This window comes from Styela clava, chromosome 12, assembly GCF_964204865.1.
Source record: "Styela clava chromosome 12, kaStyClav1.hap1.2, whole genome shotgun sequence".
Taxonomy (NCBI): Eukaryota; Metazoa; Chordata; class Ascidiacea; order Stolidobranchia; family Styelidae; genus Styela; species Styela clava.
The window spans coordinates 7,563,474-7,681,163 of NC_135261.1; the positions used below are offsets into that span (position 1 = coordinate 7,563,474).

The 117,690-nt window shown below is 34.1% G+C and overlaps 7 protein-coding genes and 3 long non-coding RNA genes across 13 annotated transcripts; 4 read left to right on the forward strand and 6 right to left on the reverse strand.

Annotated features, from left to right (window-relative positions):
• Window positions 1-1,968: 1,968 nt before the first annotated feature.
• On the reverse strand, window positions 1,969-7,655 carry LOC144430454 (lactadherin-like). Of its 2 annotated transcripts, none has more exons than XM_078118391.1 (4): window positions 7,378-7,655; window positions 5,022-5,180; window positions 4,551-4,717; window positions 1,969-2,622 (listed from the first exon to the last, which is right to left on the reverse strand). In XM_078118391.1, exons 1-4 carry the CDS (start codon window positions 7,631-7,633, stop codon window positions 2,467-2,469), a joined length of 738 nt encoding a protein of 245 aa, XP_077974517.1. In that variant the 5' UTR covers window positions 7,634-7,655; the 3' UTR covers window positions 1,969-2,466. The 2 variants fall into 2 exon arrangements, with proteins under 2 accessions (XP_077974517.1, XP_077974518.1); XM_078118392.1 differs by lacking the exon at window positions 7,378-7,655 and adding an exon at window positions 5,375-5,405.
• Window positions 7,656-12,534: 4,879 nt separating this feature from the next.
• Window positions 12,535-19,520, reverse strand: LOC144430451 (microfibril-associated glycoprotein 4-like). Its single transcript, XM_078118386.1, has 8 exons — window positions 19,342-19,520; window positions 18,997-19,081; window positions 17,831-17,926; window positions 17,444-17,530; window positions 17,197-17,348; window positions 16,804-16,900; window positions 16,535-16,634; window positions 12,535-13,978 (listed from the first exon to the last, which is right to left on the reverse strand). The coding sequence occupies exons 1-8, from the start codon at window positions 19,381-19,383 to the stop codon at window positions 13,660-13,662; spliced, it is 978 nt and encodes a 325-aa protein (XP_077974512.1). The 5' UTR covers window positions 19,384-19,520; the 3' UTR covers window positions 12,535-13,659.
• A 1,561-nt stretch (window positions 19,521-21,081) lies between these two features.
• On the reverse strand, window positions 21,082-39,287 carry LOC120329472 (la-related protein 6-like). The gene is made up of 12 exons (XM_039396116.2): window positions 39,036-39,287; window positions 38,394-38,459; window positions 37,476-37,595; window positions 34,844-34,999; window positions 32,830-32,943; window positions 31,053-31,214; window positions 29,047-29,192; window positions 28,521-28,663; window positions 26,380-26,454; window positions 24,979-25,112; window positions 24,438-24,525; window positions 21,082-24,071 (listed from the first exon to the last, which is right to left on the reverse strand). Exons 1-12 carry the CDS (start codon window positions 39,123-39,125, stop codon window positions 23,860-23,862), a joined length of 1,506 nt encoding a protein of 501 aa, XP_039252050.2. The 5' UTR covers window positions 39,126-39,287; the 3' UTR covers window positions 21,082-23,859.
• A 3,610-nt stretch (window positions 39,288-42,897) lies between these two features.
• LOC144430822 (uncharacterized) lies at window positions 42,898-43,914 on the forward strand. Its single transcript, XR_013479744.1, has 3 exons — window positions 42,898-42,939; window positions 43,105-43,332; window positions 43,782-43,914. It is a non-coding gene; the product is annotated as an uncharacterized LOC144430822 (long non-coding RNA).
• A 6,090-nt stretch (window positions 43,915-50,004) lies between these two features.
• On the forward strand, window positions 50,005-55,670 carry LOC120330135 (uncharacterized). Of its 3 annotated transcripts, none has more exons than XM_078118856.1 (6): window positions 50,005-50,090; window positions 53,308-53,439; window positions 53,517-53,602; window positions 53,736-53,900; window positions 55,034-55,172; window positions 55,544-55,670. In XM_078118856.1, the coding sequence occupies exons 2-6, from the start codon at window positions 53,323-53,325 to the stop codon at window positions 55,589-55,591; spliced, it is 555 nt and encodes a 184-aa protein (XP_077974982.1). In that variant the 5' UTR covers window positions 50,005-50,090; window positions 53,308-53,322; the 3' UTR covers window positions 55,592-55,670. The 3 variants fall into 3 exon arrangements, with proteins under 3 accessions (XP_077974982.1, XP_039252912.2, XP_039252913.2); XM_039396978.2 differs by lacking the exon at window positions 50,005-50,090 and adding an exon at window positions 52,708-52,830; XM_039396979.2 differs by lacking the exon at window positions 50,005-50,090 and having other exon boundaries at window positions 53,075-53,439.
• Window positions 55,671-56,111: 441 nt separating this feature from the next.
• On the reverse strand, window positions 56,112-57,602 carry LOC120330136 (uncharacterized). The gene is made up of 3 exons (XR_005567808.2): window positions 57,525-57,602; window positions 56,597-56,701; window positions 56,112-56,230 (listed from the first exon to the last, which is right to left on the reverse strand). It is a non-coding gene; the product is annotated as an uncharacterized LOC120330136 (long non-coding RNA).
• A 6,256-nt stretch (window positions 57,603-63,858) lies between these two features.
• On the forward strand, window positions 63,859-70,470 carry LOC120330130 (fibrinogen-like protein A). The gene is made up of 9 exons (XM_039396971.2): window positions 63,859-64,085; window positions 64,845-64,906; window positions 65,561-65,576; window positions 66,354-66,605; window positions 67,045-67,185; window positions 67,296-67,441; window positions 67,592-67,688; window positions 68,507-68,603; window positions 68,898-70,470. Exons 1-9 carry the CDS (start codon window positions 64,037-64,039, stop codon window positions 69,190-69,192), a joined length of 1,155 nt encoding a protein of 384 aa, XP_039252905.2. The 5' UTR covers window positions 63,859-64,036; the 3' UTR covers window positions 69,193-70,470.
• Window positions 70,471-72,540: 2,070 nt separating this feature from the next.
• On the reverse strand, window positions 72,541-73,214 carry LOC144430445 (uncharacterized). The gene is made up of 2 exons (XR_013479544.1): window positions 73,059-73,214; window positions 72,541-72,667 (listed from the first exon to the last, which is right to left on the reverse strand). It is a non-coding gene; the product is annotated as an uncharacterized LOC144430445 (long non-coding RNA).
• A 13,993-nt stretch (window positions 73,215-87,207) lies between these two features.
• Window positions 87,208-89,333, forward strand: LOC120330286 (uncharacterized). The gene is made up of 5 exons (XM_039397172.2): window positions 87,208-87,338; window positions 87,514-87,599; window positions 87,907-88,083; window positions 88,495-88,786; window positions 89,208-89,333. The coding sequence occupies exons 1-5, from the start codon at window positions 87,237-87,239 to the stop codon at window positions 89,256-89,258; spliced, it is 708 nt and encodes a 235-aa protein (XP_039253106.2). The 5' UTR covers window positions 87,208-87,236; the 3' UTR covers window positions 89,259-89,333.
• Window positions 89,334-105,978: 16,645 nt separating this feature from the next.
• On the reverse strand, window positions 105,979-106,752 carry LOC144430446 (uncharacterized). The gene has a single exon (XM_078118381.1). The coding sequence runs from the start codon at window positions 106,750-106,752 to the stop codon at window positions 105,979-105,981; it is 774 nt and encodes a 257-aa protein (XP_077974507.1).
• Window positions 106,753-117,690: the final 10,938 nt, after the last annotated feature.

The following is a 117,690-nucleotide window of genomic DNA, read 5'->3' on the forward strand; positions in this document are numbered from 1 at the left end:
AATAATCTACAAAGAACAGATATTAAGGCGAAAGTATATTTTATTCGAAAAACACGTCGGAAATACTTGGATGAAAAATAAATATCCAAAATAAAGAAATTTAAAGATTCAAAATAAGATCAAATCTAAGAAATATTTTTTAATTTCAATTAGCCTGGCGCCCCCTCGAAAATTTTGCTACGCCCTCAGCACCCCCAATTTGGATGGCACCCAACCGTGAAAGAACCACTGATTTAGCAGATGATATTGTATACTTTTAAATAACAGTGAACAAATTGATTCATTTTAATCGCGCTGAAGTCCTATTTTTTCGGTTTTTCAACCTGCATCTCTTTCTTCAATTTTGCCCCAAATATGACCCATGATTAACTAGATATTATGCCCCTAATAATCCGAAATTTCTAAACTTTAAATGATAGGGAAAATTCTCAAAAACATTGCCTGATACAATCTTTCAACGTTTCTTCCAGTTTACCGCCATTCTTGGTTTTCCATTACTTATAATGGTAAAATATTATGTTCAAAATTAAAAGCATTATCAGAGTAACAGTGTTTCGTGATTGATCGAAATGATCTAGTTATTGGTCATGAAATGGGATCCTTTTTCCAATTGTTGTTTATTCAAATCTTCTTCTTGTTGTTGCTGTTTTTTGTTGTACGGGAACAATTGGCCTTTCTATCGATTTTCGAATTACCTGTTCTGTGAACACGGTTGCACCAAAATGTTGCTGTTTCGTTAATTCAATGGTGATTATGGGAACACTGGGATTAAGGGGGGACACTACGCATTAATATCTCTTTGTTTGATGACATTTTGACTTGAATATAATAAGTGTAATATATATACAATTGAGTATGAAATGAAATGGGGTTCAGTGATATGTGACCTGTCATTATTCAAAATTTAGTGAGTGCAACCGGGTGTAAATCTTCTCTTCTTTCACGTCATTTCGTCAAATAAAACTCAAGCAAACGCTTCTAAAATGCCATGAGTAAGGTTTTAGAGCCTATTATTTGACAAAAAAAACGTTCTTTTTTAAAATTGACCATTGGATAACAGTTTGAATAGAGGGAATCCTGTTGCCCTGATTCAAATATATTTCTTGGAAACGTCTTTCTTTGGAACAGTGGTTCTCAAACTTTTTAAACCTCGTCTCATTTTAGAATTTGCCTTGCGCCTCACCTGAAATATAACTAGCTAACTAACACCGAGTTATAAATGAATAACATTTTGAATGTCTGGGCTCCTAGGCTCCAGCCTACCTGGCCTAATGGTAAAAATCCGATACTGCTATAAGCCCAATGTCAAAACGCAAAACAGTTATATTTTCTTACCGTTGCCACAGTGCCGCGTTCCCTAGCGGTCGTTATCTGATGAATTATTTCTATTCCCGTAGTGTGTGTACCACTTCGGGGCTACGCCATAATTTTATTCCGATTTTCCTTATTTTATTCACAAGTTCGGGGACTGTCTGTGGTGGCCCAGTGAACATACCCCCCCATAGGCTTCCGTCCCTTTACACAACGACAACTTGATGTGAAGTAGGCGAACAAAATTAATTACCTCCATATTGGTACACACTTCTGGAACGCCGCATTGTCAACTGCACGCCTAATGACAAAACATATAACAGGTTTATTGTCGATGTGCGCTACCTCGAACAACAGTTGACTACTGCCTTGATCTAATCTGATCGGCGAAATAAAATATTCTGTAATTATTCCACCAGATGGGGAATAGGTTTTTTTACAGGAAGGTATGACCGATAAATGCCGTCAGCGACGTTATCATGAATTTGCGAGTTAAGCAGCCATTTGAGACATTGTTTAATCAAAAGTGTGTGATATATATTTTGTGATGTAGTAATACAATTAGCATTTGACAATTGTCGCTAACTTAATTTCGTACGCTTTTTTAGCAAAAAGACCTGGCCCCAGTCCCAATGTTGTAGAACTTACAGATACATAGCATATTGTATTGCAAAACAACAAAGATATCTAGTAGCTGACATAGAATGACAAATGAGAAAAAATTCATCGAACACTAAAAACATTGATATGGCAATAATGTAGAATAGGTATATTATATACACGGTAAAAAACTGAATGAATGCCAGAAGTGTATTTAACGGAGAGCCATGCTCAAATAGATTAACACGAAGATCAACGCGAAGCAGAACAGTCCCACAATTGGGGAAAATGGATTGTTTTAACTTCGCGCTCTATGAATATTGAGAGTTGGAAAATAAAATCAAAAAATTTAATATTGCGTGGCGTGCATTCAAACTAAATCGTGGATAAAATGGAACAAAGAAAAAAACTGAAGAATAGAAATCAACGAAAGACATGCGTTTTAACATCACCGTATAACAGATTGGTATTTGCTGTTAAATCTAACCCGGTGTAAAATTATTAGTATTGTAATTATAGGAATCTCGGGATATTGACAAGTTGATTCCATGTCAGTTACAATAAACCATGACACATTCCATCAATGTATTCCAATCTCATGCTCATGTAGCTTTTCCATGTTTGAGGATAAACTCGAATGTATCGACATATTATCACATGCGGAAACATGTTGGTTACCTTGGTGCTTCTGTCATTATTTCCAGTAAATATCTGAAATATAAATAAGGATCAAAGTAATCAGAATAATCTCGATATTAAGTAGATTGCTATAGCAGATATTTCGGTTTAAATAATGAATGGTCGATGTAGAATGTAGAAAGGCTCGTTAATAAACTGTCTTCTTCGAGTAGTAGTGCAGTATTTCTATACACCCTGTCACTCAGGCGCGCAGCCAGGATTTATTTTCAAAAGGGGGTTCCCATTGCCGTCTGTAACAGTCACGGCAATAGACCTTATTCATTAAAAACCCATCCTACGCGCAAAAAGAAAAGTGATGTAAAAAAAACAATTTTAACATTAGCTCTTATGGGGAATGTGATCACCAAAGCAGAAATTTGCTTTTTTTGTAATTTTTTAGGTATTTTTCATTGTATACGTGAGCAGTTTTGAAGATAGAATATTTTTTACATCTTTTCGATATTTTTATCATGATAAATGGTCAAGATTTTTGATAATCGTTCATTAAAATTTTAATGAGCGCGGTGTTTCCGATGACGGCATTCTCACTAGACCATGAGATTCTGCCAACGCAGTTACGTGACGTCATAATGGCGCACTGTGACTTAGGCAGAAATGTGTCTATGACTTGGGGACATACGCAATTTTGCAATTTTACTATATGCACCAGTCCTGAAAACTAAACATTTCAAAAACGAATGTAATTCTCAGTATCTAAATGTCTAATCCCCAAAATAGCTAATCAGTTTCAATTACATTATTTTTTATGTTTAAAAATATATATTTCATCAATATAACATGTTCTGCACACCCACCGAAATAAGACGGCAATGCACCCAATATAAAAGCCAACCAAGGTGAATTGGACTCGGAGAGTGAATATCACAAGTGCACGCCTTCCTATACTGTAGTATAAATTCAAATTAATACGCGCTAAGCTAGAATCCGAGATGCAAAAACTCGAAAATACTTCGACGAGGTTATTTTGCCTTTGTGACGTCACAATCGTCCTGCGGTAACGATGATAATTCATTATGACAAAACAATTGCACAAATGTCATACTAAATCTTCATTTTTATGGGTTCCGGAATTCTTAAAAAAAATCTGAGTTAACAAACAGGTGCGCAGCATTACATAAATACCTATTTTATAAAAATCTCAAAATCGCCAAAAATGATTTACGCAATTCGGTTATTAGCGTGACGATATGAAGTATACCAGTAAATCAAAAATACATATTCACCGCCTCGAAATCCACGCCGAACAATCGCCGCGATTACGCCACTTGTTAAAAGAGCCGACTTTTCAACGAAAAATGATGCAAAGTAATCGATTCATGACCGATACGGACAAAATTAAAATGTCTTTTAAATGTCATCAGGAACTGATTTTTTTTATAATGACATCACAGTCTCAATAATCGAATTTGACGGCACTAACATGAGTCTATCGTTTCAAAAACTGAAATCTTTGACTGGCGAAATAAACCAAGTATTATTATGACGTTTATATGATGTTTATTATGACGTCACGAAAGCAAGCTAGTTTTAGTAGCAAGTTTTAGTCTATAAGTCTAAAACACCACGGCATTCCGCGGAAATAAAAATGTGTGGTGAACTGCCCGACCCGAATTCACCGTGTTTCGATTTTAGCGACGATATGTTTCTAAACGCCGACCTACATAATGTGTGCCGTAGGTAGGCACACGAAACCATGCGATTTTCAATGCCTAGAAAAGTGTTATTAGACTGTCGTGGGCCTCGAAAAAACTTATATTGTTTACGGTTTTATTTTCAGTATTTCATATTGCCGCTTTTCAATCAAAATATCACGATGATGAAAACAATCGGCGATTTTAGCACGCGTTATCGACGACTTTTTCAGTTTTCGAAAAAAATTTAAAAGAGGGGGGTCGACCCTGATCCCGGATTTAAACAACTACAATGAAATACCATCTTACCTTGTCTGAACCATTTTCCTGTAGTGTGATCAATGCGCTGGTAGAATTCCCATACGATATTTTGAAAGACCTAACCCATTCATCCCAAGTTTGGATTCCTTGTGTCACGATTCCTCCTATTGGTTTGGGTGCTTTGAAATCAATCTGATGCCATTCTCCTATCGCATCTATCAAAAGTTGTTCAAATTAGCAACACAGTATAATTTAGTACAAATTATAATTCACTGTATGTATTCTAGATGATCTGACTTATTGTCAAAATTTGGTGTCAAATAATTCAGAATTTGTTTTTGAGCTCTAAATATAACTTATGTAAAGGTCATTTATGACATGATTCAAAAATTATTCAAATACGCCTGTATAATTGAGGTATTGGAAAAAAAGTTATTGCGTTTGTAAAAGTTACATGCAAATATCAGTGATTTTAAATGATTCTTCCAATTATAATTATTTAAAATCAAAAACACTTACTTTTACCAGTACCCCAGTGTGGCCACTTTCCACCAGAACGATCCAGATTGTCCAATCGACCATAATAAGCTTGATAATTGCCACCAGCAATCGATGAAGCTGTGATTTGTGTGTCAGCAATAATATGACGATTCTTTACACCCATGTAGCACATCTCAGCTGAAAATTTTTATCAAAATTATAAGCTAGTATATATTTTATAATATGATTTTTCATTCCCTAATTGTCTCATTCGTATAAGCTGGGAACACTGAACATTTCGTGAACATTACTTAAACCGGGAATATGAAAATACAATTCGACGTAATAATTTGCATATGTAAATATATATTCATATGTAATAGGATACTTACGATTTGTCATCATCGCCATGAGCCCTTTATTCATTAACTCTTTGAACCCTGAAAGCCGCTAAACCGGCTTTCCCGAGAAAGTCTTCTGACGCTGAAAGCCGGTTTAGCGGCTTTCGCATCCCGTAAGAGGTATGCAACTTTGAAACCTCATATCTCGCGAACCATTTATTATATTTAGACAAGTTTTACATCGTGTGAAAGATAATCTACAGGACTAAGTATAATTTTAAAATTGAGATAAAATATGGTGATCATCTTATAAAAAATGGCAAAATTAAAAAGCATAAAAAACTTCTGAAAATTGCTCAAATCTAATTGACAAAACTTAAATTTGTTTTCGATTAAACCTAGTACATTATCGACAAAATTTGTAGAATTTGAAGATAGCTTTCCAGTGATACCATTAGATTGAACTTATGTTGCACCATTCAAATTTTAGAAGCATTTTTATTCGTGATTTTGTTTGTCACAAGATCGAGGCGACGTCAAGGTGACGTAAATAACGACCTAACACATTTACGCCGTTACGCAGCGACGTTAAGCAATTACGTTGGCACGTAGCACGTTTACGTTTCATACGAGAAACACTTTTCCTCGCATGCTCGTAACGTCATTTACTTAAGTTCGTACTCGTGAAGCGACTTACGACTTGTAAACGATACACGGGGAAATTTACGCATTACATCGGTTCGACTAAAACACACAATACGCAGTGTTATTGCCGTTTTAATTGCATAAAGATATGAAAAATACGAATAGCCAAAATAAGAATTTTTAGAAACAGAATGATGGAACATATCGATGGATGCATTGTTTAGCGCCATTGCTGAGTTTTATTGTGCCATATTTTCTTCTTCCGATAGATGAATACTATCCAATATTTCATCTGGACAAAGCTTTCGTTTAAAATCCATTGTAAATATAGCGATATCAGGAATGTAGCGTATATGCAGTAATTTCGAAAATCTAATGAGGCTGCAAAATGTAAAACACTGACCAGGTGAGCTACTGGTGCCACCATGTCTTCCGTGTACCCGTTATCAGTTTTTTTTTATTCAATCTTCATGATATCCAACGGTGAATAATTAGCCTTGATGTTTCCGGCGGAACCTCATAAATTCATGAGGATCAAATATTTCGTTTTGGCCATTCATTTTCGTCCCATATCCAAATAGTAAACGTATATAAAATGGCCTTTATATTCTAGCAATTTTGCTATGTTCGATCAAAATTCGTCTGAAAGGGTTTTATCTGCGGCCGAGGATATGATACTAATGCAATGAAGCCACAATCTGCACTCAAGCTGTGAACGACCAGATGTGCAATTGCGCAATATACCTCACGCAAAGAGTTACGCACGATACGTCGCATGAACGTTATCACGACAATGTCGTCGTCGCCCTTTGCGTCCTTACGCAAACTTGGCGTCAAATAGTTGATAAATTTTGTTCGCAAACCATTTGAATCGATAGTACAAATTCTGCAATAAAATGAGTTATGCGTATGTTAAGAAAGTCATACGTATATTCTCCGAAAGGTAATTTTGTATACTTTTCAAAATTGTACTTATATTGATGATACATTTCTAAGAAATGTATTAAATATTACCAAAATACAAAAAAATAGTAGATGAGGCTACAAATAGGCTTACACATCCCATCAAAACATCTCGTGAAAAATAATGCCAGTTAAAAATAAAAGACTAGATAAGCTTTTATATGATATATTACAGACCATCTGATATCTGATGGTTTAGAAGTTATTTTGATTTAAAATTAGGAATATTACAATTTTTTAACGCGTCGAATCGATGCGACGCCGTGGGAGGTCAGGGTGAGAGAGTATCGTCGTTCTGGGGATTCAGAGTTCAAAGAGTTAAGAAAGAATCTTGAAAGAAAAAAAAACAAGAACGTTGAAATATGTATTATGTATAACATGTAATAATTGAAACGTAATTAACCAATTACAATACATTTCCGAAATTATTCGTTTCAAACAATCACCTTCCAACTTCTTTATTCTTTCTTCTAGATGTCCCGCTGTTCCAAGTTCACCCCGTTCTCCTTTTATTCCGGGCAATCCGCGTGTTCCTTCTATTCCTCTTTTTCCTGGCCTTCCTTGACACTGACTCGAATCACATCTGGCGAGACTCGCATTGCCGTTTGCCACCACGTGTGAACAAAATTCATACAATGTCGGCATATGACATAACACACAGGGACAGAGCAAAATCAAGGTGACAGTAACGGTAAATTGCATATTAGATTTGCAGATAATATTTTCTGAAATACATCAGCAGAATCGGATTAAAAATGTACAAATGGAACGTTTTGAACATATGAAGCATGCGTTCCAGTTAAATCAGCTCTATAAAAGTAGTAGTATGGGGTGTTGGCAATATCTCAATATTTGAAGATACGCTATTTACAACTTGCACTTGTTTACTCAAATGTTATTATGACGTATGAAAATCTACCTACTTATATCCTACCCTCTGAAAGTTAGATATCTGAATTAGAAGCATGGCGGGTGGGGTACAAAGTAATTGACGAAAGCATTTCATTCAAAATTTTCAAATACCTATTCTCATTTCTTTGACCGTGCCACACAAACTTATTACTGGTTATGAAAAACTTACAATACCTAAATAAATAAAAATATTGATCGATCGATCATCGTCAGATTTCATAAAAAACTTACATTTCCTAATTTATAATATTGTATAAACATTATGTTCTCCAAACGATTATGCATTTTTGAACTGTACAAATGTTCATTGTATCAGAAATTCATTTTCAAGAAAAAGAAAAAAAAAAAACAGACGTAACTTACGTCCAATATACCATTACAGGTAGGGATGGGCAATATAGAATACCGGATTCCAAAAATATCCGATAACTTGATTCGGTTTCAGCCCATTCAGCGCCTAGTGTAAATTTTCATTTTTTGGAATTCTATTTTAAGTAATGAGCGTTTTCTCTCGCGACAAAATCTCTCTCGTTTCACTATACGCATGTTTTCTGGCCCGCAACCCGCAAAGAAGGCCGGAATCAGAACACGGTAAATCCAGCTTGCATATATGTACCAGACGTTAGGTGTCAAAACATTATTTGCGGTTAATTCAGATCAAATTTTAGTTTTCACGACACTCCGTTTCCGAAAATACAAAGTTATATCGCAAAACAAGGCGTTTTGTTAAATTTATTTTTCACACACAATGGAACTTATATTTTTCGGAATTCAAGTCGCCAATGAATCCGTTCCTATCGTCCGACACTCGTTTGGTCGAGTCACGGGCGGTATTTTAGTCGACGCTAAATCATAAAAGTTGCCACACCTAGCGAAGACAGTTCTCTTATCCGGCCCTAACATTATGCAAACGTATCGCCAAGCCTGGGTAGATGGATATATAACGATTATAGGTCAAAATTGTGATTTTGCAATAGAAATGATTTTGTCTATAAATGTTATTTTCCGAGTTTCCGAGCAGAAAAAAAACACGCTGACATACTTGATTATAATTGATAGTCGTTAAATTAGAGCGCCCTACCGAAGGCGACACCCGTAGCGGTTGCAGAAATTGCAGTGGCTTCAATCTGGCTTGTGGGTTTTCATCGCTCTCACAGGTTTCGACTCACATTAACATTACTTTTAACGTTTTTCAATAATTCATTTTTTTTGTATTTCACAATTTAGTATTAAAGTGTATAAAGAACTATTTATTTCAACATATAAGTATTTTCGGATTCCATGAATTTTGAACAATTCAAAGCAAAAAGTAATTTGTTAATATTTTATATTCCATTGCCCTGTTTGGTAACAAATAAAATTTAATGCTCAGAGTATTTTCAATTAAATACAAAGGTAGAGTAGTACATTCACAATTTTGCTTTTTCGAAAATTGTAATCTATAAATATGGTGGGAAAATTCAAACATTTGTATAACAATAAAAATAGAATAGGATTCGATATTCTGGATTCGATTCAAGTATTCTAGAATACTCTAGAATAGTAAATTATTTTGTATTGCCCATCCCTAATTATCATTTCTTTGACTGTGTCACGTGTTCTAATCACTGGTGTTGACAAAGTTAGAATAGACCAATAAATAGAAAATGGGATTCTGTTTTGAACTTAGTTGGGACGTTAATTATCAAACAAAAACTTCGTCAGATTTCACAAAAAACTCTTCACATTTTCTAATTTATAATATTTTATATCCATTATGTTCTTCAAACTATTATGCATTTATTTTTGAACTGTACAAATGTTCAATGTACCAGAAATTCTTTTTCGAGAAAAAAACAATCAATTGGACTTAATTTACGTCCAATAAAGTATTACCGGTATCCAAGTTTAAAATAGCTCAAAATAATTAGGACACCGTTGTGTCATTAGAAAATTATTTTATTATAAATTAATAAATGAACTCCGTCATATTTTTTACTTATTTTATTCAAATTTGGAAATCTTATTCAATTTACTATTGCACAGATGTAAGAGCAACAAAAATGATATTTTTTAATTTCGCCAAATGTTTGAATAAAATCGAATGATTCGAGATTCGGCGTTTCTCATTGAATTAATAATGGAGAATTTACGACAAAACTAACCATTTAAATCAAACAATTTGCTTGTGGTGCTACCCACGGACTCGTCTGCACTTCACAATTCAGTACTCGCTCTTCACGTTTTGAACATTCTTGTCTGGTTGTTCTACAAAGCTGTTATTCGTCTGATTTATATAATATCGGAGTAAAGTATTTTTGTATAAATTAATTTCTGTTTTAGACAGAATCGGGACATTTAAGTAAACGTAATACTCTCTAATTAAATTTAGGGGTGACTCAAGTTAAGTATGTGGCGAACTTGCATAGGTTAATTTGATGTTTTTCAATTTTGAGGTTTGGTAATATCTTGTTATCTTGAAAACATTCTCCAAAGTAGATTTCTAAGAAGTAAATAAGATTAATAGCGTTTAGAACTGGGTTACTCTTTCTTGGTAATTATTGGTAAACTTTTCTGGCAAATAACATCTATTTAATAAAAATTACGAAAGAATTATTAAAACCAGTGAATTACGAAGGTTCTATTTGAAGACAATTAACTTCGCTATGTAAATGGGGTGAATACTGGGACGAAGAAATTTGGGAAGTCTCTACCACGAGCTCACGTCATAAATTATAACTGGAAACATTACGAGTCATCTCTAAATCAAGGGGACACAACATGCGATCGCGGCGGTGTGTGTTTCAACTGCACTGTAAGCACAATGCAAGAATATTTGAGACGTAATTAAAGGTGGGGGCGTAATAAACAGTCGTGGGCTATAGCACATTCGCGAAACTTGTTCCGTTTATAGAAATAGATCGTACCTAACCAAATTGTCTCCTAAGATTAAGGAAAGACCTTGACGACCACCAAGCTCTCCCATCCCATCAGAAGATAAAATATATGTATTAGAATACATGTTTAATTGATTTGTAATAATCTTGTTTTTTTCACTTCACTTTATTTTTTGTATTGTCGGGTGCGATAATAATGTATGGAGTGCTACAAATGCGCAATAGTACAAAAATTATAAACAGATTAATAAGCGAATTTATCTTTGAGAATGTCACTGTTTGGCTGCTACAAGAAAAAAATTCATTACCGTCTTAGGCACGAGTATATGAGATATGTGAATCCAAATTTCTAATAAAAAACGACCAAAAAAAAAAATACTTTGATTTCAGTCGCGACCGTACTGCTTATACTAAAACGTACATGTAGGAACAAGGATGTGCACTCCTGCTCTAATTATTGAGATTTTGTTATGTTGCATAGTTTACGTCTCATTGATTAGCTCGGCGCCAAGGAGACTCGAGGCCAAGCAGACTGACGCACGAAAACCGCACTGCAAAACACCCTGTCTGCAATCCTGTCAACCACGGTTCACGTAACCGAGCAAAATTGAGCAAAATTTTTAGTAGATAAAAATTTTAGTAAATTTTAGTAGAGCAAAAAGTAGATATTTTCATTACAACACTCATTAGGCAATAGAATTCCTTTTTCAGAAAAAAAAAAAAATTAATTTGCTCCAGTTTAAGGGTGAACAAACGGTTTTGTTTCGGGGACTTCCTTATTTGGATGATATCAAGCTTTTCATTACTTACCTTAACAGTTAAACCTTTGCGCTATTTCACAGGTTTCGTGTTCGGAAATAAAAAATGAAAAACTTGCGACGTACCGATTATTGACAAATTCTGAGAAATATAATTATCTTGCGGCCTGTGTATTTTGATATAAAATGCATTATAACATAAAGCAATGAATTTTAATTCTCAGACAGGAAATTTATTTTTTAAAAATTTAGGGCTCGGATTAATTCTTCGATTATCTGTTTTATAGCGAACAACCAATTTTATAATTTATGTAAATTACATCATTGGCGATAACGTCATCAATATTTAATATATTTATATATGCTTGGTAAATTTGTTTAATAGTCGTATATTTAATCTCAAATTGATTTTTTTTATATAATCATTTTCGAAATATGACCTTCGACGCACCAGTGAAAATATAATTGAAAACAACATAATAAAATTAATATAATCAAAGTTCCATTTATCAATGCATGGAAGGTATTGACCAATCGTTTGCAGAGAAGCATTCAAATAGTCGTTATTTTCCTTTTTCTTTTACGGATCAGAGATCAACGTATTGACATGTCATATCGGCATTCCGCTTTATGAGCATGTTGCGGGGTACGCAACTGTCTATATATCTGGGGGCTCCTGTGTAGGCTATGTATCACATGACACAACTTTCACCAAGGGTTCTGTACATGCTATGTATCACAGAGCATGACCAAGTAATTGCGAGTCGTGAAATAGAGATAGTTTCAAACATTGACAGCGCAAGTTGCTTTAATGAATGACTGTAATTTATGCTAAAAATATAATGTTAACTGCCTATATATGCCAGATAATTAATTTTCTTAGACAGTTAGATTCATGCCATATATAAATAGAAACTCGCGAATATGCCCTTTCCGGAATAATATAGAAAGACTATGGTTACTGATTTCAAACAAAGGTTAACGCATGTTATCTGTATTTTAAGCTTATGTGATCTGTGAATCTTTTTTTATACATTAGATTGAAACTAAACGTCACTTCATCTTAAAATTTATATTTAACATTAGCCGTGAAATAAATGTATGAGCAAAAAACAATATAGTATGAAAGAGTCTTTTCAGAATAGCGCCAACGTTAAAAGATATTTTGACCTGGTTTAGATAAGCGTAGCCAGAATTGCTTGTATATTTGATTGCAGCTCTTTATACATTTAACAATTTCACTAAATCAAGCTATATGATTGCTTGCTACGATCTACACACACACGAGACTTCGATCGGTCTACAAATAACATAATTAATATATTTATTAGTAGGTTCCATTACATTTGAACCCACGTACATTTGAACCCATGACAATTGCACCTGTATGCTATTGCACCTATGGAATTTTTTTTAAACCCATACTTATAGTTAAACCCATACTAACCCTAACCCGTGGGTTTTAGGACCCGCATATTGATTGAACCCGTGGATATACGCATGGGTTCAAATGTACATGGGTTCAAATGTACGGTCACCTTATTTGTAGTATCAAATTTCTATACCAGCGGTTCCCAAACTGTCTGTTCGTGTGACGCCAAATTATTAGGGAAAAACACACGGCGCACTTACATGAAAAAAATTGATGCCTTCAAATAAAACTCTATTTTGTGATCGACTCCCTCAGAGGTCGATAAGCATGCAATAGACTTAATGCCAAATGTTCGCACATTGCAGAGTAGCACAATCGAATTGATCCAAATACCTGATAAAGAATACATTCAAAACCTTAATGAAAGTATATGTGGTGAAACTAAATTTCCAACTAACTACAAACGATAAAACATAGACAAGCAACACTTGAGAGAGGGAAAATACGTCATCAACATTTTCGCCTAAATGTTGTACAAAAATATCATAAGGAAACGACTTGAGGCAACGTATTTTTGCCAGGCAAATAACACACACTATTAACAATGAGTGGTGAAAAGTATTAGAATACACAGTAACTATTTATATGTAACCGCTAAAATAGCATAAGTATCACTGCATTATATTACAATGCACTACTTGTTCTGTCTTTATATCTCTTTATACATGCCTTATGTGTTTGGCTAGACAACACATGACATGTTCGGTAATAATGATGTTTCTCGGGTATCTTGGTAATCTTTCATTTACACTAAGCAGATGGACGTATCTTCATCTCGGTGAATTTCAGTGAATAATGATGTCCCCTCCATGTAAACCAATTTATACCGTCCGCGTAGGACTTGTGTTCACCTTCATAGTATTTGGCGTTTAAATTGGACGAATGACAAGCGTGATACCACCATGCTCCTTTGAACTCCACAGCGCAGTTTTTTCCGTAATTATCATGGTCCCTATCCTTTGTCGTGAATTTTAACCCGTTTGTCCCACTGAAAGAATCACCAGCGTTGCCTGAAAAACCAGTCACAGCTACTTGATATTTGACGGCAAAGGATTCAATTTTAAACAATCTGTAACAAAATGATATGATTTTGAAACAAGACATCTCAAAAGCAAATGTTTGATTTATATTAAACTGATGATCGAATTCCTGTCGTAGAAATGGCAGTTTTCTAATCTCGAGTACTTCATTTATGAAATAAAAATGTGCTCATTGTAGCTTTCACATCAGAACACCATGTTCTAGGCTTGCACGTAATTGACAAAAATCAATTCCGTAATTACGGCAAAATCAATTACGTAATGACCCCGTAATTGCGATATTTTTCCACGCATTTAAACCTATCGTAACAACCAATTGAATCCACTTTTTTCCGAATGGGACATTGAAGTTGGGTTTTCCTATTCTTGGCAGTACTACACGCCGGCGGCAGATGTTAAAGACAACTATCAAGGAGTGAATTCAAATCAATTTTATTCTGATTTTTATCTTTTGTGTTAGCTTTGGTTTTTCTTTATCACCTTCGCAAATTAACCGTCCCATTTTTATGCGATCAATTTTATTTTATCATTACCGACACTGGTATACGGATATTTATGGAAACGATAGTTTTTTAAAACCACCTGAGTACTGAATAAAAATTACGGGTTTCTAATTTATTAACCAACAACGATTTCCTCGCGACGAAGACTTGTTTTTGCATTATCCGACATTACTGCCTTGTTAGCATTTTTATAATAATAATTATTGATGTCGACTCATTGACGGTATTCCTATTACCATGCTTCATTTTACATTCAATCATTTCGCGGACTGAATGTTTATAACATTATTTGCGATAAATTTAGATCAAATATTATTTATTTGCGTATAATTTAAATACCGAACTTATATGACATGCCTTCTCCGAAAATACAAAGTTATATCGCAAAACAATGCATTTTGTGACATTTATTTTACACTCACAACTTTTATTTGCTAACTCAAGTCGGCGATCCTATCGGCCAAGATTGACAAAAGTTTGGTCGAGTGCCGGTGATATTCAAGTCGACGATAAATCAAAATAAGTTGCCGCATTTGGTAAGACAGTTAATCATATATGGCCGAAATATTGAGAGGAATTGTGAAAAACATCATGAGCAAGGCCAAGTCCGGACTGATATATAACGATAAAACCGTTAACAGAACATCAAGATTTTGTAATAGAAAATGGATCTCGCACAGAATAAACACACAGGCTCATATTCATTTATATATGATAGCAGTTAAATTTTCAACGGTCCGCGAGGAATCCGTCGTTTTGGATCATTACGCAATCTCTCTTTTGTCGTCATATTGCTATTTGATAAGCGCGACATTAATTATCACGGCGAGGTATGGGCGCGAGTGATCAATCGCTCTTTTCGCTTATTTGGTTCCAATTCGTCGCGAAAGCTCTTCGTTAAATTTCACAAGATAGTCGTGTTGAAAGGTTATGGATATTTTCCTGTTTATACCCCAAGTCTGAAATGAAACAGCCAAAAATAATATGATATTCCATGTTCATATATCAAGTGTTGATATTAACAATAAAGAATGGTTAAGCATTGCTAATCCACACTTGGTGGGGAATTCCCACTATTCAAACGCGTGACTATAAAATAGAATAAAATAGAAACGGAACATATATACCATAAGTAACGGAAAACTGGAACAAGTAAATAATAAATAAAAGTAAAATGGATACAAATGTTTGATAGACCATGTTTGATAGATTGATCTCCTGCGTTCATTAGTCATTTCACCCGAAGAAGTTGAAACCGGGCGTGTTAGCGTCCATCTGTCTTAACACAATTCTTCCCCCTATCTACGGTTATATGTACATTGGCCATGGCCATGCTAGATAAGATGCGAGAGAAGTTGAAACCAGGTGTGTTGGCGTCAATCGGTCTCAACGCAATTCTATCTACGGTTAAGTTGCGGGAGAAGTTAAAACCAAGTGTGTTGGCGTCAAACGGCCCTACTCAGTTCTTGCCCCATTAACTACGTTAATAATTTACATTGGCCACGCCAGATGAGTTGATAATAGGTTAGTAAATGGCAACGCGTCATGCCTTCCTTCACCTACGTAACAAGAGAGAGAAAAACGGCTGCGAATACCGGAACTCTAACTTCTTCTACTTGTTGAGCTTTCATTTTCGCAATCGACGAAATTGACTGCTTTGAAGAAAGCTCGTTTCAATGCAATAATTACGACTTTACGTAATTCGTAACTTCCCTTCCGTAACTCCAAATAATTACGTAATTCCGTAAATCCGTAAATTACGTGCAAGCCTACCATGTTCTTTGTTCACCCACCACAAGATTTGTCTGAATGTACTTAGTGCACATGAGCACAATTTTAGTCTAAAGTAATCGATAAGCTAATAAAGTCTATAGCAGTGATAAGTCATTTACAATAACATAAACAAATGATAAATTAATTTGGTGAGTTGTAAAATTCCCACTTTTTGGTTACTTGTCAATTGCGATTTCACCCAGTATTTTATCCACATTGGTTATAGCAATGAATGGCGAGTTTTTGTTAAATATTTGGGCATTATTATTCAAAGACAAAAGCATTATAAAAAGTCAACAACGGACTCACGAATATTTTGCATATCTTGCATGTCCTTCCCAGTCTTCCATGTCAACTCTGAGTTCATATTTCCTTCCATCGGATGTTAGTTTGTGCAGGGTTTCAAGTCCTGAAAGTAGTCATAACATATATATATCAGGTGTAACTCTAGAAGGCCAGTAGTCCAACAGTGACTTGCAATACTACGCCACGCATTTCAAAACGGTATAAACACTTCCACGGTCATGTTGCATGTGTGTTTGAAGCGTGGTGAACTAGTAGATATTAGTGAAACTTACCTAACCAAAACTCCTTTTCTTTGTTTCCAAATCCGAGCACATAATCGTCCCATCCTCGATAAAAATCAACTAATCCGTCCATCCGACGTTGAAATACCTCAATAATTAATGATTCAAACCAGTCTATTCTTTTGAAAATCAAAATAGTCCTTATGGAACGAATATTGCTTTATTTATTAGACTTTGTGAAATTACGATAATTTTTTAGTTCGATTCGATTCACTATTATTAAAAAATCGGAGTGTCTCAATTCATTATAATGAAGTCACATAACCCAATAATTGACTCGATTTAATAATCGGACTCGAGAAAAACGCGTGACTCAATTTGACTCGCGACGAGCAGTTTTCGTATGAGCACTAATTTATTGTGATATACAAATTGTTTACTCACAGTCCATCCACCTCCATCTGTCTCTAAATCACAAAAAACTTCTATCTTACGACAATTGTGATAAATATCAAAAATGCCTCCATTTCTGCTTAAAATCTTTGCATTACTCAGCAATACTCTTCTGCAATCAGTTGTTTCGTGTATATGACGTTCTTAACAGTAAAAAGTTGATAATTTATACTCAGCATTGCATATTTTTATTCAAGAGCTACATTTGGTGTTGCCGTTTGAAATAAAATCTCAATACCTTTTGCGAGTTCTTCTTCGATATTTGAAATATGTGATGATATTTCAGTCAATTGCTCAGATTGTTCACGAAGTTGCCGAATTTGCTCTGATAAATATGAAAAACATAATATTGCTTAGTCTTGTCTTACGACTGTTTTAAATGGTTTCTATCAAAACATTAATCATTTTTTAACGTTGTAATTGGCGTGTATTCGCCCTGTCATCAATTTAATTCAGGAGTCATTATCACTCAGATATTATGTTTCTGTTCTGAATATTGCTTAAGAATAGTTGCGTAGTTTTTAAATCACATCACTTCGTGATTTATGTCATGAGGTACGAAGTCACGACTAAAGCGACACTTTAACGTTAGGGCAATAGGTTATTCGATACAGGCAACGCATACCTTCACGAAGTATCATATTGTCCCACACGACAAATGAGAATATCGTCACAACAACCATAATTCCAGTTGTGTAAAATGCTTTTCGGAGTGGCGAAACTGAAAAATACAACGGTTGTTATTTGCCAGCAACTATTTGCTCAGTTTCGGATTAGATATGAAAATATGAGATTTAGTTTCCGCTTCGGGAGTATACAATGGTGGGATTCGAAGGATTTGCACGAGTTTGAACGAACCCGTTCTTGGAATGTCGCGATATTAGCAAAACCCATGTCAAGGTATGTATGAGAAATGTATATAATTTTCCATGTTTCTACCAGCGCTGCATTACAACATAGCTATAAAATTTGAGAAATCAGACAGTAATTTAGGAAGAAAGGGCTTTACCCTTAGCATTTTCGTTGAAAACTTTTTGTTCCAAATATTTTATTAGATTTCGACAAGTTTCTAATTCTTTTATACGATTTTCATGAGTCTCTATTTTGTTAGTAAACTCAGCATAGTTGCCTGGAAATACAATGCAGGTATAGAATATTACTGGACAAGCAAATGCTGGTTGACTCAATGAGATAGTCAGGCTTGTCCATGGGACATATTTTCTGATGTCTTACCCCGTGGTCGTTTCTCAAGTGAATCCCATACCCATGGACAGCCCTACCAGTGTATCATCACAAAATAAATAATACATACAGTATATGATCAAAACGGGGAGTAAAAAACATTCGAAAAATAAAAAGGATGAAGACTAATCTAGGTTAATCAAGTTGGCTTCTGTCCTGTGTAAAATACAAATGTGTGCTGTCCCATTCCATGGACGTTTCCTATGGACAATTCTGGGCGCTCCCGTAGTATGTGAACCAAGATGGCGGACACTGGAACATAGTATGTGTACCAGATTAGGGTTGGGCCATGATTTTATTCCAACTTTTCTTATTTTAGTTTTATTACAAGTTTGGGGACTAGCCAAGTGACTCCCGTAATATTTGTACCTGAAATTATGGCCTAACCCTAACCTGGTACACATACTACGTTCCAGTTTCCGCCATCTTGGTTCACATACAACGGGAGTACCATAATAGCATACACTGATGGCTGTCTCATATCGAAATGTCTTGCATCTAGAAAGGGATACCTGGATATAGTTGATTTATTGCCATTTCTATGCTAACCTGAATCGCTCGTTGTATTTGATACATCGTCCACAAGGTTGGATATGGTTTCAACATTCTTTAAATCTTCTCCCACCTTTTCGATCTGAGAATTAGAAATAAGGGTATTGATACAAAGCAGATGTTTTTCTCTGTTTACCAAAAAATATGACACTGAATCAAAAAGCATATACGATCATGGTTGCACAAAACTAATTATGTAGATGCAACACGGGATATTTTGGGTTTATGAGCGTCAACACGTGGATAAACACATCGTGGAACGTCGCAAATTTTAATAAATCTATATACCGCAATTCAAATTCAATAAAAATAGCCGCATTATTTGTTTAATAACCTACTTACTTTTCCACCCGACTTCTTCGCACGATTATTTAACGCAGCCATATTCCAAAGTTTCTGAGGACAAAGGTATGGCAATTCTTTCGCGAGGTGCCAAACGCTTTACCTGATACCTCCGGACAATATAAAACAGAATAATGGTAACAATACATGTATCAGTTCCAAAGAATGCACCGGGGATAAATGCGCTGTCACGCTTTTCAGCCGAAACAAAATACTTCAGGCATAGCAGCGCTATTATCGCATATCTACAGCGGGCAAAATGCTAATTTCAATCTATCACTCTGATGTAATCTGGGCAATCTCAAAATGTTACAAGTGTCCAAGATAATTTTGATTAGTTACGATATTTGTTATTTCTTTTTACCAGATCTAAAAATTTGAATTTTATTTTTAGAAAATATTTCATGCTTGAAATATCCCTAAATCCCATCAATATGAAACAAGCAAACCCTGAAATCGTCCAGGTAGAACAGTGTTGAGTTCCCACGCTCGATATTTCAGATTGTATGACATTCAAGACAGCCATTTATACGCCAGTAGGCAGGAGTGAAACGTGCAAACGATATATATAATATAGTATCCATAGAATTCATTTTGATTGTAGAAAAATATAGTTGGTCTGGAATTTAACCATTCGTATTAGCTAACACCGGTAGCGCGTTTTCTAGTTCTGTTTTATAGCAAAGAATCAGAACCATATGAATAATAGCTGAAATATTTACAACAATGTCAAGTTCAGGCATGCCATACTCTGCGCGTTGTAAGACATGTCTACTATTTAAATTACGATGAATGCCCTACGTAACATAGTTTATTGCTCACGAAATACGGGCATTTCGGTATCAATTCGACAATACTCATCTTAACGATATATACATATTTACAATTATTTTTTCACGTTTCACCTCTGTTTATTAATTCGGAAATGTGAAACCTGTATTCAAGTTCGGCAATTCTTTCAAAGTGATTAGTATGGTATGACAAATAATATTTTCTTGATGTTTTTTAATCCTTTTTATGTTATCTATTGGCTTGTACGTATGTGATAGTTTGTACGGTTCAAAGTTTAAACAATTCCATATATTTTTGCTAAGTGAACATGCATCTTTCTCCTGTAAAATCATTTTATTCAAATGTTTCAATTTACATAGGTTTCATTTGCTGTTCCAAATTTATAATCTGGATTTGTTTTATTGACGGCAAATTCGATTATGACGTTCTCGAAATAAACATATTGCTTTGGACTATTTCTATCAAAAGATTTCAATATGATACTTTAGGCTACTCCATTCATACCGGACGATCGAACGAAATTGATCCCACAATCATAATCCTATCCATAAAGTCTTTTGGCACTTAGGATAGGATTTACATATTTATGCCTGGGAAAGGAATGCCGATAAGACGGCTTAATCATATGGCGAACCTTGGCAACTCGTCCAGTTACAGTCTATGTCGTGTATGGGTTTAGTTAGCTAGTTATTTTTATTTAGATGGATGGATTTGATGGTAGTGGAAGCCATAACTGGTCAACAGCTACGGGAACCACCCTGTGGCGTCGAGAGGAGTCCAGCGGCATATTTATCGAATCGAACCTGCGAAGCCAGCAGGGTAATTAGAGGTGCGGTGGTGGGTGTATTTCTACCGCTTAGCCTTAGCCGGATGCGCCACACCGCCCGAGCTGATGAACTTAATGCGGGAAAAAATAAAAATAGAAAAATGGCAAAAATAACTCTAACATTCCATAAATGCTAGTTTATTCGAAGACAGACCGCAAGAAAAATATAATGTACAGAAAATGCATAAATTCACCAAAAACCCTAAATCCCTCCAGCTAACAAGTCTACATCGGAATGAGTAAATTAAAGAACTAAAATATCCATTTTGGCATCCACTTCCACATCCTGAAGTTTTAATTACAACTCCATATTTGCCAAAAAATAATCACTAAATAAAAATAAACAAAATATCACATGATTTTAAAACAAAGGCAGAAACCTGCATGTGTATGCTAAATACTAGAATAAGCAAAAATGATATTCAACCGAAATTGGTACAATGGTAACAATGGTACAACAATTGTGTGACACTTGTGGCTCCACATAACAAAACTCTAATTGGAAAACAATACAATTCTATTGAGTTGAATTATCAAATATATCTCTACAATTCATACCAAAAAAAAAATTCACCGACATCTGATTAATTATAGCGATCATCTATGAGTTTGAAATATGACAATACGCAACACAATGAACAAATATTATGCTAAATTTTTACTTAGTTCTAGCAAAGAGAGTAATTTATATAACAATATCTAAATATCTATTATAAACAGAAAAACCCTCACATTTCAAAGTTATCGTCAATATGACTTAAGAATATAATAATAATATTTCATTTAGAATATGGAACAAAAATTTGGCCCGATAGAAATTCGTGGTGTTCAAGGCCATAACTGCTAATATTCATTTGCACTATATATTCACCAATTTGAAAAATAAAACCATTGAGATTTGAGTTTAAAAAAAATACTGTCTGATCAACTGTGACAAGAAAAAGGTATAACATAACTACTCAAATAGTAGGATAAGACAGGATTTTTGTATTTATATCAAGATATGAAAGTTGGTAGGATGACTTAACACATGGGAGCAACGACTTCTCGCCTAGTTACCATTCCAGGTTTGATATGAGAAAAGTTTATCTTGTAGTATACTAGACTAAATCAATTTCATTTGAAAACTGAACAAAGTGTTTAACATGCTTGTAAAAAAAGATAGTCCAGTTTTTAGGTACAGACATGCCACGAAGAAGCAGGCACCAAACTATAACAGCCCTACTCACAATGCTATCTGAACACCTTAGCTTATTCTCACACAAAATATCACACCAAAACTAAAAGCAACACCACTTAGAGTTGACACTCAGGCATATCATAACTAACAGAACATTTTTTATCCTTTTCTATTGGTTACAAATTGTAGATAGAACTTGCATATTTAACATTATCACAACACAATAGTAAGAAACTGGCAGTTTTAGAAGTTTCAAAAATTGCAAAATATCGCTATTTTTTCGTATTAGCAATGATTTGATTTAGTTAGATTTCAAAATTTGATCAATTGTTTTCACGATTACGCAGTATTAACAAATTCATAATTGTTTACCAAGCAAGTTGAAAACTCATGCCAGGGATGGCAAAAACTGAAAAAACAAGTAGTAATGTCCTGAATTGAATCAAAGACAAAACCGACAAAAATACTTGAATAAAAAAGATAGATCAACCAGGGCTGTAGAATCAGATTCTGGAGTTTTGCATGATTTCATTCAAACTGGAGGCGGAGATTGAGTTAAATTTCTAATTCGGGAGTCCAAATTTTGAATCCTCGAGTTGTAGCCAGAAGTCAGATTTTTAATGATCTAAGTCAAAATTTTTAGCAGCAAAGCATGATTTTTCCTTGCATTTTTAAAAGATAATTGAAAATCATGTATAAACCAAAGTTTTTGTTATCAATGTTCTGTTTTCTTGAAATGGTTTAGTGTTTGGTGAGTCTAAATTTAACCCGCGGCGTTGGAGTCCGAAATCTAATGTAGACTTTCTCAGACTCCACATGTTTAGGATCAACTGTTTACATGAAGCAAAGAGTATTTGAGCAGTAAGTATGTATAACAGGTTCCAGTTTCTTAGCTTGTCTTAATAGACTTCACAAGAAGATTATTACTAAATCAGTAAAAACAAAAGTATATCAGGTTAGTATAGTATCCGTGTACCCAGTTTGTTTCAGACATTCCTGCAAAGTCTTGTATATATTTCAACACTTGAAGTTGGTTGCAAATATGGTAGCAAGTGGCACAAAAACATACAGACATGAGAGAATCACTTCTCGGGCTGAAGCAGGACATTGTACAGATTGCTGAACCGAAGATCTAAAAATTATTCGAACAATATACCTTGAATCATGAATTTTTCGCACAGGTAGATTCTTGTTGGCAAAGTATCGAGTTTAGGAACAGACACAAAAAATAAAATAGAAAATATAAGAGCGCAGGCTAAAGATGATCATAACTCGCAGAAAAGGATAACGTAAAAATCAAATTCGAATATTTCCAAAACACTATGCGCTAGATACTTGATACTAAAAATAGCATATTTATGGCATACACAACATCTTATAATAAACCATGATCGATATTAAAGAGTAGTGATTTCAGTAATACAATTCTAAAAAGCCATCGTTTTTCATTAAAATTTCATTTTCAACAGATTTCCCAAACACCCTACATATACCAATCAAAACTGTTATAGGATTGCGCAATACAATTCAAACCAAAAGAGATAAAAAGAAAAAATAACCAAACCAAAAACTTTGTACTACGTGCAACACAGTACCAGACACAAAATATCTTTGTCTGTTTTCCATTAAGAAAAAAATAATCTGATTGCAAATTGAAATTTTTTGTTGACAGTTCTGACAATGTTTCATTTTTTCGAGCCTCTTGCGATCTTTTTGTGTACTATGCATTCGAGACTAAAGGCGAGGGCTTGTCGTTGAGAGATTTTACCACTGATGCAGTTTTAACTCTACGTTTCCATGCACTGTCAAAACCCTTCGCATTAATACTAGGAGGTCCTTTTGGAAGTCGCAGAACTCCTTCTGGAACTCCGTCCTGAAATTTTCTACCCAAGACGGGACTCGTGCCTGGACTACCGCTGGGTGAGTTAGCAGCTGAAAGAAGAAAAACTATAAAGTTAGATTTGGTCCTAGGATTACGAATGACTAAAACTAATCAATTCACTCTTATGACAGATTTTCAAATACCTTTGAAGATAGAATAACGAATATATTAAAAAATGCAGGCTCGAAAACACAGCAAAGCCAAAATTAATTATTTCCTCCTGCAAAACATTCTCAAGTTTTTTCCAAATATGGTATAACGCATGAAAATACAATGAAAATAAACGCAGAAAAATATTGCAGTGGTAAAGCATGGGAAGAATGTTTCTGTGTTCAAGGGTAGAGTAAACATGCATTGTTTTAGCACACATATGTGACAACTCGAAAGTTTTCCCAATTAATGTAAAGGATTCTAACCTTGACTAGCAGCGAGCATCCTTTTTCTTTGTAACCATGGACTACCAGATGGTGTACTATTGTTTGATCCTGCTGAGTCAGGAGTTGTCTGTGAAGAAACAAAGAATTCAAAATTGTCAATAATACTCCTGTGCAGATAAGAATATTAATCATGTGAGAAAAACCGCATAAGTAACCACTGATTAAAAACTGGATGCCCGAAACAGAGAAACCGAGGCGCTCCAGAAGCATGTGTACCAAATAACAATATGGAGAAAACTAATTTTGTTCGCCTACTTTACATCAAGTTGAGTAAAGGGAATGAAACCTATGGTCAGGGGCTATATATTCAATTGACTAAAGCAAAAGTCCCCGAACTCGTAATGGAACTAAAATAAGGAAAATTGGAAAAAAATTATGGCCTAACCCTAACCTGGTACACACATTAGGGAGTACCAAAATTGGTATATATATGCCAAAGTGGCAATTTTATTGAAATGGAAAGGAACGCTGTGTAGAGATGAAAGCTAGCTGCTACTCAGAAATTTTAAGCTCATCTCACAACATTGTTAGGAATAGCGAGTGGTGATTTCTTTTGCTGTGAAATATGTTTTCTTGATGACATTGGACTTCCTTTAGGACTTCCTCGTGGACTAGTTTCAGGAGTACTGTCCCTTAATCCTGTCCTCCAAGAACCTGAAGAAAAGAAATCATGTAGTATTATTAACAACTGAACAATGAGGACCATTTTTGCAGCAGAAAGTCTCATAGCGTCCGGTACAAACTATATAGAGAGTTAGGCTCAGGAGCTCAAGGATGATTACCGTAGTTTCCCGAAATTACGCCTATATCGCGAATAGGCAGACTCCCTAAAAACGGCCTTAAAACGGCGATTTTATAAAAAATCGCACATAAGCCGGTCCTACGAATCGTTACACGCCGGACGCCTCAAGAAAAACGTAGAAAGAGAAACAAAATTACTGTAACGCGAACATTCCTCACGTTTATCGTTTCTGCATGTTAGCGAGGGCCGTAGGTGGATTATTACCCGTAACTCTTACTTGTTAATTTATGTTAATAAAGTCTATATTACTCTTCATGCGTCGTGATTTGTATTAATGAAAGGGATTGTTGTCAGGAGTTCAAGAGAGTCCCAGAGTTAGCATAAAACAATTTCCTTCGATCGTCCACAACGCGATTAATTTTGTTAAGAGTCCTTATCACCACCCCTTAACGGATAACATATTGTAAAGGTGATTAAAAGTTGTGCGCCGATAATAGCCTCTATTGCGAAAGCGCACCAAATAATAACGTTTTCACCACAAAACAACTGGCCGTAAATCGACACTGTTGCTGTTATGTAAAAGAAACACAAGCGAAAACAAACCAATCACAGACTGTACAAGCGTCACGTGTTAAACAACCAATCACAGACTGTACAAGCCATTAGCTGTATGATAAGACAATCCACCTTCACAAGCGATTGTATGCGTGCGAGCACGCTTTTTACCGTGAAAACTTGGTATGGTTTGAAGCTTTTGGAATTACCAGCAAGTCAGCATAATATCATCTCGTTGCGTGATCAAATTCTGATGCGCGAATGAGACGATTTTTCGGTGCAATCTGAGTTATACACGAATAAGACGGTCCCTTAATTTGGCAATTCTTTTTTGTGAGTTTTAAACTCGGCCTATTCGCGAGCATATACGGTAAGTATCGGTGACACATGGGAATTTGATATGTGAGAAAACGGCCATTGCAGGGCACTTTACAAAGCTGATGGTTGGCTAGTCCTACATCCAATCCAACCAACCGGACGAGAATCCGTGGTTCGCTGTAAGATTAATTCAACTTATTCCCTTTCCTCTCCACCGGGATATTTACACAGAGTAATTTTATCGACTCTTTTCTTCCCCAGTATAAATGTACAAAATCCTACTTAAAATGAGAATATTTTTATCACCAGAAGGAGGTGGAATGCTGGCTTGTCCTCCTAAATTTTTTCTTTGCATTCTAGGGCTTCCACGAGGACTCCGATCTGAAAAATAGGTATAAAAAAAAATTCTGAATACAACTGAGAATATTTTGTAGAAGATGGTGAGTAACCTGTACACCTTGAAAATATGAAAAAACGTTCAACAATACCAATCCAGTATGTGCAATAAGTTATTTAATGAGCACAGCGCTTTTTTGAATCCTCAACTAAATAATTGAAGGATTAAAATGAAAGCTAAGAATGATTTACAACGCTGCACAAATGCTGTTTGGTTTCAAGGAAAAATATAAATACAGATCGATATAGTCCTAATAATAGCAATGAACTGTTATCTCTAAACAGATGGTACAAAATTTTCACAAGTATAATTATTGTCCATCTAATAAGGCCAATTTATATCATTCAAAATCCAACTTTTCAGTTTCTACAACATTAAAACTTCCCATCAAATAAGTATAGAACAGGCCGGCATATGGACAAAGCAAAGGATGTTGATAGCAAGATGATACTATACACAGGATATTAGTCATTGAGTACTAAGGGCCTGGATGATTGTTTCATTAAAATATTGACAGTAATAACGCATCATACCTGAAATATAAGCATCAGTATTGCCCCAGGTTTAACTGATAAAAATTGGTACATTGTATAATAATAACTAAGAAAATAAAAATTTAAATTTCGGTTTCCCCGTAGTGTGTATACCAGATTAGGGTTAGTTAGGGCATAATTCCCTTTTACCTTATTTTACTTCTATTACGAGTTCGGGGACTGTCTGTGTTAGTCAAGTGATATACCCCCTGCCCATAGGTTTCAGTCTCTTTACACAACTTGATGTGAAGTAGGCGAAAAAAATTAGTTATCTACATATTGGAACACACACTCCTGGAGCGACCAAATTTCTAACCAACTATTCGTCCATTGTGGAAGATTTTTTTTAACACTGCTTCATCTAAAATTAAAACGTGATACTTAAATTCGTTTATAACACCAAATTTTATAGAAAAAATTATTTTTTTTTATTTATTAAGATTCTACATCTTATTATATTCAATTATGTGAGCGATCTTACTCAAAATAACTTCCAAGCATGGTTGCCCCATTCAAGAAAATAAATGATTTATAAATAGTAAATTTAGTAGTTACATAATTTAGAATAACAAAAATATTATGAAAGCATAAAGCCCGATAATTTACCATACAAATACATTCTGAGATACAATTTAAAAAATTGGTACTTCCGTAGTGTGTGTATCAGGTTAGGGTTAGGCCATAATTTTATTCCGATCTACCTTGTTTTAGTTCTATTATGGGTTTGGGAATTGTCTGTGTTAGCCAAGTGAATATACTCCCTGCTCATAGGCTTCAGTCCCTTAACACAACTTGATGTAAGATAGACGAACAAAAATGGTTACCTTCATATTGGTACACAGCGCCCAAAAATTTAACATGAAAAATAACCGTCTGCTTATAATAGGGTGAAGTGCAAGTAAGAAATTTTATCCTAGGACCGAATTGGCCACACAATGGAGTTATAAAAACATTATTTTGTTTGGTTCCCTACTGTTATCAAAAGCATCAATTTCCTTGTTTACTTCCGTAACAATGGCTATTTGTTAGTTTTTAGTTGTGTTTCGGAAATTTGAATATGGATCAAATAACTCAATGATCATTTTGTCTTCTTAGGATATCTAGTTTAATTGCAGTAATCTAAAATGAGTCCAGAACTAGCCGTCTTAGATTACGCTAAATTTTTTTATCGGTACTTTTAAGTGACAGTTTGTTTAATGTTTCGAATCAAAGTGATGGATTGACCCATATAAACTAGGCGCTTTGTTGCAAAACCACGCTTAAAATGAGCACCAAAAATTTTGCAATATTTAAGTATGGAAATAATTTTCCGGGGTCAAAGGTCAAAGAACATCCGACATCAATTTCACATGAAAAAATTCCCATTTTTGAATGTAATTGGATATTCAATCTTCTGTGTCCAAGTTGGTCAAAATATCTAAAATAAACTGCAACACAATCCTTACCGTGATCAATCAAAATAATTATATTACGCTCAAGTCCAAATATTAAGGTACTATTATGCATATTATGCCTACCGGAATTACTCCTGGTGGGACTGGTATCTCTGCTTCCTTGAGGACTAGCTAGAGGAGATACGCTATATCTTGTATTAGTCTGCCATCCGTTCTTCCCGGTAACAAACTTCCTACGTGGCATTAGAGGACTGTTTTCCCTTGAACTGTTAAAAAAAATATTTGAAAAATTTTGAAATAATTAAATTACAATTCAATTTATTGGCAAAGTATTTCTAAGGAAGGCTTGACGAATGGCACATTTCATCACTTCAGCATTACTGGTTCCAAGTTCAAATTTTTATCTTTTCAACTTGTAACCATGTTTAATTTAGGAAAATTCAATGAAACTGTCAGAAAAATCATACACACTCTTATTTTATAAGATGAATTTGCCTATGTTGAAATGATTTTTCTCCTACATTTTAATATATAAATGAAAATTTTTAGCAAAAAAGAATAGCCTAATGTAGTAGTTGGCTCATCTTGTACACATGAAAGTCTGCTTTTCAAGAGTATTGTTACATATGGTAGACAATTAGTACTTTACCTTGTGTATGGAGATTCATCATTACTATCATATATGTCTCTATTTCTTCCACCAGTTTTTCGAGGATTTCTACCTGATCCTAGAAGGCTATAGGATTCTGTTTTTTCTTCTTCCCTTGCAACTTTTGAAAGTGTTTTATAAGCATTCTGGAATAATTCAAAAAATTACTTTATATGGAATAGGAAATTTCTCAAAATTCCCCCAAAACTGAACAGTCAATTACACATACATTTGAATATAAAATTTAGAATATATTTTGAATTCTGAATTGGGTCATAAGTCATTTTCAGAGAAGAAATTTGAATAATTACAAATTCAGAAAATCAAAATCTTAAACCAAAAAATCGATATAAACATCCTTGATGCGCTACACCGCCTGGCGCCGAGTCCAAAGTATGTTAGATTAGTCTAAATAATTTTCAATGTACAGGTGAACCCGGGAATCAAGTTGATATATAGACCTAAAACATATGAATAGGGATGTAAGTTTCAGAATTTTGAATCGAAGCGATCCGAATCAACATCAATTCGAAGCAATTTAAGAAAAAAGGGCTTGATTCTATTTTAAAAAAAATACTACAAGGCAACTGCACGACACAGCGGCGCTACCGTTATATCGACCAAAAGTGTTTATTATCCTTGCGTTTACAGCTTTCCAAAGCCGTGACAGTCCCAGAGTTGTTATATTTCATATTGGTAGCAGCTTTCGAGGGACCAATGGTTTTGCTCAATTTTGTTCGACTACTTAAAATGTTACAAAGTTTCACAAATATTTTGAACGTTTCTTCAAATTATGTACATAATATTATTATAATAAAACATCATTGCTTCATACCTCATCAAAAACATGTACGTCTGCGATGCTTGCCTCATTATCATTGCTTCTTTTAAAATCATGGCGCATACGGTACTAACTAGCGATTATTATTTGGATAAATTTTGAAAGTCAATTTTAGAAGAAACAATCGCTATAAACCCGGTATTATTTGCAAACATAATTGTATGTGAGTAAATATGTAACTGAGTATGCTTTTATGTAACAAAAAAAAATAAAATAATCTCAGTCGTAATATATTTGGTAGTTGATATATCCATACAGTGTTTTTTTCTGGTAACTTTCTTAATTCTTCAAGCTCATTATTGTTATTTTATCGAAATTTATACTATTTTTCTTCCAAATTTGAGGAAAGTTAACGATAATATGATGATATACTAAATAAAATCAGATTCGGAAATATTCGAATTGGAACATTGTGATTCGAAATTCAATTCGAGAAAAAAATATTCGAAACTTACACCCCTACATATGAAACTCATACTGAAATTTTAGTTATTAGCAAGAGCATATGAAATAGCCATCTTAATAATTATCACACCACATATGATGAAACCATTGCATCACAAAATGCATAAAAACAAGTTTAACCAACAGCACGTGTCAATCGGCATTCTCTCGATGAAACATTGAGAAATCATATGCCCTTAGGCTCAATTTACATATTTTAGTACTAATGCCTAGGAAAAAGATATAGCGAGTGACTGCATTAGCAAAAGTAATGAATATTTTTTAATACTTTGTTTTCATGTCAGTGATTCCCTATATTTTTGCACCTCAGATCTCGCTAAGTGGAAAATTATTAAAACGAATGAAACATAAAAAATAACCTTCATTTGCACAATGAAAGCAATGTTTTGCTATGCAACTGGAACAAAAATGGAAAAACCATTCAAACTGATGATTTCGATATTTCTCAAGTTTTGTAACTGCTACGAAGCAGCAATTTAACCATCATAGACAAAACATTAACAAAAAAACTAAGCATTAGTCGTTACGTATGGAGGCTATGAATTTTTTTTATGAATAGGAAAAACAATTCATTGCTTACTCCTAATCCTAACTGAAGTTATATCATTTAATCATAAACATTGTATTGCACAGATAGCAAGATGCATATTATTGAAAAAGGAGTAAGAACAATTTAAAGGAGAATGACAAAAATTCTTACATGAGCTCCATCTGTTGTTTCAAATTCAATAACAACACACAGACTCTGTCCTAGTTCAGGATGTTTTGTCATGTGATTACGTAGATCAGCAGGAACTTCCATAGAAGGCCTTATAATACGTATTGTCGTTAGTTGACCAAATTCACGAAATTTTTCAGAAACCTATAAAAATGTTAATATATAGTTATCTACATATTATGTAAAATGCCAATAATAGCAAATTTTTTTCCAAATAATATTGTGGTATAATACAATGCAATGCTCTATATATGAATACGGAGGTCAAAAGTCAAATAAAAGTCTTTTCCGTCATGTCATGCAAACAAAATCCTAATGAATTAAGCTAAAAAAATGAAATTTTTCTCCATAAGAATTCCCGTGGAAGTATTAGCTAGTGGTTTCAACAATCTTCGAGCACATAGAATAATAATTCATAATCAGGAAGAATGGCACAAAGTATCAATGCTTTATTAACAATTCATTGCAGATAATAATCTTGTGCAATCAATTAAGTGAAATAGCATAGATTATTGAGGATTATACCAAAATAATGAAAGCAATCCTCTTAAGATCAAACAGGACAGATAATCCAATCAACTCCAGAATGAGAATCGATCCCTATCTTACAATTTATCACATGAGATAAAAATTCCTACAAAAATTGATTAAATAAAAGTAATGATGGTTCATCTAATGGGGGGCCAATTATTGGTTTGCGATCAACGTCTTCAAGTTCTTCTGCCTTGCCAGAAGTAACCATTACAAATTTAAAATTAGAGGGGCCGGTGGTTGAAGAGAAAAGTGATTTTTAGCAACAACGACAACTCCAGCAGAATATTATGTAAAAACATGTATAGGAAGAGAATAATTATGATTAAAGTCAAACACTTGAATATACAAATTGAAGTTGTATATGGTGAATCAATCTAATCTGACTAGACCTCAGAAGATGAAAAAATGCTGGAGGCATTTCATAAAACATTGGTGCTGTCAAGTTATACATACGGTAACTATATTAAAAAAAATTAGTATTCTAGTATTGTATATCAGGGTGGTCCAAACTGCGGCCCCTAATCTAAATGTCAGGATTGATGTTTGTTAATATCACGAAATTTCATTGTTGTATCCATAAACCGAAGGACGGTACCTATATGGAAATGACTTCTTGTGATCGGAAAAAGAAGTATGAATTGTCTTGGTAGACAGGTCCAAGCAGATGAGATGAGCTCGCGTCGAGTAACTCATCATTTAAAGAAAAGTTTTGTGTCTTTATTTTAGTCAAAACACTCCTCTATTTTCAAGCGTCTGCCATGTGACAGCAGTGAGGAACCGCAGAGCTGACTTAGAGCCGCGCAAAACGTTTTTTTCTATCTGGGTCCGAGTGTAGAAAAAAAGTGACCGTAGTAAACGTATTTTCTTACCCACAACAATGTTAAACCACAGTGTCTGGTGTGTTTTTATTTAATATTTGCCACAAAAGAATATAATTTTAAGCGACATTACAAAACCAAACACGAGAAATGATACCGAAAATACCACAATATTTCTCGGGAAAGAATTTTAAAATAACTAAAGGCTTTATATAGTTTCCTTTAAAAAATGATTAGAACAAAAAAGTCTCATTCTTATTATTAAGTATATTTAATAAAGTGAGTAAACTCGCGATGTTTTGATCAATTTTGGGTTTTCTACGAATGCGGCCCGCTAGACCTCATCAAAAGTTTTTGCGGCCCTTCAACCTCGCGGACCACCCTGTTGTATATCATAGGAAACCAACCTGATCAACAGAAGGTTCTTCTTGACTATCGCCTAATTTATATAAAATAGTTCGTATTGATGTAGTGGGAAGATCGATTTCTGGTAACGGTTCTTTTCTTCGAAGTTTTGTACCCTGTTACAATAATATTTATGTTGTTAAACACAAAAAAGAAAAATGTGGCACAATAGTTATGTAAATAGTGCTACCATAATGTTATAAAACAGTTTTCCCATAAATTGAAAAAATCAGCAAAATGTTATGTGAAATATAGAGTCCTACAGTAGTCAGATGAAATTTGAGAAAATAAAATAAATGCAAGCACAAATATATTTATATTTTGAGCAAATTTGCTCAAAGCAAGGTCAAGCACACTCACTCAGAAATAATCTACGAACAAAGTTAAAGGCGAAGAGCTACTGAGATTATAAAGAATAATAGAATAGAATTGGCCAATAGTATAATCCAAAACGGCTGAAGTTATGAAAATTCTAATTGCTTGGTTGAAAAAAATGAAAATCCAGCAAAACGATCTTATTTATACATCCATACACCTTATACATCCAGTGTCCAATAATTAGCGCTAAATTAAGTTGTATTTCCACTCAAAATGCATTCAATAGACGTGGATCAGACTTATTTGGAAACAAAAATATGCCATGATGGCAATATCGAAGGATAGAACATTGAGATCAATTTATTGCCAACTTCAGTTTTGACTCAAAAAAAAAAAAAACACTGCAAGATTGAATCACATGCGTCACATCACACAAACTCATTCACACAAAGAAACACACGATAGAGCAGTTACATCGTAAAAATATTATAACATGATTTCTCTATCATGCAGTTCAATATTATTTAAATATTGGTAAATTCCCTATTATAATATATGTAAACTATTTTCATTTGACTAATGAAGGATAGATTCTCAGTCATTGTATCAGTCACTAATTAATATGGAATTTTCAACCAACCCAAGATACTCGTTACTTCTAATAGCCCTATGGAAATATGATTATGTATGTAAACAAATTCAAGGATAGCCAATTTAAATAAATTACTACCGGTATTCCGAAAACATCTGAAATAACAAGCGTATTTTCAAATATGAATATTGAATAGCCTATCTTTATATTATTTTTTCATACATACATACAATATTTGTAATGTTTGGATAATTGTAACGTTTGGATAAACAATGTTTGTTAAAACGACAAATTAGCAGATGAAAAAGCTTTTAATTAACAATAAAACAAGACTATTTCAAACATAATTTGGAATCGATTTGACTATTTAATATGTTGTAGACATTCATTTGTGTAAAACATTATGCTACAATTTCATATATTCGTGGTAAACTATATCAGTTTCATGACAGAATTGTTTTTCTGAAAATATATCTAATTAATGTTGCTAATATATAGCAATGACGAAGCACAACTCCAATCTTAACTATTGAATCAGAAATTTTTTAAATTTCGTGAAATATTCCAAGTGCATGACTATAAACCAACTATGCTAACTGGTTTCAATATCCATATACCATATCCCGACGTAAACTGGAAACTGGGTGAGAGACTGTGGTTTGTCATGATGAGGTAAAATACAATTGTGAGTGACCATACCAGACTTTATTAGTTCGCACAGAGATCTGAGGTAAGGTGAGACGTGTTGGATTAAGTAAGGAGAGGACTAACATATTTATCCCAGAAGGAGAAAAGTTGACAAGACGGCATATTATTATTCATATGATGAACCACAGCATCTTTACCAGTTATCAATCCATGTTGGGTGCGGGATTAGTTAACAACCAGTTATTTGTTTCAGATCCATGGACTAAGAAGTGGTGAAAGCCGTAACCAAGCAGCAGTTTGGTGAAACAGTCTACGGTGGTGAGGAGTCCAGGGACCATTTTGCGCATGATTATCCCCCCCTGGATTTAAACCTGCGAATCCATGTAGGGTAATCAGAATGGCAGTGGTGCATGATGCACCACACCGTCGAAAAAAAAACTATATCAAACCAGACTCACCACTCTATTAATTTCTAGTTTATCCGACTTCAATACGCAATATGCAGTCATTTTCCAATCTTTTGACAAATTCTTGATTTTTTTAAAACTTGTCAATAGTTTGACTGAAACGTATCCATGCTTGTTACGCTTCACATGTTTCAATAGAAATTTGTCCTAAAAATAGAAATATATATGCTAGTTATATTTATTTATTAAAAAGAATGGATAAATTGTCAAATAAGATTAGATTCAAACCATTCAAATATAGAAATTTTTTCAAGAGAAATCCTAGAATACATAATGATATGTACATGTACATATTAATAAACAAGCAAGCAATTCTCAAATAAATGAAGTTCAATGTTAAAAGTCATATTAGGTGTTCCTTCCCCATGTCATATTGAAATATTATCAGGACTTATAATAAAACAGCAAAATTTTGAGTGGAAATAGGCTAGTATAGGCTTTCGATACTAGGTAAAAAGAATGAATAGCCTAATGATTCAATAAATTAGTGCTACGATTCAAATTCTTAAAATGGAATATTACACAATAATGGCTCCAGATCAATATCAAATGATTATTTAAGGTCAACTAGTATGTTCAGTTCGGGAATGTTTAGAATGAATCAAACATTTGAATACAATCGAAATTGGTTATGTCGATTTATTAAATTCTTGATTTTGTGAAATATTTTCATTATAAAATGTCTTTTTAAGCATTTATCTTATGATAGACAAAAAATAGTAGCTTCTGACAGAATAATATAAAAAATAGCCTACCTAATAAAATTTTTTTTTTATTTCAATTGGGATATTCTTCAAACTAAATTTGATTTCTACAATTTTATAATTGTCTTGAATGATTTCTCTTGTGAAACAGACCCATATCTTTCATATGTAAAAGATTATTTTAGAATGTATTCGAAATACCAAATCATTCAGTTGCAGTTTATATTTAATATACTATTACACTAATGTTTACATGATATTTGCTGCCACATATGGCATTTACCAGCATTTTAAGATTGGTTAGCAGTAGTATACTGAACCATAAACTATTATGAGATAAAACAAACAAAAACCTTACATTAGTCACATTATTGCATCATTATTTCTCAGAAATATTCAGTTTTAGGAATAAATCCGCTAACAGATGTTGCTTCCATATGACAACAGCTGTTGAAATATAAATCAGAAATATTCCAGGTAAAACTAAAACTGATCGAATTGAAAGTAGGTAATACAATGGCATGTTGTGGACTAAATAAGTGGTTATAATTAAATGTTGTTTCATAATTTGAACTGGAATTCCATATTCCGATCTCAGTTTACAATTTTGTATGAAAATTTCTCATAATTATTCCCCCCCCCCAATTTCATAATTTCCCTACTAGAAAATAATGATCATGTTGCAGTTTAGGAATTGGAATTTGAAATTATGTCAAGGGTGACTATGTCATGTGGTGATACCAAGTGGCCAAGCCAACATGATTTAAATAGTCTTAAAAAATGGAACATTGAGAGCGATTCAAATTTTAATAAACCAAAAAATTTTCTTCCCATAATAAAGATAGATTAATTAAGTAGCGCAGTTTGCAATATCGCTAAAATGGTCTATTTGAAAATAATTATGAATTGATAATAATCTAGTAATGAACCTTGATTGCCTTATTTATTTCATATGCACCACTAATCACAATCAATAGTCATGAACTTGCATACACTTCAAATTAAAATCATGAATTTCCCTGTTTAAATTATGTACACTGTTACACAAGATGTTACATAAATAAACTTGTATGACCTCTACCAAAATTATTGATTGTCAGTTATAAGGTCATTAAGTTCATTGGCCTAAAGGGCTATTTCCTATTTATTGGCCAATTTGACATCCAATCACTGTTATATACATCGATAAAACTTGAACTTAAATACACCCAAAGGCAATTCTTAAGTATGTGGATAATTTTTGTTCTGACATCTGACATAAATCAAAATTTGATTACAAAATTTAAAATGGTAAATTTATCATAAAAAAGATGATAGCTTCAATAAACAGAACAGTTTAAAGACATCTATTTTCAATGTCATTGAATTGAAATATGGTTTGGAAATAAGACAATCTAGACTTCATCAAATTAATCAATAAAATTAAGGAATATATATTGATAAACTACAAAGTAAAGCGTTATACATCTGCAAATAATGTTTGTTATAGTTCCAATAATTCAGGGCTGTAAATTCATATGGCGACGGTTTGTTCTATCTGTAGTTTCAAAAATCTCACAACAGAAGTTGAGATTATGAAGACTTCAGAGTTGGAATTTGAAACCTTTTAAGGTAACAATCGACTCCAAACGTATTGAGATTGGCATCATTCTCAAAAACAATAAATTTAAAAATGCATGTAGCCTATATGCTAAAGTTATGCTGTCAAAATTTGATTTTCTTCGAGTTCGGAGCTGTAATTTTCTCCATGAAGTACCCGGAATTGGAAGCAACATTTTTATCAACTTGCAGCTTGGGAGTATTTTTTATAATGGTTTGGCATTTGGAGTATAGTGTAAAATAAACATGCTATTATTTATCAAAAATTCAATTTTGTCCTGCTATGTTTGGTCTGAAACTTAGAGGTAACAAAAACACACCTTTGAAATATTGTCATTAGAAAAATAATGTTCTAGAAGATCTCTGATTTTAATTTCAATTTCTTCTGATGGTGGAATCCATGTTTTGTCCTGTTTCAACATATCTTGGAAATCAGGTGACTGAAAAAAATTTAGTCATATTTACATAACAGTTTTAAGCATAATTTCTCAATAATAAAAGTTGATACTACAAAATTTAGTAAATCAGTCATAACACACATAAATGAAAATAGGAATAAAAAATGTGATCCGAAAAATTAAAATTAGAAAATGGAACAGTTATTATTAAGATACTAGACGTATAAATTACATCAAAGAACAACATATTTGTTCTCATATTGATCAGCGAGTTGATATGCTTTGACACAGTAATTTGATACAGCCTATGCCTACTATACAATTTTAATAACCACAAATAAGGTACAAAAACGGCCGAAAACAGCCATTACAGCATTTGAAGAGATACGCTAGGGTGTAAAAGGCTATGTGACATATCTTTAATGTTTTTCTGTAATTACCAAGATCCTCTGAAGTCGCGCCACCAAACTCAAAATTTTGAAATCTCTGGAGTCAGAGTCCGATTTTTAATCAAAATATTGATAGTCGAAGTCTACATTTTTGACAGAAACGGCAAAAACTTCACGTCCAATATATGCATTTTTGATAGAATATTAAATAAGGCTTGCACTGCTAAAGTTTCATTATCATGTTTGGATATCTGAATCAAAATGTTCTTTCCTCTACAGTCAGAATTTTCGTCAATTTGGAATTTGAACTCTGGAAGTCCTTTTAAATGGCTTTCAAAACTTTCAGACTCCATAGTATGATGTAAAATATAGGAAAATTTGAACATTTCTACACTAGGTAAGGATTTTACCACAATAGATGATCATTGGTACTTATATAAAAATATATTACATCATCGTCTTCTCCTGCACTACTGACAGGAGTTAAATTTCCTTCTTCTTGCACAAGCTTGATGACCTAAAAAACTCGAAGTATTTTAGCACAACAATATCAAAATTAGTTTCCAAAACACAATGTGCCAAATAATTCATGCTATCCAAATTATTGGGAATAATTATGAGAATGGGCAATTCAGGATATCAAATCAAAAGTATTCAATAACATGTGTTGGTTAAATGCTTCTTCGCACCATGTGGCGTTTTTCAGATTTTGATTACTCTTAAACATAACAAGTAATAAGTTGTCTTCAATTTTGTTATACAGTTATCCATGTAGTTTAAGATACAGGCCCACAGCGCAGAGCTCCAGAAGTATGTGAACCAAGATGGTGCACATCCTGAACATAGTCAGTGTATCAGGTTAGGGTTCAGGTTGTGCTGTTGTGCACGCCCACAGGCAGACAGGGGAGTACGGTACCATAGGCAGATAGGCGAACGATAAATGGTCTCGTAAAAATAGCATAATATTAGGATTACAGTACAGCAGTGGGTCTCAATGCAGAAATAAAATCATTACCAACATGCTCTTAAAAACATCAAAATTCAGGCAAAAAAACTTGAAATTCCCATTTTTGAATATAATAAAATAACTTACTGGAGTGACTTTTATGTCAATTTCATTTCCTGGTTTAATATTTTCTTGATTCTCTGCGACAGTCGGTCCTTTAACATCCCCGTTTTCCATTTTTGTTGTCGCAAATTACAAGATTACCTTTGATCATTTATTTAACAATTAGCCTAGCTTAATCAATCTGCTTATTACAATATTCTAGTTCGCACGTGATATATCCACGCCTAACTTAGTACTAATGCAGACCATCCAATGCTAGAAAAAGATCTTGACAATTAAGATTATTGGTAATTTAATTGAACTGGATTTCTCAATGAGGCAGAAATTCAATACTACAGTACTAACATACCGGTAAGGCGGTAATGATCAAAGGCCAATCATCGATGGCTATGCCATGTTACTCGCTACCGCCAGCGATCTCTGGACGAGAGAAATAACTGGCTTGATTTAGGTTATCGTCTGCACGTTTTAGACGACAATTCATATACTTTGACCGTAAATATATACTACTACTAGATGTCCAACTCCGCTCGCCGTATAATAACCAAACAAAGGCGATGTTGCGCCTCCAAGTGGCGGGCGTCACGGTTGGTTTTGTTCAGACTAGATGCTTTTAACGACGACTTCGCTCCTGCATCACAGCTCGAAAACTAGCCCTGTTCATTGATGACTGATCGAAATATTTGCTGAAGGACGAAGAAATTCGATAAAAATGAACAAATAATTGTGAAAATGAAGACACAGAGTGAGAGAGTGATATTTATTGCCACAAAAATAAAATCAACACTAATATAAACAATAATAGATAATAATAAAATGAAGAAAATATTTCATCAGTAATAAACAGCGATTGATTATTGTTTTGTGCGGGTCGGCGTGCAGGACCGATTAAGGTCATCTAGGCTCCCGACCCTTGTGTAAATGCTGTAAAGGTTATCATGGCATAATATAGTACCATGGGTAAATGCACATGGGATTAGGATAGGATAGGATTTACATATTTATCCCGGGGGAGAGGAAAGCCGATAATACGGCTTATCCATATGGCGAATCACGGCCTCTCGTCCGGTTACCATTCCAGGGTCGGGTATGGGATAAGTTATATTGTTTGTTTTTCGAAAGCATGGACTTGGTGGTGGAGGAAGCCGTAACCGACCAGCGGTTACGTGAACCACCCAACGACGGCGAGTAGTTCAGCAATCCTAAGAATGAGTATACTCTCAGTATGTTCTTGGACCTTTCCAAGGCATTTGATAGTATTGACCATGACATATTACTAGCCAAATTGCACCATATTGGCGTTAGAGGTCAGAGTTATAATTGGTTTAAAAGCTACTTATCAGGAAGGAAACAAGTAGTTATATACAATGATGTAGCATCTAGCACATACTGTAATTTGACTGTAGGTACTTTACAAGGTTCTATTTTGGCTCCATTATGTTTTTCAATCATTATTAACGACTTTCCGAATTCTCTTCTTCACTCTGATATCATACTTTTTGCTGATGACTCAACGCCATATCTTCGAGGCAAAAACTTGCCTGAACTTTTGACCAAGGCAAATACCGACTTAGTAAATATTCAAGCTTGGTTGTCTGCGAACAAACTCACTATTAATGTCGATAAAACTAAATATATGATATTTAGCACGCCGAAGCAAAAGTGTCCAACTCTGCAACAAAATTTGGAATTAAATGGAATAAATATAGAAAGAGTTAATCAGACTCGCTTTCTGGGTGTAATGATCGATGATAAATTGTCTTGGAAACAACACACCAATATGGTTCTATCGAAAACAAGATCGTCTCTTAGTGCCATTACGAAAATAGCCAACTACTTAAATACATCTTGTTTAATATCTCTATACCACTCTCTGATAGAAAGCCATATTCGTTATTGTGCCTCAGCTTATGTTCATCGCCAATCGTCCATTCTCAAAAAAATTCAAAGTGTTTGCAATCGCTTTATTAGAAGAGTTTTTCATAGAGGTAATCGCGAAAAAATTGATGACTTATTTAAAGAGCATAGGCTACTACGAGTTGTGGATTTAGCTAAATTCGAACTATGTACTATGATGTTCTCTTGTCACATTGGAGAGCTTCCGTCCAGCCTGAACAGCCTGTTCCAAGCAAACCCAAATTCAAACAGCAGAAATAAAGATAATTTTTTTATTCCATTTGTCAGTAAAAGTATTTCACAAGAATCAATCGCAGTATGTGGACCAAAAGCTTGGAATTCCCTACCCGATGACATCAAAAATTCAAAATCGAACTCAGAATTTCGTTCCAAACTTAAACAATATATATTATCATCATATTAGCAATTTTCTCTGCTTTGAACATGTTACTGTTTGGAGATTATTTTTTTAAGGTTAGTTCAACACTGAAAGGGAGAGCTGTTGATTATTTGGATTGAATGAACTATCAGGAAACTGTCCTCCTCTTCAGTCACCATAGACCAGCTGACAATTTCAATAACTCCACAGGATACTTCACCCGGATTCAATATAGAACAATGGACTGAATTAATAACTAGCACACCATTCTAATTTCATTATCATGCGTAATTAGACAACAACAAAAGCACAGCAATTTAGGTTATAGATAGAATGCTCAAATAGTAGGGAGTAGGGACAATGGTTTTTGTTTGAGTAGCATGCTGTTCAATTTATTTCCATTGTTGCTACCTATCACCGAATCACACTTTTTCTTCTGCTCATCCCAGGATACCATATAATTTTATTATTTTAATTCACATTGGAAAATCCATGACATGGTAAAATGGCTTCTCTTTATAACTTATCATTCCCTATCCCACTGTACCTTTATACCTTTCTAATCTTCTGGCTGAAATGCAACCATAATAGGTTTTGTGGAAATGCTTTTTATTAATTCTTTTTATTTCTTTTTTTTTGAAACTTCATTGTTTTTGGCTGAATCCAGAATTTCAAAAAAAACCTTATAATAGTGAGTCATTTGATACATACCTTTTTTATCATATTTCGCCAAAACCTGTAGGGTCACATTTTGGCCAGAACAGCCATAGACCACTTATAACACTGTCGCCCTTGAGTGGTGCATACCATATATGTACACACCCTTTAAACTTGACCATTCCCGCGTTTTATAGTATGTGGTATCATCACTCAATGGTATTGTACATTCATCTAAATTCTTAATTTTTTTTTTTTAAAATTTTTTTTATTACTATATTCATATGCATTGTGTTTCATGTTGTGTTGTGTCTCTATTTATAGATGTTGTTTTGTCTAACAAACTCCTTTGTACAAACAGTTTTGTACACTCCACCCATATCCCTGTTATCGCATCCACCCACCCTCCTCGCACAACTGCCTGTATAAAGGACCATATTGTACATATTTGATTTACCCTATTATAATTTATATAAATCAAAGGGGTGTATGCCGCACATCTGTGTTTTAGGCCAATATGGTCTTGTGCATACATCCCGTCTTCAGTATTTATAAGTACTTACTCTTTTATATTGCTTTTACGAGACGAATAAACATACATACATACATACATACATACATACATACATACATACATACATACATACATACATACATACATACATACATACATACAAACATAACCATCCCTGCATGGGACTCGAACCTGCGAACCCACGCAGAGTAATTAGAGGTGTTTGTTTGTTTTTCGAAAGCATGGACTTGGTGGTGGAGGAAGCCGTAACCGACCAGCGGTTACGTGAACCACCCAACGACGGCGAGGAGTTCAGCAATCCTCTCGCACATAACCATCCCTGCATGGGACTCGAACCTGCGAACCCACGCAGAGTAATTAGAGGTGCGGTGGCGAGCGTATTCCTAACGCTTAGCCCGTTGAGCCACACCGGCGCGCCGCTCAATAGCTTGATTAAAATGTCTGTTAAATATTAAGCACAGGTATAGCACAAAGAATTGTTTTGGGTATTAATTCATTTGTATTTTCCTATTAGATCTATCTTCTATTGAGCATTTAAATACCTGGATCATGATTATTATTTCTAAAATTACCAACAGTATTCATGTCATTAATAACAGATGAACAGAGGAAATTTTTCTTTGTAGGTTCTTCCTGCATCTGTTGCTAGGATTTCGGAGATGTCTGAATTTGAAGCAACGCCAAGTTTTGCAAACTGCAAAATACGTTTTTTGACATATGCAACAGCACTACTGACGTGGCTTCCCTCAAAAACGGAAATCTACTACTACTCTCTGAAACATCTGGAGACAAAAGACTGCAGTAGATCAGCTAAAATTTCATAAATTATTTTACACACTGGAAGTCTACAACAGGTGATCAGCTCAAGGATTTTTTAACAAAATAAATGCTATACAGCTACATGCAACACATTCTGTAGTCATATTTAAAAAACAACAACATTTCATTGCTTCTTCCAGCGTATGAAGGGCTTCAAATACTGGTACCTTCAACATGTGATATACCATATTAGACCAAACATCTGTCAGACCCCCCTATACGTGTGAGATAAAAGTCTTCTAAATTGTTCCTACTATATCATACATATAAATTTTTCGTGGCGTGAAACACTTTTTAAAGTTAGACCATCGGGACTATTATAAACTAACATTTGCGATCAGACCTGCTAGGTGTTTTGGTCTAACTTGTTAAAGATTTCAGACCCCCCCCCCTTCAAAATCTTCAGCTATGCCCGTAGGGCCTCACCCTAAATATTGAATAAATCGTCAAAAGATTTTCAGTTTAAAAGATGCATATTTTGCAGGTCGCGGGGCTGGGAATCCATCGGTGCTTCAGTTGATTGAAAAGCAGCAAAGAAAAAGAAATATGTAGCAATGTCCACGTGATAGAACCTAAATTGCCTTTTTACTCCAGCTAAGAACCACTACCAAAGCAAAACATCAATACCACTATTAATATAACTCGATATTCAGTGTTTATTCACATTAGTAATTAAAATAATAATTTGTATTCCTATGGATTATTGAGAAAAAAACTTGGGTACTCCAAAAATAAGTGTACCAAGATGACGGACAACGGAACATAGTATGTGTACCAGGTTAGGCCATACTTTTAGGTACAAATACTACGAAACTAACTTGGTTAGTCCCTGAACTCGTAATAGAACTAAAATAAGGACATTTTGGCCTAACACTAACGTGGTACACGTACTACGTTCCGGTGTCCTCCTTTCTTGATACGCATACTTCAGGAGTCAGAAACTTGACTGTAATTACATACATCTTAATCTTCGTTCTAACTGATGTGTTTCTTCAATCGGTTTCGTATTCCATGAGTCCTATTGTCCATCTTGTTATAATTTTGGCTGCAGTACTTTGCGTACACATTTGCTCAAATTTTTTGAATACTTTCTCAAGTGGTGTTGTTACACCTTGACATTCAATTCGCTCATGAATGATTTGAAAATATTTTTCTTTTATATCAAGTGTCGGATGTTCAATGATGTGATGATGGAACTAAATCTCAGCTGCTTGCATGTGTTGAGATAGCCTTTGTATAATCATTGACTCTTAAAAAAGTTATTTATAGATTAGTTTGATTAATTTCTTGAGCAGAGCCTTGTGTTACTGGGTTGCATTATTAACAGAAATTGCTGCTCTCCCTATGCATTCCAGATTGTTGTCACATTCACAAAAGCTGCCGTGCGCAAATCACTGGCCCTTCGTTTCGTTCAATGCCGTTGAATTCTTTCTCATAATCATCACAGCAATTTTTTACGTTTTCTCATTTTATCTCTTATGAAGTTCCAGATCTAAACTACATTCAAAGTTTAATTTACTGGTATATTCATTTATAAGGTTAAAAATAAGGACACACGTCATAATAAAGATGATTCTTAGAAATAAGGACAAAAACATTTCCTAAAACAAAGACCTTCAAAATAAGGACAAATTCTAAAAATAAGGACGTTGTGGCAGCCCTGATTATAGGTCAAGTGGAGAAAAACTCCTGTGAAAGCTACAATACTTGAGATGGAGTGAGACCAAAATGCTGTGCTACTGAGCGTTTTTGTTTTTTTTGTATAAAGTGCAAAGTATTCATTTTCGTCACCACTTTACCTACATCTGACTGATATTTTTTGCAATGCATCGCATTTTTGATGCCTTTCTTTCGACAAGGAAGTTGTCACATCATCCTGGTCATTTGCAAGACAGCCTGTGTCTTCATTTTCACAATTATTTGTTCATTTTTATCGAATTTCTTTGTCCTCCAGCAAATATTTTGATCAGTCATCAATGAACAGGGCTAGTTTTCGAGCTGTGATGCAGGAGCGTCGTCGTCGTTGAGCATCTAGTCTGAACAAAACCAACCGTGACGCCCGCCACTTGGAGGTGCAACATCGCCTTTGTTTGTTTATTATACGGCGAGCGGAGTTGGACATCTAGTAGTAGTATATATTTACGATAGAACCCAAATTTTCATTTTTGTTTAAGAATAAAAGTCCGTCTTGTGCGAACACAATATGCTAAACGCATTGGACAAACAGGAGGCGGACAACTCGACTCCCGAGAGGACAGACAGACAGATGAGTTGTCACCTATTCGCCTTTTCGACGGCGACGTTTTAAGATAATACGGGTGTAATTTCAAGCTTTTCACTATAAAATTTCGCATCACATTTTTGTTTGGTGCTATTTGAGGAGTTACCGTACCGCGACAATTTTTTATGTCTTTATACTATTTTGCTTCAATTTACTTGCGGGTTGGGTTCACCTATTCGTAGTTTCACTCTCACTCGTCACTTCTTTGTTTTTTACAGTTTTGCTTGCTGTTTCAGCCTTATTATTACTCCATTTTTCATTCCGCTCCGACGGATTACTTTATTTTCCTTGACTGTTCTGCTTCTGGCATCGCTGCCATCATCTATTTCCTTAGCGGCTTGCGGCGGGTCTGTCCCCTGTTTCTAATTTACTATACTTTGTTGCTTATTTGATGCTGCTCTCACTTGCTCTCTTGTCCGTCGGTTCCCCTTTCTCCCCCTCGACCTGTCTTGTCGGTCGGGCCTTTCTACAACTCTGGGGTTCAACCCACGCTTATACCCGGCCTTGATCATGTCTCTATACCAGATATGGGCAAAGTACGGCCCGCGGGCCAAATCCAAAATTATTCAATCTGACCCGCCTGATGCTGCTACAACCAACTAAAACCAACTTTTGATGTTTTAGCTAAAAATAACTCAAGGAATTTGTTAGGATTGAGGTTAAATTTAGTTTTGGCACGAGGCCTATTGTTTTCCACTGTTGCTCTAGTAGCAGTGTAAATATTGTTCATAAAATGTAACTTTTTACGTAACACCCCCCCCCCCCCCACCCCCCCCTAGTGACCTGGCTCGAGTGGATCAGAAATATCTCAGGAAAAAAATTAAAATTAGCGCGGCATTGCCATCTTTTCCCGGATTATCACAAATTAAAAGCTAATCAATGTTAAATGGCTATAGCCAATCCGTTTTTCTATTCTACTAATATAAATGCATTTCTTTGGATTCTATTGCAGGTCGTCTACAGAAATTTCGGGGCTCCTGAAGTATGCGAACCAAGATGGCGGACATCGGAATGTAATATGTGTACTAGGTTAGGGTTAGGCCATAATTTTAGGTACAAATACTACGAGAGGCACTTGGCTAGTCTTCGAACTCATAGTAGGACTAAAATAGGGGAAATTGGAATAAAATCATGGCCTAACCCTAACCTGTTACCCATGCTACGTTTCAATGTCCGTCATCTTCGTTCGCATACTTCAGGAGCACCGAAATTTCTGTGGTGGCCCCCTTTCCTTGGTGTCCTGAGCAGGTTTCTTTTTGCTTAATGTTTAATCCAGCACAGTTCAAGCGGTTCATACTTATACAGTCAAATATAGTTGTTACTATTTACACTACAGGTCGATTATTGCTAATTATCAAAAACACACATGGAAAAATAAACGGAGTAGTAACATTGCATATTTAAACAATCAAGACGACTTTTCAGATAAAATCGTTTCCTATTCATTTATTTATTCATGTGCTTGCTTTGGGTGGTAACCGACTCAGATGACTGATAATGGTCGTATCATTACCACCCAGTCATCTACCAAAACCTAATTTATCCCATTTCGCTATCATATATATATTGTAGGCCTATGTGTTTTCTGGTTTAACGAAACAATAAATTCTCTCTCTCCTCTATAGAAAATTTTGTCTGAATATTCTACCGAACTTCCATGTGGACCCATCGGGTAGTGGTTTACCCGCTCGTTAGGACTTGTGGTTGTAATAATAAAGAGTTGGTAATAATCGACTATCTGTTTACCTATACACGAAAACTGCACTATCTACGGACAATAACACCTTTAGTCACGTACTGTCGCGTGTACCGCGACCATAGAAAACAACTACGACTGGAGTTTGGTTTTATGTATAAGACTGAGGATATAAAAGCATTAGATAGATAATAGACGTCCCTCTCTATTTTTAGTCCACGGGTATAACAGTTTAATTTCATTGCTTTTCAGTTCGGTGATGAAGTTTGTCTCTGTTATTAACCTCACTAGTTGTCGCCACAGATACAGTGTAATAGAATATCGTATGTTAAAACACGAACTACATCGTAACAATACATTCATTGGAAAATCTCTGTTAGAAACAAACTGATAGCGAGTGCGGAAACGTGTTTATCAGCAAGAACACATTTCACGATAGCCATGGTTGCTGATATCCGCTCCAGGAGACTCTTTTTCTCAGTATTCTGTCTGTTTGTGAGTTTAGCTGCAGGGTCTAAATAGCTGGACCAATCTGGATGAAATTTCAAACGTGGGTTACGCTGAGTTTAGAGTTTTTTTTAGTTTGTCCTCAAAATTTATCGCCACTACCTCAACAATTACAATTCCGAGATCACTACCCCCAGCAGAAGTAAAAACTCTTTCGGAAAAGTCATTTTTCATCTTGTTAAGACTTGGGAATTTTAGCGAACAAGATTAATTATTAGCCGCAGCATTGCACTCATAATGAACTGGCTGTTTCGGTATCCCGATCACTGCAGTAGGCCTACTCTGTCGTTTTAGATACAATTTTGCGTGGATGGTAACGGTTTACTGAAGCGCGGGTCGCCTCCCTTATCAGCGGAGATCCTAGACGCTTGCCGTCTTATTTTATTATTATTGTATTTCCTTAATTTTATTTAATGAAAGGGGAAGCAAACTTTTAATTACTAACGCGAATAAAACAACACGATCCCTAATTTTAACGTTTCTACAGATGAATTTCTGCAGAGTATTATGTTTTCCACTTTTAATTACAATAACAAAATACTTTAAACAAGATAATTTAGTAATAACGGATCTCGATAATCAATCTTGTGATATTAATCACAAAATATCAAAGATGACCGAATTACGTACTCTTGAGCTGAGCGCTATTGTCAGCAACTAATATTATAAAAACACTGTACGTCATTTCAGTGGCAAGTCATGCGATGTGCTGTACAAAAAGCATGATGCGATTCATGGTATTACCATTTCTGCGGGTCGAACCCCCAAGACCCCCCTTTGGAATGTGTAAAAAACGACGACTAATAGGCGCGACTTGCCACTCGCCGAAAGAGCGCATAAAACTTTATGGCACCGGATGCCGTCAAGCAGAAGCGACGTGATTGTGACCACCGAACAAGGCGATTTATGGACCTTTCCCCGACCTTTGACCCCTATAAAATTCTTCCTTAACTTTACCATTGCAAAATTTTCGGTGCTTTTTTTTAAGAGTGTTTTTGCGGGTTGGCGCCTGTAAAATGGGGTATTTTTGTTTAAAACCATCATTTTGATTCATAAATTCAACAATGTGTTTTTAAAAGTAACGGTAAATAATTTTAGCCTAGTCTACCGCAGCTATTTCTACACTAATTTTTGATTACTGCAATTAAACTGAAACTCCCGAGAAGACAAATTGATCATTGAAATATTTGATATATATTTAAATATCCGAAACACAACTAAAAACTAACGAATAGATTTCAAAAACGCGAAAACGAGGTAATGTTTACGACGACGACTGAAAATCTGTCTGAGCCAGATAAGTGTCTGAGCCGATGCGAAAATACGTCACTCTTTGCATCTTGTTTATTGGCCAATGTCTCGAAGTAAACAAGGAATTCGATGCTCAGTGAAACATTCATTCAGTCCGCAATTTCCATTTGAAGCCCAAATTTCAGAACCACCCTTTTAAAAACTCATGGCTATGTCTTATAATTCCCATAAACAGGACGTGCGACTTCTAGGAATACGTCCCCGTTATTAGGATAAAAACATATGCAGATCGAGGAGTCTAAATGCTTTACTCTGTATTTCCAAGTATTTATACTGTTTCAAAAATTCTAAACACCTGCTTTTTTAGACAGTACGACCAGATACGATCGTATTAAAATCAGTCAAACTTTGCCTTTTATAAACCCTACATGCGTACTTTTGTCGACTGGGTATTCCACCGAACAAGAGGAATTATCAAGTAAAACGTAGTAGACATAAGAGTCGTTGTGTTGAATTTTTGTTGTTCTTGTTCTTAGAATTTTTTTCCTATCCAAATTAAAAAATCGCTTTCTGTTTAATTACTGGCTTCGCAATTTTCACAGGTTAAAGATTGTATTTTTCGCTAGAAGGCTATTACTTTTATTTATTTCAAAAATTTTTGTGGGCTTAGGAGGTTCGGTTTTTGTGTACGACATCAAAATTAACAATAGCGCTCCATGTGACGATTTCGGCGTCGCGTCAACAATCTTGTGGTACAGCGAAGTCGTAAACTGTGGTTACCGGTAGGCTACTATGAAAGACCGTTTACGCGTGCTACTCCGTGTTCATATATTTAGGCATCACTCTTCTGTTTGACAAAAGACTTCTGTTATAGTTAGTAAAACTTGTCAATTGATTGATATCATTCCACAGTAATATATGGTTTTTTTTTCTACGTCTTCCATTTTTATATTTTTACTTTGTTTTAAATTTAGATTTGATGAAAAAGAAATCTCCTTCCGTTGAGTCAAATTTGTTCAGAATTGCCATAATTATGAACATGCATCCATAGACCCCAGGTATGATCAGTAAGTTTCTTGCATCAACAAAATGCTTGTGTATCGTAGGTTATACCATTTGCTCTACTCCGAGCCACTCCGAGAGACGCATATTTAAATATTTGAACACTTAATGAACATAACGATCGTTTTGATATTAAGTTGCTGTTTTTGTTGAAATTCCTTTTCTTCTTCTTCTTGTTGTGTAAAAATCACTTTCCTCATTCGTTATTGGACTAATTGCTTCGAAATTTTTAGTGGTTGAAGATTGTTGTTGTCGCTACTCGCTAGAAGACTAATAATTTTGTTTATTCGATGAAATATTTCCCTTATTCACGGGAACTCGGGAAGGCGAAACTCGAATATTTTTTGATATGCTACCGGTAATATGTACGGTAGGAAAAGTACTTTCGATTTCGGATCCATATATTTGAGCATTGCTATCGTTATTTTATTATTACCCGCCGGACATCACAGAAAATTTACTTTTTTATTAAATAAACGAAACTTCAAATGCCATATTAAATTTGATAGAAGGAATGGCTCAAAAATACGGACACAAATGTCGCATATCGGTACCAGTACGGCAATCTGTATAGCTGTGTATTTGAATAGTATCAAAATCATCCAAAACCATAAAACGATGCTTTTGCTGCCAAAATAACCAAGCAGACGCGGTCCAAATTGAAAGGTCCGGATTCGGACCGCGGTCCGCCAGTTGAGTAGCCCTGCCTTAAATTATGGCCTAACCCTAACCTGGTACACATAATACGTTCCGGTGTCCGTCATCTTGGTTCACATACTTTAGGAGTAACGAAAAAATGATACGCGCTGAAACAAAAAATACCAGACAAACAATTTTTTAGTTTAATAAAGTAGCCTATAATATTTCGGAATCAACTGCAGAGCATGTGGAAATGTTGTTTGTAATGAATGTAGCATAAATCAAATTTGGCTGCCATACCTTCCGTAGGAGAGCCTCAAAATGTTTGCGACAACTGCTAAAATAAAATTAAGGTAAAATGTGCTTCAATTTTTGACAACAGGATGCTGCCGATGCACAGAGAATTTTAAAGACTTGCAGAGGGTTAAGTGAGTAAAATTGAAACAGATAAATTAAAATAAAAGATAATTGAACCTTAGCGTATCAAAGCGATTTGGACTTTGAAGCAAACTTGAGATAACTCGAGTCGATAACTTTTTCAAGGGGGATAATTACGAAATTTTCAAATATACAAAATATGAAACTCGATATCCATTTACTTATAAATAACACGTTTTTATTTAAAATAACTGCAATATATATTATATTAACTTTTAAAACGTGTAGGAGAGATTTCTTGCTATCAACTAGGTAAAAAAAAACAGCCAAAGTAAGTTGTGAAGTTGTGTATTCAGACATATGTCCTTATCATATCAAATTGGTGTAAACAAAGTTCGTTAGGAAAAAAGTTTTCCTAGTTCTTGAAATTTGAAAATTAAAATAATTATGCTATTTCAGTCTTTTAACCACATACAAAATCCTGACAATTTGTAACAAAACAGGTGAATATATGATAATAATTTACAGCTGAGAGAACTGTTTTTAAATTTTATTGAGGTCGAAAAGGTAAATTTGTAATTATCTAATTATTTGTGGAGTAGGCAAATCTAAAAAAAATTGTCTATTGAGGTTGCAAGTAAAGTACAAATAGATTGCCGATGCGAATATGAATTTGTTTGGAGATGAAGAATAAAATTTCCAAACAAAATTCATCTTCGGTTTACGTCAGATAGATTTTATACAGAATGTATCGGTCCATTACATTTATCAGATCTCATAAGACCTTGTATAACACCCTGTGTATCTATCTATATGCTGTGATATGATGCTGTGTTGTGTAATGAAGATACAGTTATTACAGATTATGCGAATACATTTTTTGTTATTACAAAAAATCAGCAGGACAATTTTATCATAAACTTTGCATTGAGTAATGATTTGGGTGTATACCAAACATACCTTTCTCAATAATCAAATATAAATGTTTTATATTCAATGATACATATCATATCAAAAGCACAGTATTACGGTTATTTTGTAAAATACAAAGCTTTATTTGACGAATTCGCAGATTACCTGATTTTCGGTGTTTGTGAGAATTGTGTGCTGTCAATTGTGTGTTAAGTTCATATGCGGTATCATAAAGTTTGGTGATATGTAAGTTTATTAAAGATCTGTTTATGCGATTGTGGAAATCGTGAATCAGGGTAACGTCTGCGATACACAAAAACCTGTATATCCTAACCACATTTTCATAAACAGTACTAAGAAACGTTATCGAAATTGACGAAGGTTCCTTATTTATCTCGATATTAATTTAATATATTATATCCAATGTAACGTATTTGTATTCTTTAGTTAGGGTATTTTCTTAAAATGAAAAACTTTTTAATAAACCTCAAAATGAAACGCGCTTATGTGTTAATAAACGCATCATATGCTTGTGTTAGAAATACAACGGCAAAAACATTAAACCTTGTCATTCTTATATTTCTATTGGCATATGTCACGACGCTCATTTAATGTATTAGCATCTCACTGCCACCGTCGTGTAACGCGATCCATTAACCAAATAATCTTTTCTTCACACTCATTTTGGTTTATTTCGCTCTGCAGGCCTTATGAAACTACGCTTAGTAAAGAAATAAATTCAGCAAAAGCGTCAATGGTAACGCGAATAAAAAATTTTATGGAACAATACCACCAGCTGCTGTCGAAGTAAGTTTTCCCAAAATTGATTTGTGCAGCGTCTACCAGGGAAATAATAGAAATTAGAACAAACTACCTTTTTTAATGAATGGTTTCAATGCCTATCTCTGAAAAATGCATTACCAATATTTAAACTATTTATTACATGAGCATTATTGGGCGTCGCACAGCTTGTCTTGTGAACGACACGACACATACACTTCACAATAAAAAAAAAGTTAAAAAAGTTCTCTCGTTTTCAATCTGGTGTAGTCAACAAAATACACGGAAATGTTGATTACGGAAAAAACACTTCGTTTCTATTAATATATATCATACTGCGGTATGTGCATGCCGCTTTATTTTTTGTCAGATGCCGGAATAGGACACACTTTTCATGTCCGGGAATAATTTCAGATAGGAAACCTAAGAACGGACTTTCCGATTAAAAACTTATTTCTCGCCTGCCAGAAATTTTTATTTTATTTCTTATCTGGGCATATTTAGAACTGTCTGCACAAGATGATGCTGATAATTATTGTTGTAGTCTATTTAATGGCAGGAGTCCGAGCGCAGGCAAACTGGCAAAACATGCGAGAATTCGTACCGTCAGAATTTTTCAATAAATTTGATGAAAAGGTATGTATTCATTAATATACCATATTTATTTAAAAGAACGCAATAATGATAACGTGAAGTCACGTTTTACATTACAGGTTTCTCAAACTGAGGCGTTGAAATTTGATTTTCCCAGAGATAAAAACTTTGTTTACGGCAAATATCCCAAATGTTATCCGATCAGGTATTTAGCTAATTTCCATGTTTTGTGCCAAGTGGGTTTCACAATTTTACAGAAATTGCGTTTTGCTTTTGTGTGATTAGAATACATTTGTAGCTAATACACCTGATACAGCTAATACACTGTATTTTGACAGATTGTCATCAGGGCCAGACGAGGTACCCAAAACAGAGAAGAAAACAGTTAGGAACACAAATTGTACAGATAGAGAATGCTTTCACATCACTCAATATGGATCGACTAAATGTAACAAAATGGTTGAACTCTACAGGCCGTTTAAACATGTCGCGGTGGAATGCAGGTACGTTTTACTACGTACAATGTGTTTTCGTGTCCTTTATTCAACTTTAGCATGGTGACAATAAATTGAAAAAAAATTTCACGACCAAATCAGATTATGACATCATTAATTTTTTTGTATATCGAGTTGCCAGTATGATACGAAAAGTAAATTCATGCATACAGATGCGAATTACCGAAGCTTAGATAATATCAAAAAGTTTGAACTACAAATTATAAATGCAATAATGCAAGGCGCTCCAGACGTATTCGTACCAGGGCCATTTCCCTTAGGATACTTTGCTCCCGTGGTATTCGTACCAGGGCCATTTCCCTTAGGATACTTTGCTCCCGTGGTATTCGTACCAGGGCATTTTCATTCGGGATACTTTGCTCCCGTGGTATTGGACCAGGGCTTCTTCCTTTGGGATACTTTGCTACCGTGGTATTCGTACCAGGGCTTCTTCCTTTGGGATTCTTTGCTCCCGTGGTATTCGTACCAGGGCATTTTCCTTTGGAATACTTTGCTCCCGTGGTATTCGTACCAGGGCTTCTTCCTTTGGGATTATTTGCTCCCGTGGTATTCGTATCAGGGTCTTTTCCTTTGGGATTCTTTGCTCCCGTGGTATTCGTATCAAGGCATTTTCCTTCGGGATACTTTTCTCCCGTGGTATTCGTACCAGGGTCTTTTTATTCGGGTTACTTTGCTCCCGTGGTATTCGTACCAGGGTCTTTTTATTCGGATTACTTTGCTCCCGTGGTATTCGTACCAGGGTCTTTTTATTCGGGTTACTTTGCTCCCGTGGTATTCGTACCAGGGCATTTTCCTTCGGGATACTTTGCTCCCGTGGTATTCGTACCAGGGCATTTTCCTTTGGGATTCTTTGCTCCCGTGGTCTTCGTATCAGCGCATTTTCCTTCGGGATACTTTGCTCCCATGGTATTCATACCAGGGCACTTTTCTTTAAGAATACTTTGTCTTACTCAATCCCTACATTGTTACGAATACGGCGCTCCAGAAGTATTCGTACCAATTTGGGAATTGAGTAAGGCAAAATAAAGCATAGTATCCTAAGGGAAATGCCCTGGTACGAATACTTCGGGCACACCAAAACTTTTTACAAATACATCTACCAGGATGTTTTTATTTTCAAGGTTTCCTCAAAATGTGTGTGCCCAGTGTGGCAAACATTCAATAAACAAATATGAATGTCAGACCATTTGGTGCGTTGGTGAGATGTTGACAATCTACAAAGAAAATGGGAAACTGTACCAAGGATATCTTACAATTAAGGTAAAGAAATATACCATCTCTGTTCTGATCAAGATAATTTATATTTTAGGTGAATAAAATTCAATTATTTGAATGTTTTGTTTATATTTTCAATTTCATATCTTTCGATATTGAAATTTTGAGGTCAGCTCAGTTTATCCTAAAAATGTGTATCAGCAAAAGTTACAGCCTATAGGTTCTCGTTCGTTTCTATTGTATCCGCTTTTCTGCAAAAATTTCACGATTTTTGGTCGACAAGTAGAAAATTCTGCGATACCAACGGTAATTTTTATAATAATTTTCGTCCTATAAATACAAAATCAAAAACAATATTAACAATATTTGTCATGTACAATATTTGATAACTTTTTACCTGTGCATTTTAATTGCAGAAACCATGTAAATGCGATTGTAGAAAGAAAAAAACCAGATCGACTTAGTGGAAATGACAAAGAAGGAAGAAACTGGCTTAATGGCTGGAATATTCCTATGTTGAACTGTAAAAAAATATGGACATGTCTATGGCATTCGTATGTGTAATAAATGAACGTATAAAAATGAGAGTGATTCGAAAATCCTATTTGTTTCTCATTTCTAATCGATAATGTACTTTGTAGGTGTATCCTTTAATTAAAGTTTGAACCATAATAATCAAATATATATAAAATCATTATTCAATTCTCTAACAATTTTTAAGTCTCAAATATTATTAAAATACAGGCACTTATGAGAACGAAATTCTAGCAAAAGTCTCCAATAAATAATCATACTTGTTGAAAGAAGTTTAGATATAAAAGTAATAAATACGATTGCCCCAAAGCTAATTTAATTCATAGAATTGTTCAAACAACATATGTTGTGTGAAATTTGCTTCTATTATGCAGCTTATTAACACGAAAGAATGAGTAAATCGAAAAATTTCACTGATATAGTGTTCGGACTTCATTAGGGAGCCTCTGGGATCATTTTCAGATTCCTTCGATTTCCAAAAAGGTAACGTTAGGAGATTTGTCATCATTGTCATTCCTGAATTCCCCTTTACAGATGATTATAATCTTTGTATGATAACTCGTTTGAATCTTCATAAAAAGAAGGTTTATTATGGATTATTATATTGAATCATTATATAAACCTTAGTGCCCTCTATAAGAGAATAATTGAGGTTAGCGCTTTAGCCGGAATAATACTCACTTGACTGACTCAACAAAAAGATTTCGGTAGGTAAATATCAGAACAGCTTTATAAATGCCGGATGGTCGGTCGAATTATTCTGGTTCTGTTTGACAATATTGTGTTCTATGTACTTTTGTGTACTATGTATGCACTATGTATTACGTTCCCCCAAATATTTTAATTGATTCAAATTAAGAAAGAAAAAATTCATGTTGAAATAAAATGAAATAGTCAGTAACTCAGGATACTCACGGATACAAAATAAAACTCACGTGTATGCGATAAAAAATGGCGTCGTTCTTTTTAGCGATTTGATAATTCAAAGGCTCGAATATATCAAATGTAGTTGTCGCGTCTTCTTCTGCTTTAGCTCGAAGCTGTGAAACAAAATACATAACACCATATGTACAAATCAGGTGAGCGATTCTCAAATATATGGACACGAAAGCCAAAGCGATGTAGTTTATCGTACCGTACCTATCGTGCGTTGCCGATATCAAATACCCTCCGACTTTCGCGTAGCTCAAGTTTGCAAATTCACAACTGAAGCGAGCCGTCACGCTTGACGAATTAAAAACTGTGTTATCATAAATAAAATAAAACAATACAGCGAAATTGGGAATGGTTCATTAGATCTCATAGGATTTATAGAACATATAGGAATAAATAAGGGTAATAGCCTTCTGGCGAAAAATACAATCTTCGGCCACTAAAAATTTTAAAATCAATTGGTATGGTGGCTTGAGAGAAAAGCATTTTTTTTTCCAACAACAAGACAAAAATACTAACAACAACAACATAATAACAAAACGATCCATATGTCCATTTCGTGTCCAATAACATGTCTGCCACAACAGGTTCAGTATAAGTCATTTGCAAAAGATCATACAGATTTTGAAAAAATCGTATTGATTTTAACGCGTGTTTCGCCGAAATAATATATATTATTGATATTACACGAAAATTTTTTCCTATAGCATACGTCGAAGTTTTGTTGTGTGTTTAGTTGGGTGGAAAAAATATCCGGTTGCGTATAAAATATTATAATTATATCTCACTGCGTATCTTGCTGTTCAGTATATGTGCGGCTTTTTTCTGAGGAAATTTCACTTAAAAACAGCAGCTACACATTTTTATTATCTATTGACAAAGCAATTAGTTTTCTTGTTTAGTCTATATTACATGAATAAAATTATCTACCTCCATTGTCAATCGCCTAATTTCTTCTGTTACTTCAAAACATTCTGAAAAAGCTGATGAAATAATATTAAACGAGGCCATCATTTTAAACGGACTGATATACACATTCAATAATTTGTATCTGGTAAAGAATTGCAAAGACAACATTCGTATTTATTTAGCAACGTATTTTATCACCATACGTACGCATTTCCTAGTGAATACAGTAATCCTGCTTATTACTCATTGAAAATTAATCATCAAATAATTTCGGAGAAATGAGTGTAACGTGGATATTGGTAATATCGGTTCTATGTTGAAGCTTGTCTCTTTAAGTATTTGTATTTAATGGTTTAAATGAAAACTGGTAATCGATAATTTTCATGAACATCTCAATGTTATCCGTGTAGCCACGGAATAACTTTAAAGGCATTTGATATTTTTGTGGTTGTCTTGAATGCCCAAATTTGGACTAAATTTTAGAGAAAATATAAAGAAAAAATATTTGACGTATTCGTTTGGTATGAACCAAAATTTTTAGCCTCACTTCAAAGCAATTGATACAAATTAAAAATCATTAGCGGTTATAGAATATATGATTTTCACCGCCTTGATGAGTCCCTTTAACTGTATAATAACGACTTGAACTGTAAACTCAGATCATAGTTACGAATAGGGATTTGTTCAAAAAGAATTGTTTTAAATCAAGTTTTTTTTTCCTGTATTGTTCAAAATGACTGTACTATTTGATTTTTTGTATTAAATAGGTTGAAGAAAAATGAATGTAAAAACTTGCCAAGCGCTTCTTTTTTGCAATAAATCCTTCGAAACGCCATAAATGTGGATAAAGGCCCATACACACCTCCTCAAGCTGTAGTTCAGTGCGACCGAAAACGTGGTTGGCGCAGTAAGACGTAACCGATAAGCCATTACGTGAACGACCCTGCGACCAAACCACCTTGCGTCAATACATAAGCTCGAAATCCTTATTAAGGCGCCAAAACAGATTAGTTGTAGCGTCTTTGCATCAGAGGACTCTTACAATTAGCATAGTCTAGGCTAGTGCGTCTCATCGTTTAAATCAGTAGATTCTCGCCGATGAGCTTGGTTTGACGATTTTTCTTACCCAAAACATCTCTTTGGTATGTAGGATAAACATTTCGATTAAAATCTTATGACTTTGGTGCAGATACCACTGTGGCGATAAATGTACGCAATAGAAATAAAAGTCAAATAAGATTGTTACTTATATTTTTGAAAATATGCAGCTGCCAGAATGCAACGTTTTGGCATAGTTTCGCGGCGATGCAAGGGGTATTTCAATAAAAAATACAAACAAAATTTGATTTAAAACAAACCCTTGTTTTAAAACATGATGTTTTTTTTTAGAATTGATAAAAAACAAAACCCCCGTTACGAAATAGATACTGCTGACAATAGAATACTTCCTTGCCAACATAATCATTACTCTAAAAAATGGGATATTCTTTCGAATTAAGTTTTATTTCTAGGAACTTGAAACTACATACATTCATATTGTTTCAGCCAAATATTTGAAATGATAACCTTCAAAATATATGATTATATTTCAATTTCAATATGATTCAATTATATTGAAAATGTATGATATTTTGATTAGATTATTGTTTCACTTACACTTACAAAGTTGTGATAACTCCAATATTTTCCAGATATTGTAAGATATATTTATATTTTATCATGTATGATCAGTATAACAGACGTGCAACAAATAATGCTATGAGCGTAAGAGTGAAAACATATAATATATATATATTATGTATTAACCATAAGGTTTGGAACAGTATGTAGACTATTTCGTCTCGATATGAATCCCATTATGTAGTGAATCTCATTCATTTGTTATTTATTCAAAATTTCTTCCTCTGTTTGCCAATTAAATAAAACAATGGAATATGACAAACAAGGCCCAAGTATGGGATAAAATAAATTACCGTATTTCCCGGCGAATAAGTCTACCTGGCGAATAAGACGAAGCCCGTTTTTAAGCCTAAAAAATGGGTTTATGCATATAACCTGCCAATAAGACGGGTAGTAAAATCGCTTCAACATCGGAATCTTAAATTACCATGCAATGCTTTTAGAGCGGTCGCCGCGTTTGCGCATTGGTTAAAATAGCCTATAATGACTTTTTCTTGTAGCGTAATATTCAATCCATAGCAACTACGCGAATTCAAACTGTCTTTCAATTTCGATCGAACTTTACCGATCTAAAACAACACGGCGATCTGCTGACATAATAATGTGAGATAAACTACCTAACTACCTGATTATATTTAGTTTTTTTGAATAAATATACAACAATGTTTATATGAAACCTACATATTCATCACCTCGAAATCTCCACAAAACGAAATGTGTTGCTTCATTGATTTAATTGGGATTATATGTTGTTTTTATAGGTTTTACTTTACATTATCGTAATGTCGATTTATTCAAACTAATCTGATGAGGACGTGGGTGATCCTATCGCCGAATGTATTTTATTGTCCGGATTTAATAATAAGGCGACACCAAAAAAATGGAAATGATCATACTCGCCTAATAAGACGACCCTCCCAAAATAAGAACAAAATTTGGGTCTAGAAAAGTGACTTATTTGTCGGAAAATACGGTAAATATGTTCCACAGTAATGAATATAGCTGATGAAACTGCGTCGTGTCCTCGATATTACCCATTATAAACACAAAGATAGACTGACCTAGTTGAGATTTGTATCAAATGTCATCTAACACTGTTGTTAAATGGTTGGATGATTATTTAGTTATTTTACATGTTGGAATTCTAATAAGGATAGATGAGATCGAACAGATGCGAGGTGTTAGTAATCGTGAAAAAATATATATATAAATATAAAATATTGAAGACTGAAATTATTTAAATAATGTTGCTAATTAAAATCCCAAATTAAAAATATATATAATTTGTTGTAAAAGTCACATTAGTTGTCTGCAGTTTGCTATAATTCTATCACCTTGATTTGAAAATTTGATACAACATATGCAAACTTCTATTGATTGGGTGCATGACAAATTGATTAAAATTGGGTTTGTGATACCGCGAATATGGACATAAACAAAACCAAATAAGATATTATATCACATGCAAAATAAAAAGTATAGATGATCTAGAATTATACCTCGGGTCGGTTTTCTTAATCTTATTTGTTAAGGGGAAGTAATGTTACTATTAAATAGGCAAGTAGTTGATATCGCTATTCTGTTCACAACGGCTGACTTCGATTGAAAATTCTCAAGCCCACCGGCCACCATGGTAGGGAGAATAGCAATATCCGCTTTTTGGCAGCCTCGCGCGGAAATAGGCTTAAAAATCTATTTCAGAGATACTTGATTGGATATTCTAGCACGTTTGAACAGGGAGAAAAAACTGTTAATATAAAAAATGTCTAAATCTCTGAGGACCTCGAGAGTCCAATGGATTAATGCCCGCGGAGATTTTTAATATTGTGATTTTCTTATTCTATTATCAATGTCAACAGCTACAAAGCATATATTTATTCTTTATTGTAATGGGATTCAATTCAACCATCATGAGTGGGTGACCGTGGCATATTTTGTGATTCCCTGTTCACTCTAACCCAGTAACCGATGCAGTGGTTTCTATAAACTTCTAGTTTTCATGAACTGAACTAGTTCTTTAACTAATGCAATTTCGTAACCTATATAATGTAACAAAACACCATGTTTTAGAATAGACCCTGAAACTTCAAAGACTAATGCAGAAAAGTTTTTATTTCAGATTGAATAATATTTTTATAAAAGGGCCTACCTGATAAATCAAGAAAATAAGTACATCACAGCACTTAGTGATTTGTTGGTTAGATATGGATAACAAAAATGTCGTCCTTGAGTCTGGAGAAATAGGTATATGATGCTTTCCAATATCTTATAACCTATTTAAAAGTTATAATAATGGAATATTCATATTCTTACATTCCTAAAATTTACATTTTTTTGTAATTGATTGGATATTTTAAATAAAGTTATATAAACTTGTTTAAGTCTTTCATTGCCTTCTAGATAAGAATCCCAATATAATAAAATACAAAATGAATAATTTAAAATTTGCTTGCACATTATTTCGTAGTAAAAATGTAAAAAAAAACATCAAGAAGTTTTCTAAATTTATATTTATTAAATACTTGTTCAGTGATTATTGTGAAATGACACAATGAAGGCAATAAGACCAATGCATAAAGGGAAGATAGTTGAACCGCAGGTATGATGGGCACTAAAATGATAAAATAAAATATTTCATGGGTTATGTTCACCGATTTCGACCTTGATTTTCAGTTAACTTTTGACATGTTAATTGAGAAAATAACTTCAATTCTTTAGAAAGTTTGGTTGAACATGTGGGAATTCCCCAAAATCGAGTTTTTGTAATATAAAACTGCGTAAAACAATCATTATAATATAGTCTGGTACTATTATTTAGTGCATTTTATATTTAAGAGAAATTTTGGGCTACTCTATTTTATATCAAAGAACCCGATTTGAGGGAACACCACAATTTTTATAAAAACATAATTTAGAGAAGATATGTCATTTTTCTTCAGTTGTAGGCGATTAGAAAATAACAGTTGAAAGCCAGGGACAAAAATTGTGTTAGACAGTTTAATAAATTCTTTCTTTATATTCTAGTAATAAAAACAAATGATCTTATATTAGTTGATGTTAAAAAAATACTTAGAACGTCAAAATCGAAACAAGATAGGTGTTCAATGACATACACGTACGAGTCATCACGGAACTCTTGGTTTTAAAAAAGTGGACTTTGAAGTTTTTCTCAGTCATAGAGGCAAATCTTATTTTTCAGGAACTACACCCAGAAGCGGTATTTGGATTGAACCACACGTATAGTGCTGTGGTCATTGAGTCCGTTGTCTATGACTATGTGATACAATGGCGCAAAATACTTTTTCGAATCAAACCATTTAATGAAAATTCTACATGAAATTGGATTTTCATGTTTTCAATATCAATATCATTTGTATTACAAGAATATAGAGAGTAACAGAGCTGACAGGGAGAAGATAAATATAGAAATGATGATAAAAAAACCATGAAATATTTGTAATTTATCTTTTTCAGGTCCAAATCCAACGTACCTTCAGTTCAACTATCCCCCCTCCTTATCGCCTTCATTTTGTCATTTCTGTCCACATTCGCTTTTCTACAATGCTGATTTCTGGTTGATTTTGATGTTGCCTGCTGTCACGCAGAACTCGGTGAAAAAGTTTGAGTTTTTTTGTGCAAGGATGATATACTTTCAGAGTTTGATCGCGTTCATTATTTTTCAAATTCAAATTTTCGATATTCAACAAGGAAGTCATTAGTCAACAGTTTCGTGGTATAACGCACACGGCGACTGCTTTTTATGTGTGGGCTGTTATATTATTTACTGCATATGCATTTGGCAAATGAACCAATCTTGTCGCATGATGCACATTCATTAATTATACACAGTTATGCGTGGTAATTACTGTATATGATTATTAAAAGCCAGCGATGCTAGTAGGTTGGCGGTTTCACTCGATGTGTTGTCAGTGAAAGTGAAAGTAGAATTTATCAGAGCAATGGGCTCTCGTATTGATGGTTGAACATTATTAGACCCCAATAACTCGTCAACGCAGAGAGCTGATAATAAGGTGGTTTGATGTACCTCGATAAAATTACGAGTGTAGATGTGCTTATTAGCATATCAAAAAAAATCAGGACAATTGTATTGCTGCGTTTAGAATATCGTTTCAATATTTCCAAATAGTATTTGGAACAGAACAGTGAAAATGCCAAAGTATTTTTTTTTGTTTTCAATCTCTATTATAGGGCCACTAATTGACGTCACCATTTTGACTTTGAGCAAAATATTGTATTCCTATATTCCTTAGTTATAAACCCGTTTGCTTTAATAGTATGCATCAAGTGTGGTGAAATTAAAATTATGTCTCTTATGCCAGACTTCAAATTCTAACATTAGACTGATGCAGGATTCCCTAATTTTTGATTCATGAAGACACGGTGTGCTTCCAATGTTGGCTTTAATAGTATGCATCAAGTGTGGTGAAATTAAAATTATGTCTCTTATGCCAGACTTCAAATTCTAACATTAGACTGATGCAGGATTCCCTAATTTTTGATTCATGAAGACACGGTGTGCTTCCAATGTTGCATGTAGATGCTATCTTTATTAGAACCCGAGCCAGTCCAGATTCATTGAGGTTTTATTATTTAATATAGAACAAATAGGTGCAAAAACCAAGGTACACTTCTCAGTATTTACAAGTCAGTGAACGATGCAGATTTTATTGGTTTGCACAAACAATATGGTATTATTAAAAGCTGTTTTTATCTCAGTGCTAGTCCAGTTCACACTTTAATTCTCTTGCATGATAGTGTCGTAAATATCGCAATTTGCAGAACGAGACAAATAATATACAAGTGACAAAACACATACAGAAAAATCAGCTGAAATGCTTTTTACATATCTACTACCGTTCGTAGCTGCTGGAGCTTATTTGGGTGAGAAATTATTCAGTTCCTGTTATTTCATATAACGTCAATAACTAAATTTATAATTCATGAAACTAAAGAAATTAATGAGCAATGCCACAGCAAATACTATTCCCGAAACAAGCGTTATTTTTAAGCACGGTTGTAATCTGGCACCGAGTTTAAAATGGAGCTCATGTTTCACGACATTGACTATGACATTATTAATTGAGTAACGGATATATATGAGGAATATATAATCAACCTTTAACAAAGACAAAAGGGTATTCTCGTAGTGTGTGTACCGGGTTAGGCCATAATGTTATTCCAATTTTCCTCATTTTAATCCTATTACTAGTTCGGGGGCTGTCTGTATTAGCCAAGTAAAGACCCCAGCCCATAGGTTTCAGTCCCTTTACACAACTTGATGTAAAGTAGGCGAACAAAATCAGTTACCATCATATTGGTACACACACTTCTGGAGCGCCGACAAAAGACCCAAACACGTGCATGTACAAGATTTTCATCGCCAAATTGGATACTCGAGACCAGTGATTCCCATTCCCATATCAGAATTACGATAATTATACAGATGATCTCCCATGATATCGCAAATATGTAAGAAATCACTTATTTTCCGCAGTAATAAAGGTTTACTAATATTTCCAAGGTATACAATTTTACATTTCTCTGGCGTTTTTGTCGTGTCCAATAGTAGTAAAACATTTTATAGTGGATTATTTAGAAACGATGATTGTCTAACTGTTTGTTGCCTTTGTTGTTTTGCAGCTCCAGTACCTGAAAAGCCCTGTGAATCCTGTAGTGGAAATTGCTATCAGTTAAATATCGAGGTAAATTTGCAACCGCAAACGACATAAGCACTTGAATCGATATAATACTATCACAGCAAAATCGTTTATTATTGTCTCGCTTTCTTGATGTTCAAACATTTCACTTTACTAAATTAGCATCCGTTTTACTTGCTATTAGGTTTGTACAAAACGTTGACCACATGAAACCGTACAATCTTTATTTGAAATATTTAAGGATGTGGATTAATAATGGGAGATGTTGGTGAAACCATTGTAATGTTAGTGCTCTTCGGTTATGACTCGAGGAATATTTCATAAACTATAGTTCTTATTGGTCAAACGAAAATTTATGCGTCCTCATAATAGTTTCGAAAACAAAACGTTCACTAGCTTATTTTGGGGCAACAATGCAATACTAATATTTAGTTTGGCAGCACCGAACGATGGCAATTTACAAATTTGGCGACATAACATGAATATATATCTATATTTAACTTTGCGACAAAACTTTCAAACGGAAATGCGTTCATAACGTCATAAAAAATGAGATGAGCAGGAACCTCAAAATAATACATTCAATAATGGGAGTTCGTGGCACAGGACTGACTTAATATTATAGAACAAATTTAGACAAATTTCATTAATTTTTATTATATTTTTTATCATATAACTCATTTTTTATTTGAATTTTAGTCTACGAATATGGAGGGTAAGTACATTTTTTGGTTTAAAACTTTCTAATAAAAATCACTGGTCCTGATAAAAAGGTCCTGATAAATATTTGTGCCAATGATTTTTATTTTCAATACTATTTAATGGTGCGTCATATTTCTATTTAATCACTAGAAATGTGAACATTTGTATATAAACAAAAGGAAATAGCAATTTGACAGATTGAACATTATTTCAAACATTCGTCAGTGATGAACTTTGGGGAAAATTTAAAAGAGAACATCCGTGGCAGATTAATAGCACGTCGGACGTTTTGGGTCGAGTTTGACTCATGCTCAGGCCTGTTTATGACCTAAGTTCAAAACGAGGAAACACACTGTTTTGTAGAACTGGCAACGAATTTCATATAACTATCCTCATAAAAAAAATTTATTGAGTTTTGACTTAAAATTTCTTGTTTTATCACCCGAAAAGTATAATCAATCACAATTCTTACGGATGGTTCATAATTAACATATTTACACACAAGGAAATAATAATGAGAAATTTGCATCAAAAAGTTGTAATTTTAATATTACGTGTGAACTCAAATAAATAGTTTCTTGGATGTTACGATATTCATAATGATTTTAATATATTGCACGTAGCAAGAATTACGCAATAGTGGTTATTTTTAAGGTTGCATATTCCTGTATCTGCAATTTTCATCAGATAACTGTAAATGGTTTATAATTATGTAAAAAATACGGTTTTTATTCATATACATTATGCAGTATCGGGATTATGAAAAAACATTAAACTTATTACTCTCCAGATTTGCGAAAAGAGTTGGAAGAGAAATTTACCGATATTTTGAATGAGAATATGAAAGATGAATTGATGATAACTACAGAGCTGGTGCTCAATGATGGCTCAAAAATTAAACTACCACCACTGACTACAAGTCCTGGAACCACGGTTAAACTTGACTCTACAAGTACCTTTCAACAAGATTTTACTACTACCGGGGCCGATATTGAAAATGAAATCCCCTCTAATCATGACGCTGCCACAACTATGACACCAGGTAATATGTACTTCTATATTCGCGTTTATATGCCATAACTATTAATTTCTCCACCCCAACCCCCATATAGAAGAACCCCCTTCATCCCCTGAAATTACAAACATCCCTCTAATTTTGACGCGCGAGAACTCAATATAACTTCTGAAAATAATTGTTTTTTAACATCTAGAAAGTGACGTATATACCAGTGCAGATAGTCAGTTTCATCGCTAATATCAAAACATGCCCCACCCTCTAAATTAGGACTCATCCCTAAAAAGAAAATCTGGGGAACATGCTGATGAAAACAGACAAACCCCACTTCAAAAAAGTTTGTGTAAATTGAAGTACTACATCTTCGGCTTGTCAGATAAATAAAAAAAAATACTGTATCTTTGTTTATTTCGCTTAAACGTGGAAGTGCAAATTGAATAGTGAATACAATTGCGTTTTTTTGCAGTTGATACCTCCGACTGGCATTCCAAACGGACTACCACTAAAACGCAAACGACTCTGACCACTACAGCGAAATTAGGAACCACTTCTGAAGAATCTACCGATTTGGAAACTACTACCAAGATTACATGCAAAACGGCTCCAGGTGACACTTTTATCAATTATTTATATTCCTGTTTCATATATATATATATATATGTCGTTTTTTTCAATTCTCTGTATTGTCAGAAACATCAAACACTCCTTATGTTTCAGATTTGCCAGCTGATTGCTCAAATGCTATTCATGAAAAAGCCAGAGTAAGAAATACAACCGGTGGTGTGTTTGATATATGCATGAAATCAGAAGATCGACTTATCGAAGTTTACTGCGATCTCAAAACGGATGGGGGAGGATGGACAGTGAGTTTATGTAAAATTCCTCTTTATGAGTGAAAAGCAGAGCAAAACGCTGGTATGATTATTGAATGATACAAGATATAGTAAAGTGATGTAGGCTTATAGCCTTTAAATTTTACTTAGCTTCTAGTTAACAGTATTTCAATTTCATAGGTATTTCAAAGACGGATGGACGGTTCCACAAAATTTGACAGAACATGGAAAGAGTACAAAACTGGGTTTGGAGATGCAGATAGGGATATGTGGCTTGGTAAGTTGTAAGCCCATTATAAGACTTTAGTTAATACTGCTTTCGTTTCCTATTATAGAAGAAATCCATTATGGTATTGCGGTTGACGCAATTTCACCGCGATATAGTTCTCGGTTGTTGAGTAAACTATGTTAAGCGTTATGTAAAGTGAATTTAAAAGGAGCAACCTCAGAGCAAGACTAACGAACAGGGTTCGGCAACCTACGAGTAATATAATCCTGCCCGCGACGCTTCACTGAATTATAGTAACAAAACAGCTGTTTTGACGATTATATTTATTCGGTAACAGAATTTATTGTAAGACACGTCTGGCCTAAATTATAATATAAAGTATATAATTCAAAAATACTCGTTTAATGATCCTATAATTTAATTATGATTAGACAAATGAAGGTAAGTGCAAGGGTTCAATGGCGCCGAAAATATCCCTTTTTTCAGATGCAATGCAATGGGGAAATAAATCTTTATTCTGTTTGAGAAATGTATCACTGCTTGATTTTTATCATTAAAAGTTTCATCCGTTCGGTTTTGAACTTTTTAAAAATGTGTGCGGCTCACCTATGACTTGCAACTCTTAATTTTGGCCCGCGAGCGACAAAAAGTTGCCAACCCCTGCTATAGAGTGTTGCAAACGCACAAGAAATAGTAGTAGTATAGTGACTTTCCGTGCTAAGTTTACTCTAATATATTGTTTTTGAAACACAAAGGAACCCAAACTTGCAAAATAACACGTTTTCGAAGGATAATAGGAGTAATTGAGACTAAATTATCTATCAACCTAATATGATGCAATATTCATATCTTTATTCATTTTTAAGGGTTGGAACTGGTCTACAAATTAACAAAAGGTGGAAATAATGAACTTAGAATTGAATTAGAAGATTTTAAAGGACGCAAAGTTTATGCGAATTACGGGTACATATAGATATTATTAGGCTTGTCTTCTTTTAAATTCGAAATAATGTTAAATTTAGAAATATAAGTCTATATAAGACTATATAACTACCTATTTTTTAAAGCCATAAAAAGTGGCGTGGGACAGTTTGCTTGTCGTACGGTCCATTGACAAAGTCACCTCCCTAACATTTTCGGCAATGAATTCTACTTATACTGTCAAAATTAGACGGAGCATTGTATTAGATTTTACTGATCTATGTAAATAAGTAAGCCAATGTATTGAAAGAAAATATACTTCGTGTTTGTTTGCAGAACATTTTCGATTGGATCGGCCAAGAAAAAATATAAAATCACAGTTGGTGGATACACAGGAAACGCAGGCGATTCATTCGGTTTAAACAACGGAATGAATTTTACGACTAGGGATGCTGATTATGATAAATCGAGCAAAAACAAATTTTCTGGGGGTTGGTGGTATAATAACTGTGGCGCAGGGTCAAATCTAAACGGCAAGTATTTCAAGAATGTTAGAAATTCAAACAAAGGGATTGTTTGGGATCAAAATTCCTTAAAGTTTACTGAAATGAAATTCAGAAAAAAGAAATAAGACTCTTTTAAATGTCAGTTAGGGTTGAGTGAGTTTCTTTCTCCATGCTTTTGCGCTAGCGGATCCGTATGCGTATAATGCAAGACTATTTTAGTTTCCATTTTTGTTATGTATACAATGGAGAAAGAAAGCGCAAGGCAAGAATACAAATTGCTGTACGATATGCTTTGATTTATAAGCTCTGTAGGTGTTAAACAAAGGTTTCCGACAATTTAATCAATTATTTTTTTTTTAATCATTTTTGTGATATATTTTAATTTATTTCATAATAATTTGAACTGTATCAAGAAGATGCCTTGTTACTGATATTTGATTCTTATTTATTGTCAAATTACTAAAAACAGCCCAGATTTTTAAACACTCACGTTAACCTTATTGTACAATAAATAAATGACCTAGTATGGTGTTGCCTATTTGGTGTTATAAAAATGATGCGTTTCTAACTTATTGTAGAAATTTAGTCAACATTGGTATATTGACGAACGTCGACGAACATTTTTTTGCTGCAGTCAGATTGTTCTGCACCCCATTATGATGTTTTGCTGCATTCATATGTTATGACTCGTCTATGTATTTGATTAATCACGTCTAAAAAATTGAAGATGGTGGCATCCTACTTTGACTCTAGGTATCTCAAAAATCGACACTGTCACTTATTCGCTTTTATGTCTCTGTTAAGGAAAATAACCCTCCTTTCATTGTAAATCTACCAGGGCTTGAAATAGCGTGAATGTCATGAAACATTCAAGTTTGATGCCTGGCTAGAGCTTGTCAGACACGAAAGAAAAGAAAGCACCATTGCTGTGAGTTTAAATTGATCTCAGGTTACTGTTGGATCTTAGTTAAACATGATGATGATTTGAAGAACCGAATTTTACAACATTTTTTAATTTTTCAACAACAATTTTACATCAGTTGGCGTGTAAACAACTTTTTCACTTTGTCTTGCTTATGTCGCCTTTAGTTAAGTGGTGGGATTCAAGGGGTTCAGGCAAACCCGCTCTTGGATTGTCGTGATAAGAGAGCGAACCCTCTTTTTTTTCGCTTTAGAAGTTAGCCATTTCTTCACAAACGATGGGGCGCGGCCCACAAGGGGCGTAGACAATTCTTTGAGGGGGCGTAACAGCGTGAAGCTAATTAAAAGTAAAAATATTTTTTTAGATTTGATCTTTCCCGCCCTATTTTGGTTATTTACATTTCAAAACTTTCCATTTATTTCAATATTTACGTTCGATCCATGTATTTTCAACGTGTTTTTGAATAAAACATACTTTCTATCTGTTATTTGTAGCTTATTGTTAGTTAGTCCTTTTTGAGGTGGTCGCGAGACTTGACAAATGGTCACGCAGGAAATGGTTACGTGCAACAAACTTGACAACTAACGTCATATTTAGTGTTTCAAAAGTTAGGTATTAGAGTTATGTATCTGTTTTTATTTCTGAACGCTTAGATCTTATTACTGGTTGTGTGAAAGGTATTCTCAATCAGATAGGTGTAACGTTTGGACAATCCCATTACTGACCTTCTGCTTAATCGTTTGGCGTAAATACGACGAGACACATTATTTCCGCATTCAATTGTAATTCACAGATAATGAATATCATTTACATACATAAATGATCAAATTTATATTTAACAGTATTTCGACGGATATTCCATTTCTTTGAAAATTTGACCATTTCTCTCGACCATTTTTTCTTAATAGTATGTGTATGCCTTTCTGCAGTCGGATCCACACAATGTCTGGAAATAAGTTAATATTTGGTCACTTCGGTATTATCATTACAAATAAAATACTCAAGACAAGCTGGCACTGGACACGCGTGGTTTCATTTCTCTGATGGAAGCAGATTAAAAATTCGAACCGCAATCATCACTCTTATTAAATGGCGACAATATAATTTTCGATATTACATTATGCGTTAGGATATCCCGTTGTTGATTTGATAATAAACCGGGAGGGTCATAGGTCATATTCTACGCTTGGCCCCTTGCGGGATCGGATTTAAATTGTAAAAAAGGTAAATATTGCCATTAACTTTCTCGAATATGCAATTACATAAATCATTTTTATTACATAATTTAAAAAATATACAGGCTCCGCTTGTGCTGACCAGATGAATTGTTGACAAAAGCGGTCATCCATACGCTCTTCAAAAATAAAAATTACTAGATTATAAAAGTACTAGATTATACAAGCAATCAGAATTGCAATAAAAGCGAGGTCGACTTCTGATTACGTAAAATTTCAAATGTAGATTGAAATCACTTGTGCCTTTTCTGGAGTTCATGAGACCTAATGAATTGTTGTTATCTGATTTTCGTGATCTAGCAGCGCATATCTGCGGTTATGTAATCCCAGCAATATTCAATATAAAATCTGGTGTTTATTATTTGATAATAAACATATCTTATGTGAAAATGTCAATTCGAGCAAAATAAATTATTTGTCTTGCAAATTTGTAAATTCAACCAGATCAATTACCCGAGAAATGTGATTGCACTGACAAACGACCACTAAAATACACCACTCTTATCGCGATTGAAGTATCGTAAAATTATTTGCATCTCTGACCAGTAATGGTATATTAAAATAGAAAATCTCATGAATAGAGAAATATGAAATGAGATATTATCAGATCACAAACACACACAAGCGTCAATGAGGTTCACATGCTATGTGAAATAAATCACAAACAAAATTTCAAAGGCCCAAATATTTACTCCGCTCGGTTTTACGAAAAATGTCCAAAATTAAATGTTATTTTCGAACAATATTTTACTGCCGAGGTAATGTTAAACGCGCATTCTAGCTGGATTGGCAGATAAGATTATTGCACGACATTCAAAATAGTCTTGTCGTTAACAAGCCATTTGATTTGCTAGGCAAGTTGCATTTTGCGTTACAAGCTACTACCAGCGCACGCAAAGGATTTTTGGGCTGATAATGTTTTGTCGGTTCATATATGCTATACTATCACAGAGCTCACTTTACAGTATAATGAATTTCAATCAGATAACATTTTTGTATTATTTTCCATCACTGATAAAGACTTACCTATAAATGCCAATCATAAATTTATGGGTTATATTGCCCTTTATATGTAGTTGAGACTGAAAAATCTTTCTTCTTGTGTTTGTGGTACTGCATATAGTCTTACACGGCTCTGCTTTATTCCTATAATATTTTCCATTAAAACGTTGAGAAAAAAAGCATGCGCATACAGGCAATTAGGTATCAAGTTTGAACTACCCTCCACCAATACTGATTCTATTGATCTATCATATGGAATGAGCACTACGAAACACATTATTACTGCATTTAATTTATTTCACAGATAATTCAAATCATTTATGGATATAAATGTTCAACTTCACATGAAACAAAATTTTGCAGAAATTCCATATTTTTGGATTTTTATGAATCCGTTCCTCCATAAAGACGATAATCTCTGCAGTCGCATCCACACGGCGTCTGAAAAAATAGTTTTAGGAATTTTAGAACCATTTTAGTACATAAATCAATAGAACATTAAAAATAGAAGGCTCAAGACAATTAAGCCTTGGACATGCAAAATGATAGTGCTTAAATAAAAGCGCAGTAAAATCCAAAAGATCCACGATCACGCCACGATCTTAAAAACTTTCAGCTGACAAACAAGCAAAGCTTTTTCACTTTAAAGTAATTTCTGCTAAAATAAATGTTCTGTATAATTGTTTGTTTTGTATTAGTAATTTAATTTTGCGGCCCCAAGAGCACTACGTGAGCATATCCTTGGTGTCACGTGATTTTACAAATTTATGTTTTGAAAATATTCGGGTTGCTTGAAAAAACATTGAACTAATCAATTACGATAACTACAAACCTTAATGGCAACATCTCCTTCGTATAGCTTTCCATGGTCTTCGTAGATGGTGTGTATGTCACGGAAGCACCAAATAGTGAAACATTCACACGACGGTTTTTCGGCATCTTCATCTTTTTCTGGCGTCGGATACAGTTCAAATTTTTCCTTCGTAGGTTCCGGATAGAAATGCGGTTTCCCATCTTTTGGTGGTTCTTTGTGATCATGGGGTTTTACAAAGTGACAGCTTGCTTTCATTTTTCTTAAAAATGAATTTTAATGAAGATTCAATTTATTCAAATTATATCCTAAAACATGATTTTATAAATTTCGCACGTGGCGTAAATACACATTTATAGGTTATTTTGACTCACAATTATGGTAAACTAGGCATTTTATTTTAGTTTTAATGCCCTGTCACTATTTCTCTTTAAATATTCATATCCCCGCTCACGCTTTGTTGTTAATTGCTACTTTCTTCTTCTTAGTTTTTATTATAAAAAATATTTTGCACAAAACACTTGTTCATATTGAGGTCATTTTGTATTCACATCTACCATTATCATTCTTAAGATGAATACAATAATGTCTAATCATATATTTTAAGATAGGTATTCAATTCTCCTCTGTTAATAACAATTGACAAGCAACTTACTTGCATTCAACTGCATCGTGAGGGAAAGGCTTGAACCGTAGAAGGATTTCTGAATACATTTTCTCTCGTCGCAACCATTCACCCATTTATCAGTGAAGCCTTTGGGGACTGGACATGAATCTTTCGGGAGAGGGAATAGTCTGTGAATGAAGTCATTTCATTATCTGCTGTACGAGAAATGTCAAATATCCAAGTCACCAAGAAAAATAGTCACTTTTCTTACTAGGATTCCTTTTTAAAATAAACATATAATATGTTTAATATGCAATTTATGTTGTTGTTTAATCTGAAGATTGTGAAGATAGTATACTGATCTATACTTGCTTTCCAAGATTTGCCAATTTTTATTGAAAAAAAAAACAAAAAAACATACGTAGTAATAAAATTTGATGTGGTTCAGCGGGAATATAAATAAATTTCCACCATGCTCCGTACACTCCAGCAATCAGTATAACAAAGATTACTATCTTCATTGTTTAATCTGCTGTTTTTACTCAGGTTTTCTGAAACACAAGAAAGTTCTGAACTTACACTTTATTAGTCAAATGCAAGAAAAACTCAATATTAAAACAAAATTTTAAGAAATTTGAAATCTTTTATCAATTATCGATAGCAAACTTCTGTCAAATATCATTTTGATAAAAACTGTATTTCATTTTTCAAACTATGTTGAAGTTAGTAAAATTTCTTTGTTCAAAATAAAATTTCTAGATCGGCTATTTGAACGACTGGTTCTTGTTATCATACAATATTCCATTGAGTTGATTCAACAGAATTGAGCCGAATCGACGAAGGAATGATTTAATATAGACGAAAAAATAGATGCGGGCCAATCAGAGATCGTGCAAATTACTCATATATATATTGAGTTGTAAATTGAAAAAAGGTTTATTGTTCGTTGAAATTTTCATTACGTAAGTCTTGAAAACCTTCTTTGTGATCTATTTGCCGTGCAACAAACAGCGTTATTGTGGTTCTGAGGTTTCTTAAATTTATATTACCCATCTTGTATTGGAAATATTTCATATAGTTCTTGTGATATAAAAATTAAAATGTTAAAATTTTTTATTGAGATTCTGCATTTATAACCATAAAGGATAGCGCTATTGCGCGATATACACTCATTGCCATATGCATATACAACGAACGTCATATGCGTATACAAATATTCTATTGCATACATTTCGTCCAAGAAAATTACATAAACAGCAACTTACTACATGATATACATATACTCATTATACATTTATTTGACGGATTCACATACAAAAGTCAATGCGTATGCATATTCAGCCAAATCATACGCATATAGCTAATGCTACATGCACATACAGACAATCTCATTAGCATATACAGCTAGCTAGCTCACATACATATACATATACACACCCAACTCATATGCAGATAGCGGCAATGCCATATTCATAGACAGCCCATGTCATATGCATATACATCTAATGTCACTCTCGCGACTAAAAACGGGTTTTATCACTTCGCGCTGTCTGGAAGCATGGCATTTTGATTGAGTTCAGTGACCCGCCAAACATGCATCTGATTCACAAATATCGATTAACTATGTTCTGAGATATTTGTTCTTCAAGTTGACACAATAATTAGTAATTATCGAAATATTGGTATCGGATTGTTGGTATATTTATTCGTTCTACCCTCATAAATATATATATATATGATTACAAATTTATCTCAATTTAACGGATACGAACAATGAAATATTTTGTTACTAGTCTGATGACTCTTATGCTGGCTTCCTCAACAAAAGGTATATAAAATAGAGGTATAACATTAAGTTCAACATAATTTATTTTTATGCAATTTATTTCCTATAAATGAAAATGGTGAAATATTTATTTATAGCCATCCCTGTAAGAAGGTGCTACAGTTTTAAAAACACCAGAATCTTTCCGGTTTGTCATTGCCCAACCATATTATTACAGCCTGTGCGATCTGGTGATCGTGGGATCAGTACACGAGATGAAGCCTTCAATATCATTACATTCGACTCAAACGCGTTAACAGAAAGGTAAATCAAAATAAGATCTTTTGAAAAATATTAATATTCTATTTACTAAAATCAATTTCACTAACAAATCACAGTGATTTGATGGTAAACGCTAAATCAGGGTCGTCCAACCCGTGGCCCGCCGAAGGTTTCCGAGTGGCCCGCGCGGTATTATTCGAATCCCGATGACTTTCAAAAATCTGAGCCATCGTTGGAACCTCTTATAAAAAATTGTCGTCTAAACGCGCGAGAAGGACCACCTAGCTATCCAAAGCTTCTTTTATGTCCATTAATGGTCGTTATTGTTAGTGAGACATGTTTGAATGTATTTTTATCGTCTGTCATATATTTCAATCTGTTTTCCTGTCTTTTTTCTGAGAAGCCAGAAGAGGCAATATTTGATAGCATTTACCTCTACGAGCTAGTTTTTTCAGGCATGAACGATGTAAAATCCCTTGTGAGACAATAATTTTTGACAGTCACGTGAAAAATCCGCTCCGCTTCGCTACATCATCTATTGCATCTACTATTGACAAACTTGTCGGATAAACGCAGTGTAATACTTCCCATTAAATTATCTATGTGTAGTTGAAACTTTTGACTTTACTGTATCTTCGTATTTCAATTGTTCTTATAATTTAGGTGCTTTGTTTGTTTTTTCATTGATCTGTAGTCGGTGTAGTGAAAACTGGAACATAACTGCCATGTCAAGTGGCCCGCGTAATCATTCGTAAGCTAAATGTGGCCCTTCGTCCAAAAAGGTTGGACAACCATGAGCTAAATTATATTATAAGTGGCGTCTTGAATATTTAGAAGCCAGACTTATCATCTGTGCATGTCTGTTGGTGCAACTGTCGGTGGATGTAAATGTCGTGAATACAAATACGCGCGGTTGGAAATGTATTTATATGAAAATGTTAGTCGGTGCGAATATATGTGTGCTAATGTTGAAGTGTTCAATTAGTATGAGTCTGATAATATAAGTGGATGTAATAGGCTACATGAGTGTAAAAATTCATGTCTGCGGGTGTCCAAATATGTGTGTACAAATGTCCGTGAATGCAGTTTATGAATACAAATATACGTGTACCATGGTGGTACCAGGACTTGAATATAATTATAGTGATACAAACTCTCGACAGTACCAAGAGGTATCGATGTGAATGTCTTGTGAGTAGATATGCCTTTGTAGAGTCAAAATAACCCAACCCTTCACCCCAATAACTCACAACATTAAATCGTTTATATTTTATGCTAGAGGGTATATATTTTGGGAGTTTCACGCAGCCCGAAAGCGTTTAAGGATTGGTTGATCTTTCGATAAATTTTTGAAGGACCCAACGCCCTAACTTTGCATATAGATCTATTGAAAAGGCCATTGCTATCTCTTATGTTTTCACAACGATCTTGTATTAAATATGGACTGACGTACTTCCGATAATTTTTTCATGCGTGTGTTGAGAATATATATTTCTCGTCAAGGCATTTTCGTCAATTTATGTGGTTTAATAATTTGGGTACTGTACAGGCTGTTCGTTTCTTTATTGATTATAATATCTGAATACAGATAAATGAAATAAGATTTTATCGGAACTTTGACGTAAACGAAAGACATCAGGGAATCAGAATTTAGGGCTCAGGGCATTTTGTATAAATTTAACTATGATAATAACAAACAGTTTCTTAGTTTTGTGTGAGTTCATGATGTGCAAATTTTGATTCAATCTGAAATAGCTGAAACACTAAGTGAAAAATATTTACGGTAACTTTGTAGAGTTTGGCACATCAATCAATATAATCTCGTAATGTAAATGTAATGAAATTTTTTATTAAACAAATTTAGAATTTTAAATAAAATAAAAATTAGGGCCTGTTCGTATTTAATTGAACAGAAGGCTTGTTTACATATTCTCAGAAGGCAAGCAGAAGGCCGCCAGGAAAAAAAAATGAAAATTTAGGGTAATTGAAATATGTAATCGAATGCCTTTATTTCATTCTTACCGTTGCGCAATAACAAACTCAAATTGAACAAGTTTAAATTGATACTGAAATTATTCATAGAATTATACCTATCCTCCAACTGTAACATACTATGCAAATTCAACATTAGGATTCAATAAAGAATAAAGGCAAGGGCTATTGTCACAATGAATCACACAAAAAAAACATAAACCTGTCAATTATCGCCTATTAAGGTATATGAGTTAACTGAATTTGATATAATTTTATTATTTGATTTTCTCTTAACGAATCTCAAACTGTTCATTCGGCTTTATTACTTATCACTAGAAGATCCCAAGGGGACTCGAGAGGTTAGAATCAGAGAGTTTGAATACCAATGAAAAAAAGGCTATGTAAATAATGCGAATTGCGAAATGATGCTTTCATATTTACTCAATATATATGTATAATCTTGTTAAAACGTATGAAAATATTCAGCATTCCAGCATTGGTTAAATTCGCCAAATTATGTGAATGTGAATAAAACCTTCAACAAAAACTAGAAAACTACACGAAAGAAATGGATGTTTCGGGAGCCACCAAGAACTCTAAAACAAAATAGATATTTTTATGAAATATATTTATAAATTACTCATAGCTTGTGCATCAAATACATGCGGAATTGTACCTTCGTGCCATAAGAGAGAAAAAAAAAACAGGGTCAAAAAGAAGAAACTTTTATCTTATTATTCTGTTTATCCGGTGCGGTTCGGGAAGCAGAATCAGAATGCAATAAATTCAACATTTCTAAATAATCATGACGGATGGCATTTGGTGCCCTTTGATATAAATCTATTGTTTTTTAATGCTTTTGCAAATGGAAACCACAGTTAAGCCGCTAGCTGCATAACAATGAGACAGCAAATTGTAGAGAATATGGACTACGTAATGAACTTTATTTCGACCGTTAGTAACTTTCAACTAATTACAGAACTTCTGATCAGCCTGCAAAGGTATATGAAACTATGATCTATGATCTATGAAACTTTTATCTATGTTTATTTTTGCGTTCGTATATTTAGAATCTAGAAGGCTACTCAGAAATAATTTGGAAAGATGCTTTGATCCGCCAGACCTTAGAAGAGCTGTACGTTCTACCAAAATGTTTTGTATTTTTAAAGGTTTCTCTGTATAACTGAAACATATCATGAAGAAAGAGAAAGCTCAACGATTGAATGCATGCCGAGTTGACATACATTTTTCCAAGTTTGACACAAAATTTAATGTTAATTCTTTGCTCAGTCGTCATTCTTTAAAAACTCCATCAGACCTCGCACAGCATTTTTTTTTCAACAAGAAATTTATCACATTCACTTATGGATCCTGAGAAGCAAAAATAATTGCGATATTGTGTCAAAACAGCTGTTAAACAAAGAACACATATTACGCCACACTGCAAAAGTGTTGATTACCGATGGTTAATCGTGTTGCACAATCTGTGACGTCAGTCCCGTTTCTTTTTAGCCTTACCTCGTATACGTCCGACATTAGCATGGACATGTTTTCTATTTTTAAGGTGATCTCAGGGCTGCAAGTGCAAGGCCGCAAGTGCGTGGGCACAACTTCCCCTTTGTTCACCCACGATATTGAATCGTAGTGCTAGCTTGATCAACCGGCATTTTAACTCTATATGTTTTGAAAGTTCATTAGGAGTTCATGAGACTTGATACGATTTTGTTATCTGATTTTCGTCCACCTAAAAGCGTAGTTGCGGTTGTTTAAACTTTAGTATTGTATATCGAATAATAAACAGGGTAACGTGGGAATTTTCATTTCAGATAATGAAAGCTTGTCTTACGAGTTTGCATTCATGATATAAATCAGGATAGTCCTCTGCAGATAAACAGCATAAAAAATACATTCATTTATACTATTTCACGATTTGATGGAATTTTAGAAAATGAGACTTTTTCGCGGTTTTTTCACCGTTATTTGCGATATACAATACCACGGACACAAGTCTTTGGTGATATTGCAATTCTAACAATTGTATAATTAACAAATTTGCTGATAGAAAAACATAAAAGCGACTTGATATTTTGTGTATTACGCGAACCTCTTCTAGCTGCAAGACATTTCGATATGAGATACCCAACAGTGTATGACATTTATTAGTGTTACGGCAGCAGATGCCGGTTGACAAAATTACATAACTCCGACTTAATGATGTTGTGAACACAGATTCTTAGGCTGATATATTAAAAGAATGATGCGTTGACCCACCAGGGTCTAGGGAGGCCGTTAACATTGGTCCAAATGTCTGAGGCTTTAAGGTTTATAACTGAAATATTGAGAGGCTATGAGCGACATCAGCAGGTTAGCGAAAGATTTGAGTTATAAAAACTGTCCTCAATTAATCTTTGCGATCTGTCTAAGTTTGACTGCAAGCGTGAGCGCAAAACGTTTTTTAACAATTTTATTTATGGATGGAATTATTAAACGATAGCCTAAAAAATGAAATTTCTAACCCCATATGAGCACATCCACCCAACGCGCGCGCCTCTAACAGCAACTGTTCTGTTATTCAAATGGCTCTTCTCGTTATACATTGACTCCTAATAATTTTAACATTTTTCATTTAGGCTAGGAGTAATGCCATTTTTCAAATGAAACGTCTTGGATACAATTCTCATTTCACTGATAGTAGACATATCGTGTAGCTTACAGTGTTTTTCCTTGCACAATGCTACGTTCCATAATCCGTTAATTATTTTCTGTTTAATCATATGACATAAGTAAGATGATACACACATTCACTATTACTACATTTAATTGTAGTTCGCAAATATTTCAATTCATTCATGGACATAAATGATCAACTGTACATGAAACAATATTAATGCAGAACTTCAATTTCCTTGATAATTTTATCTTTTTTAATAGTAAGAACTTCCTGCACTCGCATACACACGGCGTCTGAAAATAAGTCATTATTTGGTAAATTTGGTTAATATTATTACAAAGAGAATACTCAAGACAAGGTGGAACTAAACAAGCGTCTTTAATAGTATATTAAAATCCTAAATATTTGCAACCTTATTGAAATTATACTGGATTTATTGGTAATATTTATCTTTCATATAAAATTTGAGATCAACGTGTTCATATTCTGGCATGTATGCCACGTTAAAACAAGAAAGAGATAGTGATCTAGAATATTAAGTTTATATTGACGTAAGAGCGGATATGAAGATAAAAACGAAAACTACATTTGTAGACTAAAATCATACCATTTTAGAAAACTCTATTTTTGATCCACTAAATTGAGAAATACTCAATTACGATAACAACGCACCTAAAACAATATTTCCTTTGTAAAGCCCACTTCGTAAATAGTGTGTATGTCACCAAATAATGTAGCATTTTCAAGTTGTTTTTTCGGCATCTTCATCTTTTGAGGGTTCCGGATATAAATGTGGTTTCCCGTGTTTAAATATTATTAAATGCCACATCCACCTAGATTATATCACATGAAGAAAAGTGGTAACAGGATCATTTTCAATCGCCTCATTCATACAAACATTTCCTAACATGTTCATATAGTCACACTATGCAATTTTTTACATTAAATAATCATGGTAAGACTCAACCACAGTGAGTTTGACATGTTCCAACCGTTAGCACTCTATTTTTGTTGCAGTACATCCACTAGGGTATAACAGAGCAGTGTTCCATCAGGATTTCGGCCGGACAAACTTTTTGGGCTTAGCCGGATAATTTGAGTCGCACGTTCTGCGCTTTTATATTTTTTTTCACTAATAATCTGATTACCTGATTTTACTGGAGAGAGTGCGTATAACGAGATTTTTTACTGAAGAGATACTTATGTCGGCATTTTTAACAAAATGTATATATAGAGATACATCATTTGGAACAATACACCGGTTCGAGAAGTTTTGGAACATGTAAAATGATGGAGACCCGGGCGCAAGATAATCTGGAACGCAACACAGCAAACTTCCGCGGCATTTTTTGCAGCGTCATTATCCAGCTACGCTCGCAAAAAAAAATATGTCGCGTCATTATCCACGGGTATTTATGATATCAATTACGATGTTCGGCTATATGGAAGAAATCTTCCAGACAAACGCTTATTCAAGTCAACTGAACGCGGGCATTCACATGACCGCCAGATAAATACAATAAGTTCAATTATTTATGATCAAATAAATATACAAGGTGATAGTTGCGCTAGGTTTTGTCAATATGTCAAACTCAGTGATTATTTAAATTTATCCAAATTCGTATCCATCATAGGATTTGTTTCCGTATATGCAGCATGGCTTATATTCGAAAATTATCTAAAAGAAAGAAATACGCTTGGTGTCGCTAAATTCACTGAACATACAAGACAACTCTTTCGGTGCCAAGGACGTCATTATACGTCATTCAAAAAAGAAAAATTTAATAGATAGAAGAAGTTCAAGTTCAGGTATTTGGAGCCTTCTTCTCTTCTCGCTCTCTCTTGTTGCCAAGTTGGGGGCAAAGAATGACGTCGTCAGCTAATCGCGTCATTCAAAAAATACCAAGATAGAAGGAGCGTCTGCCATGAAGTAAATTATCAACTTACTTTGCATAGCCGATGTACATGTTAACCGCAAATAATGATCCAAAATTTGAACACCTGGTTTCACCTTTTTCCGGTGAAATGATTGAAAAGAATGAGATCATATTATCAAGCATGTTACGAAGATGTAGTAAAACATGACGCAGTCCAACGTTACTAAACCGGGAAAGAATTTGAATATTTGAATAATTCAAAATGTCTAAAAAACAAGTTACTCATATCATAAGTAAATGTTCCATGAAATGTTTCATAAACTCCATGAACCCTGACGTCTTTGCGCGAAGTTGCTCTCTCACCCGTGAGGTTCGCAGCGACTTATCGGCAGGACGATAAAATATTCCGAAATTTTGGTATTTTTGAACGTTTATAACTTTTAAGCAATTTTGGGAAACGAATTGACGGACATTTGAAACGAAAGTAAATTTTATCGTCCTGTGAGGTAAAATGTTACATTTTATGATAAAGTTTGCCAAAAAGTGAGAAATAGATTTTAGTCGAAGCATATTTTTTTCAACTTGTCAGTGAGATATGATTCGAAATATAGTATTTTAGTGGGAAATATAATACAAATAACACAGAGCTCCTCACTGACACTTCAATTATTTCCGTAGCTATTGTATAACCATAGTTGTAGCAAAATATGCAATCCTACATTTTTGTGTCGGATGAACAAGTTCAATAAGCGGCCATGACGTACTGATTACGTAGCTACGCAATAGCGATCACGTGACTGGTGTCACGAAGATGGGACTACGTGCAGCTGAGGCGATTTGCCTCGCAAACTGCGTAAGATAACAATTATGGAAAATCGTGTGTTCACGTTCTGGACAGGACATCAACTGACGAGTTTCGATAAAACTTTAACCTTTTTTATCATGTCAACTTTGAGACACCAGATGCGTAAAATGAATATAGAAATTACACTTGGAAATAGTTCGTTTGCACGCCAATATTAGTTCACATATTAACACAAATAAGTATTTGCTTGCCAAAAATATCAGATTGCATGAAATGCCCCGAGGCAAGTAATGACTTCGAATTGCATTATTTATTGACTGAACCCATCAAATCTGGAAGCGCCTGACGAAAACTCGGGAATAATACTGAGATACAACTGCACCTGAAATGTATTAAACATGTTTCGGTGTTATTCGTTTCTCGTTGTATCAGTACGTTGTCATTTCGGTACCGCTTACGATACAAATATGTATATGAAAATTATAGGGGTTTTCCTGTAAGATTCACTATGACTGGGCAATCTTTATTTTTCGGAATAAAATAATGTGAATGACTTTAACTATCCCTAATCTAGAGAGCAGATTTTCATGCAAGCAGCCTGCAACTCCTATACCGTCTTGGAATTTATGTTAAGTGCTATTACATGATAGGACATCCTTTATGGTTTCATATTTTTTATTGTTCTGTTATGTACTGATAAACCAGAATGTGGTTAACGTCCTTTTGGTGCTGACACAAGTTTATGGGACTTAAGCTGACAGTGAGAGAGAGAGAGAGATTTATTTTCGTCAACCAGAAAAAAAAAAACTGTCAACAATAAATAATGGTAACAAAAAATACACTTTTTTCGGTATAGACTGGAAGGAGCGATACGACCATGCGGTCATCGGAGTCAGCTCCCTCCAAGTTTACGCTGATAAGTTCACAGTAAAATATGACTATTTGAAGTGGTTAAAATTCACGAAACAAAATTTGAGAAAAAAAAAAAAAAACGAACAAAACAAAAAAATGGACTAAGCAATTGTTCGTGTTAACATCTATATATACAAACAAACAATTTGAATAAACATGGTAATACAGAAAAGTTATAAAACTAACAAAATAAATGTGGTATGATGCAACTAAGAAGCCCATTACTATTTTTCATTTGAAGAAATATTGCATTCATTTTGGACTGGGAGAATAATTTATGAAGGGGTCAGGTAAGGATATTACAAGCATTCGTCATGGATACATATTTGGAAAATATATGTAAGCGGGATCGGGATGCTAATTATAGTTTTGATATTACATGTGATGTTGTTATCTAATTTACCTAAATTGCCTGCAATTGGGCTACAAATTTCAATAGCCATCGACATGTGATGATTAAAAACAAAATGAGAAAATAAGAGAAGGGCTGAAGCGCGTTATACAAATTGAACAAAAAAAATATAATTATTTTAGCAAAGTAAATTTTTAAAAGATAAGATTTGTCTTTGAGAAATGAAACAGTTTGAACGAATAATCAACTATTACACAGACTATTATTTGAAAGCGAGGTCTAAGTCCCATGAATAAAAAACAAATTTGGCTATTGGACTACTACACTCAAATGTAATGTTGGACACATAACAATTGTTTGAGTGAGTAAGCGGTAAGCCTCACATATAAAAATAAGTTTCTGGAGATAAACAAAATGGTACTCATAGTCATGTGAATATAATATTGGGAAACAATTGTCTAAAGATGGAATCAGCCTTATAACAAGAAAGAATTTAGACAGATGGGTGACTAATACCCACAAATACATATATAAGTACCAATTTATAAACTATTATATACCCCAAATGTGAAACAATTTTGGTAATCTCAATATCGAGTGGAAATTTGGATAAATAAATTTAACGTAACGCTATACGCATAGAATGCGTAGCATCGGGTTAAATGATGATCTTGCACGGACAATACGAATGATATCATCTCGCGTTACGTGTTTGCAAATATTGGTACTCTGTGTTGAGCCCGCGTGATGAACGTAATATCGTCGGTGTCGTGACGAAGCATTATGCCGACAAAATCGTCAGGTTGACGTAGCGACGCAGTCAAAGCTACAAAATATCAAACGTATTTAGCTATAAAATTTGAATGGCTTGTCATACAATCGTTGCGAAAGTGTCCATAGAAAGACATTCAAATCCTACAGTTATATTATCGATTGAATATGTGGCTATTCTGGCAAAAAATCGAAATTTTTTGATGTTTAGTATTTGTTGTCATATAATAATTTCATACTCACTTTCAATTTGCCAATTTTACTAAACTATCGTATAATAGAGCATCAATATTCACAATGTAAATAGTCCCAATGACCAGCTTTCATGCAATATAACATTTATTCAAATACCCATTGTGGTTCTTGAGATATGAGATCATAAAATTGATACCGTCTGACACGAAAAACAAGCCGGAACACCGGCTTGCGGGGCACAGAGCGTACTCAAACAAGGTTGCTTGCCGGGTACAAGCGGCGTCGTACAGGGCTGCAACTCTAGATGTTTTATATCTAGATCTAGATGTTTTTTTCAAGGTCTAGATGTAACATTTGGAGCCTAGATGTTAGCTATAAAATCTAGATATATTTTTTTCAAGGTTCGAAGCATTATTCAGTGGGAAATAAATAAAGAGATGTGTATAATACTGTAATACCTGAATGAATATTATTTCATTATTTAGAAGAATTGATGTAAGATTGATAAAACTCATTTATATTGTATTCTTCCACCGCTACCATACGTAATTATGATATTTAAATAACGAATTAAACATGTTTAAAACATGTGACGTTTTAATAAACGTTAAATAGAAAGGACGAGGTTGGTTCGATGAGTCAGTGCTTAGTATTGCATTGTTGCCAAGGCTGCAAGGGGTGAGAATAACTTTTGTTGTTCAAGTTGCTTAATCCTGTACTCCAAGACTTTAAAATTATAAAGTTATTTAAATCTATAGGTGATATTGGATTTGTCTCTCTTTAAACATCAACCTATCGAAATGCCAAAGTGTATGCACTACCAGCAAAAATTTAGAAAAGATTGTCTTAAGGAATCAACCTTTAAGGAATGGATTGCTCATTCAGATGATAAGAACACAAAGCCCTTTGTAGTTCTACAGGTGGGAATTGAATTCTAGGTTATGATGTGAGCTTCTTCGACATCCAATATTACTGTATTATGTAATAAAATGCTTATTTTTTGTGAATTTTTTTTAAATTCAATGACTTCATATCTAGATGTATTTTCTAGATGTTTTATTTTTCAATCTAGATGTTTCTAGATGTTTTTCGAGGTCAATCTAGATGTTTTTAGTCAGGCAAAAGTGGCAGCCCTGACTGTTGTATTATTGATAGGGCTCCGAGAAACTCAGCATGAGAGAGCAATTCCGGCAAAGTACGCATGTGTAGGTGAGTTCTTTTACCTACGATTGATGTGTTGGAATGAACGAAAACTGATGACACCACTAGGTCCGCCCCTTTCCCGATCAATTAAAAACTGAATACGAGAGAGAATAAATGGGTGAGAACTCTCTCGTTTTCACCTTGACACGGAACGGGAAAATTAAAAAAAACTGACAAAAGGCCTATACATAACTTATTTCGTTGGTATTGAAATATATTATCAAGCGGCAATTTGTATTTAATTCTAAACTACCAAGAAAAAACGCAAAATAGTTTATTACCTCAACGTACTGTTTATCATGTGCGGCTACAAGGAATCTAATTGCAGCAAATTTAGCATTTTACGAGAACTCTGTTTATTATGCCATAATCTATGCAAAAAATAGTTTCAAAACACGATGGGTTTTATCATATATGTGCATCAAATCACAGTAATGCTAAAGTTGCTCGACAACTATAGACAACCAGAAGTGATGATCACGATTTTAATAAAGCTTTCATTGAACAATCAACCTTTTCCTAATCTTCATGTAAATCTGAAAAATTGGCACAACTCCTGATTCGTCCACGAATATTTACGGTCTATAATAAATATTTTTGCTTTGCACCGGATGAATAATTTCTTCTGATGTCAGCACTAGAGTAGACATTTTGAAAAAAGTTTCACATAAAACTAATATTCGGTAAAAAAAAGGTTAGCTTCAATATTTGAAGAGACATTTATTCAAGATTTTGCTTAAAATGCTCGGTTTTTCAGAAAACTTGTGTAGGAAATCATATAAACAATGAAGATAATATTCTTCGCTATCTTGATTGTTGGAGTCTGCGGATACAAAGAAAAAAACGAAGTTAATCTTAAAGATTTCTATGCTACATTCGATCCTGAAGTACGTTAGTATGATGTATAAGGCTTTGCTTTTAAATAATTTCGTGCAGCATTATGTAGGCTAAAATACTAATGTCATTAGAACAATTATCTTATTTTTACGGAACATTGACAAAAAATTCAGTTTTCAAAACCTCCTTTTTTTTCATTTTACATTAGAACGCTTATTGTTTCAGATATTCGAGTACTGGGCAAAGAAATTTGATTTCCCGAAAGAAAAAGGACTTGATTTCAAAAACACTCCAGAATGCAGAGTTTTCAAGTAATTTTTAATGTTATTATTTTACCCCATTGAACCACATGAAATTGCTAACCCATCGATTGTTTCATCTTGGAAGAGCAAGTATAAATAGATTAATTAGTATTCAACAAATCAAAATCAAACAGTAAAAATCTTTAAAGCCAATTTGCGACCTATAAATATGTTATATTCACTATATCATTTGGTATTTCCAAAAGTTCGTTCTATCTGAAGTATCAAGATAATTCCGTTTGTGCTGCTGATACAGTAATAAATCGATAAGGAGTTTTTTCGTAGGTAGTAATAAAACTCATAATTTGATGTACAGAGATTTCCCCCACCGGAACGATTCATGTCCTGTGCCAAAAGGCATCGGCTACAGCGGTGACTTGGTTTCTGATTGCAAAGAAAGAAAATGTATTCAGAAATCTTTCTACGGTTCAACAAAATGCAGAAAAAAAGTTCGATTATTTAAGCCTTTTCCTCACGCCGCAGTTGAATGCAAGTAAGTCTCTTTGTTATTTAACGATGGGAATTATTGTGGGATTCATTATGACGTTATTTAAAAAATTAAACTGGGCTAATGTGAATACACTATGTTCTCAATATGACCAAGTATCCCTAACAAATGCTATTTGTGAAAACAGGAAAAGAGAAGTGGCGCTGAATGCAATCACTAAAAATTAGCATATTCCTGTTTCATACATGATACTGACTATATGAATGCATATATTTGAAAAATCGAATTGGAGGGTAATAAAATTGAAAAAATATTTAGTTTGCTTAATTGTATTCTCATCTCAATAAATAAAGAAAAAATAATTATTATGGCGACATGTCAATCTTATAACAATTGTCATGTATTTCGGTATAGTCGTATTGTCCTGAATCTTTTTTAAAATGGTGATATTTTAAGAAAAATGGAAGAAAGCTGCAAATTGTTCAAACCCCATGATGACAAAGAGTTGTACCCGAAACCTTCAAACGACGAGAAATCAGGTTTGTATCCGGAACCCGCAAGAGATGGAAAACCACATTTGTATCCGGAACCCACGAAAGATGAAGAATCACATCTGTATCCCAAGCCAGAGAAAGACGAAGATGATGAAGAGATCTCGTGTAAATGCTACACTATTTGGTGCTTCCGTGACATACACACAATTTACGAGGACGGCGGAAGGCTATACAAGGGAAATATTGTTTTAAAGGTTCGTTGTTATCGTAATTGAGTAATTCCCAGTCGATCAGAAATAGAGTTTTCAAAAGTGGTATGATTTCAGTCTACAAGTGAAGTTTTCATTTTCATCTTCATTTTCGCTCCTTACATCAATATCAATTCAATCCAGATCACTATCTCTTCCTTGTTTTAACGTTGAAACCACAGTATCATAACTGATGATACATGCCAGAATATGAACACGTTGATCACCAATTTTATATGAAAGATGATTATGACCAAGAAATCAAGGACTTGGCCGCCATTTTATCAAGATCTTTAATTAATTAGGTCGCAAATCTATTGGATTTTAATATACTATCAAAGACGCTTGATCAATGCCAGTATGTCTTGAGCATTCATTCTCTTTGTAATAATAATAACTAAGTGACCAAATAATGACTTATTTTTAGACGCCGTGTGGATGCGAGTGCAGGAAAGCATACCATTCTCCATACTATTGAAAAGGATAACATTTTCAAGGAAATAGAAGTTCTGCATTAATATTGTTTCATGTACAGTTGATCACTTATGTCCATGAATGAATTAAAATATTTGCGAATTACAATTGAATGTAGTAATGAGTGATTGTGGGTATCATCTTACTGAACAGAAAATAATTATAAAAGATTGTGAAACGTAGCATTGTGCAAGGAAAAACGCTGTCTGCTGAAAAACGCAAATAATTTTATGCAGTTCCACTAATATGCAGTTCCTCACGAGATGCATACTATCAGTATTGTATGTAATTGTATCCAAGACTTTCATTGGGAAAATTACATGTCTCCTATAGCCTAAAGTAAAAATGTTAAATATATTATGAGTCAATGTATAATGAGAAGACAAATTTGAATAACAGAACAGTCGCTGTTAGAGATGCGCACGTTAGGTGGATGTGCTGATATGGAGTTAGAAATGTCAATTTCTCAAGTAAACGTTTAATAATTTCATTCTGAAATAAAATTGTTGAAAAAGTTTTGCGCACACGCTCGCAGTCAAACTTGAGAGATCGCATAGATTAATTGGGGGCAGGTCGTTCAACCTAAATATTTCAATAACCTGCTAATGTCGCGCATAGCCTCCTACTATTTCAGTTATATACGAAAAGCCTTAGACATACAAGACAGGTACTATTTTGACCAATGTATACAGCGTTTCAAGGCCCTGGTGGGTCAACGCATCATGATTTTGATAAACCATGCTGAGAATCTGTGTTCACAACATCATCAAGTCGCCGTTTTTCGGGTGTCAACCGGTATCTACTGCCATAACACAAATAAATGTCATACATACACTGATGGTTGTCTCATATCGAAATATACTGCAGCTAGAAATAGTTCTGTAAAACACAAAAAACAATACAAGCGCTCTTGTGTTTTTCTATTTGCAAATTTGTTAATCATACAATTATTAGAATTGAAATATCACCAAATATTTGCGTCCGTGGTATTTACTGCATGTCGTAAATAACAGTGAAAAAACAGCGAAAAAAGATTATTTTCTAAACTTTCATCAATTCGTAAAAAAGTAAATGTAATTTTTTTATGGTGTTTATCTGCAGGGAACTATCTCGATTTATTTCATGAGTGCAAAGTCATAAAACAAGTTATTATTATCTGGAATTTCAAATGTTTATTATGCGATATACAATACTAAATTTCACACAACCGCAACTACGCTTTAAGTGCACGAAAATCAGATAACAAAATGTTATCAAGTCTCGTAAACTCCAGTAATACACTTCCAGTTAAAATGCCTTGATGATTTAAAAGGTCGGTTGATTAAGCTAGTAAGAATCAGTTTCGTGGATAAACAAAGGATTATGCGCTCGCACCTGCAGCCTGGATTATGCTGTAGCTTGCAAAAATAGATTGATGGTCGGTATAATTTAAATCCTAAGATTACACATGTCTATGCTAATGTCGGAAATACCTTCACGATTTATTTCAGTTATACAGAGAAACCTTTAGGAATACAAAACATTTCGGTAGAATGTACAGCTCTTCTAAGGTCTGACGGATAAAAGCATCTTCCCAGATTATTTCTGAATAGCCATCTAGATTCTATATATACGAACGAGGAAAAAACATAGTGTCACGTCTTCTGAGAGCCAGGAATCTATATACACTCCCAGGCCCTTCATCCACAAACAAGGCACATGCCAGCTTCTTCTTATGCACCTGGCAAAGAACAGAGGTTTTATTAAATAAATAAAACACAATTAATTTAAGTCATGATACTTATATCGAATCTATTACTACAATAACAACAACAAGAGAGCTATGCTCAAATATATGGACACGTAGCGCCACCCAGTGGCAATAATTTTGATGACGTCATAGCAAGAAAAAAAAGTAATAGCCTTCTGGAGAAAAATTTTATCTTTAACCACTGAAAATATCAAAGCAATTGGTCCAGTATTCGAAGAGAAAAGCGATTTTTTAAAAATGGAGACGGAGACAAATAACAATAACAACAAAATTTTGAAACGATCGTTATGGCCACTAAACGTGTCCAACAAATGCCAGAATTCTTACCAAACGTTTTCCGATGCGGGTGGCTAATGCAATTAGAATATATATATATATATGCGTGATAAATAAATTAACCGTCCACGATACGGAAAAATATCTGTGGCTCACGCCGAATACGTGATGCAAAAATGACAACAAGGAAAAGGGTACACCAGGCAACAGATAAAACTACTAATTCAGGCTACAACCAGGAGAAAATAAAGTTACAATGCGTCTACAATAATTGTTTGCAAGACATTGCACAATGCATTGCATACGGACACAACATCTACGACAATTTGCAATATTTTAAACCTAATCCTTTGTAACGCATAGATTGAAAAGTTTCGTATACCTATGCAGGCTGATCAGATATATAAGTTCTAAGTAATTAGTTGAAGGTTACTAAAGGTCGTAATATAGTTCAATACGCGGTTCATATTCTCAATACATTTTGCTGTCTCATTGTTATGCAGCTAGCGGCTCAACTGTGGTTTCCGTTTTGAAAAGCAACAAAGAACAATAGATTCATATTGCATGTCATCTGTCAGGATTTATTGGAAATGTTGATTTTATTGCATTCCGATTCTGCTTCTCGAACCGCGCCTGATAAACAGAGCAACAAATAACAATGTCTTCTTTTTTATCCTTTTTTTCTCTTATGACGTAAAGGATAAATACAGCATGTACTTCACGAACATATATAAGATATGAGTAATTTATGAATATATTTCATCCAAATATCAATTTTTTTCAGTGTTCTTGATGACCCCTAAAATTTTCGATTTGATTTTTCCTGGCGGTACATGTCTTTTGACAATATATAGGGCTTTCCGTTCAATAGGATCAGGCAGGCCCTAATATTATTTTGTTTAATTTTCTATAATTTGTTTAATAAAAACTTTAACTACATTTAGATTATACGATGATAATGATTGATATGCCCAAACCCTACACCTACAAAATTAAGGTAATATTTTTTAATAGGTTTATCAGCTTTGTCAGATTAAATCTAAATTTGCACATCATAAACTCAGACGAAACTGTTTGTTATTATTTTATCATGGTTTGATTTATACAACATGCCCTGATCCTACAATACTGATTCCTTGATCTCTTTGGTTTACGACAAAGTTCTGATAAAATCTTATTTTATGTTTCTGTATTTAGATATTGTAATCAATAAAGAAACGATCTGCCTGTACAGTACCCAAAATATTAAACTACTTAAACTGAACATGCCTTGACGAGAAATATATATTCAAAACACATGCGTGAATAAATTCTCGGAATTACGTCATTCAATATTTAATACAAGATCAATGTGAAAACATAAGATATAGCAGTAGCTTGTTCAACAAATCTATGTGCGACGTCAACTGTAGCGCCTCCTTACATGGAAGTGGATGCTCGTTCATTGCTATTTCGGATCGAAACACTAGCAAACACGCCGAAAAACAACTTTTAAGTGAAAAATAAAATGACTGAAAAAATAAAATGATTTAGAATATTTATGAAACATATTATAAATCACATATTCAAAATCAGTTTTATCAATAAAATATATTAATGAGTCTATATATTTAATATATACTGAATAATCGTAAATGGCTATGGGTATAGATAGGATTTTATAGGAAATATTAAGAAGGCTAGCATAAGAGAGTCATCAGACTAGTAACAAAATATCTCATTGTTCTAATCCTTTAAATTAAGATAAATTTGTAATCAGATTGTTGTTTTGTTAATCAATAAATAGATATATATATATAAGAGCATAACGAATAAATTTATCAACAATCCTATACCAATATTTCGATAATTAGTAATTATTGTGTCAATTTGAAGAACAAATATCTCAGAACATTGTTAATCGATGTTTATGAATCAGATACATGTTTGGCGGGTCACTGAACTCAATGAACTTGTAACTCAGTTCTGATATATGTAACTTACCATAATATGTAACTTACCATGAGCTTATCGCATTTTTTTAGTTAACTTTTTCTGTGGTTGTGTGTGTGATATAATTTAATAATTTTAGGTGAGTGAACACGTACCACTGCTTTTAGGCAAAACATTCCATCTTATTTTTTTTTGTACGTTTTAAATATATCTAAGGTTTTGTTTGCTCACCAGATTTCATAATCAGTTTTTATTTATTTGTTTTTATCAATCATTTTATTGTTATGCTGATTATGGAGTCGAAATAAACTTATAGTTATACTTATAAAATACTAGGGTTTCAGACAGCGCGAAGTCACAATCCCCTTTTAGTCACGAGAGTGGGCCCCGTGTGTGCTCCTCCATTTTATCTGAAACCAAATGATTGCGTTTCCGAAGCCTCGCTGGCGTGCCGAATAAATGGACTCGCGTGTCAAGTTTAGCACGCGCACCAGGGATTGCCCACCTCTGGCATATACAGTCAAAGCCATAAGCATGGACAGCAAATGTCAAATTTATAAACAGCCGAATCATATACATGAAAGGCCACCCATATACATACATGCGCGTATATGCGTATCACATTCGCTGCATATATATCTATATATAACTCGAATAGCGGTATATGTATATTGAAGTGACTGTCTATGCATATGAGTTAGCTGTATAAGAATGTGAATAGGCTGTATGTACATATGGCATTTGCTACATATGCCATTTGCTATTTATGCATATGGCATTGGTGATATATGCATATTACATCGTCTGTATATGCATATGACATTAGATGTAAATGCATATGACCTTAGCTGTAAATGAATATTGGCGCTATGCATATAGGTTGGTTGTGTATGTATATGACATTAGATGTGCGTGCATATGACATTGGCTGTATATGCATATTTACTTGGCTTCATATGAGTTAATTTGGCTCTATATTGTCTGTTTGTGCATATGACCTACTCTGTATATTCATGTGGCATTAGCTATATATGCATAGATTATTGTATGTAAACCCATCAAATGAATGTATATGTATATTGAGTATAGGTATATTATGTAGTATATTTCTGTTTATGTAATTTTATTGATAAAAAATGAATATTATATAGAATGTATGTATATGCATATGGCAATGAGTGTATATGCATATCGCACATTGGCGCTATATCCTTTATGGCTATAAATGCAGAATCTCAATAAACAAATTTAATATTTTCATGCGAACTCCATTTTTTATACCACAAGCACTATATATATGAAATATTTCCAATAGAAGATTGGTAATATAAAATTAAGAATTATCAAAAACCACAATAACGTTCTTTGTTGCACGGCAACTAGATTACAAAGATGGTTTATAAGAATTACGTAATGAACAATCAACCTTTTTTTTAATTTACAACTTATCGTGAGTAATTTGCACGACCTCTGATTGGCCCACATCTTTTATTTCGTCTATATTAAATCTTTCCTTCGCCGATTTGGCTCAATTATGTTGAATCAACGTAATGGATTTTTGTATAACCAGTCGTTTGAATAGCCGATCTAGAATTTTTATTTGAACGAGGAAATATATTTTTTTAACTTCAACATAGTTTGAAAAAATGTAATACAGTTTTCAGTAAAAAGATATTTCATGAAAGTTTACTATCGATAATTGATAAAAGATTTCGAATATTGGTCATTTTGTTTCAATATCCAGTTTTTCTCCCATTGGACTCATAAAATGTGCGATTATAATTAGAAGTATTCAATTAGGACTTTCTTATGTTTCAGAAAGCCTGAGTAAAGACAGCAGATTAAACAATGAAGATAGTAATCCTTGTTATACTGATTGTTGGAGTGTGCGGAGAATGGTGGAAGAATGAAGTCAATCTTGGAGATTTCTATGATACATTCGATCAAGAGGTATGCTAGTATGGTATATAAGTTTTTCATTTAGTTATCGTGCGAGACCGACTAAAATACCGAAGTTATTACGAAGATCATTCCAACTGCACACCATAGATATTATTCTATATAAATTTACATGCTTATATTTCACATTGAAATGCCATTTTTTAGATCTCTGGTGACATGGCAAGGAAGTTTAAATTCCCGACAGAAAAAGGACTTGATTTCAAAAACACTCCAGAATGCAGAAAATTCAAGTAACTTATATTATTGATTCGAAGGTATTTATATTCCCGCTGAACCACATAAATGTTTGTTCCTGTGATTTTTTTAACCGACAGACGCATAACCAACTCAAAGAAAAACTGCCACATTTAGAAATGCCAGTAGGATCAGTTTCCTATCATCCAAATCTTCAGATTAATCAACAACACAAACTGTATACTAAACATATTATATGTTTATTTCGAAAAGAACTCCTATTAAGAATAGTGACTATTTCTCTTAGTGACTCTTATATTTGACATCTTTTTGTCAAGCAGATAATGAAATGATTTCATGCACAGGGAATTCCCTCGTCCGAAAGATTCATGTCCTGCCCCAAAAGGTTTCATTGCTAAATGGAATAATGGCTGCGAAAAGAGAAAATGTATTCAGGAATCCTACTTCGGTTCAACAAAATGCAGCAGAGAGGTTAAACTATTAAAACCTTTCCCTCACGCTGGAATTGAATGCAAGTAAGTTATTTGTTAATTGTTATTAACAGAGGAGAATTGAATAACTTAATCTTTAAAATATATGATTCAGCATTATTATGATCATCCTAAAAATGATAATGGTCGTTGTGAATATAAAATGACTTGAACGAACTAGCGTCTCGTGCAAAATATATTTTACAATGAAAACTAAAAAGAAGAAAGTAGCAATTAACAACAAAGCATAAGCTTGGATATGAACATTTAACGAGAATTAGTGAAAGGGCCTTGGAACTAAGAAAAATGCTCAGTTCACCTCAACTGTATTTCAAAATAAAGTAAAATATGTATTTACGATACGTGAGAAATTTATAAAGATTGTCATTTTTAGAATATAATTTGAATAAATTGATTATTTATAAAATTTGTTTTTAAGAAAACCGAAAGCAAGCTGTAAGTTTGTAAAACCCCAAGATCACAAGGAACCACCAAAAGATGGTAAACCACATTTGTATCCAAAACCTTCGACACAAGAATTTAAACTGTATCCTGAACCAGAGACACAAGAATTTAAATTGTATCCTGAACCAGAGAAAGATGAAGATGCCGAGAAAGATGAAGATGTCGAGAAATCGTCGTGTGAATGTTTCACTATTTGGTGCTTCCGTACAATACACACAATCTACCAACACGGAAGGCTATACGTAGGAGATGTTGTTATAAAGGTTCGTAGTTATCGTAATTGATTAATTCAGTGTTTCCCAACCAGTGTCCGCGGTCTCAAATGAGTCCGCGGAGCGTTTGAAAGAGTCCGCAATGAGTCAGAAATTCACTGTGGGTCGCAAACGTTTTTGCGAAACTTAACTATCAAGTTGCGATTTACGTTAGAATTTACATAAAACATGAAAAGCAAGTTTATTCACATAACATTGATCGAGTCAATATTTACTGGTTACTGAGTAGGGCTGGGCATATATTCGAATATTCAACGGTTAGAATAGCAATTTCCAATTCGAAAATTTGGTAACAGGTGACGCGACAAGTCGATTGGATTTCACAATTCACTTGCGGATTTCCGACGAAAACACGAGTCTGCACATCGTGTTTTGTTTTTTATCAATTGTGAAAAACAACATCCTGTTTTAAAACAAGGGCTTGTTTAAAAAAAAAAAATTTCTGTATTTTTTGTATTTTTTTTTTTTGAAATGCCTCTTGCATCGCCGCGACACTACGCCAAAACGTTGCGTTCTGGCAGCTGCATACCCGGCCGGAATTATAGTTTGAAAAATGTAATAAAAAAATCTGGTTTTGACTTTTACTTCTATTGCGTACATTTATCGCCACGTATGTTTCTCCGCCGAAGTCATAATATTTTAACAGGAATGTTTATCTGAGATACCAGAGAGACGTTTTGAGTAAGAAAATCTTGAAACTTAGCCCACGAGCATACAGTTGGAAAAAAGGCGGCCTTCGGCAAAACGAGTGCGTTACGATAATGAAGAATATACTTACATCAGCGATTTACATTTAAACGTCGGCGATTTTGATTAAAACGATGATTCAGCCTAGTCTAGGCTATGTTAATTGTAACAGCCCTCTGATGCAATGACACCACAACTAATTTGTTACGACGCCATAATAGGGATTTCGAGGCTATATGTATTGACATTTATCACGGTTAATACTGTTCGGTTAGTTTATGCTTTCATACTTTGTTATTAAGGTTGAAGTGATAGAGTTTTCCAAAGTTATACAAACTCATTTATTCGAACGCATTTCAATTTTCGAAAGTTTTTTTTCGAGGGTCGTTCACGTAATGGCTTTTCGGTTGCGTCTTACTGCGCCAACCACGTTTGCGGTCGCACTACAGCGTGAGGAGGTGTGTATGGGGCTTTATCGATATTTCGAAGGTTTCGAAGAATTAATTGCAAATAGGAAGCGCTTGGCAAGTTTTTACATCCATTTTTCGTCAACCTATTTAATACAAAATCAAATATACAGACATTTTGAACAAAACAGGGAAAAAAACTCGATTTAAAAAAATTATTTCAAAACAATTCTTTTTGAACAAATTCCTATTTGCATACGCTTCGATAGATACATAAATGGTGTTTCTCGCGAGTTCGAACGACGAGGAATAATTTTTTCTGGTAGGTGTCAACGGTGACAACCCAAATTTTCTAAATTGAAATGCGGCAATACAAAATACTAAAAATAAAACAGAGAACACCATAAGTTTTATGATGGTCCGCGATCGATTGAAAACGCTTTTTGGCATTGCAAATTATGAAATTTTTGATGCTACCGTAATACACGTACCAGGGCGTTTTCCCTTAGTATTTTCTGCTTTATTGCCTTCACATTGGTACGTACAGTATTGGAGCGCTGTAAGTGTTGTACGAACAGCTCAGATTTGTCGAATTCACAAAAATATGAATCAAAACAAAATATAATTGGGCACTTTACCACGCATTTTTGTGTCCATGGAGTATTCAGTATTGCTTTTGTTTCGTCAACACAACCGCAGATTAAAACGATAACAATTAAATCAATAGTAAAGCAAGGCGGTGAATATGTATTTTTGATTTACTAATATATTATTAATAGTTACTAACTAAATCAAGTTATACTTTCTGGAAAGTTATAGCAGATAGTAGGATTTCTAACGGCGATAACAAATTCGCAAGATCGCAAAAAATATGTATCCAAAGTAAATACATTCGGGTCGTACGTCGGCGCAACCGCGAGTTACCATGAACACAATTAAAATAAAATAGAAAGACATTTTAAATTCTCGTCGTTGTCATAGACTCAATATTACTCAATATTCGACAGAAAAGGCCATTATACACTAAAACAGCCGGCTCTTTCAACGAACGCGTAATTGTGGCGAATTTCCGATTTTGAAATTTGTTAATATTCCGTTGTGTTTGGTTTTGTTGCTTCTTCACAAAGAGTACGGTTGCAATAAACGCACCTTGAGTCCGAAAAAATGTTCGCCCGGGAGAAAAGAGTCCGCGACCAAAAAAGGTTGGGAAACGCTGGATTAGTTCAATGTTTTTTCAATCGACCCGATTATTTTAAAAATTCAAACTTGTAAAATCTCGCGGTCCCTAAGATACGCTCAAATACTAAACGACACGTAGTGCTTTTATGCCCGCGAAATTAAATTACTGATACAAAACAAACAGTTTTACATAACAAATATTCTATCATAAATTAACTGAAAGCGGGAAAGCTGCGCTTGTGGAGTTTATGTAATCGTGACTTTACTTACGTGGAAATATAAAAGTTGTCAAATTTCAATCTGTGATACTTAGGTATATTTACTATTGAGCAAGACATCAATACCAAATCTTCAATAAACAATAAAAATTATTGAAAAATGAAATGAATAACTTTTTAGGTCTTTGTTGAATAAACAACCGACCCATAGGGATTTCTATGCGACTCATCGGCTAAGAAATACTGAATTGATCATTAGATCTAATGAATCCTCAAATTAGTTATAGTCTTTATATTTAGTAATCAATAATTCATATATTGATTGATGTTATTGCATATTCGAGAAATATCAGAACAAGATTCACTTATTTTTTTTTTAATTCAAATAAATCTAATTTTCAGCTATCTGGTTTTCACATCAAAAACAATAATATTATGGCCGATGAGATATCATCATTTTAATACCATGATCTCAAATTAGATATCAAAGATACAACTAACTCCTGACAAGTCAGAGTATGATGAGATGTCCGCCATTTTATCAAAAATGCCCAGTTTTGATCTTTTAGATTTTACTGCGCTTTTATTTAGGCGCTATAAATTGTCATGTCCAATGCCTGCTAGTCTCGAGCTTTCTATTTTCAATAATATATACTAAAATGTTCATAAAGTTCTAAACTATTTTTAGACGCCATGCGGATGCGACTGCAGAGATTATCGTCTTCATGGATGAACGGATTCATAAAAATCCAAAAACATGGAATTTCTGCAAAATTTTGTTTCATGTGAAGTCGAACATTTGTATTCATAAATGATTTGACTTATTTGTGAAATAAATTGAATGCAGTAGTAATGTGTTTCGTAGTGCTTATTTCATATGATGGAGCATAGAATCAGTGGTGGATAGTTCAAACTTGACACATAACTGCCCGTATGCGCATGCTTTTATCGTCAACTTTTTAATGGGAAATCTTACGAAGAAAGTAGACACGTATAGGATTATATACAGAACTACAAAACATGGGAAGAAATATTTTTCAGTCTCAAATACATATAAAGAGCAATCTAGCTTAATTCTATGAAAGCTTCACAAAATGCTTACTACCAATCATCTGTGGCTTATATTTATGATAGGCATTCCTATCAAAGTCTTCAATGATAATGGAAATTAATACAAAAATTTTATCTAATTGAAATTCATTACACTGTAGAGTGAGATCTGTGGTAGTATCAGCATGTATGGACCGACAAAACATTATCAGCACAAAAAATCCGGAGTTCTAGAAATATGTGCACCAAGATGGCGCAAACCTAAACATAGAATGTGTACCATTTTAGGGTTCAGGTTGTGCGCCATCTTGGTGCACATACTTCCAGAGCGCCAAAAATCCCTTGCGTGCGCTTGTAGTAACTTGTAACTCAAAATGTAACTTGTCTGGCAAGTCAAACGAATCAAACTATTTTGAGTCTCGTGCGATAATCTTTGCTGCCAATTTAGCTAAAATGCGCGTTTAACATTACCTCGGCAGTAAAATATTGTTCGAAAATAACATTTGATTTTAGACGTATTTCGTAAAACCGAGCAGAGTAAATATTTGTGCATTTGATATTTTGTTTGTAATTTACTTCACAAAGCACGTGTACTTGTGTACAAGTGTACAACGCTTGTGTACATTTATGAACTGATAATATCTCATCTCATATTTCTTTCTTAATTTGATGAGATTTTCTATTTTAATACACCAATACTTAGAGATTTAGTTATTTACTTGGATTAGTCAGAGTTTTAATTGATTCTACGATACTGCAATCGCGATAAGAGTGGTGCCTTTAGCGGTCGTATGTCAGTGCAATCACATTTCTCGGGTAATTTGAATACATACGAGACGGTTTAATGACAAGATCTTGGTAGAAAATCAATTTAATGAAAATATGAACAAAGATAGGCTCAGATACGTCCCGCTTTAAGCAGTACAGTCCCGCTTTTTAGCGTCTTGTCCTGCCGTCCCGACAAGTCAGCCAAATGTCCCGCTTTTGCGTTCAGCCCTCCAGCATAATACACGAACATGTTCTCGTTACTGTTGTTGCTGTGTAGCGCAACGCTAGCGTACTTACTGAAGGTGAATGCGTTATTTTGTTTGTTTCGTTGTTTCCCGCTAACATTGTTAGCGAACGTATCACGTGTAAAATCAATTCTAATTGGTCCTGTTCATGTTCATGTAACATTGAACAACGTTTTTTTAAAGGCGTTATCTACAGAAAAGCATGCTTGGGCGAATAAGTAAATTCTCAAAACTTGAAAACGGCAGACTATTTCATTATTCTTTATTCCTTTTGCTGTACATAAAAAAATCTAAATTCAGATCATTTGTATCGTTAGCGTCTATTCCTTTCTATCTTTCGAACTGAACTCGATATTTAGACAGAGAATATGCGCATGAACTCTCGATGACAATATTCTCAATGAAGACAGCCGGGATGGCTTAAATGTAGGCCTAGGTAGTAAAATTGGAAACTGTAAAGTTACAGGAGAAGTTCCGTCCCGCCTTGAAGTCAAAAAAATATGGTAACCCTAAACAAAGATCAACCGAGAAAACATACCCGAAAGTTGCAAAAAAGTACAAAAAAAGAATAATCCAATATGGATCTCCGCTACTGCTTGAGGCCGGCGTAATTTCAGTTTACTGACTTGTAGTAGCGAGACGCCATTGTACGGAGAAAATTGTAGCAGATCTGTCAGTTCATTTTGAACGCTGTGTGGATGGTTCTCATCGTCGCGCGAGGAGTAAACTGTGGCTAATTATTGAAACATGTCCACTAAAACATGCCTAAGTCTTCCCCAGTTTATGGGCTATCGAGATGAAAGATGTCTTGTTTGAGAAAGTATTTTCTTCCGCCGAGGGTACCAATCTCAAAATTTTAATTTTCTACTTAGTTTACGAGGAAATGGCGACGGAATGTTAGAAAAATAGAAATTTCTCCGGGATCGGGTGCTTTTTTGTTGTTGCCATGAGAACGAAACGTCAGCCCAGTCTTTTGAGGGAACGAACAATACTAGGATAATAGGAAAACATATTTAAAAAGTTTCATCCAGATTGATCCAGCCGTTTAGATGCTTCAACTAAACAGACAGATATGCACATACAGACAGACAGACAGAACGACTGGTAATAACGGTCTCCTAGAGCGGAGACCCAATAATATTGCTGTACCTACTGCTGTAACACAGCACATGCAACAATACAAGAATCCGTATTCTTCCACACTGTTTATCTGCAGTCATCTGGGATTTACAAATTTGCAAGACAAATAATTTCTTCTGCTCGAATTGACATTTTCATATGAGACCCGTTTATTATCAAATAATAAACATTAGATTTTATATTGAATATTGCTGGGATTACATAAGCGCAGATACACGCAGGTCACAAAAATCAAATAACAAAAACTCATTAAGTCTCGTGAACTCCAGAAAAGGCACTTTCAATCCACGAGTGATTTCAATTTACATTTGGAATTTTACGTAATCAGAAGTCGATCTCGCTTTTTATTGCAATTCTTGGTCGTATAATCTAGTAATTTGAGTGGTATATTCAGATTTTCATATTTGGAAAACTTATGGAAGACTACTTTGACACAAAATTCAGCTGAAATAAATGCAATATTTTCCAGATAATTTGGTTTCTGCGAGACTAACTACTTATCCTTCTTCTATGCTTTTGTGCCGGTGGATCCGTATGCATTTATTGCAAGGATGCTGTAGCAAGAGTAGAGATAACAATCCTAAGTGATTCAAGAGTCTTGCTGCACACTAACACAAATATATTTCTGTAACGTTTCGTCTGACCAAGGTCAGACTTCTTCAGACATACATAATTCAACTACAACACGAAAAGCAGTTACATGCATATTTAAACAATCATAGTAGAATTATAGGAGTCACGCATGTTAAATAATCAATAAAATCTGTGAATTTCTTGATTAAATAACAGCGGGTGGCCGAAATAAGTGTCATTGATGAGATCTCTCTCTTTGTTTTATATTTAGCAATTGAAGTCCAAATTACACAATGGTGTTTTATTTCTCAGTATTGTATAATGCAGACCAGAAAAGTTGTCTGTGTGTCAAATGTAATATAGTGATATTTTGTCTGTTATTAGCATATCTGGCCATGCATGATCCAATTCTGAGAAAAAAATATATTAGGTTTCCAGATTTTCCAGATAGTTTTTATTTTTATTTTACTCCGAATTTAGTATCCCTCTTTTGTCAGCGAGCTGAAAATTTTTATCTCGCTAATTGAAATAATTTTGTAAGTTTATACCGAAAAATGAAATAAATGCTATTGAATCACCTTTCATAAAATTAGGCATTCCACTTTCTATCATTTACCTTCGATTATTTTATTGCTTTATCCAAACACAGACTTCTTGTTGAGATTAGATGCTATGTTTATACAAGGTTCATTATTTTCAAACCCAGATCCTGAATTGTAAATAACTCTGCTCATAAACCGTGAATGTTTTTCTGATATTGACCCGTCAACTTATGTTTGAAATACTTTTGGCCCATGATCAACTTTTCAGCGAAGATGACAAATTGTTTTGGCGATAGCGTTTGGTAGATTGTGATTTTCAAATGAGTCATATAAAAAAATTGATGATAACTTGATATATATATCAACAGTAATACATAAATAACGTAGTAAAGAGTGGATACTTATTGCACTACAAGGTCCAACGACCCATAATTTTCACCCCTACATACAAATACATATTGAAAAATAAACGTAAAAAGTTTAACCTAAATTCTGCCGATGTTCTCATATGGGTGTCTGTACACTAAGCTGTTGAATTCCGGTACCTAAAGTGTCAATACCGACTGTTAATACCGGAATTAGTTGCATTTTAAATGGAGTATTGAATTTCTCGGTAACGATGTTAACTATCATAATGATTGTAGTATTTTTTTGTTAGAAAATCGCTAAATCTAAAGGTAATTAGTTATAATTAGAGCCCAACCATTTTCAAGACACGGAAGAACAAAGTTCAATATTGGTATTTTACACATTTCAGCATTAGGTCGTAGATGTAAAATTATTTACGGGAAGAGCTATTTTGTATCAACTCCCTATTTACAGATGTATTCCGCCTGTCCGATTCCTTACTGATGCGACGCAGTTGAAGCGCCTAAATGCAATTACAAATGACAACTAGTTGTAATAAAACGATTCGTGTTTATTATTGATATATTAGGCAATGACGTATTTTCTATACATTCTACAATCAAACATAGTATGCCACTGATATGTAAATTATCTAATCTTTGCAGGCCGGTACAGCATGTGGTTAGATTCCGACAGTCTATTTGAAACAAATTATGCGGTTTACATTTACATTTACAAATTGACCATGTTTGATAAGTTGATTTTCTACATCCTTCAATCATTTTACCGGAAGAATTTGAAACCAGGTGTGATGTCGTCAATCGGTCTCAACATAATTTCCCCCCATTATTAACGGTTAATATGTACACTGGCCATGCTAGTTTAGTTTAGTAAATCGCAGACGCTACTTCCATCGCAGTAAAATTGGAATGATGCGATTCATTGGATTACGTCATATCTTCCCCACCTTCGTACCAAGAGAGAGCAAAAAGGGAAAAAACGGCCGCGAATACCTCATCCTGAACTTCTTCTATATATTTTCCCCTTTTCCTTTTTTAATGACGTATAGATACTTCAATGGCACTAAACGGTATGTGCCAAAGGACATTTATACACGTTCTTGGCACTGAAAGAAAAACATTTTGCCGATGATGCCTGCCTGCTAGTCAGTGCAAAAAATGTAATCTCACCCCAAGCCAAGGAGCACACTAAAATAAAGAAAGTGATTGGATGATATGTAATAAACCCACTGTGAATGTTACAAAATCCAAAGTCATGTTGTTTAGCTCTGAAACTCGAACTAAAGATGCAAACCTATCAATTAAAATTAGTCGTTTCAGACTTGAAATTGTCCACTCTTTTGAATATCTTGGGCTTCTTATTGACGACAACCTAAATTGAAAACCCATATCACTGAACTGCATAAGAGACTGTCAAGATCAGATGGAATCCTGGGGAAGCTCAGGCATTACGTTCAGGACAAAACTTTCCGAACTGATTACTTTTCCCTTTCCCCGTCTCATATCCAGTATTCGATAACTGTAAGGGGTTCCATTATCAAATCAACGATGCAAAAATTGGACGTTTTACAAAATAGGGCAGTTAGAATTCTCTAGAGTCTAGAGTTAGACTATCATAATGACAAGTATTCTTAAGTAAATATTAACTCATGATGTTGTAATGATATTGAAAATTAAAAATTCGAATATAGTTTGAAAACTGAACTGATACCAAATTTTTAAGAGAAATGTGATCATAAATTAATAAATTTGATTCTATAACTCCAGATGGAATAGATAAGCTACAATATTTTAGCTTAGTTGAAATGGGGAAAGTTATTAATTAATTTACTTTCTTAATAATATGAGTAGAAATGAACTGAATTGTTAACAAATGAAACAAATAACGCAATACAATACCATTCTCAATTGGATGAAAGGTAGAAAAATTGATATTTAATGGTTTCTTATTTGCATTAGTTACTCCATGAAATTAACCTTGACCTTTAGTACCCTTAAGAGCCAACATACAGAATAGAACAGAATCCATTTTTATGTCAGTTTAGATCATTTCCGAATTTGTTCTGAAAATGCTCAAAAGTTTCCAAAACAAAAATTATTATTATCATTAATTAGGCAAATAAATGCAAGTTATGGCTTTATACAGAACATTTACTTGTTCAAGTTGGCGTAACAATAGAAATTGAAACGAGGGAATAAAACAGATTGACATATATTAGTACATTTTAATCATATAGTGATTTTCTTAAATAAATGCAATTTCGCTCATAAAACTTTGTCGGGTTTTGAACTTTGGGCTTTGTAAACACAAAAATGGGAAACACCTCTTTAAATTTTAAAATTATATGCTCATCTGATAAATCGTTTTCGAGCTTGAGTGCTTGTCTTATTTCTTTGTCAAAAATCTCGAGAGGATCTGTAGTTGACTTCTCCTGTTTCATAAAAACGACATAGTCACCCACAGTGCTGAAAACATTTTTGAGTTGACGAAGCGTCATTTCTCTTTCACGTACCATTTCTTGAAGCTTTATTTTGGATGAATTTTGGATTTGATCATAAACTTGTTGATTTCGTCTAAGTGCCGCAAAATTATTAGGATGTGCTTTTATATTGACATAGAAGTCTTCAACAATCAAATTGAGTAAAACCCTATTTTGTCTCCAATCAGTTCCTTCAACGCTGAAACCTGTGATATCTCCCCAATTAATTGCATAGGCAGCACAACATCCGCCAGGTTTCAAAACTCGTTCACATTCTTTTTCAAGTAATTTTAGATCAAGAAAATGGATGGAAGTGGCGAAAGTGATGAGATCAACACTATTGTCTTCCACAGGAAAATCATAACCATCAATCAATTCGAAAACAACGTTCCCACATTTATTCAGTCTTTTTGCTTCCTCGATTTTAGCTTCGCTAATATCAATCCCCAGTATTGATTCAAAATACGACGTGAAGGTTTGCGTTGACAATGTTCCACTTCCACATCCTACATCCAACATTTTTTTCAAACTTTCCTTCTTCATTTTTTGCATTGCTATTTTTTTCTAAATATTTCATAATTGTTTCACGTACCGCAGCAGGATAAGAAGGTCGATGTTTTGCATACATATATGCTAATTCTTTATCTTCATACAATCGTATGAAAGTCTTATCGCTGCATTTCGACGCCATTTTTCTCGATGGATGTCTGCTCCAATGGAACTGGTCTAACCCTTCTCTTTATATATTCCACTGAAATAATCGATCAAAACGTTACGTAGTACAAAATTACCCATAAACAGCAAGCGAGATCGTCTTTTGATTACGTAAAATTTCAAATGTAGATTGAAATCACTAGTGGACTGAAAGTGCCTTTTCTGGAGTTGATGATATTTTTTGTTATCTGATTTTGGTGCCTCTAGAAGCGTAGCTGCCGTTTTGTAATCCGAGGAACATTCAATATAGCATCTGGTGTTTATTATTTGATAGTAAACTGAACTTATGTGAAAATGCCAATTTGAGCGAAGAAAATTATTTATCAGATAAACAGTGCAGGAGAAAAGGGATCTTTGTGTTGTTTCATGTGCTGTAAATGTACAGAAATATTATTGAATCAATGAATAATTCTTTGAAGATACCTCTAAATATACAGGTTCACTTTAAAAACGGAACCTACATATTTCCTACTACTTAGTGGAGGTGGAGTAAATTATTTGATTTTGTTTACACTAGCAGACAGACTACTTGAACTTCTGTTTAAACATGATTGTACCCAAATATAGAACGTTTTGCATTAAAGTTGTGTTCTCTCCGGAATATAATCCAAATAACCTCCTAGGCATAGCAGACAGACTAATATCCGCTCCGCGAAAGTGTCAACGAACCTCTAAGTTTTCTGCTGAAGTGCTCTTTCTGCTGTCTGAATATGTCAATGCCAAACATATTGATTACCTTGGTACAACACCTCCGAAAAAAGTCCTGCAGAGACATTACACTCAATATATTGCAAAGCATGGGAAGCCTTGTCCAAACATTGTATAACTGTTTCCGTGTTTGTTTGAAGACGAAAATCGAGCGGTGAATATAGAGCGCAATGTGGCGGCGCTGAGGAGGTTCTGGGCATTATTGCGCGATAGACTGAGTTGATTAATGATATCAGCAAGACAGGGCGAATCCCCACGCCCTTGACTGGATGGGAGAGCGATTTCAGAAGAGATTGATCAGCAGGAAGTGTGACGTCGAGTGGGGACCTCGTTCACTCGACTTGAACAACTTAGATTTTGTGTGGGGTTCGAGTGCGATGAATGAGGCACCCACTCGACGTTACTGCTGATCCGTCATTCCTGAAATCGCCCTCTCAGCCAGTCAAATGTGTATTTGATGTGTGACTTCGTGCTGCTGATGCCCCTGGTCACCTCTATGAACCCCTCTCCATCGTTCAAGTGATATCCAGAACTTCCTCGGTATCGTACTCGCCGTTTGTGCTTTTTCATTTTTGCGTTAAACCAATAGGGACCGATTATGCCATGTTTGGAAATGATCACCCATGTCGTGCATTTTATTGGGTGTTACGGTCTCTGTACGACTGAAGGTGCCGTTTCCCCGGAAACTTTAATGGTGCTTGACATGTCCTGGAAGGAGATATTGCGCTTCATCAGAAAACCAAGTGACTGATTGACAATTATTTCCCAACGGATGCAAGTCTGTCCCTAATGCCAAGGTGGTAATTTGGAACATATTCCAGAGAAAACATAACTATTGTACAAGCGTCCAAGATTTCTGAAACTTTGGGGTATATTATTACACAAACAGGAGTTCAAGCGCGAACAAAATTAAACCGAAAAAATCATATAAAAATGTGAATGCAACGCTCGTTTCAAAGAAAACGACATAAATGATATTTACATGGTAAATGTAAAAAAATATGAATAATAGCAAATTAATTGTTATATTAAATGTTTCAAGCCTATTAAGCCTTATGCGCAAAATATGTATTGTTGGGTCCAATGATTTTCCTGCACAAATCTTTCATATAAAATGCGCATATATTTTCAAATGATAAGGACCTAAATTTGTTATTGCATAACCAGAAATTTCCGAAAGATATCCAATATAAATTACTAGATGGGCGGACAAAAATTAAACATATTTGTTTTAGGACTAGGCTTCATGTTCTAAAATTAGATAGTATATACATTACTCACTTGAAATAATGAAAATATTTTTAAAACAAAATTGGCTTTAGTTATTTATATATATACAGTATAGCAAATAATGAACATGCTAGCAGATATCACAAATTTATGAACATATAAAACGGAACGAAATTGAGTTTCACTTTTGAAAAAAATATAACTTTTTCTTGGTCCTGGCCCCTTTTAAATGTACTCCATCAAAAACACACAAATGGTTAGTTAATAGAAAACATTGCATTATTAAAATGTTGGTTCTATATCCTACATAATAACATCTATTACGCCGCAGTATATATTCAGTGCTCGGAGAGTTTAGTTTCAAATTTTAATTAACAGCACTGCGTGGTGTTCCTGGTGTAAATTCGGAAATAATCTAACTTATAATATATATGAAATCCATGATAGCGTGGTGAATTAATTATTGCAATGGAGGAATAAATGTTACTGGTAATTTCATAACAACTAATGAAGTATTTTACATAAAGTGGATAAATTATCTGAGTCGATCCTTCGTTACGTTCTTGAGCCTCGGTTTGTTCGACAAATTAAAACTTTCTAACGTTGGAACTACACACCTCATTATAAAATATAATTTATCTTAAATTTTTAAGTGGTTTTTGTTGTCTTCCTTGTTCTCAACAAATTCTATAAACCCAAACAGATTTTACTAATGGCATTCATTGATAGCCTTCGAAAACCTGAACCTCGAGCAAATGGGCTATTATCAACCTCAATATGGTATTAAGCAAATTTATATGAAAGATGTCATGTCAGCTATGGACTTAACCTCATTCAACGTGTGATGTCGTAACAATCTACCAACACGTCATGTTCTTTAATAAGCTTATTATAAGTCAAACTTCCTCAATTGCAAATTTGATCAATCGTATCTGTCTTTGAAATTGCCTCTAATTTAACACGATTTACGACTGCCCTGACCATCTTTCACGTTTAACCTTATTTTTAATTTATTGTTGAAAGAAATGAAAAGGAACTTGCCGGACACCCTTCATGTTTCATATCAATCACTAATTACATGATCATTGGTCGTGTCAATTACATGTTTAAAAAATGAGCTCAGAATGAAGTCACTAGAAATATCTCGGCAGTGGAAGGTTTTTATGTTTGTAAATTGTTTTACCGTGATCAAGGATATTATTTTTTCAATGATAGATTTGTTATTGATTGACATTTAATTTATTGAACTTATAAGTAAGAGTTTTAGGATCAAACTCTTTCGTAATTCTTGTTGATTATTTTTTGTTCATCGCATGCAAGAAATCATGTTCTTCTACAGCCTACGCACTTCCGAGTAGTCTTCCGTTATTCAGATCAATCACTTTTATAAGATTATTCAATTATTATCAATTTTATGTTCGACGATGGAACTCATATGGCTAGTTATATCACGGCAGCATTCGTATAATGAAGCTTTGACTAATTGGATATTGACGACGTGATACATATACACGAATATATATAGAATAGACACTGGTCTGCTAGATCAGGGGTTCGAGACCTTTATTGATGTGAGAAATGTGCAGCTAGCTTTTTCCCTGAATACTTAATCCAAATTATTTATTTACTGACAGAGCTTGCAACTCGAAGTTTCTTTTCCATGTGTTCGTCTGTCTTAACCAATCGAGAAGGAGAATTAATGACGCCCATTTTAGAAAAAGAGTTTTATCCCAATATCTTGAGTCAAAAAGTGATCTATTCTGTGACTTTTTTCAAATGTGGAAAGTTATTTTGGTCGAGATGTTATCGGTAAAAAGATTCATTTCCAAATACTTTCCTGTCAAATCTGTCTCATTCTAGAATATGCATTTGGCACATTTTCCTTGTGGGTCACATTCGCAGGTTGCACACCTCTGGTCTAGACTAGTTCTACAATTACAAAAATCCATAATGAGGTCTCAAATTGCGTTGAAAGGCAGAGCCACAATACAACCAATATGTATGCAGATATCACATCCTCATTGTTACTCTGCCTGCGGTGCCTGGAGCAATAATCAACGTTGCTTTCTAATTGATAAATAGTTTCCTGTAGGATACAACAGCTTTGAGCTCATCGCACGTGACACTTTATTCTCACACTAGAATTGCTTGAGAAAGCATGTGAACGAGTTCTGAATCTTAGCGATGGAGGTTATGCTCTCAATACAATTAATTTGCGAAATAATACAAAATTATTTGTTGGTTGGAGGAACTGGCAGAAGACATAGGAAAGTAGCACCCAATCTAATTGGTATCCATGTGCAAACGCAATCTAATCATAGTTCGGCAATAAAGCGCAATCAACAAATCTATGTTAAAATCAAAATTCTTTCAAATTATACCTCCAAGAAATTGTATATATATCACAGAAAACGGCCTGTATTTTGATGCAACATAAAAACCAAATCAAAGATTTGTTTGAGACCTTTGGCTTAAAGTTACGGCGTCAAACGTTAAAATGGTGTCATTTCCGTGCTTGTGTGTCATAGATGATAATTTTATGAATAATACAATATACGTTTTGTGATCATGGAATGGAGAATGAGAATCTTCTGACGACAGATATATATTCTAGGAATCTTCTTATTAAAGCTGAATGAACCAAAAAAAAATTCAATCCATTTAAATTTGTATTGTTCGTGTATCCAAGTTCTATAATTACAATTCATTTTTAAAAATGTCTAACAAATAAATCCGATTTAATAAACTAAATGTAATTTGTTGCATACCATGTACCATGAGTGATACCATGATAATACATCCAAACTTATTCATTTTGATAGTCGTGGCTGCTGAAGCAATACAATGATCATTAGGAACTTGGCCCTGTTTTGTTTTTACATCTCAGCCTGCTAAGGCATATTTTACATTTTACCATGAACATATATATTGTATGTCGTTTTCTTTTAAACAAGCGTCGCATTCACTTTTTCACTTGCTTTTTTCGGTAATACAGGGTGACCTAAAAAACTGAACACATTTATATTTCAAATAGCCATTTGAAAACAATTCAATTTACAGTAGTTTGCGCTCGAAGTTCTGTTCGCTGATTATTTTACCCAAAGTTTCAGAAATCTAGGACGCTTGTACAAAAGTTATGCTTTCTCCAGAATATGTTCCAAATTACCACCTTGGCATTGGAGACAGAATTACATCCGCTGGACAAAATTATCAAATGGGTACCTTATTCATCGTACTTGAAACCTCCACGTTTTAGCTGTAAGGGTATTCGAAAGATAATGAGTAACTTCCGTGTTAAAAATGTTTAAAAAGTTTAAGTAAACTTATGAGTGGAGTTATAGTGTACAATAACAACGCTCATGAGTGATTAAAATTGGACTTGCTGGCACACGAGACCAGGATTTTCAATAATATTTGCTTGTTTGACCGATGTCAAATTTTAAGATATATATTTTTAAGCTCAGGCATGTTGAGTCTTCAAGCTTACGCAACCTAAGGATTAACGATTGAATACTTCTCAGAAAATTTTCCTTTTCTATTGTTAAATAATAAAATTCACAACTAACGCGACACAAGTGCTCTAATTTTTAATGTCATCGCACCTTAAAAACATTTTCATAAAGCCCACAGACATTTTTGAAATAAATAAAAATTATAGACTTCTAGTGAAAAATACAATATTAAATCATTGAAAATTTCAAACAATTGGTTCCGTAGTTGATGAGAAAGGCAATTTTCCATCACGATAAGAAAAAATACCAACAACAGCATGATGACAAAACTACTAAAAAGCGGGGCCGACTCCTGATTATGTGAAATTTCAAATGTAGATTGAAATCACTTGTGGATTGAAAGTGCCTTCAATTGAGTGAAGAGTACTTAATGAGTTATTGTTATCTGAGTTTCGTGCCCTTCGTGCCCCCTTTTCGAGTAATACCTTGAACATTCATCAATATAAAATTTTATGTTCATTATCTGATAATAAACAGGACTCATGTGGAAATCGTAGCAAAGGAAATTGAAATTATTTGTCGTGCAAATGTGTAAACTCAACCAGATCACTGAAATGAAGTAAATTATTTGATTTTGTTTACACTTGAACTTTTGTTTGTTCATGATTGTACCCAAACGTAGGACTTTTTGCATGAACGTTGTGTTTTCCCCAGAATATAATCCAAATTCCCTCCTAAGCATATTAGACAGACTAATAGTAGTATCCGCTTCGCAAAGGTGTAAATCACCCTCCAAGTTTTTCGCTGAAGAGCTCTTTCTGTTATCTGGGTATGTCAATGGCAAAAATATTGATTACCTTGGTACAGCACCTCAGATAAAAGTCTTACAGAGAGGGTTACACCCAGTACAAACATTGCATAACTGGTCCGTGTTTGTTTGAAGACGAAAATCAAGCGGTGAATATGTAGCGTAATGTGGCGGTGATGAGAAAGTTTTAGGTGCCATTTGGACGATGTAGAATGTAGGTTGTAAAAAGATAAATTGGGTTGATTAGTGATTTCAGCAGGATGATCCCCTACATATCAAATTATGCCCTTGACTGGCTGGGGGAGCGATTTAAGAAAAGTATGATAAGCAGGAAGTGTGACGTAGGGTGGGGACCTCGTTCCACTCGACTAGGACAACTTGAGGGATTTCGATGGGGATTCAGTTTTGAAGTTTATTGATTTTACTGCACAAAGCTCATATATTTTCATATGATGAGGACGGACCTAAGTTCATTAATTGACAACCAGAAACTTTCTTATCCAATGAAAATTACTAGATGGGCGAATAAAAAAAATACATATTTGTTTTAGGGCTTAGCTTTGTGTCCTAAAATCAGATAAAATAACTCAATTCAAACAATGGACTTATTTTGAAACAAAATTGGGTGTAGGTTTATATATATTGTATAAATAATAAACATGCTCAGATATAGCAAAATTTTGTACATATAAAACGAAACAAAATAGAGTTAAACTCGTTAAAGGATAAATAACTTTTTGGGTTGATCTGTGGCCCCTAGTAAATATACAAAAAACACGCAAACGGTCAGTTCATATCGGAGAAAACATTGCATTAAGATATACTGGTTGTATATCCTACTGAATGAATCCAATACGTCGGTGGATATGTCCAGTGCTCGAAGTGTTTAGTTTTGATTTTATTTCATTCACATCCCACTATTATTTCTTCAATTGTACAAAATATCTTCAAACTTAAACATTTTTTTCTACTGCAATTTCAATGCATCAAATTAATTTTGCGAACAAGTATATGGGATAAACCATTTCAACGTTTAAAATGATGTAGTCGTCAGAATTTACATCGTTCAAACGCAGGGATTTCCTGATGTTGTTACCAAAGTTTTCCAAAGGATCAATATTTGGTTTACCTTGTTTCATTAAAGTGATATAATCGCCAAATGTCCCAAATATGTCCTTAAGCTGGCGTAATGACATTTTCGTTTTGCAAATGATTTCTTCAAGTAATTCTTTTGTTTTGTATTCGATCATAGATCGGCCGATTTCGGTTGAGCGCCGAAAAGTTACATGGATGAGCATCTATGTCGATCATAAATTCAGCTATGAATGGATTCAACAACACTTCAAGATGCTTGGAGTCACTCTCCGGTTTGTTTACCTCTCTAATGCTTCCAAAGTTCATTACATAAAAAGCGCAACATCCACCCGGTTTCAAAATTCTTTCACATTCTTTTTCAAATAACCTTATATCAAGATAATGAATCGATGTTCCACAAGTGATGAGATCAACTGTGTTGTCTTCCATAGGATATTTGTAACTATCAATCACCTTAAAAAAAAACGTTTTTACACTTGTTCAACTTTTTTGCTTCTTCGATTTTAGCGCTGTTGATATCGACTCCAAGTATTGATTCAAAATACGGAGAAAAAGGTTGTGTTGACAATGTTCCACTTCCACATCCTACATCTAGCATTTGGTTGAACTTCCCATCTTGGGTGTTGATTAGATGCTTTTTCTTCAAATATCCTATAATTGATTCATGTACAATGTGAGGGTAGGAAGGTCGATATTTTGCATAACTTTCTGCTAAATCTTTATCTTCGTAAGCGCGAATGAGCTTGGTGTTCTTATTGTCGGTATGGGGCTCTTCCATTATAATTAATTTGTTATATTACGATGAGCGACATATCCTGAGAATATATGTTAAGTCAGGTAGCAGGTTATGGGACATACCAGTGATTTGATATTATAAGTTACTTTCGCAATAGTCTCACAAGGAAAAATATTTACGGACTAAGCTCCGTATGAATCAAATGATAATTACGCGATGCCAAAACACCTCAATATAAAATATAATTAAATATAGATTTTTTAAAAATTATTAAGTGGTTTTTCCTGTATTCTTTGTTCTAAAAAAAATCTATATACCTAAACAGTTTTTACTATTGGCATTTAATAAAAGCTTCTGACTACCTGACCCCAAGCAAATGGGCTATTGTTGACCTTCATCTGGTAATACGCAAATTTATATAAAAGATGTCATGAATACTCAACTATGAACTTTACCTCATTCTACGAGTGATATATATCGTGACAACCTAACAAAACTTTTTCTTTGTTAATGCGTTTATTATTATTCAAACCTTTTTATTTGTAAATTTGACCAGTCGTATCCGACTTTGGAGTTGCCTCTAATTTAACACGATTTACAATTACCTTGGCCGCATTTCACGTTTAACCTATTTGCAATTTATTGTTTGTTCATCGAATGAAAGAAATAAAAAAAAAAATTTCCCAGACACCCTTCATGTTTTATATCAGTCATTATCACATGATCGCTTAGTCATTGTCATTACCAATTTTGAGAATAGAAATCAGAATGAAGTCACTTCCATTATTCAAATCAATCACTTTTACAAGAGTATTCAATTATTGTCAATTTTATGTTCGATGATAGAACTCAAGTCGATAGAAATATCACGACAGCCTGTGTAAAAATAAAATTTGACTAGTTGGAACATTGACGACTTGCAAGTCGAATATATAAAGAATAGACATTGGTATAGACCAGGGTGTGCAACCTTCAATACAGCAGTGCCAGATACAAATAACTTGGTGCAACCGCGGGTCGCACCGTTACACTAAACTTAGGCTTTCCAGTAGTTACAGAAACAAAAATAGATTCTTTTTGTTGTTGATGTGAAAATATGTGCAGCTAGTTTTTGTCCCCGAATTCCTATTTCAAATTTTTTATTCAATAACAGAGCTAGCAATTCAAAATCCATTTTCCAAATGATCATCTATCAGAACCAATCGAAAAGAAGATTTGATGACTCCCATTTTAGAAAAACAAAAGCCAAAAAGTTGAGCCAAAAAGTGCCATATTTAAAGGCATGAATTATTTATAAGTTCGATAAATTAGACGTCAAACAATGACAAATATATCATTAAAAAAAATTATATCTTTGATTACATAAAAAATTACATTCGTAAATTTTTTTTTACTTTTTACTGTCGTGTTATTTCTAGCGACTTCATTCTGAGCTCTATTTTTAAACATGTAATTGGCAATGACTAAGCGATCATGTAATATTGATTGATATGAAACATGAAGGGTGTCTGGGAAGTTTCTTTTTATTTCTTTCATGCGATGAACAAACAATAAATTGCAAATAAGATTAAACGTGAAAGATGGTCAAGGCAATCATAGAACGTGCTAAATTAGAGGCAACTTCAAAGATGGATACGATTGGCCAAATTTGCAAATGAAAAAAGTTCGACGCATAATAAGCAAAGAAGAAGTTTTGTTAGACTGTCATGATATCACGCGTAGAATGAGGTAAAGAGTATTCATGACATCGTAAATATAATTTTGCGTATTACCAGATCAAGGTCATTAATAGCCTATTTGCTTGGGGTTCAAGTTTTCAGAAGCTTTCAATAAATGCCAATAGTAAAAATTGTTTAATTTTATAGAATTTGTTTGCACCAAGGAGAACACAACAAACAAGAAAGGAAAAACAAGCAAAAACCACTTAATAGTTTTCAAAAAATCTGAAAATAATTATATTTTATGATAACGCGTTGTGAAGCCAATGTTAGAAAGTTTTAATTAATTTTGTCGAACAAACCGAGGCTCAAGAACGAAACGAATTTTCCACTTACTTTGAAGCAGGGAGTAGCTAGATATTTCGTAATTTAAAAAATTTATTTTCGTGACTGACTCTAATATTTTATTTGCTTCATGTAAAATATTTCATTAGTTGATATGGATTAAGACTAACATTTAATCCTCCATTGCTCAACTCGTAATTATTGTTTTTCCTGTGAGACATTACATCACTGGCATGTCCCATAACCAGCTGCATGCAGTGGCGTAGCAAGACTCTCGTGGGCCCCCCCATGCAAAAATATTTTGTGGAAATGAACCTAAAAACTCTCGGACATAAGCTAAAACAAAGTTTTTTTTATTTCGTCAAAAAGCATAACATGTCGGTATAAAAAAGCAATGGTAACCTAAAATTTGCGCTTTCGTGTTAGCAAACTCATCCACCATCTTCATCATATCAATTTTTTCAATTTGCTGCAAAAATCAGTAGCTTACCTGTGATCATTGTCGTGTAAGTTTTGGAAGAAAATTCATTCGCGCCGGCGCCATCACTTTTGGAGATTGAACACGCATCTGGTTTTCTACCGATACCACCGTTGCTAGGCTTAATTCCTCCTCAGTTACGTTCGGTATTCCCAAGTCCAATTGTTTCAGTTTTGGTTTAAATATTTCGTTTATCTTGGTTACTTTTTTTTTATACGTTCTTCCTCTTCTTC

Coding starts and splice junctions, on each gene's coding strand:
- LOC144430454 (XM_078118391.1), bottom strand. CDS start 7,633: ATGCAATTTACCGTTACTGTCACCTTGATTTTGCTCTGTCCCTGTGTG. Junction 4,718..5,021: donor ACACTGGGGTACTGGTAAAA/GTAAGTGTTTTT, acceptor AACTTTTGATAG/ATGCGATAGGAGAATGGCAT. Junction 2,623..4,550: donor AGGAAAATGGTTCAGACAAG/GTAAGATGGTAT, acceptor TTTATATTTCAG/ATATTTACTGGAAATAATGA.
- LOC144430451 (XM_078118386.1), bottom strand. CDS start 19,383: ATGGCTGCGTTAAATAATCGTGCGAAGAAGTCGGGTGGAAAA. Junction 17,349..17,443: donor CGAAGAAGAACTCGCAAAAG/GTATTGAGATTT, acceptor TTTACTGTTAAG/AACGTCATATACACGAAACA. Junction 16,635..16,803: donor AGAAAAGGAGTTTTGGTTAG/GTAAGTTTCACT, acceptor GACTACTTTCAG/GACTTGAAACCCTGCACAAA.
- LOC120329472 (XM_039396116.2), bottom strand. CDS start 39,125: ATGGAAAACGGGGATGTTAAAGGACCGACTGTCGCAGAGAATCAAGAA. Junction 31,215..32,829: donor AAGAACCTTCTGTTGATCAG/GTTGGTTTCCTA, acceptor ACATTTTTATAG/GTTTCTGAAAAATTTCGTGA. Junction 25,113..26,379: donor CAGCATTCCACCTCCTTCTG/GTGATAAAAATA, acceptor TCTTTTCTTCAG/GTTCTTGGAGGACAGGATTA.
- LOC120330135 (XM_078118856.1), top strand. CDS start 53,323: ATGATGCTGATAATTATTGTTGTAGTCTATTTAATGGCAGGAGTCCGA. Junction 53,901..55,033: donor CATGTCGCGGTGGAATGCAG/GTACGTTTTACT, acceptor TTTATTTTCAAG/GTTTCCTCAAAATGTGTGTG. Junction 55,173..55,543: donor AAGGATATCTTACAATTAAG/GTAAAGAAATAT, acceptor TTTTAATTGCAG/AAACCATGTAAATGCGATTG.
- LOC120330130 (XM_039396971.2), top strand. CDS start 64,037: ATGCTTTTTACATATCTACTACCGTTCGTAGCTGCTGGAGCTTATTTG. Junction 67,186..67,295: donor TACATGCAAAACGGCTCCAG/GTGACACTTTTA, acceptor CTTATGTTTCAG/ATTTGCCAGCTGATTGCTCA. Junction 67,442..67,591: donor CGGATGGGGGAGGATGGACA/GTGAGTTTATGT, acceptor TCAATTTCATAG/GTATTTCAAAGACGGATGGA.
- LOC120330286 (XM_039397172.2), top strand. CDS start 87,237: ATGAAGATAATATTCTTCGCTATCTTGATTGTTGGAGTCTGCGGATAC. Junction 87,600..87,906: donor CCAGAATGCAGAGTTTTCAA/GTAATTTTTAAT, acceptor TTTGATGTACAG/AGATTTCCCCCACCGGAACG. Junction 88,084..88,494: donor CACGCCGCAGTTGAATGCAA/GTAAGTCTCTTT, acceptor TGATATTTTAAG/AAAAATGGAAGAAAGCTGCA.
- LOC144430446 (XM_078118381.1), bottom strand. CDS start 106,752: ATGTTGGATGTAGGATGTGGAAGTGGAACATTGTCAACGCAAACCTTC.